Source organism: the organism of the source record quoted next, unplaced genomic scaffold (assembly GCF_019419815.1).
Source record: "Pyrus x bretschneideri cultivar Hongxiangsu unplaced genomic scaffold, Pyrus_bretschneideri_v1 Contig28, whole genome shotgun sequence".
Classification (NCBI taxonomy): domain Eukaryota; kingdom Viridiplantae; phylum Streptophyta; class Magnoliopsida; order Rosales; family Rosaceae; genus Pyrus; species Pyrus x bretschneideri.
Genome location: NW_025999590.1, coordinates 3930341 through 4074519, shown reverse-complemented (window position 1 = coordinate 4074519; position 144179 = coordinate 3930341). Strand labels below are relative to the sequence as shown.

The following is a 144179-nucleotide window of genomic DNA, read 5'->3' as shown; positions in this document are numbered from 1 at the left end:
TAAAAGTTAAACAACAACAAAGAACCCATATGCCAATCCTACCAGAAGAAGCTTATTATAATTCTAAGTGAAACAGAGGTGAGTAATTCTAAGTGAAAGGCCAACAGAGATAAATTATACATTCTGAATTTCTCGATTACATAATGCACTCCTCACAATGAAGTCTTCCACTGGACCAATACTTTCATTGGGCTCAGATAATTGTAATCCAACCTAATTCCATAAACCCAGCAGTGGCAGTCTTGTAAATAAAAAGAAAAAACCAATGGCACATATGTAATTAGCTTAAAATTGAGGGCCCATTCCAAATGCAATATGAATAGTGCAATTTCTTTTCCAGACTTCAGTAATACGCCAAAATATTCTCATCACACACCATTCCAATTATCAGTACCCCACCCTCCCTTTCCTTCTGCATTGATTTTCCACGTGGCAAAATTTGGATACGTTCAATATTGAAATATTTGAATGTGGAGTGTTGCAAAAATTAGATTAACCGAAATCAACCAAATAAAATCTAAATTTTAATGCTCGCAAGTGTACGAATCATCAAATAGTATAGTAGGCAAGTACAAGATCATTCCAACTAAGATTGAAATAATTCTAATTATCTAACTTAATTTGCATTGCACTTGGATTGGAATAGAAAAATTGATGATTATAAGAATTTTGAAATTGTAATTGTAAATAAAATCAAATGAACTTAGCTAAGTGATGACAACGACAAAGTAAACAAATTATAATTCAATTGTGAAAAACACTAGAGCATCTGATTCACCATAACCAATCCAACTCAATTCCCATGGTTAATTATTAATGAATAATCATCCAAATTGACAATCTAGTTCCTCTAATTCATATAGTATCCATGGCATCTAGATTACTATGTATGCTCATTTGTGCTAACAATCTATGGCATCTAGATTACTAAACACACACGAGTTCCTTAACGACTTGGGAACTACTTAAGAGACCACAGGAAACCTAGTGTGTGGCATCTACATCAAGGAATTCATGGTACCATTTGCAAGACGCTAAAGCCGAACTAACAACATGACATCTGTGTTAACTCGCATCAAATACACTCAACTCAAACCAAAGTGGTGGCCAATCACCAAGATTAAAATCAAGCTCATAAGCACAACAAAATGATACTCAACTTGAATGAAAATTCATAAATAATTAAACTGAGAAATTAAGAATTCATAGTCAAGGGCCATAAATGCAATTTGGCAATTTATTTCAATTTTTTTCTTCAATGAATAAGAGCTTGATGATCTTAATTGATACTTCCATTTTTATTTTTAGTATTCTTCTTTATTTCATATGATTGTGACAAAATATTTTGTTTTCCACAAGAAAATGACATCTTCATGACTCAATGTCTCTTGATGGAGTCTTCCATAAATTTACTCATTCCAAGTCAAAAGTCTTTAATTGTCGCCAGTTAGTACAGTGCACCATTTGTTTTATGGAGCCCACCCCACTCCTTCTGGATTTGAATCCCATTCGGATCCAAATTGTGGGAATTCTCGTGATCTTCACATCTTAGCTATTCATCATGCATCGTGCGGTCAGAAATCATTTGACTTTTTTTATTTAAAATTAAACACAAATAGTACCTGACGAAAATTGACGGCACGATGTACGATGAACGGCTAGGATGTGGGGATCTCTAAGATCCCCCACAAAGCGAACCCAGAGAGGATCCTCTTCCACTCATTCTAACGGTTGTCCCAAATGTGTGGAATTGTCAATCTTTCTTCTTCTCAAATATCACTATCTCAAGCCCTCTTCTTCATTTCTCATTTATTTTTATATTCAAATTTATCAAATAATCTAAAGAATCAGTTGTAAGTTGTAATGTCGGTGAACTATATGTTTTATCTCTTTGGGGCAATCATCTAAAGATTATTAAGAATCAGTTGTAAGTTGTAACATATACTGTGTAGTGATGTTTATGTCTTTATTTATAAATAAAAGGTATTATGTTCAACTTCGATGAGCATTAATATTTTTGAAAACTTAATTATGGCCAGTTTGGGGTTGCTTAATTTAAAAATAAAAAAAATTAAAAATAAAAAATAAATTAAAAAAAAAAACAGCTTCTTGAACAAGTTGAGTCCTTAATTGTGTTTCGTAAATAAAAAAATGTTTGTTCTTATAATAAAAACCCTAGTATAGATATATCGTTGTATCAAAATAAGATAATAACGTTATCAAGCAAAGTCACCAATGTGCAGATTTTATCGTGAAGGTGCTGAAATTAAGTTACCTAAATTAGGAGAAGTTCTTCTATTCGAAATTGGATTAAAGCAAAAAAGAGAAAGGGTATGACCAGAGAGTTGGGTAGGTGTGGATCTGGGAATCAAGGGCGCATGGTTGGCGTGAATTTTTGTGTCTTGATGATATAATTTTTCCTAAATTAGAGCCGCTGAGGATCACATTCACAAGCTTCAAGGAATACTCTAAAGTCGTCTACCAAACTATAATCAATTAGAAACCAACACGTGTAAGAGAAGTATATGTTATACCATAGGGACCCACTACCCACGCGTTGCTGTGTGATTGAAAATTAAATGAAAGATTATGTTTGAAAGATATAAAAGTTAAACAACAACGACGAACCCACATGCCAATCCTACCAGAAGAAGCTTATTATAATTCTAAGTGAAACAGAGGTGAGTAATTCTAATTGAAATGCCAACACAGATAAATTATATATTCTAAATTTCTCGATTACATAATGCACTCCTCACAATGAAGTCTTCCACTGGACCAATACTTTCATTGGGCTCACATACTTGTAATCCAGCCTAATTCCATAAACCCAGCAGTGGCATTCTTGCAAATAAAACGAAAAGACCAATGGCACATATGTAATTAGCTCAAAATTGAGGGCCTATTCCAAATGCAATATGAATAGTGCAATTTCTTTTCTAGACTTCAGTAATACGCTAGAATATTCTCATCACACACCATTCCAATTATTAGTACCCCACCCTCCCTTTCCTTCTGCATTGATCTTCCACGTGGCAAAATTTGGATACGTTCAATATTGAAACATTTGAATGTGGAGTGTTGCCAAAATTAGATTAACCGAAATCAACCCAATTAAGTCCAAATTTTAATGCTCGCAAGTGTACGAATCGTTAAGTAGTATAGTAAGCAAGCACAAGATCATTCCAACTAAGATTGAAATAATTCTAATTATCTATCTTAATTTGTATTGCACTTGAATTGGAATAGAAAAATTGATGATTTGAATAAGAATTTTGAAATTGTAATTGTAAATAAAATGAAATGAACTTAGCTAAGTGATGACAAAGACAAAGTAAACAAATTATAATTCAATTGTGAAAAACACTAGAGCATCCGATTCACCATAACCAATCCAACTCAATTCCTGCGATTAATTATTAATGAGTAATCACCCAAATTGGCGGTCTAGTTCCTCTAATTCATATAGTATTCATGGCATCTAGATTAATATGTATGCTCATTTGTGCTAACTGTCACGCCCTGATCTTGACATACGTCCAGGATCAACACGTGACGTCACCAAATACCCATATCTAACATACCCCGCCTCTGGAAAAAGGCAAAACATAACTTAAGATCCAACTGTGCAATAACTATTCGTAGACCTTATGGCTGCATCTAACATCTTTGTTAGGCTGCCTATGTACCCTAAATAGGGATCAAGCCATTCGTAGTTCATTACTTCCCTACACTCGAACATTCACCACATAAGTCGTTATGTCCCAACAAAATATCACAATGCATATCATGCAATATTTCAAAGAACAAATGACAAAGTACAATCATATTCTCTCACCATATTTATCAACAAGTCTAGTCATAACAATAACAATGATATCCAACATAATAATCCCACAAGACGAATAACATTTCCACTTCATCCATCACATAAATCATCACGTTCCCACATAAAATCACAATTCATAGCGTGTAACATATTAAAGAATTAACAAAGCACAATGTTATTCTCTAGAAATATTAATCAACTAAAATAATCATAATAACAACACCCATATCCAATGTCATTCCACAATCCCATTAATTAATCAATTTGTGAATCAAGATGCACAATCTTAGCATTTAATTACATTAATCAAGCAATGCGATAAAAAAACATTTCACGAATTTAACCAAGGAACTCTATATAATTCCCCACTTGGATTATGAGTAATAAACATGGTAATTCTAATTTATATTCACAATATCTATTGTGGTTAATTCCCATCCACTCGAATTTAGGATTCTAAGATCACCTTACGGAAATGAACAAGAGCAAAGATTCCGAACCACTCAACAAAACCAAAATATCAAGCGGTTTCTCGTAATCTACCCAGACCTGTCATATGTAAAGTCAATGCCTACATTATGGGATTGGTACACTGGCAAATCAGGCACTCAGATAAGATGCGAGGCTCGGGTGAGTGACAATAATATAAGCATGTGATACAATAATAAAACCAGCCATCAATCACTATTTATAAACCTTTAATATAAATCATTCATAAGAAATCAATACCAAACTTTTGAAAACTCCGAGGGAGTCACCTAGACATCTAACAGTTCGTCTGAAACAATCACAACATCTCACAACCATATTCTCATATACACAAAGAAAAGTAGGGTTAGAGCGACATAGTTTGGCCGAAGCCTATATCTTTAAAGCTATCTCAATCCAAACTCAATGAAACCCAAGGTGGCTACGATCCTGGACCATCACTCAACGGAATCCAAGTGGATACGATTCCGGACTATCACTTAACGGAATCGCGGAGTAAGAGGGATTCCGGACCATCACTCAACGGAATCTGAGTGGATACGATTCTGGACCATCACTCAACAGAATCGCGGAAGGCCAACAACCATAATGTACAACGGCTCAAAGAAATGAGACCAACACAAGTTACTTAATTTACAAAAGCTCAACCAAGGGAAATAAGGCACAAATGAACGAATCGGAAATGAAACAACATTGAAGCAACAAATCCCCATCACAATGGGTTAACGGCCCACCACGAGCCCTCATTATTTCATCACATCATGCCAATCAAACAAATTAAACCATATTTCTATATATATATATATATACACACGTCAAATCTCATTTCATAAACTTAAATCAAAGGCTAAGCATAAAAAGAACAATTCAATAGGAAACATATTTATAACACCAAATCATATCCACACATGATAACAATTACGAAAACAAGGTAATCACCAATATCACATATATTAAAGTCACTCACCGAGATAAGCCGCAAAGCCTCACAGAGCCTCCATTAATACTAATTTTAACTAAATATTAAGTTTTATAATGCATTGAGGTTTGGTGACGATCCAATTTTATCACCACACCAAACAATTGAATTTTGGGAAACCAAGCTAGACATAGGTTCACAGGGTCACTAGAAGGTATTTGAAATCTAGACAACACTCGTGAACGATCCCACGCACCACCACACGCGGTGGTAATCAAGATGGAGGGTTTGTAAACCCTGAATTTTCAACATTAACTAGATTAGCTCAAATTTACGTGGTAACTAGAGCTCAACAAGGGAAACGCTTTTCACAACTAGGCCGACGATAAATTCTAACTGGAAACTGTCCAAATTCATTGGAGAATACCGGATTTCTAGGGTTCTAAACACCCAACTCTAAAATGAATACAAAAGCACAAACTAAGCATACCAACTCGAAGATTATGAAGAGTAGATGAAGTTTCATACCTCACTCGAAGGAAATGGTTGCCGGAATCACCGGAAAAATGATAAAACCGCCGGAAAAGTCGTGGGCTTTGTGGCTTTGAACTGCAAAGATGGAAAAGAAAATGGGAAATCTAACACTACAGAGATCTAGGGCTCGTCAAGAGCTTTCCATGGACACCAAGATCACCCAAAATGGAGCTCGAATGGAGGAGATACAAGCGGGTCAATTTGGTGGGTTAACGAGTCCAATCTCCCCCCAAAAAGGGTTAGAATCAGACCCCTTCCCTTTTTTTTCTTCAAGAAACCTCCCCCCATTCTAATTGGTCCCTCACTCATTTATCTGAATGGTCCATGTCCCACAAGGTGGGAATTTTAAAATAATTTTAAAATTTATAGTATAGTAAAACAATTTCAAATGTCCGTAACTATATTGTTATAATCCGGACTCGCAAACAGCTTTCGCCTATGCGTTCGTGGTTTCAAGATCTATTAAAAATATAAATTGTGACCTTGAAAGGTCTACAAATTTTAAATAATTAATTTCCAAACTTCAAACTTTGTAACTAGTTTAATTAAAATCTAAATTCAAACAAATTAAAGTAAATTCTCGACTTTGTAACTAGTTTAATTAAAATCTAAATTCAAACAAATTAAAGTAAATTCTCGAGAAATAATATAAAATCTCAATAATACAAATACGTAGATTATAACAGTGAAATCCAAGAACGGGATTTCACACTGACAATCTATGGCATCTAGATTACTAAACACACATGAGTTCATTAACGACTTGGGAACTACTTAAGAGACCTCATGAAACCTAGTGTATGGAATCTACATCAAGGAATTCATGGTACCATTTGCAAGACGCTAAAGCCGAATTAACAACATGGCATCTGTGTTAACTAGCATCAAATACACTCAACTCAAACCAAAGTGGTGGCCAATCACTAAGGTTAAAATCAAGCTCATAAGCATAGCAAAATGATACTCTCAACTTGAATGAAAAATTCTTAAATAATTAAACTGAGAAATTAAGAATTCATAGTTAGACTGCATCGTAGCCCTAGCGAAAAGAAATTAGTTCTGGAACATAATCGGAAATATTATTGAATTCATAAAATTAAAAGAAAAATAAGTTTAGAAAAGCCTGCAAAATGCCCTTGCTCTGCCGCTGCCTTCTTCTCCTATGTGCTCTACCTGCCACAACCTTGGTTTCCTTTTCTTTCTTTGTCATCTGCTTGCTTCTCCCCCTTATTTCCTTTCTTCAATGATCAGCCCCACTATTGATGAATTAATTCCAAGCACTCCAGCCGTTCCTCTTTCTCTTCCTTTGCTGTAACCGACGAAAGCTTAACATCAACTTATTCTCGGTCTTATGCCTCTTCAGTTTACTCACTGCAGTATGTCGGTGGCTTCTTTCCTGGTCTTTGGGAGAGAAAGGCATGATTAATATTTTTATTAGCTGCGCTGGAAAGAATAGGGTTTTCCCTCTCATTTTCTTATAAATAGTCACGTGCCTAATGGGAGGATAAGGGCAAAGCTCGTATGAATGCAATTCCTCTCTCTTTTATCATCCTGCATAAGATTCAAATGATAGAAATGTAATGTACTACATAATTCAGTTGCACATGTAACACCTCTTAATATGTCAACAGACAAATGATTTAATAATTAAAGCAAGAGATCAAGGACAATCAAAACATTCTCCAAATTCACTTGACTAGCAATTATAGAATTTTAATATGATTTTTTCCATTTCATTGTTCGTCCCCTCGAGTATTGTCACATCCTGGCCCGGGGGGACCATTTCCCGGGCCCGCTCCACTACCGTAGCACGATATTGTCCACTTTGGGCTTACCATTCCTTCATGGTTTTGTTTTTGGGAACTCACGAGCAACTTCCCAGTGGGTCACCCATCATGGGATTGCTTTCGTGTGCTACTCGCTTAACTTCGGAGTTCCTAAGGAACCCGAAGCCAGTGAGCTCCCAAAAGGCCTCGTGCCAGGTAGAGATGGGAATATACATATAAGGATCACTCCCCTGGGCGATGTGGGATGTCACAAGTACGATATAGAGAGACTGACTTCGTTGTTCGTCCCTTCGAGTTCGACAAAGAGAGACTGAGAATTGAGTGGGATAAGAGTAAGTTTGAACTCTGGGGGAGAGAGATCGAGAGGGAGGACTGAGGAGATGAGTTTCAGTTCGAGTCTGGGAGAGTCTTAGAGAAAGTGATGTGATGTGTGTGTGTGAGAGAGAGAGAGATTTGAGTGTGTGTATGTGAGACAACACTTTATTGGATACGATTTGGGTTGGGGGCCGTGTCTTCAGAATATTGGACCCACCCTGTTTTGTATATAAAATACTATGGACCCGCCCCGTACCCTCCTCGAACCGCTAGTACCTGCCCCCTTTAAAAAAAGACTTAATATAAATTTGGTGATTTTGAAGAGTTGCTTTGTTTGATGTATTCTTATTAATTAAATCTTTTTAGCAAAATACTAAATTAGGGGGCCATATTATGCCCCTTCTACCTGTAAATAACTCTTTTATCTAAATTATTATCCAAGTAAAAAATAAAGGAACAAACACACATACATTAACACAAGGATTTAGCAGTTACCCATTACTTATCCTCTCTTACCCATGTAATCAACTTCTATCATCCACATTAACATTTTGTACTAAAAAGAAAAAGAAATTAAACTTGTACTGTTATTAGAGGAAAAAATAAGAGCAAAAGAATTGAAGTCAAATTAACATTTTTATTTCATGCTCGTGTGTTTCTTTTGTGTGCCCGTTGTCTTTCTCTACAATTTGTCCATGAAGAGTTATTGTTGTTTTCATTAGTTTGTCACGAACAACTATAGTAAAAAGGGGACAAAAATAAGTGCGACAAGATATGCTAAATGGCAAAGCAATGTAGAAGGACATAGGCAGAGGTGCGAGAGGCCGACGGGTTCCAAGCCAGGGAAGTTCAAACAAATCTAATGATTGTTTTATTCACACCCTACGTATTGTTGACTATACCTACTTATTTAATACACTGTACTTTCTTTTCTTTTTTTTTTTGAGGGAAAATATGTTATTCATTGCATTGAAATAGAACATATACAAACTGAGGATAGTGTACATGATGGGCCTCGATAAAATCTTATTGAGGTTTTCAACTTAATCGAAGAGAAAAGAGCGTTTTGTACAACAGAAAGAATTGTCCTCAAATGACAATACATAACAAAACATAACAATTTACGAGCTTTCTTCGAATAAAATATCCCTAAGCAAATCAGAGGGTCTTCAAACCACAAGAAGTGTTCATTACTTCCAACTCCCACTCGAGCAAGCCTGTGCGCAGCCGAATTACCTCCCCGTTGCACATAGTTCACCAACGACTGAGGAAAAAACGCGGATCATTAAGGATAGGCCCCAAAAGTGAACAATCCTCCTCCTGATCCTTCATGGCAGCCAAAACCAGGCTAGAGTCACCTTCAAAAATCATCCTTTTACCAACAGGGCAAAACGCTTGGGCCAGCAACACAGCCTGACGAGCAGGAAAAAGTTCAGCATGGAACGCGGAACATGTCCAACCAATCTAACTCGCAGCTGCAGCAATGAAAACTCCCCTATGATCTCGCATATCAGCACCAAAGCCTCCCCTCGAACCTTGCTGGATCCGCGCTCCGTCGAAAGTACACTTGACCCAGTCAACTTCAGCTCTCCGCCATATCTGCGGGGGATTAATGGATTTTTCCGTACCAGTTTTATGCCACTTCTGGTACTCCTGCAACCAACCCTCTGGGTGTGGGTGGACCATGCAGCCTTAGCCTGTAGTGTGGTCGCAAAGAACTTATGAAGACGAAGAGAAAGGCTTGGAACTTGGAAGACGGAGAGACCGAAGCGTCGATGGTGAAGATTCGAAGACGCAGGACGGCGGGCACTGTTGCATTTTATTTTTTTTTAATTTTTTAATTTTTAATGTACTCGTATGTCTAAAAATAAAATTGGGTGCCCTCAGCAATTTTGGATCCTGAACTTAGCATTGGGTCAGGGCCGGACCTGATACATGCAAAATAACTTACTTATAAAATAAAAAATATTATTTGATTCAAAATAAATTTATCTATATTTTATATAATAATATAGGTAAATTATTGCACATATATATTAGTTGTAAAATGTGCCCAATATATATAATAATGCATGGAAATAATTCACCTACAAATAAAGGAAATTTGATTAAAAAATAATATATCTACTACTTTTTGTTTATGGATTTCAATTTCTTTTTTAATATTATAAACATAATGTACATACAATATAGTTTACCCATTGTTTAATCTTATAAGAAAATAATGTTTCTACTGTTTTATTTTTATTTTTGTCGAATATCTATTGTTTTATTTTAATGGAGATAATTTGTCTTGGTTTAATTTTTACGAAATAATTTAGGCACTATTTAACTTTACCAAAATAATGGAACTACTATTTTAATTTACCTACAAAATAAATGTTATTTGATTCAAAATTAATTTACTTATATTTGACATATAAATATAGATAAATTATTTTTAACAAGCATATATGATAACAAATAAAAAATGCGTAATGTATGTAATAATCTAGGTAAAATAATTTACTACAACATAAAAGAATATTAATTGGTTCTTTGTTGTTTTTATCAAAAAATGTTATTATTTGATGCAAAATAACTAATTGTACAAAGGATTTTTTTTTTCCATACGAAAAATGTGCCCATAATTATTTATGAACATGGCTAAATTAATATATATATATATATATATATGTTCCTAATATTTATCATACAAGAGAGGGAAAATTTCCATATGGGGTTAATTGCTAATCATGTCACATCCCAGCCCGGGTGGGACGACTTCCCGGACCCGCTCCACCACCGTAGCACGATATTGTCCGCTTTGGGCCCCGACCACGCCCTCACGGTTTTGTTTCTGGGAACTCACACGAGAACTTCCTGATGGGTCACCCATCCTGGGAGTGCTCTCGTGCGCTACTCGCTTAACTTCGGAGTTCCCATGGAACCCGAAGCCAGTGAGCTCCCAAAAGGCCTCGTGCTAGGTAGGAATGAGAATATACATTTAAGGATCACTTCCCTGGGCGATGTGGGATGTCACAATCCACCCCCCCTTAGGGGCCCGACGTCCTCGTCGGCACATTTCCGGCCAGGGATAGGCTCTGATACCAATGTCACATCCCAGCCCGGGTGGGACGACTTCCCGGGCCCGCTCCACCACCGTAGCACGATATTGTCCGCTTTGGGCCCCGACCACGCCCTCACGGTTTTGTTTCTGGGAACTCACACGAGAACTTCCCGATGGGTCACCCATCCTGGGAGTGCTCTCGTGCGCTACTCGCTTAACTTCGGAGTTCCCATGGAACCCGAAGCCAGTGAGCTCCCAAAAGGCCTCGTGCTAGGTAGGAATGAGAATATACATTTAAGGATCACTTCCCTGGGCGATGTGGGATGTCACAAATCATAATTAGGGTGAGTAATAATATTTATTGACATAATTAGGGTTTTGTGGCATAAGTTGTAAATATGTGATAATAATTGGTTACATATTTGTCTACATGGTACTCTATTTGAAATTTGAGTTTTATTTGGATGTTTAATATTTGGTGGGCTTTTTATTGAAAAATAGGAGTTTCAAGGGTCTTTTTCTAAAGAACCCTATAATTTACCCTATATAATATAATATGTTGAAAAAGTTATACTCTAGCAACTTTACCATGCAGCAGTCCCCAGTTGTGTGATGCCCAACATCCTCCTCGAGGGATTTCTTGTAGAGAGAGTGATAAGCCTGCCTTGCCACAAGGATTCATGTGAAGACCTATCGCAGGCTATTTCGGCCAAAACCCAATTCCTTTTGGTCTACTTCTTGGTTGCTTTTGTCTATGACTTTACGTTTGTCCGTATACATAAATAGAAATAGTAATATATGTGTGGCCATTGCATTCTCAGCCAGTCATTGTCCCTGTGCATGAAAACCAATTCTTTGTTTTATTAACTTCTATTTCTTCCTCACAGGCATAAACACAATTTTAATTGAAAAACATTAAGCGTTCTACATAAAGTGACTAGAGCCCCAGCAAACCAGCGCATAAAAATAAATTACAATACATAAACATCTACGAAGAATCTTTCTTCTCATAGGAAGACTCGAAATTTATTTATCGGAAACAAGCACTCTCTGCTTCTCAGGCCGTCAAAGGATCTAAAGCAAGCAATTCACCACAGGTTATCATACGTACTGGTTTCGGCAAATGCAACTTCTGAGTTGAGATGAGTTGAGTAACTCGTCTCATTGTAGGGCGAGAATGCGGATTGGGATTCAAACATGAAAACGCAATCTTCATAAGAGAGAGTACTTCCCCTGCTTCTTGATGCGTTGGAGGCAAAATGCGTTGGTCCAGAACATCCATAACTGACATTTGATGGGATGGTAATGTTGATGCTGATGATGACGTGGACGAAGAAGACACTGATAAGAATGATGAGAAAAAATCACCAGGATGCCTTCCCATGATTGTTTCCATAGCAACCACTCCAAAACTATAAACATCGCATTTTTCGTTCACTTTCATAGTATATGCAAGTTCTGCTCATAATAAGACCATAGCAATATTGGGACTATTAGTTTGTATATATTATAATAACTAAACCGAAGATAAAGAGCGAAAATTTTGAATAAACTAACCCGACTCAATTTGCTCGCAAAATTTTAATTAATGGGGAAAGACTTAACAAGCTCGATTAAAATAGTTGGTCTCGAGTAATCCCAAAAAACCCGTAATCATAAATCACCCGTTAAAGAGGGTTAGTTTTGTAATTTTCGAAATCCTATCTAAGAGATACAGTCTGCAATCTTTCTCTTGCTCCGTCGACTCTGCCCTCTTCTCTCACTCTGCTTTCTCACAATCTTACTCTGCCACTCCGCCCCCTCCCCTCTCACGATCTCTCACTTCGGCATTTGGCCCTCCGTCCTCTAACGATTTCTCACTCTCTCTCTCTCTCTCTCAATTTAGAACAATATGAAGCAGCTCGCGCTCTCTCCGCGTTGAATCAATGACAGTCATCTAGAGGTGATTTTACTTTGTCTTTCTTGTTGGGTTAGTGGACTATTAGCTTAATTTGGGTAATGAAGGTTTCGTTTTGGCTTAATTTCGATTTTCAGCTATAGTTCAATATTGGCTTTTAGGGATTTCTTGTTAGTGTGGTGATTTTTCTTCAAAATTTGAGAATTTTTATTAGTGTGGTGGTTTTAGGGATTTCTTATTAGTGCGGACTATTAGCTTGCTAAAAGTTGCTTATAAAATTTTCATATTGCCTTTCAACTTCATGTAGAAGTAGAAATACTGTGAAGGAGTTGAAGAATGTTGGTGGTACCTTGTCATCATTCAAATCCAATGAATCAGACCTTGGGTCAAACTAAACTTTTGAGGTAAAATTAATGCTTATTGTTGGTGTTTTTGTACTTTTTGTATGCATCTATATTGTATGTTGGTATATGATCGGAGGAATACAAGACATGGGCTCTCTTCGATATGTTTATTCTTGATATTCGATAAACGTTACAAAAAGGGCTCAATTTTAAGTACAAAATATGAATTACGTAAATATCTTGATGAAGAAAGACTTGAGAGAAACCATAAATATCGTAGTTGTGATGTATTAACAATTCTTGTTTTTACTGTCACCTCAGAATCAGTATTTAGTATTAGTGCTAGAGTGATCGATCAATATCGTAGTTGTTTATTGCCTGAAACCGTTCAAGCATTGTTATGTATTAGAGATTGGCTTTTTGGCAAAAGAGGTAAATCTTACATGGTATTTGTTTTCTTACTGCAGTTTCTATGTTTACTACATGTTGTTTTAATTAGATAGTTTTTAGTAATTCATTAACATCTCGATTGGTATTACTTATTAAATTAGATGTTACTATAGTTCGCATGTTTATAATTAGTTTTTTTTTTTTCCATTTTTTTATTATTATTTTTTTTTACTTTTTTTTTTATTTTATGTTTTAGCTTTAAGGAAAGAGGGTGCTGACTTATAAGAGCATACAATAAACCCAAGTATCGCTTATACGTTAGGTGAATGTTCTTTCAAAATCAAAGCATGTAACATGGTATGTTTAATCCGTCCTAACGTTGAAAAGAAATAAATTTCGCCAAAAAATTAATCATAAACAACACTCAATTAATAAGGTTAAAAGGAAGAAAACATATTACCTGGTGCGACATACCCATATGTGCCTGCAACGGCAGTCCAAGTTGTTGAGTCTGGATTCAAAAACTTAGCAGTGCCAAAGTCTGAAACAGAGGCCTCATATTTAGAATCCAACAAAATATTCTTAGTTGATATGTCCCGGTGCACAATTGGTGGCAAGCAATCGTGGTGCATGTATGCCAAGGCATGAGCTACACCGTCAACAATATTAACCCTTTTTCTCCACCCTACTTCTTTAGCTTCTTCATCTTTGCTCAAAATTGTAGCCAAGCTACCTCTTTCAACAAACTCGTACACCAAGAACGAGTGTTGATGGTGTGAACAGAAACCATAAAGCTTCACAATATTCCGGTGTCTTATCTCTGTTAGTGCCCTTATTTCATTCAAGAATGCCATCTCCAAATTCTTTTCACCATCCCACAATTGATGTATTTTTTTCACAGCCACTATGTTGTCACTCGACAAAGTTGCTCTGTAGACACTTCCTTGTGCTCCACTCCCGATGCGATATGTGGAATCAAAATTTTCTGTCGCCCTTATGATTTCCTCATACATTGACTTTCCATCAAAATTTAAAACTGAAAACGATATTTCTTCATGCAAGTTTTTTTCTACTTTTTCTAGACTTTGCTTCTTTCTTTGCACTACGAATTTAATTGTAAAGAAAGCAGAAATAAGTAAAATTGCTGCTACAAGGGAGAATGTGATTCCAAATACCCATTTGCGTTCCTTTCTTGGGCCAATTGTGCAAGATTGCAAACCTTCAACGTTGCCGCACAGTCCTTTGTTCCCTTGTAAAGCTTCTGGCAGAGCTTGTCGAAATGCTCTATTGTTGGGAATGGGACCTTCCAATTCATTGTAAGATACATCCACATATGACAAGCCATGCATGCCTTCAAAACTTGATGGTATGAAACCCGAAAGATTGTTGTGAGAAAGATTGAGCGTCTGTAGACTCTCCATATTGCTGATTTCAGCGGGTATACTACCTTCAAGTGAGTTATGACTTAAATCAAGGTCGTTCAACTGAACTAACTTTTCCAACTTCAATGGAATTCCTTGGGAAAATTGATTGTTGCTCAAATTCAGATGGTACAGTTTGAGAAAGTTGCCGAATGTGCTCGCAATTGACCCATTGAATTCGTTTGATGACAAGTCGAGATATTCAAGATCAACGAGTGATCCAAATTCCGAAGGTATACAGCCTGAAAGTTGATTTCCATTCAGCATCAACTTCTGCAAAGAAGTCATTCTCCCGAACTCCTTCGGAATGGCCCCAACTAAGTGATTTGAAGAGAGGTCGAGTTTATGGATTTTGTCAGCATTGACAATCTCGGCAGGTATGCTACCGGTGAGGTTGTTTCCCACAATTAGTAAGGTTTCTAATTGTGCGCATTGTCCCCATTTTTGCGAAATTTCACCATAAAACTTATTATGACTCATATCTATGAAATCAAGATTTGGATAAACACCGAAGTCTTTTGATATATTGCCTGTGAATTGGTTCCCTTCAAGATGAACTCTAACTAAGCTCTTGCATGTTTTCAAGCTTTTGGGGATTGGACCTGTCAAATGGTTATTAATCACTGAAAGGTTTTGGAGTTGTCCACTACAGCAAATATTTTGGGGCAAATAACCTATTAATTGGTTACTATGCAAGTGCAGTACAACCAACTTTTTCAAATTCCCTATCTCTTTAGGAATAGTGCCAGAAAGATTATTACTATTTAGATAGAGAATGGAAAGGTTTGTGAGCTGACCTAGGGATGTTGGGATTGAACCGATGAGCTGATTCTCAGACATGCCTAGGTGCATAAGAGATTTCAAATTCCCTATCTCTTTAGGAATAGTGCCAGAAAGATTATTACTATGTAGATAGAGAGTGGAAAGGCTTGTGAGCTGACCTAGGGATGTTGGGATTGAACCGTTGAGTTGGTTATGAGACAATTCTAGGTCCACAAGAGATTTCAAATTCCCTATCTCTTTAGGAATAGTGCCAGAAAGATTATTACTAAAGAGATGGAGAAAGGAAAGGTTTGTGAGCTGACCTAGGGATGTTGGGATTGAACCACTAAGCTGATTCTCAGACAATGCTAGGTGCACAAGAGATTTCAAATTCCCTATCTCTTTAGGAATAGTGCCAGAAAGATTATTACTAAAGAGATGGAGAACGGAAAGGTTTGTGAGCTGACCTAGGGATGTTGGGATTGAACCGCTAAGCTGATTCTCAGACAATGCTAGGTGCACAAGAGATTTCAAATTCCCTATCTCTTTAGGAATAGTGCCAGAAAGATTATTACTATGTAGATAGAGAGTGGAAAGGCTTGTGAGCTGACCTAGGGATGTTGGGATTGAACCGTTGAGTTGGTTATGAGACAATTCTAGGTCCACAAGAGATTTCAAATTCCCTATCTCTTTTGGAATTGTGCTAGAAAGATTATTACGGAAGAGATAGAGAAGGGTAATGTTTTTGAGATCACCGAGGGATGTTGGGATTGAACCACTTAGCCAATTGTTAGAAAGATCAAGAGAGATGAGTTTGGAGAGGGAACCGATCTGAGCTGGAATGACATCAAAGAGATTATTGTAGCTGAGATCGAGGTATTGAAGATTGGGGAAAGACAAGAAGGAAAACTCATGTAGCGTACCTTGTATCCCGAAATTGGTAAGGTTTATCACACTGACACTTCCAACAGCATTGCATAAAATACCAGTCCAGAAGCATGGGGCTGCTTTTGTATGAGCGGGTACGTAAGTCCACAAGGTGAGATTTTGCAGGTGGGTATGGTTTTGAAAGGTGGCTTTCCATTTGAGAAGCGCTTCTGCTTCCGTGGTAGAAGTAGCAGAAGCAAAAACAGAGCAACTTGGCGGTGAAAGAAGTTGTACAAATAAGACAAGGCAATAAGCCAAAAGGTAGAGTTTATGAAAATCTAAAGATGTCATGGCCGCTCGTGTTTAATTTCGTGTACATATTAGACTCTACTCCTAAGGCTTATTTATAATGGCATCCATGAGCCATTGTAATTAATTCAATTCAACCCGTACCGAAAAGGGGGGGTGGGAGAGAAGAAAGATACAGAACTTGCAAAATGTTTTGTACGTACAAGATAAGTCAAAGTCTTTGTCCCAAATGCGTGTAATTGTATGGGGCCCACCCTTCTCCTTCTAATAGTTGTTTCCTATAATATACAATGTACAATTGTATGGGTCCCAAATGTGTGCAATTGTCAATCCTCAGCCCTGCCCTCTTGTTCACATCTCATTTATTTCTATTTAAAGTTATTCCGTTTGGTGTCGTAAGTTCAAACTTATCAAATAAAAGAAAATTTGGGAAATGCTAGTGGACTTTATGTTTTATCTCTTTGGGGCAATCATCTAAAGATTATTAAGAATCAGTTGTAACACGTAATGTGTAGTGATATTTGTCTTTTTATTTATAAATAAAAGGTATTGTGTTCAACTTTTACGAGCATTAATAATTTTGAAAACTTAATTATCGCTAATTTGGGGTTGCTTAAATTTTTTAAAAGCAACTTTCTTTAAAAAGTTGGGTCATTAATTGTGTTTGGTAAATAAAAAATAAGTTTTTTTTTCTTTTCCAAATCATAGGTCTAAAACAGCTGAAAACAGAAGCAACTTTACACATGCTTCTCAAAAAAGCGTTTTTTTTTTTTCCTTTTTTTCCAAAGAACGCAGGCAAACAATACCAATTAATGAAACTTTCATATTGGCAATCCTACCCGATCTTCTTTTTTTTCTTTCTGAAAGCACTTTTAGCACTATAACTAGTACCTATGCCAACAACCAAGACCACAAAATCTTAAGTTCACATGACATATTCAACACCTAGCCTACCTAGCTTACAACTCTTCTCCCTTTTCCATATTTTAATGGATACAAGAGAAAGCATACACAATTGCATGCAATCCCACAAGGTCAAGACCTGCTTCCAACTTTGCTCGTGGCAGTCATCATGTCTTCTCTTGAACGAAAACTTCCACGCCACGACCGAAGGCAAACACAAAGTCACAAATGGCTGCTGTCATTTTCTCGTAGCATTCACAAAGTTACACATACAAAATTGTTGCTAACACATAATTAATCCCTAATTTATGAGTCAATCACAACACAACCATGCGAATTTGAGTTTAAATTTCAAAACAACACCAAAGCTTCAATTAAACAAAACGTAAAAACAACATTATCATTCATTATCCAATTGAAAACCAACAAACTTCAAATATAGTCATCGCAAAACTTAGTCTTAATTTTTAGTTGATCTTTATACTCTACATAAAATCTCACTTTACCTCCTACATTCTATAATGTCTCACTTTACAGCCTCTACTCTTCTTAAGACGTGTTTTGGATGTAAACAGAATTTGTCAATGAAGAAACATCCCTGAAAGCGATATCATGCCCACTCACCACTAAGAAAGTTACTAGACACAGACATTAGAGGTGACAAAGTCCCCTCCAAGACAAAATGATCCTCGCCGGATCTTTTTTCCTAGGGATTATAGGGATACGGTGATCGTGACCGTGACCGTTTATGGTACATCGTACGGTAAAAAATCATTTCAAAAATTAAAAATTAAAAATAAATATAAATAGTACCTAACGAAAACTGACCGCATGATGTACGATGAACGGTTACGATCATGAGATCCTTATTATCCCAAGGAAAAGGATCCAGCGAGGATCTTTGATGAGTCCATATTATACCATATATTTTACCCTATTCTTAGTTATAGTTTATTGGTTATTTTGGTAGAATTTTAATATTTTGTTATATAATTTCAATGTAGGACATTCGACTTCCTCTGGAGAAAAAAGTGATCAAACGGACGAATTTTGGAGTGATTCCTTTGTGAATCTTTCAATATGATTGTATCAAAATTTCAAAATTTTCTATCAAGCCGTTTGACCGTGGCGATAAAATAAAGGCCCAACGTGCAGCTTTCCCGAATTGACGTTTTTGGACGTTTTGGGTATTTTGGAGGTCAAGATGGCATATTTTGAGGAAGATTCCTTTTGAGGATTTGTTAGGGACATCTCAAGCTTTAAAAAGAGATCTTTTGGGACCAAATCAAAGTTGATTTGGTCGGTGTTGACCCTAAAAATTACAAAACCTACGTGGCGCGCAGGCCAAGTAACTAATAAGCTAACTACGTCCTTCGGTTGAATGCGAGGCGTGCCAACTCGTCGGCCGAGCTCGGCCGAGGAGTAAAATTTGTTGTCGCGTTGAGCGCGTTGTTGACTTCTCTATCTTGCGATTGCGACCGAGGAAGGAACAAATCTCAGCCTTTGGATTCTCGAGCCTGAAGACAAGGCTGCTAGTTCTACGAAGTTCAATATCAAATTCGGCTCTCAGGGTGTCGAATGTAGTAACCTGGTGACACCTCACTTCACCGAGAAGGCTAATGAGATGACCTCTGCCAATAAGGATTTGAAAATCCTTCTTGACCGAGACTTGGATAGATAACCAGTCGGCCTCGACGCAGTGCTGTTTATCCAAACTGAAGGTGCTTCGAGAACGGCTGATTCTACGACAACAGTGTTGTTTATCCAAACTGAAGATGTTCGCCGATTGCCTTCACAGTGCTGTTTATCCAAACTGAAGATGTGTCGGCAGAAAAAGAAAATAAAAAAATCTCAAGATGTTTGAGAGGTTTTACGCAGGGCAGTTGTGTGTTGAATTGGAGGTCCCTTCCATGTTGCACGACCTCTTGTATTTATAGTGAAGTCTCTGCTACAGCCTGATGGTATTTGTAGAATTCAATTGCAACTCAAACTCTTAGACGTGTTGTAGAATCCAAGCCGTGAACATCCAACCATCTTTGATTAAATCACAACCATCTTTTATCCCAATCTCAATTACCGCGCCATCAGGTGAAATCACAACTGGATAAAATGGCATATGCCATCTTTTATCCCATATTTCCACGTGCATGGGTTCATAAAATAAACAGCACCTTTATTGGCTAATTATCTAGGCAAGTTACCCTGTGCTGGATGAGTAACCCAATTTCCTCCACCTTGTTGATCAACCAACAATGGTTATCAGATCATCTTTATCTAAGCCAGCTAACTTTGATCAAATTCCAATGATAATACAATCTCATCTTTATCTCCATTGTATTGTATAAATGCATGGAAGATAGTCAGCCATACTCCTAACTCCATTCATGATAATCATGCCATCTATCCACGAGATTGCACTAGTATTAATTCACACGCCATCGTATCAGATCACCATGACTTTATCACCCAACTGTGCTCTAGATAATTCAACATATTATTAAGAGATAATTATTATGATAAAAATCACAACATTATTCCTTAACAATAACTAAAATTATCCTGACTCAAACACCTAATGGCTTAGAACTTCATTCACTTAATAGCCTCGATCGTTCAGGCCGATTATGTAATTTTGGGTCCAAACAGTCAGTCAAAAGTCTGATTTTCTGAGAAGTCCGAATTTTAGTTTAAATAGGAAACATTTTGTTTCCTAGTTATCTTATTCTATTATGTTTCTTAGTTTTTAGAAGATCTTTTCTAAGTAGGATTTTATTTTGTAGTAGTATAAATAAGGTTTTTTAGCCATTAGGAAATAATGCATCAATTTGGGGGAACAAAGACATCAATTTGGAGAACTGAGCTAGACTTTGACGATTTGTATTTCAAGGTGTTTTCTATCATTTTTCTATTTTGATAAAATTGCTTTTGTTTTATGGTTGTTCGTAACTAATTTCCGTTTGCTAGGGCGATACCTTGAGCCTTAGCATGAAAATGTGGTCTTTATTTAATTGCTTATGATATTATACATGCATACTTTGAATTATTAATCACTATGTTTAAACTGTCTTTATATCTTAATGCTTAGCTACCATTAGGATGCAATTCAGTCGGAATGCCACCTGAGGATTAAGTATTGCTTCTTGTGATTGATAATTGTAACTTCACCTAGGGCGAATGCCACGTCTTAGGGGTTGCATGGTTTTTCAAAGGGTTTTCACAAAGCGTGATGAGTCATGCATGCTTATATTTGATCTGAATGCCACAAGTAGAATATGCATAAGGAAAACCTAACCTTCAAAGTTGCATGTGTAATTCATAAGTAATTAGTAAAACTACATAAGATTGTTAAATGGACGGCGGAACCTTAGTGCTCAAATTTATTTTCAAAACTATTTTATTTTGTTTTCTTTACTTTGCCAATTTATTTGTTTGTTTTTAATGTAATTCGGTTTTAATATTCTAGGTCATAAAATCAACATTTTCGAAACGTTTAAATAGTTAATTAAGAATTAGTTTAAACATAAATTATTTATTCAATCCTTGTGGAAACGATCTTGCTTGAGCTGTTATACTATGATAACCTTGTACTTTTGCGGGTCTTTTTAAGTGTTTTTATCCTTGCTTTTGCATGTGGTAAAAATCTCTATCAATCCTTTTCCCCCTCCAAAATAAGATTTCATAATTACACTGAGACTAGTCCCCTCCAAGATAAGATTTCATAATTACCCTGGGACTTTAGACTTGAATTTGATTGAATTTGAAAGCAGAGAGAGAGATGGAAGTAGAGAGATTACAAGTGGTAAAAATCTCTATCAATCCTTTTCCCCGTCCAAAATAATATTTCATAATTATATTGAGACTAGTCCCCTCCAAGATAAGATTTCATAATTACACTAAGACTTTAGACTTGAATTTGATTGGATTTGAAAGTAGAGAGAGATGGAAGTAGAGAGATTACAGGTGGTAAAAATCTCTATCAATCCTTTTTCCCCTCCAAAATAAGATTTCATAATTACACTGAGACTAGTCCCCTCCAAGATAAGATTTCATAATTACACTGAGACTTTAGACTTGAATTTGATTGAATTTGAAAGCAGAGAGAGAGATGGAAGTAGAGAGATTAGGAAGAGTAGTGTGTGTAACAGGAGAGAGATTAGGAAGAGTAGTGTAGATTTCACAATTACACTGACTTTATAGATAAACAGTGTCAACCCAAAACTGGGTTTTAGTATATATAATTTACCATTACACTTACTTGCTTTTTTCACAACTATTTATTCTCACAATATATCAGAAGCAAGTTTGGAAAAAATAAAAAATAAAAATACAGCAACCTCCAGCTCCGTGACAGTAGGAGGGCCCTGAAAGGGAATAATAGCTAGGTCATCAATTAGCATCTCTTCAGAGTCAACGCCCTCATTCAAATCAGGCAAATCAGTTCTGCCGTTATTGCTCATACGTTCTTGATCCACCCCCCGAACACCGCCGCTCGACCCATCAACCCATTCATCTCCGTCCCCAAAAACTGAACCACAAAGGAGACCGTATCATCCTCATCCTATACATCCATTGGGGCTTTCATAGACCACCCTTGTGAAGGATCTAAACCAAACCCTGTACCTTGAGGTCTACGGTAATTGGCATCAAGTAAGTCGTTCTGGAACCAACGACCATAGGGTTTCGATAAATCATCATCGTTCTTCCCTTTAAACAGCCCACATTGTTCTTCCGTATGACCAACTATCCCACATAAAATAACAAGTTACTAGGAGCTTCTCAGAACGAAGATCAACACTCACCATGGAACCCTCAATATAATGTAGCAAACTACGTCTAAAGGGTTTCGTAATATCCAAAGCCACATGGATACGCAGCAACCTACCCTCATTCTCTCCCTTCCTGCTTTGATCAGTAAGAATAGGTTCACCTAACTGGTTCCCAATAAATTGTCCCATGTGTCGAGTCATATACGCAAGAGGCAAACCCCTAATTTGAACCCAAAATTCCTGGGCATAGAACGGAATCTTATTGTGATTAGCCAGGGTATCTGTCTCTGCCAATATCAGTAATGCACCATCATACAGCCAAGGGCTGCCCTTAAACACCATCGCTCGCTCGCTCTTATTCTCGAAAACAAACGAGAACAGATGATCATCCAAATCTACAATCATAACTTTGGCCCTTGGTCGCCATAGTTGCATAATGCGTCGCTTGAACCTCTCCTTCACAACTGGCTTATGAGAGAGAACTTTGCCAACTAATAAAACTTTAGTCGTTCTAAGGATTGAACCTTCCTTAGCATCAACCACTACCACCCTCTGCTCCTCGGTGGTAAAGCGCCAGCCTTGCTGCAAAAGTCTCCACCATGTCTTCCATTATCCTCTGCTGCACAAACTGCACGCTATGTTTGAAAAGCCAACAACACTTTTCACCAACAAACTGGAATTTGCAGACCCACATCCACTTATCAGCACTAGGCTAACAGTTCCATCAGAGAGCACGATCCCCCGAGACACAAACCAACTTGACACTGGCCGCCGAAATAACCCCGTCGTCGCTTTCCTAGAGAAACCTAAGAAAAACCTAGGAAACCCTAGAGAGCATCACCTTATTATTATAATTACACTCTACTTTTGTTAATAGCTAATTACCACCCTGCCTTAAGATTTCCAAACTTTCTATTTATTTTTCTGTTAAAAATTTATCACGTGCCATGCACATGAACAAAAAATATATCATCCTCGTCTCTCTCACCGTAGCATTTCATGTTGAGAGTTGTCTCACATCAGTGAGGCACAAGATTTGTTATGTACTTATATGGTCTTGAACTAGTTCCCATTCCCTGAGTTGTTGGCTCCATGTCTTGCTGTAACTTCCCCAAATTGCTCTGCTACGGAGAAAGGAGAAATTCAGGAAAAGTCGGACCCGAGATCGACCTGCTAGTCTCAATTTGCAAGATCAGCCGTAGATTCAAATGGCAAGATCATCACTACACCAACTCTCAAGCTCTCCAATCAATATTACGGTGTACATCTCTCTCTAGATTTCCAAATTTTGACTGTTTCCTAGAAATAGGCTAGACTAGTAATAATGCCCGCGCGTTGCCGCGTATTTAAAAAATGTATAAAATATGTGCATTCAAACCATGTTAGGTGTATTATTTACAATTGTATTTGTACACATAATAATTTGTACCTGAAAGTTATATTGACTGTCGCTTCCCAATTTTTTTGTTTTATTTGTGATGATGTACATGCTTCTCTGTTATGATTTGAGAAAATAGAAGCTGTTAGTACAAATAAATAAGAATGTTAAAGAAGAAGAACGATTTTTATAATTGGTAAAGAAATTGGGTAATTTTTGCAGTTTTTAAATAAATTTAATAATATACTACAAAGAAAACTGCAAGGTACCTATTATTTTAATCAGCAATCTTCTCCAATAGTAACACTGGATGATGGCATAAACTGTCATAGCCTTCAAAAATGACAATTGGCAAAAACCTGTTTATATCGGATTAATGACATTCACAGGATAAAACCTGTTATTATTGCTCTAATATTATTGTATAAAAAATAAAAAAATAAAAAAACATTGATTGCTTTCTTTGTAAATTGAATTTACATACCATATGAGAGGTTAATCTAGCTTTGATCTAGATTTGTAGTACATGCTGAAGTTTTCAATCATTGACGGTGATGGTATACAGTTGATTGACTCGTTTCGGATGAAGACAACTGTAAACATTTCTGAGCCAAAAGCTGTTGTGGAGTTTGTTAGAGAATTAGGCAATATATGTAAAAACTGAGAATTGTTCCAAGTGATGAACTATGGATATAAAGGAGTTTTATTTTATAGTAGAAAACAACAGAAAACAACAAAAGAAAATCTTACAAATTCGTTTGAATTTCCTATACCATATGTTACTGGGTCTTCAATTTTACACACCAATGTGCCTATCATATTTGCAGCATGAAACCAACATTAACAAACAACAAAACGTTGAGTGTTTACCTGCCAATCTAGCAATAGGAACGAACACTATAGCTCCAATTCAAAGGTCAAACCTTTCTGTAAATAAACCAATCTACGTTTCACCAATTTATTCCATCTCACCACGAAAACTGAGCAAACACAAACCCGCATTACAAAATTAACATTTAAAAGAAAATGGAGCTCGTCTTCTCGGAAATTTAAGCACCAATGCATAAAATTGTCCACTAATTCTTAGTTCTTCTATGCATCGCGGGATCATATGCTAACTTGCAATTGACGTTATAATTTGTGAATTTTATGTAAACGACCCTTAAGTTTATATCTTGACAGTTAAGACATAAGAAAAGCTAAAATATATTTACTCTGATTGATCAAATTACTTAGTCTAATTCCCAAAATATGTAATGTACAACATGGTCATCTTTACACATGTATTATGGAACAAACCAAAACCAAATTAAGGAATTTTAATTTAAAAACAAAGGTAAAACATAAGGTACAAATCACACTAAAGTATGGACATTGCATCCAAAAATAGAATGGATCATTTACTGTCAAGTTAATATTGTAATCTCTTATTACATTATTAAGGTCTTCTTCGTACTGTAAAGATAATAAACAAAGTTTAAGTCCACTAATCTTGAGGCCAAATAAGAAATAATATCATAATTATAAAAAACTAAAATAGCTGACAAATAATTTGATCAAAGTGTACTGAAGATGAGCTTACAATGCTATACGCTACGATCAATGATAATTTGATACAATGCCACGTGGAAATTCCTTAGCCCATCTACTGAAGACTAAATGTGTGAAAAAATAGGCTGCAAAAGAAGAGTAAATGAAGCATAAGTTGAAAAAGAATATTTGGTCACAAATGACCTTACTGTTAAAAGTAAATTATAAGAACTTACCATGGGTATTGATAGAAGCAGAAGACTGTTCACAAAGATTTATGTATTACCAAAGAATTAGTGAAACGCATGACTAACAAATTCCTATCTACCCAAGTCTTTATACAACTAAAAAAAGTTGGGAACATTTAATCATAAACTGGAAGAAGAATTCATTTGGTGCTTTGATTCAAACCTGGCTGAAATCTTCAGAGTCTTCTTACGATTTCAAACGTCTCCAAACCACCTGGTGTTTCAAAAAAACATCAAGCCCAATAAATACTACTCACACAACAAAAATTAATAAATATAAAAACCGATTTTGTTCGAATCAACACAAAAAACCAAAAACTCATAGGAGCTTCCTTCTAAGAATCTCAAACTCTAACCATTTCAAAAAAAGTTCTTCGCATTTCCTCAAATACGCGCTAAACTCTCCCCTGCTCAAAATCCAAATGAGTACCTAAGATATACAGAACCACATTTAAGTTAAAGCTATACTGCACTAAATGACATTCAAAACCACAATACACCAAAACAAAGATGAATTCAACACCTTGAATGTATAATATTCATATCTAAATCTAATTTGAAACACACAAAACTCTTCGAGTCCGATCCCAATTCCGCCGTCGAAAAGTAAAATAGAATTGAACTGTAAGTTTTTTTCGGCAAGGATCGCAAGATCGATACAACGACCAGAGGTTTGCACAAACGCTGACAAACCTAGCTTTGAAGAGGTTCCAAAAAAATCAACCACTCCTCTGAAGATGGAGGATGCAAACATCTGAAAAAAAAAAAAGCGAAGAACTGGGTTTGCTTCGGTTGGATTTTGCGAGAAAAAAAGGACAAAAGATTTGAGAGCAAGAGAGACGACGATGGAGAGCAACAAAAGCATACATCTGTGAAGGAAAGGAGCCCAAACAGAAGAAAATATCTAGAACACCCAGGCAAAGGATACGATTGAACAATGACCGACGCGTGGCAAACATGGGCAAAAGCATCATCTCACTGTACCAAGCAGGTAAGACCACGGGAAACAAAGTAGACACCAAGAGGCATTTAAGCCATTACACTGCTCATGAACAGTGTTTTTCACCGGATTTGAGTATATATAGAATTTTCTAGTTGGTTCCCTTTGTTTCTTGTTTTCATCAATGAGCAAGATAGAGATTTGGGGAGGATTCGGGGTCGCCTGCTGTAAAGTTTGGTTTGAGTGACTGGGAAGCCAATCTGGGGAAAATGTTTGGATCGATTGTGAGGAAATTGAGAGATTTGATGGAATTTGTGCTAAATTGAAGTGAAAGGAAGAAGGTGGTGGCAAGATTGGTGTCAATATGACCCCTTTACCCTCATTCGTGGAGCATGTGATTGGAACATGATCAATTTTAACTGAAACAAATAAGAAAAGTTTAAAATCTAAGGGCCTGGTGGCAATTGACTATTAAAAAAAGTTCAAGAGGTTAATTGGTTAAATAAAAGTTCAGGGAATAAATTAACAGCGAATACAATGAAATTTTTATTGCATTAATTCATTGAATAAAAGTTCGAGGGGAAAATTAACACATACCTCTTCTCAATTACCATACTCTATAAGTTTATTGCATAATCAGTTTCTCGGCCCATTCTAAACCATGTCAAGTGTATTGAAATCAAATGGAATTTTTCTCTTCAAATGATTTGATTATTAAGATTCTCAAACGTGTTAAGTTTAGCCATGGAAACTCTATTTGGACGGTACAATGGGATTTTATCACAATAAATTTTGGGATGCATTCGTAATACGTACACACACACACGTATAGGCCCTATGCAAATGGATCTCCATTCTTTTTTAAAAAATTGAGATTAAATGTGGGGCTCATTTCACATCGAGCCTCAACAATTTAAATTGTTTATTTTATAAGTCTCGATTTATAGATCATCCTTGCAATAATCAATTCAATTTAAAACTGTTTGCCTATTTTATTATATAACAAAGTATTCGTTAATTTCTTTAAACCCAATTAGATGTCTTAAACATTTTCGATTTCATTAATTTTGATTAAGAACATATAAATTTTGAGATATTCACTTCATTATCAAATACTCAACATCCCTCAAATATATCGCATTGGAACAATGTTTTGGGACGATAATGTTTTGCATCATTGTTTGCTAAATTGAGTTGTCATGAGAGCGCATATATGCTAGAACTAAAGCAGAGTTATATAGATGTGTAAACTGTATCCCCTTTTTTTTCTCCATCTAGGGATTTGTTTTGTTGCATCAGGTTATTGGACAAATGAGAGTTCTGATGACAGACGATTCAATCAATATGAACATGCCCAATAATTCCTTCGTGCTTGACGTTGATTCCAGGTAATATAATATTAGTCATTAACTTCTTAAAGATTTGATGTATGGAATTCAGCCTCTACTCAAATACAATCTCCAACACTACTAGACCTGAGTTACATACTAAAAATGGCTTGCATAATTGATTTGCAGCATACCTTTTTCGATGGAAGAAATGTGCACATCCTTCATTGATATCAGCCTATCTGATATGGATCCACAGGCCATCATCCACCAAAGATTTGACTTCCACGTCCTGTTGCAACAAACGGATTGAGGCTACTTGAACTAATCAGTGCATGAGTGTTCAGATAAATATGTATTGAATTTTTCCCTTCTATATTCACACCATCAACAGTTGGAATTTGGGAATGACAGTGCTACTTTCGATTTTCCTAGAGTGCCCAAGCTCATTACAACAAAAATGGTTGCAGATAACATATGTTTGTACCATACTTGACCAATTCCGAAACTACTAAGCACCGGTCAATAGCATACCGTCAAGGATCCACAAGACTTTTCCTCCAACCAAGAGGCCAATCACAACACAACACATGTCGGTATTAGAGGCCAATCATAGCGCGACACATGTCAATATCAGAGGCCAATCACAACACGACACGTGTCAATGTCAAAACAAAGCTAGAAACTCTCTTCCATAAAAGGGGATCATTCTCCCACAATAATCCCTAAGGTCATTTGTACTAAACTACTCATTAGAACTCACAAAAAGAGAGCTTGAACCTATGTATTTGTGTAAACCCTTCACAACTAATGAGAACTCCTCTACTCCGTGGACGTAGCCAATCTGGGTGAACCACGTACATCTTGTGTTGTTTGCTTCCCTATCTCTATTCATTTACGTACTTATCTACACTAATGACCAGAGCAACCTAGCGAAGGTCACAAACTTGACACTTTCTGTTGTACCAAAGTCCTCGCCGATTTTGTGCATCAACAACATATATCCTCCATTGTCTAAATTGCACCTGTACCGTTGTTTTTGCCAGTGTCGTCCTCTAATCAGCAACCATTGGAATTTAGTATCAATCTAGGGTTTCTTCCCCTTTTAATTACATTTTTAATTTTCCAGATTTTATGTTTTTTTTTTCAGTTTTATTTTATCTTTAATATTAGTTAAAACCCACATAAACATCCATGTCATTTAATGAATAAATAAAAACCAATGGATGTCATGATATCAAAAGGCTTAAAAAGAGTGTAAAAGTATTTGTAAAAATATTTGTCCCCTGATCACATCCTTACATTTACACACACACACACACTAGCCTCTCCGCACGCGTGCTCGCTTGGTTTCTTTAATTATATATATTTATATACACACTAACCTCTCCGCACGCATTGACGCATGCTCGCTTGGTTTCTTTTATTCATGGACTTTTGAATTTTGACCACAGATATCAACCTTGAAGCATATGCAAACATGTTTGAAAACTGGATCGTGGAAACTAGTTCCGTAAAATGTGTGTCCCCTTCTAAAGCATTGATTCCAAAACACTTAATTTTTTTTCTGTACTTCTATTAAATAAAATGTAAACTTTCATTAAGTAGGATGTGAACAAAGGCTCAGCCATAAAGTTTAGAGCTTTATCATCCATTACAAAAATACTAATTAAGAAGAAAAAATAAATTTACATGATACCAGCTTATGTTGTGATACAAGACAAAGCCGATTTTGCAATCCCTAATTAATGCATTTTATGGGGTTACCAAACATTTAAAGTTTATTCTAACTTACGTACAAAGAAAAAAGTCTGAGGCGCGGGATTTATAGATATACAAAAAGACTTGGCCGTGAACTCATAAATAAAGATTTTAAATCATCTCCAAAGAAAATGTCGAATTATAATTGATGGTTGATATAACAATCTGAAGCTTTTATGTCAAATTTTATACTTCTCTGATCAAATTGTCAAATGTTATTTTATTATTTAAATAGAGCTTTAAATGGTTGTAATTACTAAAAAAAAATGTTGAAACAAAATTTTTATTCGTTGAAATGTTAGTGAAATAAGAGACCCACCATTAAAATAAATTAAAAATAAATTTGACATTAATGTCAAATTTGACTTCAAACCACAAAGCTTTCAAATCTAGCCAGCAAATAATACTTTGATTGGAAAGACTTTTGATGTCAAATAGGCATAATGATATTCCAACTAAGATTTTGACACCTCTTTTGAAGATGCTATCCAATTCCACTGAGCTTTAGAAAAAAGAAATGCCTTTCGTGAATAAAGGTTTTTCCAGAAGAAGAACTTGACAAGACGACAGCACAACTCCTCGAAATGGCATATAACATTGATACGAATATTGGTTTCATATTTGTGATTTCAGGCAAGTGTGATTGATTCAATCACGATGATTAGCGTTCGACTACTATTACAGAAAACCTACATTTGAACAGTGCCTTCTGCCAGCTGTGTTTTGTATGTACATCGAACAAACCACACGGTAACTTGTGTGAACTCAGGAACTTAAAATAATAAAATGGAGAAAGTGAAAGGCTCCATTTTGAGATGCTAGTAAGATAACATGATGTGAAACAAATGGCCGAATGGATTGAAGAGGAAATGGACAGTTGGTAGACAAAAGGAAGCAGTGAGAATTTGAGAATTTGTTGTCTGAACTCTGATTTGCGTTCATGATACTTTTTTGCAAAGAGAACGACTTCATAGTTCAAATTCACCGCTTAAGTTAGCTATGACATACGATGGATTTTAGTCATCCGAAGACATTTCCCCCCAAAATGCAATTTCAATTTCCGTAATAAAAAAGGGAACATTTGAGTTGCTAGCGTTCCTTTGTATGGTACTAAGAAGCTCCCCCTTCTCAAACGGGATCAAGGCTTCCACCCATACCATAGAGTCCTGTTAAGCAACAGATTGCCTTCACTTTATATAGGTACAGACTCCACTCTTGAGTATCCAAAAGTAAACAGTGAAACAAGCACTCGTACCTTCAATTTCTCCTGAACCGCAGAATTCAGTTACACCCTCACCACTCAGAGCAGATATGCAAATCACATCATCTCTCCTTTCTGCTTCCAACTTTATCCTTTCAGGATCGCTAAACTTAATCAACCTGCAAAAAAAAGTAGCCGTGTATCATCAATCTTGTGTATACGCTTCACAAATGAAATCCAGTACATGATCATCGGTATTTAAAAAAGAAGACCCATGCACACTCCATGCAAATAAAAGAACAACCAACAACACACAATTCACCGATATGATGATCAATATTAATCCCTCATTCACAACATTGGATTAAATAACCGAGCCATCAGGGAAATTCGCCCTACCTTGTTCCACACCATCAACTTTGGAATTGCAGACACGTCTATCTGTTGCTCAGCTAGTGGATGACTGAAGTCGATATCAACATATCTAATAAGATTCCAATGTCCACCATCGCGAATGCATCGTTTAAAGGTTTCCAAAATTGTACCTGATACCCACCACATGCAACAATAATGAGGACTCTGATATCTCCTCCAGTGTTTCTCCGAAGGCAGCAAACTGTAAGCTGCAATTAGTGGAAAGAAGTGCAAGACATAATCAGCTTGACTGACACTCGACTGACATTCGTCAAAACATTTTTCTAGCAATACAGTTGAAAATGAACAATAGGAGACGGAGAAATTAATCTGCGCGGTAGCAGCTTCATGAATAAATTGTGCAAGCATTTTACCACTGTAGTTGGTAACTTCTGAATGAAACCAACAGTATCTGTGAGAAGAAACTCTTTCCCATGCTTCGTCCGGAAGAAAACGAAACACGCATGTCTTACAACTAAATGGAAGGAAAGTAGCACAAACTAGCATTACAGACATATTATAACTCCTCCTTGAGAACACCAATCTAGCATTACAGACATATTTACAAACGAATCGATTTCCAGACAAAAATTTTCGTTAAGTTTGTGATCTACAATTGCTATAGAACGGCTCCACATTACGATAAACATCCATCTCTATTATGCAATCAATTACTAGAATATTGTCGACCAATTAAAGGGCCTACTTGAGTGCGTAAGATACGCTTATCCGCGTCAATTTGCTTCTCGCCCGTCCTCTTAACCTGTCTGTCCTCCTGCTTAAAGCTCAAGACGGGTCCACACTTTTGTTTGCCGAGGTAACTGGTATTCCATTTGTGCCGATGCAACATAGAAGATCATGATTGAAATATTGTCAGCATGATATTTCTGAAAAATTTGTATTTTGTTGTTACGTTACTAGTTACTACGACTGTACCAAGTAAGCTGTTGCCGTATATTCAAATATAACGAAGCAAATTATTACTTAGAATTAAAAGCACAATGATAAATTGCCTGTACAGCTGCTTCATGTGTTGCAGCCCGCTGGTTAAACTATCCAGAACGAGGGCAGTGAAATCACAAACTCTAACCTCCCCACCAAAAGCCTTTTTCCAAATTGCGCAAACGCCTAGTAACATTTGAATACGAAGACAAAAACTTTAAACATTGTAGTGCTTGAAAGGTTCTTGGAGAAAATAAAATTTAAACGGGAAAATCTCCGTAGGTTTCAAATCAAAGCTAAAGAGAAGATAGTTCAATTCTAATCCAAATCATCCAACAGGCACAGCGGCACAACAAATTGATAGATGCGGGGGAAAGGGAGTCAGTATCGGCAAAATAAAACTGCGCAACTAATGCAAATCAGTCTACCGTGACCATAAGCATGTACGTAATAACTATAAAGTCCATGTTTCATACCCTGCTGAGAGCTCATCATCAAATATCACATTCTCAACTCCCAATGCGTTAATTTTGCTCTTGATTTCTGCAACCTTGCCGGATCCAATGTATGTCCTCGAGTTTGGAGAAACGAGTCTGCATTACATATAGGCATTAGCAATTTGAAGATAGGTGATCAGCATCAAATAATTGAGCACACATTGACACAAACTAGCAACTAGGTTGGACAGCACTACACTAGTAAAGAACATGAAAGCATCGAAGACTAGTCACTTTTTATGCGTGGAACCAACAACCATAAGTCCAGCAGTATCAGCTAGCTGAGTCGATTCCTGGAGTGATTCCTCCACGCCAAACAAATCCGCTGTATTGCGCTTATGCTCAACACCCACAATGTAAGCTTTAATTTTCTTCGAAAACCTGGCGAAAAATGGCAATGAAGAAACACAAAAGAGATTGCTCAGCCTTAAAAGAGATTGTTCGCATTGAAGCAGCAAACAGCTGACAAAAATGCCGATTCCAATCACCAAAACTTCGTTCATTCCAACTGCCATCTTTGATCGATCCACAAACAAACTATGTATGTATGTATGTATGAATGTATGTATGTATGTATGTATGTATGTATGTATGTATGTGTAACCTTAACCTTTCACTATCATCTCCAAATACAAATCCATTTATATTACAACATTGAGCCTATTACGCATTCAATTCGTACGTTTTGATTTGCTTCTCCAAATGCCATATGATATTTCCATAACTAATTATCACATTTATTGAATAATTATTATTGAAAACATTCCTTATTCTTCTATGCTTGTGTATTTCAACTCATAATCGGGTCAATTTCTGAAATCACATTAATTTCTAATAATTTTGTACCATTTGAGAAATATCATTGAATGGATGATTATTGAAATTTTGTAATGATTTTATACCATTTTCTGAACAAACGATATTTTACACTAAAGAGGTGGGGAAGTGGGCTAAACCTCATAATGAGCTAGCTATAATAATATGGTTCAAATTCACTTTTGGCGAGAGCCGAGCCTAACACCTCTTACTTACAAGTGAAGATGAGTACCACTAGACCGTAGTACTAAGTTGACGTCAAACACTTGACCATTGCCAATGCGGGAATTGGTTTTCCATGAGACACCGTGTGGTGCCCCTCGTGAGTGGGTGTTTTGGAGAATATAGTCTCACACATCGGCAATTGTGTTTCCTTGTAGTTCATTTAGTTTTTCATTTTTTACTCTAAATTTTTTAGTTTTAAGACATGAATGTTTGCTTAGATGTGTTGGATGATATTGGTTTATATGAAGCATGTTACATGATATATGTTGTGTGTATTTTGTGCTGTAGTGATTAGTGAGTGAGTGTGTTGACTATTTAAACGACCTTGTGATGCTAAAATTTAAGAAATTTTTGTTTTGGCTTCGTTTCGAGATTTGCTCATAGTAGTGTATTATTATAAATTAGCTGTTTTTGCAGCAAAAGTTAAGCTTCATGTGAAGCACAAAGCAGTGTCATTGGAACATACACATAAAGTGACACCTTTATTTCATTAACTCGTCTCACGATGGTGTCTCGTGTGATTGTGGAGATCTACATTTGTGGTTATTGAGTCTGCAGGCATTGGATTGGTTTGTAGGCCTTGTTAGCTCGATGTAAACGGTTATGTCTATAACTGTGCATTTTTTAAAACAGTTATTCATAATCATAACTATCAATTTTAAATGGACGGGTCCGTACCCGCAAATATTTTGCACATCTCTACCTGCGGCCAAAAACATAACGAGCGGGCCTCATTGTAAATTTCATACCTACGTGGTTTGGTTGAGGCAAAGAAACTTATTTGCACCTAGGGTCGGGACAACCTGAATCCCTTATACTCAACTAGATTTTTAAACTTGATGGGAGAGTCAGAATTAACTAATCGAACCCAACCCCACCTTAATTTCATTTTTGTTGGGCTGGAGTTGGGTTGATGTCTTAGCTAGTCTTTACTTACCTATGGCATTCAAATCCAACTCGATCTACAGCCTGAGTAAATACTACGAGAAGATCTTATGTGCATGAAATTTCTTCTCATGGTTAGGGCTTGCAAATGGATGATGAGGTGTCCATTGTTGCCTATACCCAAGGAAGAGGATCCTTTTCGGATTCACTTTGTGAGGATTCTACGGATTCTCATATCTTAATTGTTCATCATGCATTGTGTAATCAGTTTTTGTCAAATATTATTTGTATTTAATTTTAAATAACAAAAAAAATCAAATGATTTTTTAACACACTATACACGATAAATGCTTAAGGTATAAAGATCTTTAAGATCTTCACAAAGTAGATTACGATGGAATCCAATTCCTAGAAAAACCAATATCGTGTAGATTATAAAACCATTAATATATGTGATGATGTAAGATGACATTTCTAGAAAAGAAAACATTACATATTACATAGAACAGTGTCGATGACTTCAATGATGTAAGCATTAACCTAATAAAAATTTTGGTTGAATTAACATTGTCCCTAAAGATAAAATATAAATATTATAAAATAATAATTATAATATTAAACATAAAATGTTTGTGCTCTGATTTTTAATATTTTATCCAATTAGTTGGGCATGTCATTTTTAGTCTCACACCACACAGTGTTTTTGTGTTGCCCTTCATGCTTGCAACGTTGCAATCCATTTGAAAAAGACTTATTTATTGATTTGTCATACGAACTTGTATAGAGCTGGTAATTTTTTTCCTAGCATTAGATTTTGAAATTTTTTATCCAATTTCCATCCATCTTGATCACGTGAACAATACATAGTAAATGTATGAGGGCAAAAGGATAAGTTTGTTTTGATAAATTGAGCACAAAGCCAAGACTTTGCAACTTCTAATTGTACTCTCATGGCTAATTCAAACATAAAGTTTACAAAATCAGCTAGGGGAAAAGAAGAATAAGAAATGAAAAAATAATTGTTGTCCACATTGTGGATAAAGTAAAATAATTCCGCATTGTGGATAAAGTTACTTTATTGCCCTCAAATATTTGTTATATGATCAAAATAGATTGAAAATTCCAAAATCTAAGGGAGCAATTTTCACTAATTATTAAAGCTCATGAGGCTATCGGTTAAAATTAAAATTTAAAGAGAAAATTAACAACTCCTTATAAATTCGAAAAATAAAAAAAAAATCAACAAATACGGTAAATACCTCTTGAAAAAAAAGCAGACAAATTGGAAAAACCCAATAAAACCAAATCTTACGTCGGATGAGGTGGCCACCACGTCATTTTCATGAAATTAGTTTAATGGGCTAAAAGAATCGAATGCGAGTTCCTAAGTGGTGGGGTGGAAATGTATGGTTGGGTTTTATATCACGTAATGTAAAACCTAACTTGTATAAATTCAAATTAAAATATACACACTAGTAAATTAGTAATTGACTTGAATATTGGTTACATTACATTAGATAAATCTTAGAGCATTAATTCTAAGGTGGAATGGTCGTGCACATGCCTTTTCTTTTACATTTATTATCATCTTATTGCGTGAACAGCGCGTTTTCATTTATAAAATATGATAAGTTTGGTCATTTATTTTTACAATTTAACTTCTCTCAATTCAAGGAACTAAAGATTGATTTTTTTCAAGTGTTAATAACAACTTCTTATATACGTCATATCCTACTAAATGTTTTTTAGTCTTAGAGGAAATGTGGGATGCTTTAGAGCCTGTTTAGCATTTTATTTGAATTTTACTTTTTGGACTCCAAAACAATTTTTTAGTTTTACATTTTGAATATTTGTTTGGTTGGACTTTTTTAAAAAAACTAAACACAAAACTAACTTAAAAATAGCCTACTTCTAACAAACACAAAAAGTGAGTTTTTTTTTTTTTTTAAACTCCAAATACTACTTTGTCTCTCCTTTCTTCTCACTACCGATCTTTTTTTGCTAACTCTCTATCTCAAGCATATCTTTCTCTCCTCTTTTTATCTGCTCTATCCTTTCTTTCTCTCTCCTCCCTTCAGAATATCCCTCTCCTCTTTCTCTCTCATCTCCCTCTTCTCCGATCCTCTTTTTGGATTTCTTTGTCTATCCAATTGAATTTAGTAATAATTTTCAAATTTACGGGGAGTTGGTGTAGGGTATTTTTTATTATTTTCTTTTTAACTATCAAAATTTAAATTTTGAATCTCATACCAAACAAGTTTTTTAATCTTAAAAAAAAATTAAAGAAGTTCTTAAGAAATATTTTGAAAATTCTAATTTTTTTTATTACAATACCAAACAAGCCCTAATATTCGAATTTGCATGCATGTCATAACAACCGCTGGTTTATACTCTGCTTAGCTTGTTTCTTTTTGTAATTTACCATTTTTATAAAATGGAAACAACGATTAAAAATCCTTTCTTGCAAGTAGATTTTGTTGCATTTGTAATCATGAAATTATATTCTTGATTGATAATGCTTCTCGTTCCATTTGATTAATCAAATATTTATTACCTTCAATCAGCCATTAATTTATACAAATTACTGGCTTCCCACTACACCAAAAGTCGTCTAATATGATGGGGAAAATGACAGTCTCCATTTTCTGAACTCACTCGTGGCTTTTAATTGCTTTCATCATCTTCCTAATCCATTGTTTAAACTTTAATTAATTTCTTAATCCATTGTTTAAACTTTAATTAATTACAATGTTCTACAACATTCTATTTGAAAAATAACACTTAGAAATTGGAAAGGCGTGACAAATGATTTCATCATCCTTTTTTGTTTTTTTTTTTTCCCCTCTTTAGATATTCCACCATTGTTAAATTTATTGTCTACCTAATCAAGCCACTCCCTTCACTTCTTTTTATTACCCTATTTAATTTCATTGTTATTTACTTTTGGCATAATTTGAATTTATATTGTAAAAAAGAATTAGGTTAAGGCATATAATAGTAATTAAAATAATTTAGTATCGAACTCGTAATCTACCGGATTCAAATTACAAGTGAAAAACAATATTATTATATCGTAGTACTAAGAGACGGCAGACTTGTTAATATATTAGATTTTGAACCATATCCAATTTGAATACGATGCAATTAATATGATATGGATCCCGACTTCCAATCCAATTATCCGAATAAAATCCGAATCCAATAATCCGATTATAAATAGATCAAAATTGATCCGATCCAATAATAATATGATCCGTTTATAAGTCTAGACGCCATCATAATATTTGAGATTACAATACAATATAAATAACATATATAGAGCTGTAGAATTAAACTTTAATTACTACTGGTTTTATCTTTGTTTAAATTGAAAGGATGAAAGCTCCTTCCCTCTTGTTGTAGTTTTCTTGTTTTCTTTTTCTATAAATAATTAATGAAAGGAACAAAGAAAAGAAGTAGCATCCCACACACTATATCAAAATATTTTGATATATGTAGCAATTTCCTGTATAATTAAGTGTTTAATAAATTAAAATAAAACAAAGGGGACATTCCATGTCAACCCATGTTAATCGAGCAAACAAGTACGACACATCATGTACTTGATTGTCCTCTCCATATGTAGGCTGTGTGACAAAAAAGAAAATAAAATCTGGGATTTCCTACTTGCTTCTGAGGAATCTGGCGTATGCCAGAGTTTTTTTTTGGGACTAATGGTGGCTTCGCCACTTCAATTCATCTTTTGAATTGAAAAGATTCACATAGGTATTTTAATATTTTTCTGATCAGTGATTTATTAACATTAAAAATCAAACTCAGAGCATAATGTGTAGAATACATACATGAAATTCGTTGTTGACTAATGTGTCATCTCATGATTGTTGCATGTGCTCAAGTTTGAAGTTCTTACTTTACCTACCACCAATTCCAATTTTGTCCTGCTGGTTTATATTATGGTCCGATCAAAGTTTGTTGAGGTTATAGGTGCATCATGAAGTATTACGAGTGAAAAGGTCACAAAATTACGTGATGTTATTAATTTAAAAATAATATTATGTATTGATGAACGTTAAAGTTAAAATGTCATACAAATAGAATATGATATTGATAAATATATCTAATATTCTTGGAAATTGTCAATGTCATACATCAATTATATGTTTTTTTTAAAAAGCATTTCAATTGCGTTTTTACTAAAAATTGTTTTCAAATATATTTTTCCTAAAAACGTTTACAGTTATTCTAAAAGCACTTTCAAACGAATCATAAATCAAAAATAAATTGAACCAAGGCAAAATCATTGGCCAAATAATCAAATTGGAGCTATTAGCCAGCACCAATTGGCACAACAATCCAAACATGGGAAAAGAGGTCGAGGAGAAAGGGATAATTTTCTCATATTTTTCTCTACTAAAATAACTTTTTTTTTTGTCTCCTATGGTAATTATTTATCATATTATTAACATATATATCACCAAGAACAAAGCAATTAAATATGTATGAAATTGTAGAATACTGAATTATTTTTAACTTCATTTTGTTTATTGGGAGTGTGCCCCCATATTGTTTTGTGATTAGATTCACATAAACCCTCTGTCAATCTGGAAATCCATCGATCTAATTCTTTAAAATATTCAAAATACCTAATAAACTATTTAAAACAAGCCAAAAGAAGAATCGAGATCTCTCCGGATCTCGAAGTTTACTAGCGCGCCAAAAGATCCGAACCGTTTAAGAAAGAGATTTGGACCCTTAATTTGTGAAGTGAAGCCCATAAAATAAACTAATGAAAGTCGTATAATTTAAAATGAATGGTCTAAATCTCTAGGTCCGTTGGCTGCAGACACAGAGATCCACAGAAGATTTCAATTTCCAAAAGAAAAACTTTATTTGAATGTGCATAGAATCTCCACCACCGGTATTTGAACGTTCGAGTAATTTAATGTTTTATAAAATGATGAATTATACAGCACCAATGGGGGACCAAAAACAGATCAATAGATAGAAAATTCATTTAATATGAAGCAAAGCATCTCTGTCTTCTTTTCTTGAGGAAGATAACATGGCGTAGGCGCAGGAGAACCTCAAGTTCTGGATCTTTATTTTCTCTTTTGGAATCTTTTATTTGCATAATTTCATCAATACAACATTGGCTTTACATATTTTTAGACATTGTTAAATGTGATGAAGCTTTATATGTATATACTATTTGAAAGACACTTTATGGTGCTCATTTCATAATTTTTTCAACGATCCAAACTGTTTGTGCTTTAATATATCATTCATAGATCATCCTTATAAAAAATTAGACAAAATCATTATGACATCCAATTGTAGCAAAGAAAATAGATGAATATGATTTTTCTAAGAAACAGTAATATGACTTTCATTTAATCCAACGGTCAAATAGTTTTGAATGTGGGTGATTCCTAGTAAAGATGATCTTTGACGGAAGGCCTAAGCGATAAACAGCTAAATCGTTGAAATACGATGTAGAATCATTGAAATACGATGTAGAGTAAGTCATGCAAAAGATCTCTCAGATAAACTTAATTGAGGAATCCTTCAACCAAGAGGACTATATGCATGCACACAGAGAAGTGCTCGAATGCAATCCAATTGGTGACTTAACCACTCCATATCATGATATTAACCACATTTTTAACTATGTCGTCACTGAAATCTGGTCCTAGCAAAACTTGCTCAAATCATAAAAGCGTTTAGTTTTCTAACCGTGACCTAAATAAATAATCAAACACAATATTATTGATAAATTGTGAATGTACACGCCCTTAATCAATAAATCAAGACTAAACAATATGATTTTGTAGTGCCAATAATAATACACCATAATGCTAAAGCATTGAAAATTCAAGTAATAGACTATAGGAGAAACTAAATAACGTGTAGAAGTGTTCTAATTACTTGTTTCAACTTGCGAACTCTATGAAAGCAACCAAAACTTTCGGGACTCGTTTGATAGGTCGGATGTGATTGAACATATTTTATAAACATTTTGTGTGTTGATACTTGTTTAAGTCAAAATAAAAATAATACACAAACAAGTGGCAAGACATTTAAAGTCAATAGAGAAATTTACATCGATAATTTAGCATTCACACCGTAATACTCATTACAAATTCCAGAACCCACTTCTCTGGTCCCTCTCAATTTTGCCCATTTCCATCAGTCATCATATATTGGATTCTCCTAATATTAATATCTGATTACATAAACAAAACCAAGTTGTTCTTTCCTCCGCCAATCATTTGAGACTATGATGCAATTCCAAACACCACCAACACCAAAGACTAGGCAACAAAACGAACTGACCAATCACCCCCTCTTACCTTACACTCAGAACGTCACTGTAACGGTGTTTATAACCAATAACATATTACCAAATGAGATAAGAGATAATTAAAATACATAATAGTAAGTTAAGGTTTTGAAATACCGAAGCAGTGACATTGTGGTTAAAGGTAAAATTTTCTATTGTCATCGTTGCCATTGGTTAGTTAATAGTATTGGTCGAGCATGTCGGCAGTGGCCATGATTGGTTGGTTAACATAAAGCATGTTCCAAGGGTTTATGAAGTTGTTGTGATCGGCAACCGGGGCGGTTTCAAAGTCTCCGCCGTAACCGCCGCCGGCGTCGATGTAACCGAGGATCTCGTTGAGTGACTCCAGTCTCTGGCTGAGCTCCGCCATCTGCGCTTTCAAGACCGAGTTTTCCGACTCGACATTCATGTAGTGCTGGGTGGTGATGTTTATGCTGGTCAGGATTTGGTTATTCTCCTTCCGCAGCTGGGCGACCTGCGCCGTCAGATCGTCCAGGTGCTGCTGCTTCCGCATCCGCGACCGCCGCGCCGATTCGCGGTTCGACTGCATCCGTTTTCTCTTTCTTTGATCCACCAGATGATGCAGATCCCCTTCGGAGCCAGAGTTCTGAAGCTGAGTGGAACCAGAGGAATTTCCGCTTGAAGAAGCCATAGAAACTTAGATTAAACCCTAAACACGAAGAACCAAATACTAATTATTCAGATAATTAAGCGCGATTATATATATAATATAGGTATTAGGCTGTGCGGGGAGCTGATTTATGAGAAAACGTAAAACCAGTAGAGGAAGACGACGGAGAAAGATTGGACGAGGTGGGTTCTGCGCCGGAGGGAGGAATCTACCATAAACCCGGAAAGGAGGATTTCACTGAGAACCGGCGACATGAATCTGAAACATTAAGATCCAGATTTTCAGCATTTAATTTTCCAGAGTTTTATTTTCTGAAACAGCGAAATAAATCTCAGCAGAAACACAAAATTAAATTCAGATTTCAACTTCAAAGACTAATTGGATCAGAAAATATATGGGTTTTGGGTACAGGATCCAAAGACCCAAGATTCAACAGCAAAAACCCAGAAATGAAAACCCAAAATTAAGTAAAAAAAAACACCCAGAAATTCTTGGAAGAAAACCCAACAGAGCCTCGGCCCACAAGAGAAAGAAAGAACTCAGGAGGAGAATTTAAGCTCTCAGAATGATCTGAAAACAAAAGAGGAGGAAGAGAAGAGAAGAGGAAGAGGTTTGTAAAGGAATTGAGGGGTCAATTTATAGAAGGAAAATGCAATAAAATATTCCAAAAGGAAAAGCAAAGAAATTGGAAAATTGATTAAAAAATTAAAAATGAAGAAAAATAGAAAAAAAAAGTTGGAAAAGTAAAGGGCTTTGGAATCTCCTCCCAACTCTTCTACAAATGGGTGCATTTTTATCTTTCCTATTTATTACTGTTAAATAAATTTAAACTTTAAAATATGTCTATTTATAACATATATCTTAAAATTTAAACGCATCTAACAATGATAAAAATGGCGATAAGTATTATCATCTAATAAGGATGGTGAGTAAAAATATTCTCTCTATAAATAGATAAATTATTCAATGCCTTGGAAACACGATTTATATAATAAATATAATAATACAATTAATTAAAATCGTAAAAGTAAAAAAATAAACTTTAACGAAAAACTCCTTATACTGTTCACTTTAATGAAAAATTACATTTTTATACTAAAAATTTAATTATAGTACTATTTATTTTACCCTTTATTTTGTCATTATTTTAAAACTAAAAATTTTTAAACTATTTCCATTAATTTTTTTAAAATAAAATTTCTCATAATTATGTTATTACACTTTATTCATGGACCGTGTCCCGGCAAACTGAATCTCCCTCCCGCAAATGGGGAAGGGTTTGTTGGGGGAGCTGGTAAGGCATGTGAAGCCTGTACGAAATTTACAGAACCGTCCAATTCCAGCTGGTGAGCAGTAACACTCATATTTTTTTTTTTCTATAAAAATTTAATGACCCATTTTATGTTTTTCATTTTTCTATTTTTTGGTTGAGAAAACTACCCGGTATGTGACAGTATATTTTACTGTATAAATGTCATAATCTTAACAATTAATTTTTTATCAGCATTTAATTACTTTAAAATTATTAATTTAGATATATTTTAACATTTTTTTGGTCAGAAGAGATATTTTAACATTTATTTTTGTTGAACAAATAATGGATAATTACTTAAAAAATCTTTTAATATGGAGATGTTTTAACATTTATTTGTGTTGAACAGGTAATGGATTATAATAACAATTAGTAACTTCATGATAAATCATCAATTTTATTGGATTCATTATCAGCTAAAAGATTTTCATTTTTGTCAAAGAATAAATATTAGATGAAAGAGTCGACAGAGTTTAAACCCGCGTCATGATGCATAAAAAAAACATTCTTCATCACCACTGTAATAGAAGATCATTTGCATTGACTAAAAGATTTTCGGATCAAATAAATTTATTGATAATTAAAAAAACGATGATTTTGTTTATTTAGTTTGTACATATTATATTTTTTTTACCTCTCTTTCACCGTCAGACTACCGGATTTAACCGTTTCGGTAGAAAGTGACAGGTTGTGCCCTTTTTATTGATAAAGAATGTAACAAGGGACACCTGACCGTAGCAGAAGGAATCTCAGGGACGGAGGTGGTATAAAAGTAGTAGGACAAGGACAATACCGTCTCTTAAAAATATTTTGCGTTGAAGAATTGTCAACCCGTCACCTTCGTTTCCAACCATATAAAAGCCCTACCAATTATGTTTTACCAAAAAAAAAAAAAAAGCCCTACAAATTATGTGTGTTTAAATTTACAAATTTAATCATTTTTGTGTAAATCTTATTAGGATTCTATGATATATTTTAGATAGTTTCTGTTTGTATGTTCATACCTAAAGGATACGAAATTTACTTTCTATAATACTATAAATAAAGCACAATGAGAAGAGAAATCATATCTCAGAATTCACCAAATTGTCTCTCCTCTTTCTTGCGATATTTCTCTGCATCTCTCTATAATTCTTTAGTTAAATAGACCTACAACATATATGATGATTTAAATAAATGGAATTAATGAAGCTTTATTTGAATGAAAATTAAAATTAAAAAAAAAAGGAAAAAGTAGGAAGCGACAGAAAGGGTGGAGGAGGAAAACTATGATTAGATGTGGGCGAGGGAAGACAAAAAACAGCAAAAAATTACTTTTATGATTTTTTTTCATGATATTTCTTTCAGTTTATGCATGGAATGGTAGAGTAATATTTTATTTGATTTTTGGTTGATAAAGAAGACTTTATTAATAAATAGTATAAGAAATAAGCACATTTAACAACATTTAAGTAATAATTCTATAATCAATAATTTTTAACATTTTGTCTAAACAGTTAGTTTCCTGTTTTACCGTACTTTTATTTGCACCAAGAGACTCTTGACATGTGTCTAAAGTTTTACTCGTTTTTATAATTAACCAATGATAGAAGGTTTCCTTGAGAAAAACACTTTGCCAACATTTTCCCCCTCTCTTTCTCTCTCTCTCTCTCTAAAATGTTCTTGGCGTTTCTGAAACTCCTTTTCTTTTTGCTGCTGATCATTTTTCTTTTCCTCATGAATGCTCTGGAGTTCACGAGAAAGAATTTCATAGCACGAGTGCGTTATTATTGAGTACTAATGATCGAATCAGTGAATAGTATTTCTCTTAATTTGTAAGTGAGATGTCTTAAATTCGATTCTTACAAAAGATGAATTTTGACCACATTATTGCTAGTTCATTATGAGGTTAAGCCTACCCCGTTCAACTTAGTAAAGATAATATTGATTGTTAAAAAAAAAAAAAAAAAAAAAAAAAAGGAAGTTTCGTCCAAGGCCGCCTCGGAGCTAAGTGGTTGATCACTGCCATGATTAATCTCTAGGCTATTAAAAAAAAAAAACAGAAAATGAGCCTAGACCTACCTAGATACCCATCTAGTCCGTCTAGACTCGCCTAGGAGCCCACCTAGACTGTTTAGGTCGCAATTCTTACATAAACAAAAAATAGATAATTACCTTCCATTTTGCATTTTATTTTTTCAATAAATTGTAAGAGACTTGTTGAATACTTGAATAAACATTAATTATAATTTATATATCATTCTATTTTGTAATTTATGTGTCCTAATACAATAATGTATTTTTTAAGTAATAGTAGAGATTTATTTATATGTATATCATAAATTTAATTAAAATTAAATAAGAAAAAAACTTAAGCCCCTGCTTAAAAGCCTAGGCGCTAAGCCTTTGCCGCTACCTAATTAGCACCTAATGCATTTTAGAACCTTGCGTATCTCGTATTATTAGTAGTAGTAGAAGTTCAATTCAACAGTTTGATAGTTCAAATTTTTTTTTTCTTTTCAAAAAAGACGGAAGAAGAATATAAACGAAATGTTAGTGCAATTCAAATTGTGTGTCTCTATCTGGCCAATATATTTCAACTTTTACAAGTGTTTTAATAGTAGGAACAATACTTTCTTCTTTGTTCATGTTCATGCCTTATAGCTAGAGCCTAGAGGGACCACGATATCATTTCGGAATGTCGCATTGAAAACTACTAACACTCACAACATTTTAAGCTCCAACAACAATGATTGAGGTGAATTCTTGCTGTTTATGGTAAATTTATTCTCACCTGCGAGATATTAATCTGTATATCGCATTATCTTAATCTGGATTATGTGGCTCGTGGCATCACTTTCATATCAATTTGTCATTGTCAATGACAATTTGCCAGCTCCACAGTAATGTAATAAAATAGCAAAAGATACACAAGTTGAAGGGTTAAAATTAGAAAGATAACCTTATCATTTACGTACACTGCAAAGAGGGATCATTGTAAGATCAGAAGAAAATTTTCCATCGGATTGGTTTCCTCCTCACTTTTCCTTTTTGTAATGAAGCGCTGTCTATTTTAGCTAGCTCTCTAGTGCGTGTATGGTCTCAAGTCACTTATGAGCGGGAATCTCGTTCCACTATAGTAAAATGAAATTATTCTTGTACGCAGGGAATGTGTATTTCCGCTTGTATCTGGAGCAAAAAAAAGGACAGTGAAATATTGAAGAAGTTCTATACAGTGCATAGATGGTCTATGTACGATAGTCCTATTCCTGTCTCGTTTTTACTACAGTAAGAAGCTTCTCTCCATATAGTTCTATTCCTAAACCATAGTTCTATATACACACTTAGCGAGTGTAATATTTGTTGACAATGAATCTTTCACTTATGAGAGAAGGGATTTCGTATGAGTTTATAAGGAAGTTGGGTTACTCCCTATTTTGCGAACTGATTTATAGTAGAATCTCAAAAAATTTCATTTTATCGTTGTAAATTACTATCACACGTAAGATCTTTTATCGTTGTACATTACTGTCACACTTATCTTACGTTGCAAGTGAAGGAAAAATATCGGCTTTTAATAATAAGTTATAAAGTTTGGTCTTCAATAGGTGGGTAGTAGTTTACACCTTAACAAAGCAAAAAAGTGATTTGGCATGTAACTAAGCAGAGCGTTAAAGTAATTGGTTGTATAAAGAGTGAGTTAAAGTGAATGAATGATTCATTATCCTCATACAAGGTCAAATTAAACACGCCTTAATTCCTCCGGTTTGTAGGAAAACCCTAACCCAATTGATGGGTAGCAATTCACACCTTGACAAAGCAAAAAATTAAGGTCTTCATTTTGAATCAGAATAAAGCATGAGAGACGCCAACATAAGCCAATAAGATTATTTGGTGTTCTCCTTACTCCCAAAGGCCACAACGAGCAGGTTAACTTTTTCCTGAAACCCTCTCTCTGGTGAGAGTGGAACCCAGCTCTCTCCCCACCATGCACCCTACTTTGTTCCTTTTTTTCCTTTTCCGTGCCTCAAACTCATAGACTGTACTCTCTCTCGTCCCCTGCACCATTATTTTTACTGTCATTTGGTGCCCACCAGAAGCACTAGTACGCCATATTATTGTCTGCAACTGCAAGCTCTGGAATATCAACCTCACCATTTGTAATTACTTTACTGTATTTCTTGTTTTTGCATCTTCCCTATAGAGATAAGGGGTCTTTGTGACTAACAATTTACTCATAACTGTGTGGATTGATTTAACACTATACATATCCTAAACATAAACTCATAATACTTCTTTTTAGTTTCTGGTATTCTGCCATACAATTGAAAGTACAGCTTTTCAGTGACGATAAAATTAGAGAGAAACATATTATTATTTCCGATTACATCCAAGAATTTGCCCTTTGGTCAATACCTAGAGGCACTGCAGACTGCACTAGATCGATCTTGTAAATATTATTGTATTACATTCAAGATTTTGGGGACCAGTCTAGGAATTAACCAAAGTCAAAGGGACGAGATTATTGTCGAATATTGTACAGGAAGCATTGAAATTACTGTGTCTGTTTGTAACTTAATGATTAATTAGTAGTTTAATACACATAATTAAGTATACTTTACAAAAAGCACTAATATTTATTAACATTTCAATCGACTTTTATTTTCTAATGAAATAGCCGGCCAATGGTAGACACGATGCAGTAGCAGTGTAAAAATCAAATGGATTTTTAGTTAAAATAATTTTTGAGATTGACATAACTTTTCACTTTTACTTTAACATTGAAAATCAATAAAAGTGATCCCTAAATTTGTTCAGCGTAAATTATTTTAATCATTTCGTGAAAAATTTGTCATTACCCTTTTTAAATTATCACCTGAAAGACCATGTGGTCACCTTTTTAATGTATTTTTGTCAAACCAACATCTCTACTTAGCGAGGATATTGACAAATTTTTCACAAAAGAATGAAGATGATTTAGCAAACTCAAAAACTACTTCTATCAAACTAAAGAGTTGTGCCAATCTCAAATACTGCTTTAGCTAAAAAAACCAAATCAAACTGCATGCCTTCTATACTGGCCTGACCTTTAAATTAATGAATTTTTTTAGAAACATTTGGAATACATTGAAAATGGATTAGTGAGAGTCTTATGCCTAATAGAGGGCTAATTGTTGTGGATTGGATGGGCAAAAAGTGGGACGTGGTCTTTGAGCTGAAAGCTTCTTACTCGTGTGATGCAAAATGCATGCCCACAATTGTTGGAAATTCTTTTGGAGCCAATTAAATAATTCAAATGCTCTTTACAAGTAAAGAGTCTTTAGTTTTTGTTGTAGTATAAATTTAGGGGTTATTATACAAAAATGGTTCTGAGATTTGCATGATCAATAGAAATGATCCTAAGATTGAAAATTAATAGAAATGGTTCCTGAGATTGTCCACCATTCATGATTTTGGTCCTTCCGTTAAAAATGATTTTGGACAATTTTCAAAGCTTTGTAACTCAATCGTTTCTTAACCAAATTCAAGCCATAATATATCAAAATGAAGATAGGAAAGTGTAGAATAAGATTATACCTATTTGAAAGCCCAATGGTTGCCGGAGATGGCCGGACAATAGTCTGAAAGGTGACTGGTCCGCGGGAAAACTAGAAAACTCGCCGGAAACTGGGTAAACTTTAAACGTCATAACTTCTTCAATGCTCAACCAAATTGAGTGATTCAAAAACGAAAATAATACTTATTAACGTGACGAAGAGAATGGTACCTTTTTCTAAGGCTAACTCATCGTGGTTTGGTCGGACAACGGCTCGAAAGTGGCTAACTATTTTCGAGTTAGCCACTTTCGAGCCGTTTTTCGGCCAAACCATGGCGAGTTAGCAGTAAAGAAAGATACCATTCTCTTCCCTTCGTCAAGAAGTATGATTTTCATTTTTAAATCACTCGATTTCATTGAGTATTGAAGAAGTTATGAACGTTTAAACTTTACCTAGTTTCCGACAAGTTTCCAGTTTTCCCGCGGACTAGTCATATTTCAGGCTATTTTCCGGCCATCTCCGGCAATCATTGGGCTTCCAAATAAGTATAATCTTGTTCTACACTTTCTTATCTTCATTTTGATATATTATGGATCGAATTTGGTTAAGAATCGATTGAGTTACGAAGCTTTAAAAATTGCCCAAAGAGTTTTTAACGGAATGACCAAAATCATGGATGGTGGACAATCTCAGGGACCATTTCTATTGATTTTCAATCTCATGGACAATTTCTATTGATCATGAAAATCTCAGGGACCATTTTGTATAATAACCCTAAATCTAGAGAGGGAAGAGAGAAGGAGATCGGCATAGAGATCAGGAAAGAAGGGCTTAAGAAATTTTTGTTGATATTCTTCATGTTTTGTATCTTTATTTATAGTATACATGACATGTTTTACTTACCCCAATACATAATTTAGTATGAAATAGGATTCATAAACATAATCTATTATGATTTACACAATCACGTTCCTAATTAAATATTAACTGCAACATTTCTATAATTTTTTTGCTACATTTTTTACTTAGTTTACTCCTATTGGCCTTCATCGCTGGGCTACTAAGTAAAGAATCAAACAGTGTTCTTGTGAATGGACCGAACTCATGACCTATTTTTTCATACTCTCTTACATGTGAGTTGTCCTTAATTTTTTGATAATTTGTTTTATTGTTGACACATCATATAGTTTACAAATTTAATCTAAAAAATTGAACTACGTAACATTACTAGTATATTTTCCTATTACTTTTGACTTTTTACCTCTCAAATTGAGCCACATAGATAGAAGTTTGTTGAACTAAAATGATATGAGTAACATCTTTGGATAATTACAAAAAATAAAAATCGAGTTCATGAAAGAAAGTATGATAATCACGAGAACAATGTCATAGACCATTGTCGTAATGAACCATACAAACTTTCTGTGTACATAAAAAAAAGTTGGGATGGATTCACAAGTGTAGTCTGTGTACAAATAGTTTGGTGGCAATGTATCCTTTTACTCATTCTAGAAAAAGGAGTTAATTGTGATGGGTTTGTAATTCCGTTGATTAGCAGTATTCATCTTCGAACTCGAGGTTTCGTATTCGATTTTCTTTTAGACACTTTTTTTTTTGTCCGACAGATAGCGCTATCGTTTGTATAAAAAGAAAATTAATCAATATGAAGCAAATACGCAATTAAACTCCTTGTTTACTTTTGTTTGCCTTCTGTTTTCCATCATTCTCTTCTGTCATATACTACCATCAAGTGGACCTAAATTTGAGTTTTCATTGCCAGAATTCTGTGTCTTTTACCCAAAAACAATTACGTGATGGAGCACATTGAGGAAAAGGTTTGGGAGAGATGCCAATACGTAATTAAAAAGGTCAATCAGCATCGTTTGAGACGTGATTCTCCAAAAAAACATTACTCCAAGCACCATATTTGCTTCTGTTTTTTTGTTTTTGTTATCAGGCATCGATCAAGATATCTCGAGAGAGATCGAGATCGAGAGAGATGAGGGAGAAAGTGGTAGTTGGTTCGTAGGGTCTAGTAATTCAGCCTTTTGCAAAGGGGTCCCCGAAACAAATTTTATTTGGTCTTCTTTTGCAGCCATGATTTTCACCTTTTTTTCTTTTCTTCTGCTTAAACTCTTTCTTAAAAAATAAAAATAAAGTAATTAAAACATGGAAACAGTCTTGATTCGTGCATCTTTTCTATTTGTGGGGTTTTTTCTTACTTTCCTTAGCATTTGAGGTTGTTGGTCCTTGTGCTTCTTTCATTAGTGAGTATAAGTCTCTAGAAAAAAGTTGGGACTTATCAATCATCTAGTCTTAACCATGACTGCTTTAAAGAAAATATGGACATGCGGATGCTGTCGATATGTCCTTCATACGTCGCTGTAATTATTGATATATATTATCGATATGGGAAAGTTATATTTGTTAGAATGTATTCATATGATTCTTGGTTTATTGTCTTTTGTGTCCGTAAGTGCAGTTAACTGCAACTTAGAATGACTGATAATCTCACGCAAGAACATTAGTAGTGATTACAATTATATTTGGACAACATACCAAATTAATAGTTGTTGGTGAAGAAATCCTCTTCAAGGCTCTCTCCTTTAATTTTGCATATCATTAGAAGCTACTAGCTAGGGTTTCCTACAAGTGAATATCATGAGCCCATGATCAAGCATGGAAGATAGTTGTGTACGTTAAAGTAGTGAGTTTCAGAGTATAAAGTAGGCTTAATGTACATGTAGTGCTGTCGTCTCACCTTTCTCTTCACTCCTCTTACCAACCTTAAAACTAGGGTCACTTACTTGTCCATCAAATATTCTTGCATCTGCCTTCGTTGTGAAGGCAATTATTTTTGCTTGCAAGCAATCACGTCTCCAGATTTCGAGTTTATTATTTGCGGAATAAGGATTTTTTGTTCATCATTGGTAGAATCCTAACGAAAGACGTGGTGCACAATTAAGTGTAATGACATTATGGATTCATAAAGCTGACACTACTTCATGAAAGAAGGCTTGATTGTTGTAGTTGTTGTTGTTAATTGGCTCATAGTTCTTAATGAGAAATGATAACTGTACTCTCTTCTACTTACCTTTCTTAGGTTCGGGTTCTTTTGCCGGCAATCCTTTTTGGTGAGTATTGGTAAAAACTTAAAAAAGGGGTTAAGATCACCCCTCTGTAAATCTCTAAATAGACCTGTGAGATACCATAACGATGAGATGGGAAGCCTCCCCTCTCTCTAAACATTTATAAAAAAAAATTGTTATGATTTATCTTTCTTAATCAGTGATTAGTTTAATATTCTGGTGCTGCAACTAGCTAGAGTTCGACACAAGATCCCTAGTTGATATATATGCTGGGAAGTGGAAGGAGCTAGTGATGAACTGTGAGATGAAGGTTTCGTAAATTCCCCTTTGCAGTCATTCAATCAAAACGGTGGACGTGATATTAGAATATACAAAAGTTGAACAAGATGACAAAATCGTCCAATATACTTTAGGTCTAATTATCCTAAGTATCTATATAATTATAATATATGTATGCATGCATGAAACACTTAGTGATCTAGTCGTGCATATGCGCAAGAACCTTCCCGTGTGCAGTCTTCCAATGTCTGCCAATAACTAGTGGGTTCTTCTATTTTGATCGGCTGGAATTATAAATATATCTGTATAATAAAAGAATGAAATTCAACGCCCAAAAACCTAATTAAATCATGAATAAAAGGTGATTTTATTTTGAAATAAGAGTCTATGTACCTCTGTTCATTCTCTACAAATGAGCACTTTACACTAACTAACACGTCTAGCACATGTCTATAGCAAAATCTTGAATGTAATTGTTTCACTAATTTTTTTATCTATACCTTCTATTACACGACCGATCAAGTTATGCGAATGCTAAAATGTGTTAAAGTGTAAATTCTATGTCAGTAAATTAAAGGACCAACCTTGCATGTCTTTACAAAAAGTTAAGAAAACTTCTATATTGTCAACTAATTTTATAGTGAAATCTCAACTTCTTTCGTCGTGCTATTATAATAGTTGAATATTTTTTGGAATCTCTACACATATGAGTATCATGCTTAGTTAGCTAGGTAGGTTAGTTTGGAGCATGTCTATAACAAGATCTCAAATGTAATTGCTTCACTATTTTTATTTATTTATATCTTTCATTACACAACTGGTCATGTTATGAGAGTGGTAAAATGTGTTAAAAGTGTAAATTACGTGTCAGCAAATTAAAAAACCGACCTTGCATGTCTTTACAAAAAGTTAGAAAAACTTCTATATCGCCACCCGATTTTACAGTGAAATCTCAAATTTTTTCAAATTATTAGAATAGGTGGAAACTATTTTATGGAATCTCAACACATGTGAGCATCATGGTTAGTTAGCTAGGTAGGTTTGGTGGTTGGAAAGTTGAAAGGTGCCCAATAAGTTGATTGGTTGGTTGGACGTACGTCAAGAACCAAAAAGAACTGGCCCAAATTCTTTGGTGGAGACGAAGACGGATTAAAGTGGCATAAAATGTCGGTGGTGCCTAATTTTTGCATGGATGTTTTGAGACCAATAACTCAAAGAAATTTGTGTGTCAAAGAAGCACGACACTCACTCTCATCCAATTAAAACTCTCTCAATTTTCTGAAAAGGGCAAAAGGAGAAAAGAGTTCCACCAAAAATACAAAAGAAAAAAAAAAGAAAAATCTTGCTTTAATCGTCCCTTTCTCATATATGGCATTGTTTTTTAATTCATGGGAACATCACCACGTGAAACACGACGCCAACTTGGCATGTATTTTAATTAGCGGGATGAAAAACTGATACGGGTATCGAAAACAAAAGTCACAAGATGAAATATTATACATATTATGCAGGTGGTCATTTATCATGGTGGTGGAAAGAAGTTGAGTCATTTCATAACGGCGTATATTCAAACCTTGTCGGTCGTTAATCTAATAACTAATCTAACAAAATCTATTGTTTGACAAAAAAAAAAAGTATTATACATGTAATAAAAGTGATCGACATAGTCAAATACTAAGGACATATGCATATTGGGATCAAGGTTAGGAACACTCAGAGTCCGGGAGATATACATGTGAAGGTCTTACGAGAACCCTCCAAATGTTTACAGATCCCTTTTGCACCCACCAAGCGTTCGCTGTAATGCCTGCAAGTGTGTGTCGACAGGTTGCGTCGATAACACTCAACATCAATCACCAGATTGTTTCCACATACGTCGATGTCTGTTGACATGTGCACAATATAATTTGATTGATGACAATAACCTCACAAAGTGTTCGATGAAATGCTTGATTAAATAACTGAAATTGTTTTTTGCTCGTAAAAAATTACTAGTGAGGAGAATGCTTGTAGACCTTCAGTTTTAAAACGGACAGGCCCTTTTCTTGGAAATTGGCCCAAGCCTTCTTGAAGAAGAAGGAGACACACCAACCCAAACCCAATTCGGGCCTCGAAAAGGGCAAAATAAAACCCAACGTCATTTATCTTGTAATCCCACATCGACTGTGTTTGCCATAGACGTCCACGGATGTTAATTGCCGAGCTCAATAACGCGAGGCTCCTGACCCAAACGTAGGGACATTAAAGATGGTGCGGAAGGTAAGTGCCTGAACTCGATCTCATTCCCCACAAAGGAAAAAGGATCCCAACAGTGACTAGTACTGGAGGTATACGTGCCACCCGCCAAGGCGCGTATACCATAACTAGTCTTCCTGTATACACAGGAATGTTGGCTTTAACAAAGCAGCCATATGGGCCTCAATACTAGGACAGCAGTGCTGGCACACGGACCACCTCTTATGGACCTCCATTTCTTTTATGATTCATTCAATCCAATAAACAGGAATACGCATTGACGCGTGGAAATCACTACTTAATTTTGAACTGTGAAACTAATCGAACAGTGAAAGGAGAAGTATCGCTGCATCGGTGTCTCAATAGCATGCCTCCATGGTAAAATTTCAGTCTATCATACAAAATTTCGAGGACGTAAAATGGCATCTTCGTTAATTACAAAAGGAAACCAGTTCCGGACTCCATAGACGTACAAAAGCACACATATATACAAACATTAAACGCCGCCAATCATATGCAGGGCTCAGGTTCATAGCTGCTCGTAACTTATTATTAACAAAGCTACTGAAGGCGTGAGCGACCCGCTGAAGCATGCTGCTTCAAGATTATTGGAATGGAAGACGCATTTCAAAGTTCTACATAGCGAAGCTAGAAAGAAGATGATCAGGAAAACACTGCGGCATTGTCTGTAGCAGCTTCGGGATGGTAAAGAAGCATTTCCCTCCACATCATCTCCCTTATCGTCTCTTCTCCTAAATCCTCGTCTATGTCGAGATCAATAGGTACCTCGGCTGGAGGATTGGTACTAGGATCATACAATGGGGCCATGTATGGGTGTTGGAGTGCTTCAGTGACGCTAATCCTCTTTGATGGGTCAAAAACAAGCATCTTTTGCAGTAGATCAATTGCTAGAGGATGAGCATCAGGGTAAAGGCGGGTAAAGGGGGTCCCCGGAGAAAAGGGCAGCGATTTTATGTATTTCGTCGCCTTAGGATTGTCTATAAATTGGAGATCCTCCTCCCTCTGGCTGCCAAGGATGTTAATTATGAGTTTGAGCTGGTTGAGGCATTCTGTACCAGGGAAGATAGGTTTCCGGCCAAGAAGCTCAGCAAAGATGCACCCAACAGACCACACATCAATCGACGTTCCATAGTTGTCACAGCAGAGCAGGAGCTCAGGGGCACGGTACCAACGAGTGACAACATACTCGGTCATGAACTGGTCCTTTCCTGTGCTGGTGCGCGCTAGCCCAAAATCACATATTTTTAAGTCACAGTTTGCATTGATAAGAAGGTTTCCAGGCTTCAAATCACGATGGAGAATGTTTGCAGAATGGAGATACTGTAGGCCTCGAAGCAGCTGCAAGGAAATTCTATTTTCTTCAGTACAAGTGAAAAAAAAAGATTAACACAAAAGACAACTGTGAATATATCCTCTCCAAAAGTTTTAAATTCGAAACAATGGAGGACAAATTCCGTAGAAAGAAATAAATTAACAACAAGAAGTACAAAAAAGGGTTTTTCTGAAAAAAGAAAAAGAACGAAAGGCATAAAGGAAGCATGGCAAAAGCAAATCTAGCAGCTCAATCCATCCATCATACTCATCCCTTAAAAGCCCTAGTCTAAACCAAATCAATAATTCAAATTCAAATTGATGAAAGAAACAGTAGCACCACTCAACAATCTATGTTCAACAACGCTAGTGCAGCGGTCCTGTCTCCGAATTTTCATGAAATCGAGCGAGAACTATCAAAAGTGTTCTGCAGTATCAGCTTCTATGAAGCATTCCAAAATGTAAACATGTTTCATCTTCCAAGTAGCCAACAATGGACAAGATAGCAAAGTAAATTCGACAATATATGTACGAGAGTACGAGTTCATACCGATTAAATCACCAATTTGGTAACAATTTCACTAACAAAACAAAGCGAAAGATAATCCGAATCCAAAAACAATCAATTTACATTACCTGAAAGAGGAAATACTGACAGTGATCATTCGAAAGCGGCTGCGAAGACTTGATAATCTGGTGGAGATCGGTATCCATGAGCTCGTACACCAAGTACACGTCTTTAAAGCTCTTCCTCTGAATCGGCATCATCACATCCTTCAAGGCAATCACATTCTCGTGCCGGAGGTGCTGCAACAGCTTCAGCTCCCGCAGTGTCCGCAGCGCGTCGATTCGGTTCTCGAACGCATTGTTGATCTTCTTAATCGCCACCTTCTCGTTCGTCTCCCTGTTCACCGACGAGCAAACGATGCCGTACGCTCCCCGCCCGATCGGCTTGATCGGCACGTACTTGGTGTCGATCTCGAACAGCGTCTGCCACATCGAGTAGTAATGCTTCCCTTTCGCCCCGATCCCGTTCGGAGGCTCCACTTGCGTCGCCATTTTTCCTTCACATTAACAAATTCGATTAATTTCTTCTTTTTTCCCGCAGAAAGCTATCAGATTCTCATCAAACAAACAGAAAGATTTTACCTTTTTCAGTCCAGTCCCATCCACTCCGCTATCCCTGGTCCGAATCAGTCCCAATTCTCATCCAATCCACCGCAAACTTGCCCCAATTCCACCGACACAAACCCTAGTTCCAATTTCGCGCCCGAATTCACCGAATCAAGTCATCTGGAATTGGGAACTCGGATTCCGATCTGGGTGCGTAGAAATATCGGCGGTTGACGAGCGGAGAGCTGTGGATTCGTGATCTCGTCGCGGTTAGAGCAGAGAGGGGAAGAGCTCGTGACAATTATGATGCGGATTTTAATTATTTTTTAATATTTTCTGGATTATTATTTTTAATTTAATTATTTATTTCTTGTTTTTGTCCGATGGATGACGAATCGCAGCATCTCCCACCGGATTTCGCTCTTTTAACGCTAGCGAGAAGACCAACGGATATTTTTAATCGGCGGGACCCATCTTTTTTTTTAGCAGGGCGGGGATTGAACGGCATCGCTACGTCGTCGTCTCGTTGGAGTCACGTGATTGGCTCGTGACTTTAAAACGTGGCGCCAAATCCACAGGAAGAAGAAGCTTCGAGTTTTCGCGGAGAGAGGGGCGACGGCATCGTCTTCCGCGGCTGTAAGTCTCGCTCTCACTCGCTCGCATTTGATTCGGTTCTTCAAATTTTTCGAATTTATGTGGTTTCAGGCTTCAAATTTTGAAAATTTGATGCAGATCGCGGAGGAGTTCCGAAGGGAAACGCGGAGGTTTTCTTCCGGAAAGCGAAGGTCTGGAAGGACGACGGCGACGGCGACGGCGACGCACCGCCTGTCTTTGTAGGTATTTTCAGTGTTCTTATTTATTTATTTAGAATCATTTAGATTAATGCATTTGCGAAAAATTAATCAATTTTCGATTTTGCATGAGTAACATAGAGTGAATTCGTCTCCCTCTCTTGTTTTGGAATTTTGAGAAGAATTTCTGGAGTTGTTAAAGACTACCTCGGGTCCTTGGCGAAGAATCGTTGCGAAAAAATTTCGTGCTTGTGTACGAGTTGCTGGACCAAATCATTGTGAGTGTCTTCAAAGTCCTGCATTTTGTGACTTATGTGTGTGTAATCTTGCTAACCTTTTGTATATTATGGGAGTCGTATGTGTTCAATGAGCCGGTTGTGGTTGATCCTGTGCAGTTACTGCCTCTGGGTTCTGTTGGAATTTTTACGGTATTATTTATATGATCATTTGCATTCTGGTGGCAGTATTTTTGGTTGGTTCTGATTGAATTGTATGGTTTGATTGACTTGCTAAACTTGCATGTTGGTATCAGGCCAAAAGAATGCCAGTGACGACAATCGCAAAATCTGTTGTTGCAAATGAGCGTGGAGGTAGAAAGAGAGAGGAAAATTTTGTGGACGTAATTGAAAAAATGAGTGTTACTTTCAGTTCCAGTGTAAGTACCTCGTGTTTGGCTCACCATTTTTATTTCTTGTTAGCGTCACAACCCCCAGGTGGTAATCAATTTTGAGCTGTTTTGATTACTATGATGTTGTTCTTGCAGGGATATATACTTCTGAGATTGATGGTACCATCCAATTGAAGAGTTATCTCACAGGCAATCCAGAAATTTGACTTGCTCGGTAGTCTTCTTTTACTATCTTTCTTTAATGGTTTGCTGGGATTGAGTGTGATCTGTGAGATTTGGATGTCAGTACTGTTAGTAGCATTGCCCTCTTAATCTGAAATTGCTGCCTCTTCCAACAGATTATATTTTAGGAACAGGGGTTGTTATACTGGACGATTGTAATTTCCACGAATCTGTACATCTTGATAGTTTCAATGTTGACATAACACTTACATTGGTGAGTCTGATTGAGACACTGTAATTTTTAATCGTCTGCAGTACTTCTTGAGGATGGAGATATAACTACTGTTCTGTTAGTGCTAAAGTTAATAGATCACGCCACTGTTTAATAGGTACCAACCGATGGTGAATTTCCTGTCATGAATTACCGCATTACTCAGGAGTTCAAGCCATCCTTTCGTATTAATGCGTTTATTGAAGAAACAGGACTGTCTAAGGTGAAGAAAAAGTTCAAAAAACTCTTGTATCTTAAAATAGTAACATCTGATTCCATCTAAATCATGCTTTGTTAGGCTGATTTCCCCTCAAGCATTATTGCAGATAAAATCCTTGTGCAGATTCCGCTGCCAGCATATACAGCAAATGCCTACCTTAGAGTTAGAGCAAAATTAATGTTAGATTTCTGGTCTGCTGTCTTATATTTTGCTTCTTTTGACTGAAGAGCATAGAGCATAGACTTTAATTGTTAACTTTTATTTGTAGATATTTGACCTATATTGTACCAAACTAGCCATTGATCATTAATGTATGATAATATTATACTTTTATAAGCAACTCCACATATATGATTTACTGAACTTCTCGGTAATGTTATCGTTGGTTATGATTAACCATATAGAAAAGCATATAAAGGAACTCTTATGTAAACGTTGATACTTTCAAGTAGGGTTCAGGATTGACAGGATCAACAACAGTGGAGCAATTCCAGTTAGGCAGACAATTCATTTCCTAAATTATTCCTTTTCTTTCTCCTCTTTAATATGTTTCATGGAATTGTCTCTTGTATATTACACACTATTTATTATGTTTCAGTTCAAACTTGGGACAGCTTTTAGAAAATTTGGATGAACTTTTACTCAGCGATAAATCTTTAGGTAACCACATGCAAGAATGGGGAAAAATTTAATCTTTCAAACTGGTTCCATATTTGCATCACTGATTATCTCGTCCGCTCTGGGCTACGTCAGGGTTAGTTTTGAGTTGGAACCTGGAGCGGTTTGAAACACAACTGATGGGTTTGCTTCAGTGTTCGAAATTAGTAACAGGTGCCTTACATTGTAGATTGTTGGTGGATCTGAACTTACATTACAGGCAAAGCTGACATTTTCACAGGAATCACTTTGTATACACTATTTTATTTTGGAGCCTGTAATGCTATATTATATTCAATGTCATTTATGTGTCAGAAGAATGAAAAAGAAACTGGTGTGTAAATTCTACTTTGTTTCTGCATTTGTACTGATGTAGGAAATATTACCAAAGAAGCTGGACCTCTTAGCATGACCTTCACAATACCTATGGTCAATGCTTAAAGGCTTCTGGTAAGATTTTCTCTTGACCTTCTAAGGACCTAACCAGATGCATCCAATTTCTGTTGACCTATGGTACAAACTCAGAGCTTAAATTTTCTTAATGCTATTAGAATTGTGTAGAAACAAGGGCTGGGAGTCTACGTAGGCAGTGCTACCAAATTAAAACTGACTCTTGTCCTACAGGTGAATGTTATGTGTAAATCAAAATTAGGTTCTAAAGTAGCCATCTAGGTGAGTTAGTTGACCTTAATTTAAAATCAAACTCACAACGAGAACCAGATCTGTATTTTAGATTTTTCATAGTCTATAATCATGTGTTCTCAGTTATTCTAATATGTTGTGTTTCTTCATCTGTCTCGATACAGGTAAAGTACTTGCATATAACAAATAAGTGGAAGAGCCACAATCCATATCGATGGGTGAGATATGCCACACACTCAAATTCCTACGTTGCTGGGTTGTAATATCTCATCTCCCTAGTATGTTCGTTTTTTATTTCTCTATCGCTTATTTCGTTTACACCAAATCAAAAAATAGAGCTAGTTGCTTGTACCAAATCAGATTGAATCTTTGTTCTGTGTACTATCATGATTGACTCACTAAAACATAACTTTCTGCAATGTGGTAGAACTTGAGGGATGTGTTCTACTTATTGACGTTAATTATAATGACATGAAGCGACTGGGCGTTGGACTCTGATGTATCAGCAGGAAGCATGCCCTCTACTGCAGAAAGGGAAACACATTGGAAGCCCATCGACACAATACACGGGTCACAATCAGGCTAGTAAACTGACCAGTTGAGTTCTGTGTGCTTTAGCGAATGGTTCGATTGACTTGCATCTAGACAAAAAAATGTCAAGTTCAATTCTTTTTAATACTTGTGTGCTGGAGATTATCAGGGTATATATACTGCACAGTTTCGATGTCTTTTTGGAAGAACTTGATTCATTTCACCATCTCTGAGATTCTGAACAGAAGTGGTGTGAAGGAAACTTGGATAATGGGACTTATCTTTCTCTAGATTATCCGTGGAATAGCCGATAGCGAAATGCCGTCCAGATCGTGTGCTCATTCCAAATGGCTAATACTAAAGAAAGCACCCGGATGCCACTTACTCTATTCAGCTAATCTACGTCTAAAGTTACCGATGAAAGGTATCTGCTGCTCTTAAATTTCAAATTCTTGGTAATCTTTGACATCATCAATTATGCACAGATACATTTGCTTTAGGAATATGATGCTTGGTTTCGTTGCTTTTTCTGTTTGGTGATGAATATATTGGTTTGATTTAGTTTGACTAATGGTTATTAACGACGGGAATCGTGTCTAATCGCCCATCTAATCGCCCGTCTAATCAGCGAAGGAACTTTGGATTAATTAAAGATACAGACATAATCTGGAATGAATTCTCATTCAATGCAGTAGAAGAAAGAGGACACCATATTGTCAGAGCATAAAAGTGTTCGAGTCTTAAATTGGATGGATTAGTATATGTTTTATTTGCCCATCCCTTGAAGTAATAAACATTCATCGAATATCTTAAAATTTCTTAATTATACTTGAGGATATAATGAGTCTGTACTCTTAGTTGATTGAGAACGTTCACCTCATATAAGATCTTGTAGTCCCGAGTTTACGATACTCTATATTGATTTTAAAAAAATTTAATTCCCCAAACAGAATAGGGGAATTCTTAAATTAAGGATGATATTAAGTTTCATGGTAATGAAACCTAGGTTTTCACTTGTTCACAAGAAATCAGGAATTTTCTAGGGAATAACCGGTGAACACTTACCCTCAGAATTTTATTATGCTCTAGTACATTTTTATGCATTGAAATTTTTTTCTATTGCATTTTAATTATTTGAATTCAAACAAAAAATATAACGGCTAAAAACTAAAGTGCATTGAATACATCGAAACATGCCAAAAGAATCTCTAATTAGAAATTCTCTTCAAAAAATGTAACTCTCCATTAACATGGAAATAGAGGAGGTCTACTCGGTCATATACTTACAAGATGAGTTTGATATTAATTTAATTGTTCATTGGCTGGTTTATACGGTGGCGTGTTTCTATTGCGGGTGAATTATCTCGTTGTAAAATATTGTATTCTTCGTAAGATAATGAAAGAAAAGATAAACTTAAATTAAAAGGACAAGTGTTACTTGTTCATTGCCAAATGTTTGGAGAACAATCCATACTTGAGGTACATCAATACAACGGTGATATACAACAAGTCTAGTTGGGAGGAGAATTCTTTACCCTCTTATTCCTATCATCTTCCATCCCCTCCTCTCATACATTGTTTTTTGTCTTATTGTCTCTATAAAAAATCAATATAAGATGTTAACGTGACTTAACCGTGACCGTTCAAATAGGAGGGCATGGAAGGGTAGAGAGATTAGAAGGGTAGAGAATCCTCCTCCGTCCAGCTGAGGGGAATCTTTTCTTTTGTTTCTTGTGTTGCCCGAAGGATTTTTACCAGATCCTCTTTGTGAGGAACTTGGGAATCCTTCAATCACATCCGTTCATCGTACATTGTGCGGTAAGAAAGCATTTTTTTATTATTTAAAATTGAATATAAACAGTACCTGACAAAAACTGGTCGTACGATATATGATGAACGGATGTGATTGGACAATCCTCTCTCCTTGTGTTGGCCTATTTTTCGAAAAATGATTCTCGCCGGATCCTTTTTCTGGGGATCCGGGGGATCCCATGATCATATCGTACATCATGCGATCAGTTTTCATTAAGTACTATATATATTTAACTTTAAATTTGGGAATTGTTATTAGCACTCTAAAAATCTCATTTTACACTCCTCACAAGTGTATTTTTCTTTCTAATTATGGAAAGTTTGGAGTGCCAAATGAGATTTTTGGAGTGCTAATAACAATTCCCTTAAATTTAAAATGATTTATGATCGCACGATGTACGATGAATGATCATGATCATAGAATTCTCCGGAAGCCAAGAAAAGGATCCGGCGAGAGGATCCTTTTCCCTCTTTTTCCCATTTCCCGAAGCACGTGGCATCCAAGTCATGACTGACACCCTGGTGGCTGATGATGCAGCCCCACAACCACCAGCAGGAAGAACAATATGAGATTGTCTATTTCCCAAATCCAAATCCAGCTCGCCCCACTCTTCTTCTAGGTAAAATAATATTCTCCTAGAGTATTCTTTGCCATTCAAACGATTACAACGTTGTTTTGACATCTTTCACAAAATATGAGATTTTTTTGCTTTTAATTTCACTTAAATTAACTATCATTTCAATCAATGTGAAAGTGACCCTAATTATGTAGCTTTACCGAGGTTTCTCTTTAAATTCATAGCTCTGATAAATGGTCCAAGCACTTGAGTACTGAGACAGCTATGAGTTTATTTGGATGTGCTTTTGAAATGATTAAAAACATTTTTGGTGAAAATGTTTTTTAAACCAATTCTTAGTAAAAATGCAAGTAAATTTTGGTAAAGTGTTTTCTGGGAGAAGCAAGGAAGCACTTTAAGTGCTTTTGAAACCAAACAATATTTTTTCTAAAAGCACTTTTAGTAATTTTAAAAGTACATTCAAACAAGCCCTATATTGTGACCTATTTATTCACAAGAGAACAATAAGCATCATATTTGTAATAAACTAAACTCTAGTCTCTAAATAAAAGCCTAATTCTAATAGACTGAGACTCAATTCCTAAACTTATTATTTTCCAACACGTTTTACTTTTACCTCATCAGGAAATATATAAAATGGAAGTGAAAGGTTAGAAGGCAAATTTTGATACTTTCCATCTTGGCAACTTCAAGGGTTGGCGTCTTTGTTTTCCTTTAAAAGGTCTGCCTTTGGTTTGGGACAAATATTGAATGATGGCCAATCCATTGTCATTTCTTTTTCCTTGATCCCTTTTCCTTTTGCTCAGTGCCATCAATCTAATGCTAAATAATTTGTTTAATCAATCTCGAAACATCCAATATTAATCTAAGCTTGGCTTAATTACTACAAAGAGTCAAAAAGAGGAGAAAATTTTCAATGTGCCCAGACCACTCCATTTGTATAATAATCCTAGGTGGTACACCACAAGTCATTATATAAGTAGAGAAAGCTTTTGTTTTGCAACTGTCCCTCTATTTGTACGACGAAGCTTTTGTTTTGCAACTGTCCCTCCATTTGTACGACGAAACGTGGTGTACCATCTGTATTCCGAGCATGCTGAAAATTCTCTCGAAAAATAAGAATATTATGTTGTAATAATTTCCGTGGACACTTGCAACGTTTGTTGTCACCATTTCAAAGGAATATATTGATTTTAAGTAAAATAAAATTCCTAGTTGGGAACATAAGAGTGAAAGTCGTCTTGTTTTAATTTGAGTGAATTCATACATCAACACAAATTAAGTCAGTGTCTGTTTGCTATTGCGGTCAAAAGCAATAATCATGGTCAAAATTAAATTTTATATTAAACAAAGCATAGGTAAAAATTGAGAAAGAGTTATAGCTTACCAAACTGACATATAATGACTAATAACTAGACTAAAAGAGCTTTGCAAGTAGTACTGGTCTAAAGTATGACTTTAATCCCATAATTAGTGCTAACAAATATCTAAAGACATGGGACCTCAAATTACTTAAGAAATGCTTGGTACTTAAATAGAAAGTTATTAGGACTCGAAAATAGTTATTACGCACTTATCGAGAGGACATTACGTAGGCTAAAAGAGCAAAACTTACAACGTCACCAACAAAAACTTTCATGCATTATTGTGAGATTATGTCATGTAACATGATATATCTTCACCAGATATCTATCTCATCACATAACCTAATTACGTGATGAGACTGAAAAAGCGATATAATCACGGTTACACGCAAGGTTTTGCACATGAATAGGCAGTAATTTGCAATTAACAACTTTGCCAATGACTTTTTAATAATAATGGAGAAGTGGGGGCATATTGTAACCCCTAATACACACGCCCTCTTGCTAGCCTTACCCCACAAAGGAATCTCATCGTACCATCCCTCATATCCAACCGTAGATATTGTTTCTCCACTCTACTACTTAGCTACCTAGCTCCCCTCTCACTTGCCTTGTCTCTCGATTATCTCTCTCTCTCTCTCTCTCTCTCTCTCTCTCTCCAGCCATCAGCAACTACTGCAAATAAGCAAGATGTTAAAATCTCAAGAACAACTTCCAGATTGTTACTACCCAAATCAACCAATATTAATCGGCCCAAACTCCCCCACCCCAAAGCATTGCATCCACCTCTCAAATCTCGACGACCAAAAGTTTCTCAGATTCTCCATCAAATATCTCTACCTTTTCAAGAAATCTGTCAACTTAGAAACCCTAAAACATGCCCTCTCTGACGTCCTTGTTGGCTACTATCCATTGGCTGGGAGGTTGAGAAGCAACGCTGACCATGACCAGAAGCTCGAGGTTGACTGCAATGGAGAAGGTGCTCTATTTGCCGAGGCTTTCATGGACATCACTGCTCAGGATTTTCTTAAACTTTCCAGCAGGCCAAACAGGTCTTGGAGGAAACTCTTGTACAGGGTGGAAACTCTCAGTTTCTTGGATATTCCTCCTCTTGTTATTCAGGTCAGTCCGATTCCGTATATTTTTTTTCTCCTTTCTTTTTTCTTAATCGAACTTGTAAATTTCCCATGGAAAAAAAAAAAAAAAAAACAAAATCTTCTAATAAAACAAATTAACTTTGTAAGTATTCTGTCTTGGTGTTCGTTTGGAAGTTGCTTTGAAAATCACTTAAAACGTTTTTAGAAAAAATGTTTTTGAGTCCAAATTAAAACACTTGAAGTGCTTTTATAAGATTAACTTGTATTTTTACCAAGATTTGGCTCCAAAAATGTTTTCACCACATGCGCTTTCAACCATTTTAAAAGTAATTCTAAACGAGTTTTAAATCTTTCTCTAAAGTTCACATTTTTTTTATTTTCTTAGATTAATATATAAAATAGTAATACCGCTTGAAATTAAAATTTTAAAAATACTTTTGACGTTAAATATGGGAAGCTTGGCATTTTCTCAACTGCCCTTGGTGCTCCAATATCTTGTGGAATTACCACTTATAGGAGAAAAAAATTATTGTGACCAAAACACGGGGGCACACCACGTGTTTTTATATAAATTATGAGAAATTTTATTTTTTAAGTTATTAACTTTTTAACACACACATCCTACTATTTGTATAATGACACGTAATGTACCACCTCATGTATTGGTCACACTGAAAAAAAATTTCACTTACATAGGTAAACTATTACATACCAATATGTGCATACACACACACACACTTCCAAGGTTTATTCTGCCATATGGACTTTCCTTTTCAATCACTTATCTGAGGAAATAGAGGAAACAAAGTTCCACTGCATGGTCCTACGCTCAAGACAGACAAGTCGCTTTTTCACCCAACAGAACCAAAAATATCGGAAAATGAAATGTGGCCAATATCTACCCTTGGTCCACCAGAAACAGGGTTACTTTTGTCTTTCCGTTAAGGTGACGCCAACCTTTTCAAAAATTTCAATCTAAATCTTTGGTAAAAATTCTAGTCCTAATTAAGTGAAGAAAAAAAAATTTAGAATCTCGTGATTGTAATAAACTTAGTGTTCGATTCTCTTCAAAGTAGCAAAAGAGAACCGTCACCTCTCCTTTATAAAAGATCTTAATCAATAAAATAGAAGCGAAGGAAAGTTAGCTCATGTCCAACATATAGGAAATAGGATAAGGTATTTAGTAGTAGTCATCCTTTTTCTTTTGAACTAAACGTTAAAGAAGAGGTCGAGTGCCCCATGTCATTCATCCATGTTGCTCCGAAGATAATGGTGACCCAAGACTCCCAAGTTGTGTGAGTGACCCCTTCTCATCTCATCATACTACCTAGCCTGAGACGATAGATTTCACCTTTAGGGTTTGGTGAATTTCATTTCGTGCTTTTTTTTTTCTTTTTTTTTAGTGCTTTCATTTACATCCAATGTTTTCTTTATGCTTTTTTTGTTCACCAAAACGTTTTTGCACAAATTTCTCACTTTGCACCCTTGGTCCTTTTTCAATTTAACATTTGTTTATTACTTTTTTTATAAGACTCTAAAAGAACTTGCACTAAATTATGAAAAAGAGGATTCGAACTTGTGGAAAGAGAGACATACACACTACCATGACTAAGCTACCTAATTTACATCTACGAAACTTGTTTATTACGTAAAAGAAAGATAATTGCGAGGGGTGTGACAAGCAAAATTGGATGGAATCCAACAACTTGAGGTAAATTTGTGATTTTTGAAAATTTAGGTCCTTAACTTACCAAACAAATAATTCACGAAGTTAATTTCAAATACTATGATAGTTCAAAAGGTGAACATTTTACCATTTTTATTTTCATGTATACAAAACTTTCCGTATTTTTTATATAAATGAAATTCCAATTTTGTAGGTTACAAATCTCCGTTGTGGTGGAATGATCATGTGTACAGCAATCAATCACTGTTTATGCGACGGCATTGGCACATCCCAGTTCTTACACGCGTGGGCCCACATAACAGCCAAGCCAGATCTAGATCCACCAATCCAACCGATCCACTCTCGCCACGTGTTAAAATCCCGGAGTCCTCCAGTGGCAACCTTCCGTCATCCTCAATTTACCCTAACAAGCAACAACGGCCACGTGGACATAATGAGGCTGCTCCAATCGCAGCCGCTTGTCCCCACATCCTTAACCTTCACCCACTCCGACATCCTTCACCTCAAGAGACGATGCGCACCGTCGCTAAAGTGCACCACTTTCGAAACCCTGGCATCTCATACGTGGCGCTCCTGGATTAGATCATTGAATCTGCCACCGTCTCTTAACATCAAGCTCCTCTTCTCCATGAACATACGAAAAATGTTAAACCCTCCGATCCCACAGGGCTACTACGGCAACGGGTTCGTGCTAGCATGCGCCGAAACCACCGTGAAGGATCTTGTCGGTGCTAACTTGCGGCACGGTGTTAAGTTGGTTCAACAGGCCAAACAAGATCTTAATGATGAGTATGTAAGGTCGATGGTTGACTTATTGGAGGAGAAAACATTGAAGACGGATCTGTGCGCGAGTTTGGTTATATCGCAGTGGGCGAAGTTAGGGTTAGAGGATTTGGATTTCGGAGAAGGGAAGCCATTGCATATGGGACCTCTAACGAGTGATGTCTACTGCTTGTTTTTACCTGTTGTTGGAGATTTGGATGCTGTGAGAGTTCTTGTGTCCGTGCCCGAAAGCTTGGTTGAGAAATTTGAATATTACATGACAGAATTTTCGTCTGCTGAAGAAAGAAATGGAGATCATCGTGCTAATGGATTCCACGCCGAAGATCCAATGGAATATTAGATATTTGATTGAGGATTAATGAGAATTTTTGTTTGTTCGTTTAATTTTTTCTATCCTCGAGTCTCAGCCAATGTATCATGTATGAGTATAATAATGGGAGCAGCTCACTACTGTAAAATGAGTATTGATAATTAATTGTAAACTGACTGACAAGTTTTTAATTTGTTTGAGTGTGTTTTAGTTTGTGCGACCGTATCAAATGCTATTCGAACTCTATATATATATATATATATATATTTATATATATAAATAAACTCCATAGCCCAACCCTAATTGGTTTAGATATTTATATTGGGTTATTATACAAAATGGTCCTAAGATTTGCATGATCAATAGAAATGGTCCCTGAGATTCAAAATCAATAAAAATGATGTCTGAGATTGTCCATCATCAATGATTTTGGTCATTCAGTTAAAAACTCTTTGGGCAATTTTCAAAGCTTCGTAACTCAATCTATTCTTAACCAAATTCGACCTATAATATATTAAAATGAAGATAAGAAAGTGTAGAACAAGATTATACCTATTTGGAAGCCCAATGATTGCCAGATATGGCCAAAAAATAGCCTGAAAGGTGATTGGTCCGCAGGAAAACTGGAAAACTCTCCGAAAACTAGGTAAACTTTAAACATTCATAATTTATTCAATACTCAACGAAATCAAGCGATTCAAAAACGAAAATCATACCTTTCGATGAGATGAAGAGAATGGTATATTTCTTTACTACTAACTCGCCATGTTTTGGCCGGAAAAATGCTCGAAAATGGTTAGCTACTTTCGAGCCGTTATTTGACCAAACCACGGCGATTTAGCATTCGAAAAAGGTACCATTCTCTTCGTCTCGTCAACAAGTATTATTTTCGTTTTTGAATCACTCGATTTGGTTAAGTATTGAAGAAGTTGTGAATGTTTAAAATTTACCTAGTTTCCGGCGAGTTTTCCCTCGGACCAGTCACCTTTCAGCCTATTTTCCGGCCATCTCTGGCAATCATTGGGCTTCCAAATGGTATAATCTTATTCTACACTTTCCTATCTTCATTTTGATATATTATGGGTTGAATTTGGTTAAGAAACAATTGAGTTACAAAGCTTTGAAAATTGTCCAAAATCGTTTTTAACGGAATGACCAAAATCAGGGACCATTTCTATTGATTTTCAATCTCAGGAACCATTTCTATTGATCATGCAAATCTCAGAGAACATTTTGTATAATAACCCTATTTATATTTGAGAAGAGTTGGAGTTTTATTTGGTAAGTTATTTCATGTGCGTCAATTAATAGGATGACTGGTTTTAATTACTAAGGCAATAAGTGATTTTTGTAAGGAAGTAATTCTATGAGCTAAAGTATTCTAGTTATAAGTTCGTTAGGGTTTCTTAAATCCGTTAGTGGGTAGGATTCTAGAAGCATTGAGCATTACAATCACAACCCTATATAGAACTTCACATTAGTACGTGAATAAGGAGCAGTAGTGCATAGATAAGCATGAAACATATTAAAGCTTACAGTATGATACCATGCAACACGTGCATGATGAAGATGATCGAACTTGCACATAACGAAGTGTATATCATTTTTTTTGTCTATATCTTTTTTCTCGTATGATAAGATTTGATAGGTTGTGTACTTTTTTTCTCCACATGGCGACACATCTCAAACACAATTAAGTTTATATAAGGTTTACTTAAGTATCTTAAATCCAACATTAAGTTCAACAATATTAATTGGAAGTGAGAATAGTGATGGCCATTACAAAATTCCATGTGTTACGACGTGTAAAGACAAATCAAAGTTTCATCATTTGATTGTCAATCTCATTTTACTTTAATTTCCACTGCAAATTAGCACTAAATCTTTTTCTTGTCAATTCACACGCTATGCTATACTAAAGGCATCATACACTATAGGAACATCATAATTAGGTCCACTTAAATTTTCATTACGATCATATAAAAAATTTCAGAGGCAAAGATGTTAGGAAATTAATCATACGCATATATATACCATCTCTTCCAATAAAGTTTTTTTTATCTTAAAAATAAAACGGGACTCGTGACACTCCTCCAATAGCTCGATCATTCAATTTCTCATCAATCCTTAAGAGAATAAGGTATCTCCTTTGTTTTTTGGTCTATGGAGGCCTCTATTATTTAGCATGCGTGTTCTAAAGATAATTTAATATAAAGTAGCATATAGTTACATTAAGGTGAAGTGATATGTATATATATACATATATATATATATATATATATATGTTTATGGGAAATATATAATGAGAATCCAAGCCGTCCAAATCATGATTTGCTCCCAAATTGCATCACCTTTATTCCAAACTAAAGCGATTAAAATGTTTGCTTTAAGCATGCACCCCAGAACTGAGAAATGAAAATATAAGTGAACGATAAGCATCTTACGTTCTTATGAATAGTTAATTAACTACTTCTCAAAGGCAGGCTAAGAACTGTGAAGATATGAAAAAAATGTCCTACATCGAAAGTTTACCTTAACGGTGTGTGTGGCTCCATAAATAAGATTAGGTTAAGAGTTGAAAACCCAGGTAAGAGTTAACACTTAACACTTCCCTAGCTAATACTATAAATAGCAACAAATTATCAATTCACAAATAAAGCCTTACCTTTCACTTTAATTTATTCATAAAGTAATTGTTGGTGGTGTGATCGTAATCTTTGTTCGAGTGTGCTGACAAAGATCGATCTCAACTCATCTTATCTACCCCATCGGTTAGATCGGTGCATGTTATCTTTTTGGAGGAATCTGAACTGAAGTGTACGCACTTCACCTATTTTGCACAAGATATGATTTAAAACAATTGATCAAATATATGTCAATTTCCACGCTTACAATCGCACTCTTGGAAGATATAATATAAGTCCACCACTATCCAAAAACTCATATATATTTGGTTAGCTAGGATTCACGGACACACATTATCAATACATATTTTGACACATATTTTTTAGGTTTGCTTTGTAATGTATTTTAACAAACAAACCGTCTATCTTTATGCCTTACTTCAAAGATCATGTCTACTAAAAATTACCCAAATTTAAAACCATATGTATGTTGGATTAAGTTAAGTGTTTCTTTGTAAAACCAAATTCGTCCATTTTCTTCACAACAAATAAATGTCTTAATAATTTTGGATCTATTAAATTTTTTGCATGATCTATGAATACTATAGTAAAATATAGACAGTATCAACCCTTGATATATGTACATTACGGAATGGACCTTCAAAAAATGTGCTTAAAAAGCGTATGTCCCTGACCGAAACCATATATATGTAGAAATGTTACATTACGTATATAATATATTGAAGACAATGCTTTTTTTGCCAATATTTTTAAGACGATGCTCCACAAGTAGCAAAATGTAGTGGGTAATTTGATGTATTTTATCAAATATGAAGACGGCACATAATAAACATATAAGTTAGTAATGATTACTCGAGGCCACTAGGGCACTACTAGGTTGCAAAGTAATCTTTATAGACCCACATGAAAACAAATCTAGGATCCAAACGTGACACTTTAAAAGCATGCACACACATTGTATATATTGTCCATTTAAGTCCAAGTTTTATAGTTGTTATTTGCTTTCTTTTGTTATTTTAATGGTACAAGTACATATTAGAAAAATGTTGAACACAAACTTTATTTCCTTTTACATATCGTTGTTTAATTTTGTCAATTGTTTATGATTTGTCGTTAAAACTAAGGAGGATGTATGAGAGGTTAAAAAATGAGTGCGAAGAACAGCTCCTTAATATGATTATAGGCTTAATGAGTGTTGTTGCACTCCAAAAATGTATTACACACTATTTTTGAAGTGCTAATGTACCACCCTTATAAAATATAGGTAGGGACCAAATTGATGTGTTTGGTCAATTTAAGGACGAAATTGATCAATTTCAAATTGAGAGATCAAAATGATGAGTTAATTAAGTTAGTTTTCGAAACTATTTGAGAGATAAAAACCCTATAATATATGCACATTTTTTCTGACCATCTTCACTTCAATTCTTCTAGCCTTGCACTCCCAAGGATGATAAGTTTGAAGTCATTTTCCCTTTATTATTAGGTTCACTTTTTAAAAAAACGATAGTTGTTTACTTTTAGGTGCACTTCGATTGTTATATAATTAAAGAATTATCACCCAATTATATATAAAGCTTGAATCGTATCCATCCATTAAAAACAGTTACATTTGATAACTTTCAACCTTTTTGGTACAAACCAAAACTTCAAATCCTAATTCAAAATTTTGCATGTATTAGTGGAGGTGGGTGGTAGTAATGAGTGTGCAATGGTTGTGAGGTGACATTGTCACATTGATAATAATTGAGTCGGTGGTGATTACTAAATTGATTTTCGTTACTTTATTTAGGATTACTAATTTACTTTTATTATAACACATGTATCAACTTATTAAAATTATAGCAAAAATTTATACAAGCAATATATTATAAGTTTCCCAGTATTGTGTTATCCACCATTATTATAACATGAATTGTTTAACATCACATTACATCGTAATTGTCACACTAAAAAGTTTCTCATTGTTGTGTTTTCAGTTCACATATTCACATATGAGAAATGCTATCAACCTTTGCATTAACTTTTGTATTTGGACATTTTTACTTCTTCACATAATACATGTCATTCTTTTATACAAAAAAAAAAAAAAAAGAACATTTAATGCCTCTCAAGTTTTTTTTTCTTTAATTTTTTAACATTAATTCCTAACCGAAAGCATTAAAGGCCTTTTAAAAGAAATGATATGTGTGATTTGTAAAAGTGAAAAAATCCAAGGCAAATGCTAAGAAGGTTCTCTCTCAAAAATAGAAATCTTCATGCACTTTTTGACACCTGAGTTTTATGTCAATTCTTGTGCCAACATTACGAAATATTGTGTAAAAAACATGAAATCGTAGAGGGTCCGTGAAGAGCCCCACTTTTGAGACAGTTTTTTAGGATTTCCAAATTCCAAATACTAAGGTTCACACTCCTCTTCTCATAAGTTTTAGTCTAGAGGCCCAAGACCCAGAAAAGTTGGAGGCCCAATAGTAAGTGGTTAGTTGAGGCCTGAGCCCAGTTTTTTGTCAGGCGACATCTCGTATCAAAAAGCTGTTGGATACCAAACGAGGGAGAAATATTTCAGTGTAACCGGCACACAAGGTAGTACATCATGTGTCATTATACAAATAATAAGATATATGTGCTAAAAAATTAATAACTTAAAAAATAAAAATTTTCATCATTTACATAAAAACACGTGATGTACTATTTAATCCCGTCACAATTAAAAATTTCTTCATAGACACAACCGAACACCTTGACTTCGCAAGACCCAAGTCCGCAGATGGTTCAAACCACGCGCCAGTTAAGCGCGTGGAGGACGCGCGATGCGTGCTTTCGAAGGAAGCAAGTCAACGCAGACCGAATGAGTTAACGGTAGCGGACTAAGCAATTCTAGCCTTCTAGGGTTTCCGATTTCCTCCTTTGGTAAGGCACACCGACGCCGCAGTGAGCTGTCCGCCGTCGTCTCAATCTTCCCTCTTTTCGCCGTCACTGTTTCCTCGTTTTCATCAAACCCCCGGGAAACCTAGGAACCTCCTACTGCGAGAGGTACGAGAAGTTTCGAATCCTCGTCTTCGGTTAGTGTTTGATCTTTCAAAATTTCTATTTTTTTTTTTCAATTTGCATTGTTTCTGGATACTGTTTTTCCTGTAAAGATATAATATTTACTGTGATTTAATCACTATTTTGGCTTGAAAATCTTCAATTTTATATCTTTTGTTTTTGGGTGAAACTGTAAATTGAAATTATAACTGGGTTTTGGTTTGAATTTTTGTGCTTAATTGAAAAAATAATTGTAATTAATTTTTAAAATTTTGTAGTTAATTGTAGTTAGGTGGAGATTGCTTAAGTGAATGTTCACCTGGTTTATTTTATAGGTTGATTAATCCGTGTTGTGATTGAGATGCTAAAAACCAATGTTGGTTCATCCGTGTCGTGTTGCGAGTTTAATTTTGGTGTGCTGTGGCGTTATGAATTTATGATTAAAAGGTGACAATGGCTAGAGGGGTGCCCGGGAATCCTGCTGAACCAGGGGTTGCGGAAACTTCAACTGGCGTCTGCATCCCGGAACCAGAGGAACCCCAGTGCTCTATGCGTAAGTGGTATTTTACGAGAGAGGAGATAGAAGATCATTCTCCATCTCGGAGGGATGGCATCAGCCTGAAGAAAGAGTCACAGTTGCGGAGTTCGTATTGCTCGTTTCTTCAAGCGATTGGGATGAAGCTTAAAGTGTAAGTTCAGTTGATTTGTGTATTGATAGTATCTTATGGTTGTCTTACTATACGGCATGTTTTAACTTGTTGAATCCTATAGAATAGTCTTCTGTTCTCTGCATCTCTTTTCGGTTTTTGTACTGGCTATATCTTAGATAACTCTACAAACTGTGCTGTATTCTCTCTTAGCTTGAACATTGTTTTTGCTTACATGCCTATCAGCCTCAAATAACAAGAAAATAAGCTTCCGTAATGTTGAAGGCATGTTCTTTCTATGTCACGGTAATTAATCTGGCTATATATTGAGCTAACTATGAAGTTCTCTATTTGCTTATTGTCTTGAGATAAGTCGGCCCCCTTAAGACTGTTAAGTTCTTCTTTTGTGTCCCATTATCTTCAGCATTCTCCAAACTTTTTAATGTTGCCATAATTGATTGGTTCAAACCTTCAACCTTTTTAGCCATCGTTAAGAAGATATAGATATTTTCTTCTACTCAATACTTCTGTATTTCGTGAGGTTCCACCAAGACCCTTTAAATGCGATTAATAAATTACTTTGGGGGGGAAGATTTTTGCTTTCTATCATCTCCCTTTTCTGTTCATATCCTGCATCTTATTAATCATTTATTGCAATTCCACAGAAGATAATAATCAATAGTAAAAGTGATTACTACTACGTATCGTTCAGGTCTCAGACGACAATAGCATGTGCAATGGTGTTGTGCCACCGGTTTTACATGCGTCAATCTCATGCTAAGAATGATTGGCAGGTAAAAATTATGTCTGTGAATGATGTTTAATGAAATTTAGTAAGATATTGATGCAGGAGCATCTACAAGTGTCTTCAAGATTAATTGGCCCTCTAGCCAGGCTAGGGGTCTAATTAGTTTTGGATTTAGTTACTATTCTTGTCTATTTATTTGCCTTGCTAAAGATTTTCTGTTTTATGTTATCTGGACCTTCTGTTTAACAATATGGTTGTATACATTTCACAGACAATTGCAACTTCAAGCTTCTTTCTGGCTTGCAAAGTACGAGAAACGCCACGCTTTTTGAAGGATGTTGTTGTTGTGGCGTTCGAGATGGTGCACAGTTTAGATTCTTCTGCCTTACAAAGTATCAAACAAAGAGTATGTAGACACACCCCTTTTACGGCATTATACATATCCTTGTAATGATGGTTGCTTATCTTCAACCTTCTGCATTTAGGAAGTTTTCAATAAGCAAAGGGAATTGATTGTGGTTGGGGAGAGACTTGTTCTGGCAACAATTGGTTTTGATCTTGACATTCAGCTTGCATACACGTCACTCGTTGCAGCTTTAAAGAGTTTAAATATTCTCCCCGACCTTGCTCAGGTGGCATTGAATTTTGTTAATGACTGGTGAGCATTGTTTAATTCCTTATAGGAGCTTTGTGTGTGTGTTTTAGTGCTGAAGCATAATTGGATATTACGTTTGTTGTTTCCATAATTGGTCTTTTATATGAATGTATCATGTATGTGCAGCCTTCGCACATCACTGTGCTTGCAGTACAAGCCCCATTATATTGCAGCCGGTTCAGTGGCTCTTGCTGCCAAAGTTCAAAAAGTGAAACTACCTACACAACAGGGAAAAGTTTGGTGGCTGGAGTTCGATGTTTCACCAAAGCAATTAAATGGTGCGTTACAAGTCCTTACTTGGTTTTTATCCTTCTATTATATGGATTCATGAATCATGATCTTTGACGTGTGTATTAAATTCATTTGCTGATATCCTCACGTAGTATGCTTTACGTATGGTTCGTATTTTGATTAATGCGTTTTATTGTATTTCATCAACAAGTACACATGGTTGTTGGATATAGTGTTAGATTTCCCTCTCTCTTGGTACTTCCATTCTATTCATACATCAGTACTTGGAATCGTATATGTTTTCCTTTGTTTGAAAATGTCTATAACTTATATGCACTTTCTCAGAGGTCATTCAGCGGATGATGGGGCCAGGCGGAAAAAAAGCTCTACCGCCCGAGAATGGAAGAGTTGTTGCATCTGAAACACTGCCTAGAAAGCCAAGTGGTATTGACGAGGGTGGTGGGGACGAGATTAAATCAACAAAAGAAGAATTGGATGATCAGAACTCAAAATGCAAGATTGCTTCTGCATCTGAAACTCTGCCTAGAAAGCCAAGTGGTATTGACGAGGGTAGTGGGGCCGAGATTAAACCAATAAAAGTGGAATTGGATGATCAGAACTCAAAATGCAGGACTGTTTCTGCTCAGACCAACGGTAGTAAGATTGATGTTGATCGGATTAGAGATGCTATAAAGAGGAGAAGGCGCGATAAAGTTGTAAATAAGAAGTCAGTTCATGCCATAGATGATGAGATAGATCCTGAAGCCTGGATAGTAAGTGAGCTTGAAAATGGAGTAGAGCTACAAAATGCATCCGCAACGAAGAAACAAAGGTTGTGAGTTTTTTTATGCCGTTACAGGCATCTTCCTTTGTGTATCAGAGTGTACTTCTTCGGCTAGAAACTCGATTCTTCTAATTCTGTAAGTAAACTTCTTTTTTTTCGTCGAAAAATTGTGTATGTATTTAAGTAGAGGGTTATTCTAGTAATTAAAATCTTGCAGTATACATCTAAATACAGCAAATTTTCTGCCTCATCTGATGTATGAAATTCAGGTACATTATCTGTCTGATGCTTTAATAATACAGTGGATCTTCTCTCTTGTAAATAACAAAAATAAATAAATGTGAGGGATTAACCAGAAGTTGGGCTTCAAAGGTTTGCTAATTATTGGGCCTTCTGCAAGAGAAAATAACAGGCTGATCGGTCCTTTAAAGTTTGGCCCATTTTAGTTTTGAAACAAAGGTAAAGTGTCGATTTAGTCTCTTAACTATCATGTCAGTGAAAATTAGGTTGTTGAATTATTTTTTTGATAAAATAAGTCCCTACATTCATTAGAAATGCTAATTTCATCCTTAGCATTATATTTAAAGCTATTTTATCCAATTTTTTGTCAACTTAAGTCACTTGACATATTTTAGAATGTAATATCGTCATTTTCTCACATATAAACCCTTAACATTTCATATAGGTTGCAAATCTAATGTCTAATCTATCCTCCAAAGTTAACTCTATACACTATTTCTTTGTAGAAATTTATCTATATACCATCTAATGTGTATCGCATGCAAGTAACGTAACTTAAATTGGCGAAAAATTGAATATGGTAGCTTCAAATCTAATATTAGGGATGTAATTGGTAGATTTTTATAATCCATTGATAATTCAGGGACTAAATTGACAGTTCATCCTCATTAACACCAAGTCATTTCTCATCAATTTATACTTTTTTTTTTTTTACTTTTTTGAATTAGAGTTACTTCTTTTTTAGGATGCTTAAACAAAATGGTTACTCTTATCACATTTTTCCTACAAAATTTGTACCATTTTCAAATAGAGATAGGACCCACATGTGTTGGTGGGCCCTACCTCTATTAGAGATGTTGTACAAATGTGGTATATAAAATGGAAGAGGATCATCTCCGGATCCACTTTGTGGGGATCCTAGGAATCCCCACATCCTAGTCGTTCATTGTACATTGTGCAATTAGTTTTTTTCAGGTACTATTTGTGTGTAATTTTAAATAAAAGAAAAAGTCAAATGATTTCTGACCACACGATGCACGATTAATGGCTAAAACGTGAGGATCCCTAGGATCCCCACAATTTGGATCCGGATGGGATCCAAATCCATATAAAATGTAGTAGGCGTATCATTACTCATATTTTTTTTTTTTTTTTTTACAAACAATATTATCTACATTAAGAGGAGGGGGTGGCCTCACAATGGGTCAGCAATAATAAGGTTCAAATTCGCATTTGACGAGAATCGAATCTAAGACCTCTCACTTAGAAGAGGATGCGATTGGACCGTGGTACTAAGTGTCGTATCATTACTCATACTTAAAAAATGCAAAAGGCCAACATAGCTAACTACGTGACAATCAAATGAGAGATATTTACTAGTGTGCCTGAAAAACGGGTACATACGCCATGTCATTATATAAGTAGATGGACACTTAAAAAAAAACTTCTCTCCACTTGTGTAATAAAATATGGCGTACCATCTTCGCATTTCGGACACATTGAAAAATCTTTTAGACCATCTCCAACTATTGGGCTAAAAGTCAAATTTTTTAGCTCGGGAATTTTAGCTTTTAGCCCAGAAACAGTTTTTTTGCTCCAACTCTTAGACCATCTCCAACCCTTTGGCTAAAAGCCAAATTTTTTAGCCCGGAAAATTTAGCTTTTAGCACAGAAACACATTTTCTGCTCCAACCCTTCTGGCCTAAAATTTTAGCCTGGGATTATTAAAGAATGAACTTAGGCCAATTTTTTTTTCTTAAATTAACATTTTTTTAAAAGAAAATTATGTAGACTATCGTAAATTAATTTTATGAACATTTTAATCTAAAAATATTTAAATTTGGATAAATATTGAAAAATCACTAAATCTTTCCACAAAGCAAGCCATGTTGAACTGTCACATCCCGGCCTGGGGCGGATCACTTCCCAGGCCCGCTCCACCACCGTAGCACGATATTGTCCGCTTTGGGCTTACCATTCCCTCACGGTTTTGTTTTTGAGAACTCACGAGCAACTTCCCAGTGGGTCACCCATCATGGGATTGCTCTAGCCCCTTTCTCGCTTAACTTCGGAGTTCCTACGGAACCCAAAGCGAGTGAGCTTCCAAAAAGCCTCGTGCTAGGTAGGGATGGGAATATACATATAAGGATCACTCCCCTGGGCGGTGTGGGATGTCACAATCCACCCTCCTTAGGGGTCCGACGTCCTCGTCGGCACACACGCGACCAAGGTTAGGCTCTGATACCAAATTGTCACATCCCGGCTCGAGAAAGATCACTTCCCGGGCCCGCTCCACCACCGTAGCACGATATTGTCCGCTTTGGGCTTACCATTCCCTCACGGTTTTGTTTTTGGGAACTCACGAGCAACTTCCCAGTGGGTCACCCACCATGGGATTGCTCTAGCCCCTTTCTCGCTTAACTTCGGAGTTCCTACGGAACCCAAAGCGAGTGAGCTTCCAAAAGGCCTCGTGCTAGGTAGGGATGAGAATATACATATAAGGATCACTCCCCTGGGCGGTGTGGGATGTCACATGAACAATTTGGAAATGGAAAGAAATGGTAGAAAGATAAATTGGAAGAATTGTAAGAGAAAATTGAGTTTTGTATGGATGTTTGAACAAATACATAGGTATTTATAGAGTCTTTTGGTGAATTTTGAGTTAAATAATTTCTTTTTTATAATTAGGGTAAAGTACAAAAAAGTACCTCAACTATTAGTGTCACGACACTTTCATACCTTATCTTTTAAAATTGACAATGTCATACCTCATCTTTAGAATTTGTGTCAATGTTATACCTTCCGTTAGCTTGGCCGTTTATTTCTCAACTAAATGCTGACGTGGCTTGATCCGGGACCCATTTTTTATTAAAAAATTATTAAAAACAAAAAAAATCATTTAATATTATTAAAATATTAAAATAATTAAAAAAAAAGTACATAAAAAATAAAAAGTAAACCTCCCTTTCGTCCCTCCCTCCTCTCTCTCTCTTCCCCCATCTTCCTGCAACGCCAGCAAGGAGGAAGAAGAAGAAGAGAAAAAAAAAAAAAAAAACCTGAAACCAAACCTAGTTCGTCCGCCCACCACAAACCCAACCTCTTGCAACCCAGAAAGAAAGAGGAGGAAGAAGAAGAAGAAGGCAAAAAAAAAAAAAAAAAAAAAAAAAAAAAAAAAAAAACAACCCTAACCCAACCCGAAGGAGGAGGAAGAAGAAGAAGAAAGAAAAAAAAAAAAAATCGGGAAACTCGTCCTCCCTCCCCCACCCCCCCCCCCCCCCAAGGCCCCCCAAAACACATACCCACCTACCCTGCAAAAGAAAAACAAGAAGAAGAAGAAGAGAGAAGGAAAAAAAAAAAAAAAAAAAAAAAACCCAATTCGTCCGTCCCCCCTAAGAGGAAGAAGAAGAAGAAGAAGAAGAAGAAGAAAGAAGAAGAGGAAGAAGGAGGAACAAAAAAAAAAAAAAAGGGAAAACTCAATTTGTCCCCCCTCCCCCACATACCCACCCTACAAAAGAAAAACAAGAAGAAGAAGAGAGAAGAAAAAAAGAAAAAAAAAAAAAAAAAAAAAAAGAAAAAAAAACCCAGTTCGTCTGTCCCCCCGCACCTACCCTCTTTCCTCCACACCCATTCTCCCCCCCCCCCCCATTTTCCAGATTCCACCTCAACGGATCTGGGTTTTTTTTTTTGGATTGCAGGTAATGGGTGCGAGGTTGGGTGCAGAGGGTGGGTGTGGGAGTGGGTGCGGGGAGAAGAGGGGGTGGGGAGCAGGAAAACAAATTGGTTTTTTTTTTTTCTCTTCTTTTTTTCTAAGTTGCAGTTGCAGAAAAGGGAAGAAGATGAATATGGGGAGAAGAGAGAGAAGGGGGGAAAGGAACTGATGTTGTGATGTTGGTTTTTTTTATTTTTTTTATGTACTTTTTTTAATTATTTTAATATTTAAATAATATTAAATGATTTTTTTGTTTTTAATAATATTTTATTAATTTTTTAATTAAAAAAATGGGTCCCGGATCAAGCCACGTCAGCATTTAATTGAGAAATAAACGGCCAAGCTAACGGAAGGTATAACATTGACACAAATTCTAAAGATGAGGTATGACATTGTCAATTTTAAAAGATAAGGTATGAAAGTGTCGTAACACCAATAGTTGAGGTAGTTTTTTGTACTTTACCCTTATAATTATTTTAGCTATTGGATTTATATTTGGGGCGTTAGATCATTTTTTTTTTACCGTTAGATTTGATTATATTCGATCTCGGTCGCTGGATTCAATGTATTTTAAAATAACATTTAAAAAAAAATTTGAATCTGGACCGTTGGATCAACCAACGATCCAATAGTGCTAACCATCCGATGAACAAAAGAGCCGTTGGGCTCATAATTGCTTCCGACAGCGACCCTAACAGTGGGTCCCACCCTGTCGGGCGCTGAAGGCTAACGCCTGTGTGGGGCGAGTGACTGGGGTGAGTGTGGGCTGGGCTTGGGCGAGTCCACGCGTTTCTGGGCTAATTCTTAGGGGGAATTTGGCCTTGCTTTGGCATTTGGCTTTTAGCCTAATGATTTGGCTTGGATTGGGTTGGGTTTTTTTTTTTTGGGGGGGGGGGGCGGGAATAAATGGGCTAATTTGGCTTTTAGCCCAGGATTGGAGAGAGAGTCTTATAACCTAAAATTTTAGCCGGATATTATTAAATAATGAACTTAGGCTTTTTTTTTCTTAAATTAAATTTAAAAATAAATAAATATGTAGACTATCGTAAATTAATTTTATGAACATTTTAATTTAAAAATATTTAAATTCCGATAAATATTGAAAAATTCCTAAATTTTCCACAAAGCAAGCATTCAACTTTCACCAATCTTTCAACCATGGGCTAACTTTCAATTCACCAACCATTCAACACCAAATTTTCAATTCACCAACCATTCAACACCAAACTTTTAACTTTCACCAATCGTTCAACACCAAACTTTCAAGGTTCACCAACCGTTCAACTTTCATCAATCATCCTCTATATAAACCTATGTCCAATATTAGTTGATCACACAACCTTTCAACCTTCAATCATCCTCTATATTCACCAATCTTTCAAATTTCAAAAAGTTTTTGTTTCCTAAAAATCCTCATTATCTCATCAATGGGTGATAGAAGAAGGTGTAGCATGGCAATGCAGATGGCACAAAACCAAGCAAAGATTGAAATTGAGGATGCATAATTGTTCAACGCCAAAGATGAACTTGTAAACTTGTTTATGCAATCTGAGCACCATGACGAATCTAGCCATCGTGGTTCTGTCACGAGGCGTTCATTTGTGCAACGTGATAGAGAAGATTGAGTTTTGTGTGGATGTTTGAACAAATACATAGGTATTTATAGAGTTTTTGGGTGAATTTTGAGTTAAATATATATTTTTTAATTATTTTAGCCGTTGAATTTAAATTTGGACTGTTAAATCTTTTTTATTTTTTATCGTTAGATTTGATTATATTTGATCTTAGCCGTTTGATTCAATGTATTTTAAAATAACATATTAAAAAAAAATGAATTTTGAACTTGGACTGTTGGATCAACCAACGGTCCTTAAAGCCCAGCCCTTGGATGTGAATTACAGCCGTTGGGAATAATTGGGTGGCCGACACATAGCCTAACAGCGGGGCCCACCCTGTCGGGAAACCCTTGCAAGCCCACCGCATGGGGCACGTTGGTTTGTGGGCGGGCCGAGACTGGCCCAAGTGCTAGCAAGTCCACTTGCATTGGGGGGGGGGAATAAATGGGAAAATTTGGCTTTTAGCCATTGTTGGAGATAGTCTTATTAACTGGACAAAGTGAGCTCATTCTATCATCACGAATAATTGAATGATAGATCTTTTATTTGATGAATAAATGATTATTGTATTTTTTTTTCTTACGCACACGTTTATTTATATCTCTTGATTCTTCATTAATAATTATGGGTGTAATCACTTAATGTTTACTTTCTCTTTTGCAGATGTCAAGGTTCATTCGTACACATGTGCGACATATTTTTCTTGATTTATTTGAAGCCTTTGAAAAAAGCATGGGCACTGATCACTTGGCATGTTCTTATATGGCAATTGAATATAGCCATTGAAAGAACATGTTAGTGAGTACCAAATTAATTAAGTTAAAACCATTTGGAATGTCATTAGGTATAGTGGATGCAAAAGGGGCCAAAGTCATAAGAGATTCGTTCGTGATAGATTGGTTATATCGAGCTTAAGTCAAGCAAGTGAGGGATTCATCATCAATTTTTTTAATTTCAAATTAAACATACTTGAAGTTTTCAAATTAACAGAGAATACCTCACCTCTAACGATAAAGGTGGTAAATCAACTAATTTGGTACTTCTATTAAGACCTATTTAGTTTGATTTTATCATACACCATCATCACAATTACCAATCTCACCTCTAAATTACGGTGATATCAAATTAAACAAATTTTAATGGATACCCATTAACAATCGAATAGACTAATTTACCACCTCTACTTGACGGTAGGTAGCAAAAATCACCTTAAATTACAGAGATTTGTGGCTGAAAACCAAAATATAGCTAGCTAGGAAGATGAGGACTCGCATAGATTAATAACGAAATATTATTTAGGGTTCAGTGGGCATAGAAAGCAAATGACAAAAAATTAAAATAAAAGTGATGGCCCCTTAGTGTTGGATTTCATGGCCTTAAGTTTTGACAAGCATATATTCTTCTGTTCCAGTTATTTGTCATCTTCTCAAGACACACCTTTAAATCCTGCAACTTTAGACCCTCCTTTTTAGGGTTTTTGCCGTATATTTTCCTGAAAAGTTCATTCTATAATCGAGTGGAAAAGCATCACCAAATAATGATCATGATAAACAATTGGTAGGAAATTAAAGAGAGCGAAAAAAATATCTAATTATTACAACTTCTTAATTAATCTCTAGCTTGCTATAAGGTGTCTAAACATGCAAGTGTTGTATATTATATGTGTCAAAATACTTGTCAATTGCTCCACAGTTTCCTCGTAGTGAGATACAGTGCGTTTAATGGGGATGTAGCTTCAATTCGTGGTGGCGCAGTTAATGTTTAGTGTTAGTTTAAAGTTTTAATATTGTGAATTGTATGCACTTGGTTTTGAATTATAATGTGTTTGTTAGTACCCTTCATATCTTATAAACGTCTTTGATGTATGGTTAAATTTTATCTAATGAATATTTCCTATATATAAAAGTGAAAATAAAGTATTATCATCATGTATCTTATTCTTTTATGAAGGGAAAAGGAAAGAAAAAACAACATTTTCATGAACTTTATTTATATGTGTGCGTGTGTGTGCATGTGTGTGTATTTGATGTTTACCTTCACGTCAAGAGAGACTTTATTTCCCAATCCAATGTGTTCTTGTTTGGAGCTACTAAAGTTCTTTTAGCATCTTTCAACTTCTGTATATGATTTAATTTTACTACAGTTACATACGACCTTAGAATCTCTTCACAGCTAGTAAACCAGACTAAGAAAATTCTTGAAAAGATTGCTTATCGAACCCTTTTGGGTTTCGCAGTAATTTCAATAATTATATATAGGTCTAGTTTCTTTGACAAAAAAAAAATACACACACACACACACACACACACACATATATATATAGGTCTAGTTTAATGTAGAGAATCAATCAAATCTCACCCAAAACCCTCTATGCCTTCTCTGTAATTTATCTCATTTGTTGACACCAGACTATTCATTTAAATTTTACTTAACAATGTTAACTCTTTAACTTATCACTTCAATAAAAAAAAAAAAATTAAAGACAAATTAAGTCAAAATAACACGTGTTACTCAATATGACATAGAGAGGCCATAAAAGATTTTGAGTACAAAAGATTTGTACTGTTTAATGAAACGCGAGGCTGACGTACGGCTACGATGACTAGTGATTGGGATTGAATTAAGAAGGTTCTAATATTCGTTCCACTAAGCATTGAACAATACAGTGAAACTAATTAAACACACAGTGTTATGTGTACGTGCCAATTATACTAAAGTAATTAGACAAAAAATATTGATATATTTGGAAAAGTTTACGATAAAGTAGCCAGGGTTATATTATAAGGCAACAGGGTACGTGCCACAGACCTAGTGAGTGCGTGACCCTGGCGTTGACTAGCAAGGACTCCAAAGAGACCTGTTATCTCTACTTAGTTTAATTAATGATGGTGATGGACACTAACCCTAAAGTTATTAATCATAACAACTTTGCTTTTTTTGTAGGTTATGGGACATTTTGTTTGGAGATAATTTGGATTAAATAATGCTTCGACGAGGGGTCTAAGCAGATAGAGCATTCAGTTTTTTTGGTATGCTTACTAGGAAATTATATTTGCGGATACAAAATCGTATTGGGGGAAGTTGGAGTTCGATATTTCAGATGCAAGGACGAATGCTCTTAATTACTTGGTCTACAAACCTCTTGTGATGTGAATTATATCTATGGATGAGATACAATGGATTTGAATGACTGTATAAGAAGGAGCGACTTGTTATCATTTCAAATTGAAGTCCACATCCTTACCCACTGAGGAAGTTTGTTTCCCTCAGTTCTTTTTCAGATGAGATTATAATTAACTTTACTCTGCACATGCATTAAAGAAAGTAGAGAAGAGACCTTTCAACCGAAGCTAAGTTCAATAGTTTGGTTAATTTGTTTTACTATAGCTCGTGGCCGTGGCTTTTCTTTTCCCATATGTGCATTATCTTCCTCAAGCTGGAGAATGATTCCTAGGGTTGATGAGAAAATGATTACCAAAATTATTAAATTTCTGAATATTTATAAAACAATATGTATGTGTATATATTTTAGAGAAAAACTTTCATGAGAGGACACCACTATAGTAGTAGGGGTGTGCTATCCACACACCTCTTTTTACTTCTCACACACCTTTTGTTAATTTCTGTTCGTTGATCTTCTTCAATTCATTCAATCCGATGACCGAAAATTAGAAGGGTGTGTGAGAAGTAAAAAAAGGTATGTGGATATCACACCCCAAGTAGTATATTTCAAATTCAAACTAATCACATATTGTTATGTGTTTTAATTTTCACACATAAAACGTGATTAGTTTGAGATACTACTATATTACCACAGCGACATTATGTTTTCATACCAAATTGTATGACATTTATATATCCTATGGCACAAAAAAATATGAAATGTTGATTAGTTGGATTCTCATTTGAATGCATGATTGAAAGATTAACAAGTACTACCTAATAAGGGCAGAGCAAGTTTGAATCATTTTTTTTTGGAATTGTGTTTATTATAGTTATTTGGATGAAAATACTAATTGATGCATATAATGTATGCAACCATTAGTTGCACATTCATAAGGCCCGAATATATATTTTTTTTTTTCAAAGGAAACGAATTATTAAGATGTACGAATCTTTGAAGAACCATGAAAGTGAAAACAATAATTGAAATTTCTATTGTAAACCAGATGCAGAAGCAGCTTTAGCGAAATGAATCTTGGAAGATAGTGAGAGTAGGAAATTAGTTGAAAAAAAAAGGTGACAAGCAAGTGAAAGAAAGAGGGGAAAGAAAAAGCTCTTGATAAAGAAGAAAAGCTTTAAAGAAGAAATAAATAGTTGGAACTTTGAAGAAATAAATAAATTGAATTAGTGTAGTTTGTGAGATTGGTGGGCATGCATGCTTGCTGGAAGGCTAGCTAAAAGGCGTAAGAGCAGGCTAAAAGAAAAGTTAAGCTCGCCCATGCTCTCTGATCTCACATTCCCCTTTTTCGTCTGATGTGAACTTTGTGGGGCTGAGAATTATAATATAGCCCCTTCTTTTGATGGAGAATGACAACTTAATCATACTTTAATTGTTCTTTAATTGTTCAGCTAAATGTCTTTGTCAGCAGCTCAAACAAATATTTGATGGAGAATATAATCCATGTTCACAAGTATATATAGTTAATATTTCGATCCCACCCTTTTTAGGGTTAATTAGTGAGGCTAAACTAGTTCAACCCTAGCTCCCATTGCAGTACTAGCTCGACCAGATATAACAAGTAGCTGTTAGCTTTATTTCTTCCCATTGAACATAAATGCACTTGCAGATAATAGTAACACACGGAGTAGGATTCTCTCCCCTCCATATCACCTCCCCTCCCCTCCTCTTCACTCTGCTTTGTCTTTTTCTTTCTATAAAGAAACCAATATAAGATGTTGACGTGATTTAATCATAAGTGTTCAAATAAGAGGGGACGGGAGAGAAAATGGGAGAAGAGAATCCGGATCCGTAACACACACACATATCTTAAATATCGCATCTGTTCAGACTTACATGTACAGAGGCAGCCTCAAATTTATCGTTATTTTTTAAAGTTAGCAGACAGTTAGTTATGTACATCAAATATTTATATTTTGTCTGGCAAGAGTTTTTTTGGGTTAGAGAAATTGTTTGCCACTAGCAGCTAGGAGGTATATGATTGAAAAATTAATTAGGTTACACTTGTTTTATCCTGATCCATTTCAACCATCATAAACAAGTATTTTGAACATATATATTTTGATAGTATTCTACTCTTGAATAAGGAGTGAATTGCCTGCCCCTGTCTCCCTCATATTTGCTTCGTCTACCTCAAGATCTGGGCCGGAGAATGGCGAAAATACTAGATATATAATTGACAATATCTGCTGTACTCGTACAATTAATATTTATTCAATTTGGCGTCTACCATTTAATTTGTGCCATGTGTACAATATCGCTCTTCACATTTACAAGCTTCTGTTGTTTTATATATATATATATATATATATGAATTTTTATACATATAGATAATCACGAAAGAGATCCACAGATTTGAAAGTGAAAATGCAGATTGTTCAGTTCGTGAAGAAGCCGATCATGCAGAATAAAAGTTTGAATTAGAAAGGTCTTAGATGTCCTAATTAAATATCAATCTTCTCTATAGATATCTCCACACGAATCTTTGATTTGTAACTGATGTGATCAATCGTCAATGTTCGTCTAATCTACTCAGCTTCCAATCCATATGCATCACAAAGTTGCTTTAAAAACCAAAGAACAAAGGCTATAAAGTGGAGACCAATCGTATGACCAAAACATAGAAGCAACTGTACTGTCGTTGAACCTACACACATGAATGGAAATCTCTTTTTGGGACAAGCCATTCCTAAGTACGTACACATCTCACTAACCCTAAACTATACCCGGTATGCTATTGATCTACTCAGTCGGACCTTCTTGTTTTACCTTCTTTACCATTCTTCTCATTTTCAATGTTACACAATGATTGGAGCTATTACTTTCTATTTTACCCTTTATTAAACATCAACTTTGCAAAAAATTCATTAGAAATTGTTTGACCGTTTTGTCGAAATTTAAAAGTTTAATTGAATAACATGATTTGTGTGTTATTGGATAACCGTTAGATGACTAAACAATTTCACATTTAATTTAGCATAGTTGGTCTTTACAGAGTGACCTTGAAACTATATGGCTCGTATCATTGTGCAATATTGTAGAATTATAAAAAGAGACGAGAATGTTCAATTAAAAAAGTTGCTGCAATCACATAGTTATTCTAAGGGGAAAGGGATCCCTTCCACCAAGTCCACAAAGTCCAGTCATCCGGGCCATTGAAATTTGATCCAATAGCTACAAACAGGGGACCCCTTTAAAAGTTATAATAACTTTAACCGTTGGATCAAATTTCAATGACCTGGATGAATGGACTTGGTGGACTTGATGGAAGGGATCCAGAGAATATCCCTTTCCATTCTAAAGGATCCTCGGGGGCAGAACTCCCTCTTTACTTGATCTAACCCTAATTCCAAGGGGATGAACTAAAGATTATATATGTAATTAATTTGATTCGTACAAACACAAAAGGGCCACATGCAACATGCAGTTCTCTTAGTGTTTTATACAAATGCTGTCAAGATAAAAAGATATCTTAGCTATTTCATTCAAAAGTTTATAAAGCCATGACTAGCTATGTCTGGCTTTGCTAGGACTACTTGTGATAGAAGTCTGCGTTCAACGTAGCTATATGCTAGCTAGTTGATCACACAAGGCTTCAAATCAAAATACTAGATTTGTGTCTACGTGTGCGTCTCAAACACTAAAAAGAAGGTTAATTGCAATCATCGACCTTTCTTGTCCCTCTTGAAGATTGCCATCCTCCAAGACGTGCACTTTAATCAACGGAAGTGATGTTCACCACCAAAAACCCCATAGGATACAATTTTACGAAAAGGCAAAATTATTGTTGAGCAATATTGATTGCCTCGACAATCATGTGCTACTTTAGTTATTCCTATAACATACAAACTCGTAATCCATCATTGTTACCTTCTTACAATCTGGTTCATGAAATTCCCAAGTAATTATACTAGCTTGATTATCTCATCTTCACAACATGAACACAAAAAATCTTAGGACGACTTAATCCACAATCCGCCATCACCATATGCGTAAACTTTCTAGAGAATTTTCATTATGATCACTTTCCAATTTTACATCTAGTGATGATTTTTACAATTTAGATTACTGATTTTCATATGTTTACGCAATCGATATCACAAGATACAGAAAAATAAGCTAACCTTCATTTACATCGCTTAGATATATACTCATAATTGAAGATGTATGCACTATATGTTGCCAAACTGTGATAAGAATATTGTTTTGTTGTCAGAATTAATATCTTTTATAGAATTGACACATATGGTCTTTAAACTTACTTTGTTTACTAATGATGCGAAATTTGAGCCTAATTATCATTCATTGGACAGAATTGGAGAGTGATTCACTGCAGAGAACTCCTATTTGCTGATTATGCCGAGCATGCCAAATGGGGTGTGTGTGTGTGTGTGTCCATGGACATGTGGGCCGGTTGAGTGAGAGAAATAGAGCGTGGTTACTATCATTTCTCTTCTCAGACCTGGTTGACAGCCTTGGGATCGAAGGCAGAGATTTTCATCATGGCATAGAGGAAGTATACAAATACACAATCATCCGCCTGTAATCGCAGAGAGTGCAAAATAACATATAGCCTAGCTAGAGAGAGAGAGAGAGAGAGAGAGAGAGAGAGAGAGTAAAAGGAAAATCTAAATTAAAAAAAAAAAAAAAAGTGAGAGAGAGAGAGAGGTATGGAGATGATATAAGTACTCACGCTCTCTTTCTTTCTTTTCAAGGCTACTTTAATCAACACATGCTGTAAACTTGAAAGAGTAAAGAAGAAAACTCAGAAAAGTGTCTTAGCTTGGCTAAAAGCAAACCGAGCAAGGTATGTGGGCGTCACACATGAATAACTGGGTTTCCTTTCTTTCAATTGAGTGATAGATTCTTGGAGCTAAGCTATACCCTAATTAGGTCTAGTTTATTACTGCTTATCTTGGGATTTTCAAGCTTTTTCAAAAACAAAAAAAATAACAATTATATCATTAATTATGGAGTCTGCAAATCTCCATCGCCAACAGCATCATCAGCTCCAAGAGAATCTTGTTGGGTCTTCTTCTTTAGCAGCTACTACCCCATCTTGCTATGCAGTTGGAACCAAGCATGCTTGGACCCCTACTACTACTTTGTAAGTCTCTCTCTCTCTCTCCCCCCCCCCCTCTCTCTCTCTCTCTCTTTCTCTCAGAAATGAAATTTAAATAATTAATTAGTGAACATTTGGTTGTTCATATATACTTCATAGGGAGTGCAGTGAGGAAATGCATGGTTCCAGTTCATATATACTTCAGAAATTTTAGAGAATCGGGAATTTATCTTTCTTTTTAATATTTTCTTTTTTGGTATTTGATGCTCATATCAGTGAGGAAGTGCATGGTTAGAACTAGAACTTTCTTGCTTGTTAGGTTCTTGCTGTTTGGAATATATAGGTTCTTTAAGCTTTTTTTCTATATATCATTCGGAATTCGTTTTAATTAATTTTCTCATGATAACTTTAATTAAATGTTTCGCAGGAGCAGTAGTGGTAACTCTTTATCAAATTCAAGCTTGGATCCCCTCAACAGTTCCATGGTTCCAGACTTGGGTTTTCACTGGCTCACTAATATTACTAGTGATCATCAATCTGCCCATGACCTTGCTAATATTAAAGAAGAGCTCTCATCATCATCCTCATTAGATCATCACAGTTCCTTCCCAAAATTAACAGAAATGCTGACCGCTGCCGTGTCTAGCAGTAGCATCGAACATGACCAATATTTCCAATTTATGAAAAATGAGCAAAAAGATCAAATGGTCATGAATGATCTCAGTGAGAAGCTCTTGCTCAAGACATTATCTTCTGGATGCCAAATGAATAGTACTTTTAATGCTCCTCATCATCATCAAATTTCACCATCAGCTAGAGATCACCATCAATTTTACTCAAATGATCATCATCATCTACTCCACAACTCTAATCTAATGGGAGGTGTGCCGCCAGCGATGCCAAGCAGATCTGCCGGGCACTTCAGCCAAATTTATCCGAGCATAAACGTTTCCAACTTGAACCGATCGTTGTCTTCGTCTACACTCTCGAGCTCTAGCTTGGACATGAACTTGCAGGCCATGGATCTCTTAGGTGCTTCTGCAAGATTTAGTACTGGCGATGGTAGTAGTTTTAGTACTCAGCCTAATGATTCACATGATACTTGTGGCTTATACAAGGAGAGGCAGAACTCGTTTGGTACTCTTGAACAGATGCATCAAGGAAAGGTATTCTTCTTCTTTTTCTTTTTAGCAGGACTAGCTATATTACCCTACTTAAACCTTAATAATTAGATAAAATTAGCTTTTCTTCTTGAGTTAATCTACAAATGTATTTGTAATGTATTAACGTCCACGCATAACATTATACCATGTCTTTCCATATACCATTAAAATAGTTGCTATTATGGTTAGTGAGACATTAACTGTTACACTAAGTTAAACCTTAAAACTGATATGTTAGGCTTATGGAATTTGATGTACATGTAGATGTAGCGGAAGTAATTAACATGGTAACAATTTGCTAAACAAATAAAGTAGAATCCAAAAGTTAATATACTTTTTTTCTAAACATCTTTATTTGCTTATATCACCAAAAGAACACTTAAGCACCTCTCCTTTTTGCAACATTGGGGTATACCTTCAACTTTATACAGTGTTTGCATCTTCTTTTTCAGAATGCTTTTTTTTTTCTTTCTTTCCAAGACTGGTTTTGGTGATCAATTTACATTTGATTACAACAATCTTAATTTACTCTTAATTATTATAAAATTTTAAAAAATTCAAATTAGGTATCGTCTTTCGACAATGAAATAACAGAAGTGAAGAGACCCGGCAGTTTGATTGAGCCAAAGGCAACTCAAGCAGCTGCGCCAAAGAAATTGCGATTTGAGTCGCGCACTTCATGCCCACCCTTTAAGGTAATATTCATCGTTATAGTAGCCAATTTCTGAAGCTGAAATTATTTTTTTGCAAAAAATTAATAAAAACAAACAAAACCTGAAGATTATTTGCTTTATAATACAGGTTAGGAAGGAAAAATTAGGAGATAGAGTCGCAGCTCTTCAACAATTGGTGGCACCTTTCGGCAAGGTATAGTTTTTATTCTGTTCTTTTTAGTCTACATGTAATTTATTTTCTCTCTGTTTATTTAAGTACAACACGTAATTAGCAAATCTATACCATTTTATTGCAGACAGACACAGCATCCGTACTAATGGAGGCTATCGGATACATCAAATTCCTTCAAAACCAGGTCGAGGTATGTACTTAAGTGTTTTCATTAATCTTAATTACGGTTTGATTAATATTCTTTAATCCCACAAACTGTACTACGTATAAGTTATGTTCTTCCTACGTTTGACACATGCATACACAACCCTAGCTGCTAGGGTTTCTTAATTTTTGCCATTCTTTTGAAGGTTTAACCTTACCTCTGTGATCTCTTTCTCCAAGTGATTTTTGCCAAGATGTAACACACACATATAGTGGCTCTTCTTCCTGTCAGGTTTTCTACATACATATGGATACCTGCGATTCATTGTTTTGCAAATTAATCATGCAGTACTATATAAGTAATCTTGTCTCTAGTCTGGTCTTTTCATGCCCACGTGGCTCCATTGGATTGAACTAAACACGACATCAAGAAGAAAATAAAATGGGTTTCATCAATCTTTCTCAAAGAACAAAAAAGGAACCCACTATAGACGTACACTCGAAATATATTCATTTTTTCGTGTCTGGCTTAATCTTATCTTAATTTGGACTTGGGATCTAACTAAAGATGTCTTGTCATTCACTAATCACGACATTCGCAATATTACACTGCATGCATGCTTGGTATGAGTCACAGATCGAATCATAATATTTCCTTCTTTTGATTTTACACGTTTTGTGCAGACACTAAGTGTCCCGTACATGAAGTCATCTCGCAATAAGACCTCAAAAACAATATTACAAGGGGTAAGTAGTTAGGGTTTTCTTTATGATTTGGAGTTCATGTGAGTCTAATATCATGATTAATCCCATACGCCAATCCTGATTAAAATGCCTAAAAATTGTTAGAAACTAGTTTTTGTTGTTTTATAAGATATTTTTGTTTTTCTTTAGACTTTAGTCTTTTGCCCTACATGCATTTTTCTTGTGAAAGTTGTTCATAATTTAGTTTAGATGACATCCTACTAATTAATAATGATGATTAGGGCATGGCGGAGATCAATGGAAATGGAGAGACGCGAGATCTCAGAAGTAGAGGGCTCTGCCTCGTGCCATTGTCGTGCATGTCTTATGTGACTGGTGACGTCCGCGGTGGTGGCGGTGGCTGTGGAAACGTTTGGCCAACGACTAACTTTGGTGGAGGGACGTAATAGTAATGAGTATCAATACATATGGTCAGTATCATAAAATCAAGATAAAAAGTCTGGGTCAGCTGAATAATTGGCTTATTCTTTTATAGAGTGATTTACGCACATTTTTTTTCTTCTTGCACACCCTTGTTTATTTGTGAGTTGGATTGCATAAACCAAAATGAAGTCGAAATAAACAAAGGTGTGCAGAAGAAAAAAAAAGGTGTACGGAAATCATTTTCGTTCTTGAAGCCAATAATAGTGAATCATAAATCCCCTCTTAGTTTTAATGGAGCAAATTTGGTCGTCCTCTAAGTATTCATGGATGGACCAAGTTTGATCCATTAACAATTTATGTGTACCAGTCGTAGATCTAGCCTCTCGGCCTTAGGGGACCTTGTTTCACATACTTTATGAATGCAATTTATTAAGGATTTTTTTTCACTGTTGGTTTTGAAATTGGACCAATCAATCAAAATGGTTGTTGGAATAGAAAATTTATTAATTTAGTTCCTGAAAATGAGTCTTGCGGATCAATTTTATCATTCCGTTAACTTTTTGTCAAATTTTCTCTTCGTAAATATCACTTATTCAATTATATGGTGCCACATAAATTTATCATAGAACCATTTTTTTAAATTAAAAATTAAAACTAACAAAACTAAAAATAAAAAATAAATCCTCGTTGAATCGCAGCTGCATCCTTGGTGATGTCCGAAGGCTATAAAAGACGGATAAAAAGGGCCCCAAAAGTGGGCCGATGAAATCGAAAGTGGTAGACCACCACGAAAACGACGACGCATGGGCAAAAGCCTCGGACGCCCTACCGCGATTTTATGATTAGTCCATGTGGCACCTACGATTGGATAATCCATTCATAAAATTACCAAATAGATTTGGAAGACCTATTTTCAAAGGTTAAATTGATAGATTCAATTTCAAAGATCATTTTAATTTATTGGTCTAATTTTGGGGATCAAAAGTTATAAAAACCCATTTATTAATGCTCAAAATAACGTATTATTATTTCAGTGTACATGACGGTGTATTCAATTAAAAATTTGAGAGATTTTAATGGATTTATAAATCGATAAAGTTTAATTGATTTGTAGAGTTTTCATGTAAAATTTTGATTCAATTCCCTCGAAATCTCAAGAGGATAAGTCAGATTTGTGAATGCTTAAATACACAACGAAATCTCTCAAAGTCCCTCGAATTCTTTAACTTTTCAAAATTCTTTAAATCAGTTCCTAATGGAATACACTAGAATGTCATAAAACTCTTTGAAATCCTAATTAAATACACCCGGATTTCTAAAAATTTTAATAAACTATCTTAATGTCCTAATTGAATACACTTTAAATTTTAGATAATCACTTAAAAGCCTAATTGAATACCCCTAAACTTATTAAAGAATTAAAATTCCTCAAAATCCTAATTGAATACACCCTATAAAAGTCACATTTGTTATAAACATTGTATTTAAGTGTGATTGTGTAAATATTATATTAGATTTGATATTAGTTATTCTTCTCTATTATGACTTGTATTACTATAAATAAAGGCAATGCGTAAGGAATAACACATCCTCTATGCAACCCTACAAACACATCTCCCTTCCTACTCTCTTTGTCGTACCTCCTCTCTCCCTTATCAGATTAAAATAAACCACAACAACATTCTATTCAATCCTTTGGTAGTATCAATTATGCCCCCAAGCTTCGTTTAGGTTTTGGGCTCCAGATTTATCCTCCCAGCCTATTTTATGCGTTTCCACTTTCCACCTCTAGGCCCAATTTTAACATTCTTGATATCTGGTTTTTCTTCTCAAAAGGAACATTAAATAATTAACACAATCCCATTCTTTTTTTGACAAACAATATAATAATATACATAAAATCATGTAAATTACGGAAAGGAAATTCAAACATATGATCTCGGATCAAGACGAATACTCTTAACCAACTAAAAACTGCCATTGCAAAAATTTTACACAACATAATTGGTCTTTGCAAAAGTTCAATAATAAATTACAAAATAGATAAGAAAAGAAAAGAAAACATGTATGTAAATTGGTCTTTGCAAAAGTTTAAGTCCGGATAACTACCCAACCTTTAGGAGTGATTTCAAATCGATCATAACCCTTTAAAATATTTCAAATAACTATCTAAAGTTCTGAAAAAGGGACATTTGTTAAGTTCACTAATGTAAAGTGATGACATGGACAAATATTAAGTGTGTTTGAACTCTCAAGTCATCTATGATATTTGAATATTCAAATTGACACCATTTAGCTAAGCAAATTTATGGTTTAACTTGACTAAAATGAGTCAATTTGGGGGATTAGAACTCCAAAGACGTCAATTAGTGAAAATCAACTTTAGTATTTGTACACCTCACTATTTAATGTCAGTAACGTCATCACTTAATATTGATAAAGTCCTCAATAACCTATCAAATGTTTGATTTTCAAAATGTTAGTAGTTATTTGGAATGTTCTTAAATGTTGAGATTAATTTGAAATCACTCCAAAAAAAATTGAACAATTTTTTTATACCTAACCCTAAAATTTAATAATTAATTTTTTTTATTATAACGATTTAGTTACATTAATAAGTGAAAACTCAATGAACCAACTATAGTACAACTACAATACTTGAAATCCAACTTATTATCCACACGAGTTAAAGAAAGACCAATAAGATAGTGGTAGGAGTATATGATTAGACATATTGGCTGCCATGTTTGAATTTAACAACTTAACAAATCTGCTTTCAAAAGAGAGGCCGATAGTTTGTCAGTTTGTGAAGGGCCTCTTCAATCAATCCCAGCTGTAATTCTACGATTTCCGAATTTCCAAGGGACGTTGGACTGTGTACATTTCATTCGAATATTTCTCTGTTAATTTTGAGATATTAACGGACCACTCGGGAAGATTAACAATATTGATTTCTGGACCACCTATTTTCTTTTGTGTTTTGGTGTTTCGGGCTCTTATTCGGATGAAAATTAAGTTTGGTAAATGAGTCGCGTTTGTTGTGTTTGTATTGTTTTTTGTATCATATTTGCTATCTTAACAGATTATGAGATATCAAATCCGTTATCTCAATGAGTTATTAATAAATGACTCGATTCATTAACAAATCGTGTCGTTTCGTGTCAAACTAAGATATCCTGTAACAAGTTGTTATATCTAATGTCTAGATCTAAAAAAGATGTTTTATTGGGTTTTTAACGAGTAACCTGATAACGATCCAACTTGTTGACGGATTATTAATGGACGACCCGATAACGACCCAAATTGTTAACAGGTTAATTTGAAGCTTATTATTTTCGTGTCATTTTATGTCGGGTTGACAAGTCGTGCAAAAATTGTCATGCCTAAATGAAATAGAGAGAAGGCAAAAATTAATAAAATCAATTTAGTTATAAATTATTTAAAAAATACCATATTGCAACTGGTAAGAAAACCCCACCTAAGGTTATAGTTTGAACTGTCCGCTCTCACTAGCCAAAAAGGGTTCCCCAAATGAGTGAGTTATTTAGTACTAAACGTGTGTTTTCTAGAAACAAAAAAAGCCATTGAGTTTTGGTTATTTTTTGAACAAACTCCTTCATCTTATCGATGTCTTTTTCTTGCTGATATAATTGTAGTCGCTTGTCCTCGTGACATTTTGCCGTAATTTTCTGTCACATCCCAGCCCGGGGCAGACCACTTTCCGGGCCCACTCCACCACCGTAGCATGATATTGTCCGTTTTGGGCCCCGACCACGCCCTCACGGTTTTGTTTTTGGGAACTCACACGAGAACTTCCCGATGGGTCACCCATCCTTGGATTGCTCTCGCGCGCTACTCGTTTAACTTCGGAGTTCCTATGGAATCCGAAGCCAGTGAGCTCCCAAAAGGCCTCGTGCTAGGTAGGGATGGGAAATACATTTAAGGATCACACCCCTGGGCGATGTGGGATGTCACAATCCACCCCCCTTAGGGGCCCAACGTCCTCGTCGGCACACACGTGGCCAGGGTTAGGCTCTGATACCAAATTGTCACATCCCGGCCCGGGGCGGATCACTTCCCCGGCCCACTCCACCACCGTAGCACGATATTGTCCGCTTTGAGCTTACCATTCCCTCACGGTTTTGTTTTTGGGAACTCACAAGCAACTTCCCAGTGGGTCACCCATCATGGGATTGCTCTAGCCCCCTTCTCGCTTAACTTCGGAGTTCCTACGGAACCCGAAGCCAATGAGCTCCCAAAAGGCCTCGTGCTAGGTAGGGATGGGAAATACATTTAAGGATCACACCCCTGGGCGATGTGGGATGTCACATTTTCTATCTTAGACTTTTTGCTAACAAAAAAAAAAGTACTATCACACGTCATTTTTTACTTCTCACATACTTTTATTAATTTTTATTCAATGCTCTTATTCAATTCCTTCAATTTAACGATAAAAAATTAAGAGAAGCGTGTAAGAAGTAAAAATTGAATGAAAACATCTTTCATACGTTTTGGATGACTTGATTTGGTGGCATATACCCCACATAAGAGGTTGCCTAAAAAAAGGGTCATGTTACTTTCATTCATTTATTTAACAAATCAATTATTTAATGGTGTAAGTTGCCTCTTAATTAATCCTTATTACCTTATTAAAGTAATATTAGTTTACAATAATATGATGATTTCTTCCTTATTTTTCCGGTAAGTTGTCTCTTTTGTTCCCGATTAATTTAATAAAATTTACACATTTTATCTGGAATATTATACCCATTAAAAATAAGCGACTTTGAAATTCTACCAATATTCAAAAAGATTTTTATCAAACGGCTACAAATAGGGAGTCTCTTTAAAATTATAATAATTATAATCGTTGAATTTTTATCCAACAGTCCAAGATAATAGATTAGAAGAATCCTCTCCATTAGCTCAGGAGAGGATCCAAATCCTTGTTTTGAAACTAATAGGCCACTTATTCCATTGACATGGACCAGATTTTAATATGATAAAAACCATGACTTGTTGTTTGTCTGAAATTCTGAATCAGCACACCAGCAGAACACTTTAATTAAATGGCCCATTTGGTAGGCTAGATTAGATTGGATGTTAGAGATAGATTTGAATTGATAGAGACTTGTAAGACATGATTTATAATTAACGTGTAAGGATAAGTTAGATAGCTTTATTTTATTGTGTATTCATAACGCATCATGTCCAATCTTATTCGTCTCATATTTTGACGCAACAAATAACATACTAGACTCAAGTCCATTTTAATTGGTCAAACTTATTCAAACTAGCCCACCAAACAGGCCTAAAGGTTTTTGCCATAATAGAGTCCATTTTTTAGAGTTGAGATCCTTTTTCCGAAGTTCAAATATTAGAAATCTAAGTCGTTGAAGAGAGAAAAAAAGATATTCAAATTTTTGGTTTGTATAAAGTAGGCTGAGAAAATAGACTAAATAGAACCGTATAAGTTAAAATAAATAACCTCATTTTTTCAATCTGTTGGCTTACGAATACTGAGATCCAGAGAGCGTCTTCTCACCAGAGGTTTTTTAAAATTTTATTTTTATTTTTAAAGGAGTTAAGAGGATTAGAGTTGAGGAAAAGGGACAATATTTTGGGACAAAACACAATTTTGATATTTTTTTAGGGCGAAAGAGAATAAGAAGAACAACCTTACCCACATCACCCTAAATAATGGACACACGTGGCAGTCGTGTACGATTCTTGATCTCGTCGACCGCCGGCACCGTTGCACCTCAGTCCATGCAGCAATGATGTCATTCTACGCGCGCAGCCGCTACTTTCAGTCAGACCAGTACTATCCACTCCGCTCAAAAGTCGTAAATACCCTTTCCTCAGATCAAAATGTTGCCAACATTCAGTTGAAGTTAACCCAACAGCATCCTCTCCTCATTTTTTTTATGAAAATTTTGAAGATTCGTAAATTGTATTTGTTTATGGTATATTATACTATTAATTTTTATTAAGTACTATTTGTATTTGATTTTAAATAAAAATATTTAAAATAATTTATATTCGTACGATATACAATGAAAAGATATAGAATCCTTACAAAGATGATTCGGCAAGGATCCGAATTTGAAGTTAACCAGAGATTTTGCCACTTCATACTACGTTTTGTAGTATTCCTCTCACTTATAAGTGAGAAATTTTAAATTCGATTATCGTCAAAGGCGAAAATAAATCACATTATTGCTAGGCTATTGAAACACTAAGCCCACTCTCTCCTTTAATATGGATAATATTGTTTGTTATAACGTGCTGAAAACACAATTCAGTATAACCATTGTTATTATACAATCGGTTCTTAAAAAAATTAACCAATTGTATTATGATGCATGGTTCACTCAGATTAAAATTTTCTCTGAGTTGGCAAATCAGCTCACATTTCAACAAGGAGAGAGCCGTAATTTAAGAAAACAGACTTGATTCAAGTTGTCCCACTACGAGTCCTTTTTTCTCTCTTGATAAATACAACTTATACGGCGGAAGAATCTCTTATCTTCTCGCCTCTCCTCTTTCTGTGATCCTCCTTCTCCCTAATTTCTCCAATCTTCTACAACCCAAAGTAATCTCCATTTTCCTCATCCAGAAGCTTCCTCTCACTGGACTGATCATTTCTCTGTCTTTCGATCGCTTGGATTCAGACCCTTTTGAATTTCACGTTGAAGTTAGTTTCTGGGAATTGGATTCCGGAATCCTTAGAATCTGTGGAGAATCGGTAAAATCGAGCTCCGGGAAACGGACGGCTAAGAAAGCTTTGATCGGTGATTAAAAAGGTCTGATTTTTTTATTATTACGAAAAAAAGGTTTGATTTTTGGTTCTGGTCAGTTTTAATATTTGTGATTGGCTGAGTGTTTGATACTCTCCAAAACTTGGAGCTCACTACTGGGTGTTGGAAATTTGAAAGAGAGTGAGGGAGAGATTGGATTTTTAATTTAATTTTTTAGCATTTTAATTTACTAATTCGTGATTAAATTTCGAAATCGTGATCTAATTATGAAATCATGCATTAATCAAGCATAAAAATTCCAGCCTATGTACGAATTTATCCAAATATATATGCTGAAAAAAATATCAGTTTTTCGATTTTATTTATTTTCTCAGCAACCAAACAGCACATGTTTGCTTAATTTGTTTATTTTGTTGTAGATTTTGGAGAAGTATAAGATGGCGTGTTTGCAAGGGCCGGTAATTTGCCCCACCGTTCGAGCAAAGCGATCGGGGTTTGACACTCTGCCTGTGGTAGGCCCTTTGGTGAAGGCTAGGCTTGGATTCCGAGGGATCAGCGGCAGTATCACGAAGGCGGGTTTTGCTTCCCGCCCTCGAAATGCTCGAAAATGCACAAGAGTGCATTGTACTTTCAGTTCTTCGTCGGATGGGAACGGAAGCATGGCGGAGAATTTCAATGAAAATGACGAAGATTATGTCAACTCTAGCGTACTTGAAGCCGGTACGCTATTGATCAGCTTGCTCATTCTTGTAAACCTTTAACGCCGTCTTGAAATTGAATTATGAATCTTTATAATTGAAATGCCAATGATCTGAAGCACCTGACTGAATGATTGCGGTTTTGTAAACTTTCTTGTGTAATTGTATATCCTATGAACCGTTGAGTAATAAGTGTCTGCGTACGGTTTTTGGTATAGTTGAGGTGAAGAGTGGAATTGATGGATTCATGATCAAGATGCGGGATGGTAGGCACATGAGGTGTGTCCATAACAACCCTCAAGGGGGGCATCTCCCCGATTATGCTCCGCATCCTGCAATTGTATTGAAGATGGAGGATGGGACCGGTCTTCTTCTCCCAATAATTGTTTGTATGTTATCCTGAACTAATAATTTCTGACATTACAAATTGTCTACCTTTGAAATTTACCTTAGAAAGTCAATTTGAATTCGGGATTGCCCTTGATTGCAGTGGAGATGCCTAGTGTGTTGCTCATGGCAGCAATCCGCAATGTTCCTATTGTATGGTTTCTCTCTACATTGTCCTTCCATTTGAATTAAGATTTCGTCTATCCACGTTTGTTGAGTGGGCAAAATTAGGCCTTGCCAACATATTGGTTAATGTAGGAATTCTTTAAATTTTTTGGGTTATGTTTGCAGGCTAGGCCAACTATGTATCAAGTGGTGAAGGAGATGATTGACAAGATGGGTTATGAGGTATGCCTGTGTCCTCCTTCTAGTACAGTATGACAATGCTTGTCCATTAATGTACATTCTTCGTGATCTTTAATTGTTTTTGTTTGTTTTCGATCTCTGCAGGTCCGACTTGTCAGAGTCACCAAGAGAGTGCATGAGGCGTATTTTGCTCAGCTATACCTCAGAAAGGCATATACCTTCACACTTCATTCGGCTTAATTTTTGTTATTATATCTAATTATTATTACTATTCTTTTATGGTCATTTGAGGTGGGGGGAAAGCGGGGAGGGACTGAATTACTTCTGGAAATTTAAATTCTTAAGTTGGTTAGTTAAGTGTATAGTGACACTGTTAGAAGTGATCACAGGCAGGTAGTGAGACAGAGTGTGTCAGCTTTGACCTTCGGCCTTCAGACGCCATCAACATTGCTGTACGGTGCAAGGTACATACTATACTCTTTAGATCTACATTTTGAATCGTAGAAGTAGATTGCTTAAAATCCCTGCTAAAACTCTTTGAACTTTCAGAAATGTAGCAATATAGTAATCTACAAGGGTAGGAGGCTCTAAATGCTTAATAGCTGTTTTGTGATCAACTGTATTCTTTCCACGTTCTGTGCAGGTTCCCATACAGGTCAACAAGTACCTGGCATACAGCGATGGAATGAAAGTCATCGAATCTGGAAAGTTCTCAACTCAAGGCCCTGCTTCAGATGGATTATTATTTACTCAACTGGATCGGTGAGTATTGAATGTCTTAGACATGGGTCTTATGTTCAATCTCGAAGGGATTATTCCTGAATTGAATTTAATCTAACTGATCAGATGATGTAACGGTTGGTCTTGGATGAGGTGAGTTGTTAAGGGAATGAAATCTGACTGTGATCAGATGATATAACTGGTTGTCTACATTGAACTTAAATGCATGTTCAGTCTTTTGGAAATTCATGTAGATAGGTGTTTCAATCTGATCAGGGTAGAACCTACGTATTTGGCATTCCGTAAAATAGAGGAGTTAATTGAAACTTTATATGGTTTCAGGCCAAATGGTCAACCATGTGTTGAAACGAAGGAGTTTAATCTTGTGCGCAACATGCTTATAGCTGCAGTTGAGGAACGATATAGAGATGCTGGTAAATATGTTCTGTCCATTAGTATTTTTTTCACCTATCAAAGTCCTGTGATGTTACTTTATTCAGTTGCCTGCTATTCAATGGGACTAGACTTTGGTGCTTCGGGCCCGTTATTGTTGGTGCTCTTTCATTTATTGTTGGTTGTGTTTGTATCAATGCTGTTGGAGCTTTTGAATCTCACATATATATTTTCATGCTCCCTTACAGCTCAATGGAGGGACAAGCTTCTCCAACTTCGTGCCAGAAAGAACTTGGCATGAATGGTAAGAAGCCCGCCATTGTCCCCAAACTAGTCGAAATTATGAGTGTAACTGTAACTGCAAGCCGAATTCACGTGTGTTTTTTTTTTCAGAATCGCCCGTAGGGATTTAAATTTGTACATAGACAGCATTCTTGGAAGTTTGATCAGCTCATCGGCTACACCCGCAATCCGCCGTGCATCTCCGCTCTTCTTATATATATATATGAATATATGATGTAAAAAGCCTGTGAATATAGTAAATAATTACGTGTATGTATAGACTATAGTTAAAACTTACTAGCAATGTAATGGCACTTGTTGGTTTCTGCTAAGCCACTTAATTGAGAGTTCGTATTGTGATTGGCATGCGTGATTCCATGCCAACTTATACCATTTTTCTGAATGGCATGCGTTACTTAGAAAAGTTCAAGCTCCGCCGACATACTGCCTTGTGAACGGTTTAACTGTCACGATAGCGTTTTGAGCCACTAAAACTGTTCGCATTGCTCTAGATCAGTGGCTCAGGACACCACTGTTGTGAACCACCACGGGATGGTCCAGTTTGGGACAATTTGAGGTCTTTATTTTACACGGCATGTCTTGGGTTAGATCTTTGGCGTTGGTGGAATACACGATCTGTGATTCTTTCTGGCTCCGGAAGGGTGAACTGATGGTCCCCTTTTGAAATAAAAAGATGGACACCATGTGGGGGTAAACTTTAGTTGTTACTATCTTGTTTTAGAGTAAATAGTTCAGTTATGTGGCTTTCGAGTCAAATAATGTTAATCAGTGTGGGAAGAAACATACTGTTGTGTTATTCAATCGAATTGCTATAATAGTGATAGATTTATTTCGTGTAAGTTGATTAAATTAATCTAACTACGTCATTTGAAAGACAAGACAACTCTTTCAAAATTAATATAGGAAACGTAAAAGGCAAGAAAACGAGATGATTTCAACCAAAAAATAAACTGCATTCTATTATTCAGCTAAAATGCGTCATGATTTGTGCATTTTTCTCTACCAAAATTATTGCTGTTTCTCAACAGGATCCTCTCTGGATCTTTTTGGTGAGGTCTCTGAAGATTAGTAAATCGTGTTCGTTCATTCTATATCGTGCGGTCAGTTTTTGTTAGGTATTATTTATGTTTAATTTTAACTAAAAATATTTAAAATAATTTTTAACCTCACTGATATACGATGAACGAATATAATTTACGAATTCTCAAGATTCTTACAAAGAGGATACGGATTGTGCTGTTTCCCAAAGAACGAAGTTAGTTTCATAATTTCGAACGGAACCTGATTTACCTTTTTAACCCTGATTTCAGCAGTAATTTACGTTTCCCCAGGTCCAAGCCAAGTTAAACACCGAAACCGCGGAAGAGTAAAAGAGAGAGAGAGAGAGAGAGAGAGAGAGAGAGAGCAACAGTCGTAACGCCGGTGTTAAATTCCCGCCAAGTCCCACGCGCTTTATGCCGACGTGGCAACCTCCCCCAGTTGGATTTAACTGGCGCGTGCAGATAACTTCCCAAACGGCGTTACACCGTACCAGTTAGTTCATCCGTCACCGACGTTTTCCCGTGAGGCGTTCGGCAATCGCCGTCATTTATCAAACAAATTAAAACCTGATTAAAATTAAATTAAATTCTACTTTAATCATGCTTACATAAATTCTATCTTAAATCCGTCTCCTCCAATGGCTCCAGACTCCTCTGTCTCACTCCGATCTTCGTCTAGCTCGGAGACGCTGAGGCCTTTTCCGCCATCGAAAAGCCCTGGTTCTGGTCTCATTTTTCACTCCAAGAATCGGAAATTCGGAAGAGGAAGTCTCGCTTCTGCGTCCGCCGCCGGTTTCAGCAGCTCTCGGAACGCCGCCATGTCCGGACCTCTGGATCGTTTCGCAAGGCCTTGTGAGTACTCGCCTTCGTTGACCGGTTCCTATCTCTTCTGTTCGCTAATTTCTTCCTATTTTCTTTATATTTTTTATTTTTTATTTTTTATTTTGAAAATTTGATTCTGTTGCCTGTGCTGGTTCTAGGGTTTTGGATTGGGGTGATTGAATTTTTGATCTTGGACTAGGATTTTATCTTTGATTGATAGCAATAGGGATTGATGATGGTAATTTTTGTAATTTTGTTGACGTTGATTAGGTTTTGAGGGGTTCTCTAGCCACGACGAAAGAAGGGAAAGGAAATCGGATTTTGAGAACTCGGAGGAGGAGAGGAGGACTGGAATTGGTGGGAATTTGAGGAAGAAAGCAATCAATGCGTCTACTAAATTCAGACGTTCTCTCAAGAAGAAGAGGAGGAAGAGTGGTGGTGGTGGTAGTAGGCTGTCCACTTCGGTTTCGATTGAGGATGTAAGGGACGTCGAGGAGCTACGGGCTGTTGACGCATTTCGGCTGGTGCTTATTTCGGAAGACTTGCTGCCTCCAAGACATGATGACTACCATATGTTGTTGAGGTTGTTCATTGTCCCAGGAAACAGAGTTTCTTTGTTTTTTATTTTCCTTCATACAAGATTTGATATGGAAAGTTTGGTTTTTTCTGTTTACTTTGTATGTTTTGTTGCTGAGAAGTTATTTTGTTGCAGATTTTTGACAGCAAGGAAGTTCGATATCGAGAAAGCAAAGCATATGTGGGCCAATATGATTCAATGGAGGAAAGATTTTGGTACTGATACAATTTTGGAGGTAAATTCACCATACAATTCTGCAATGCATATTTAAGAAAATGTTTAAAGATGTGGATATGCCACCCATAAGCGGAAGTAAAAATCACATTCTTTTTTCTTTCAGGATTTTGAGTTCAGCGAGTTGAATGAAGTTCGAAAGCACTACCCTCAGTTTTATCATGGCGTTGACAAGGAGGGAAGACCTGTTTACATTGAAAGGCTGGGGAAAGTTGATCCCACCAAGCTTATGCAAGTGACTTCCTTGGAACGGTATGTGAGATACCATGTGCAGGAGTATGAAAGGTGTTTTGCCATTAAGTTTCCAGCCTGCTCTATTGCTGCAAAGAGACATATAGATTCAAGCACAACAATTATAGATGTTCACGGCGTGGTATGCTTTCAGTTAACTTCTCAAGTGTTCGTTAATTTTTTTAGTTTTGCATAAAATATACAAATGCTAATTTAACATTCCATTTTGCTTCTTTCAGGGTCTTAAAAACTTTACCAAGTCTGCACGAGATCTCACGGAGCAGCTGCAGAAGATTGATAGTGACAACTATCCTGAGGTATGAGGACTCTATGTAATCCTTCCAAGAATTGATGCCTTTTCAGGATATGTGGTGATTTTAATTAAATCCGTATGAAGTGTATCTTCTAATTTTTAAATTTCTTTGTGACAGACGCTTTGCCGAATGTTTATAATCAATGCTAGTTATGCTTTTAGGAAGGTGCTCTGGCCTACAGTTAAAGCGTTCCTCGATGCCAGAACAACCAGCAAAATTCATGTATGGTTGATGATACAGCCAAGATTTGATGTCACTGTTGACTGAAGTTATCAATGGCGTCAACTGATATTGTTATATTTTTTCAGGTTTTGAGTAACAAGTACCAAAGCAAATTACTTGAAATAATCGATGCAAGGTGATTGATGCTCACTATTTTTTCAGTGGGTTTGTTATCATTCTGTTTTCATAACTATTAACTGTGGAAATATTTTGGCTCTATACAGTGAGTTGCCATGAGTTTTTAGGTGGTAGCTGTACCTGTTCCGATCAGGGAGGATGTATGTCGTCTGATAAAGGGCCATGGAAGGACCCAAACATACTGAAGGTTGTGTTAGATGGATTGTTATTTTTGTTTCACCTTCTCTTCCTCTTTCTGCTTGTGACCGTACTATTGTATGGCTTAAAAATAATGCTTTTTGCTTGCAGATGGTAATTAGTGGTGAAGCACAATGTTTCAGACAAATAGTTACAGTTTCAAACAGTGAAGGGAGGATAATTGTTTGTGATAAGCCACGCAATCCATTGGTATGGACTATTGGACCATCCTACTATGTCTACATTAGAAGCCGTTTTATCGAAGTGTTTCTCTGAGGCTATGTTTATATTTTTCGCTCAGATAAGAAGTAGTGATACATCTACCGCAGAGTCTGGATCTGAAGTGGAAGAAATGGGATCACCTAAACCAACGAGGAACTACTTACAACCTAAGTTGACTCCTGTTTGTGAAGAAGTAAGTGTTGTGTTTGATAAGCATCTGTTATTTGAGAATGATTAGCAACATATGCAACTGAATCATAAGCAGCAAAAACATGTGGAACCAATCTTTTTTACTTTTGTGTAGCATTGGCTTTACTGAACACAGATGTATTCTGCTATAAATTGTCATCTCGTTTCGTTGACATTTTGAACTTGTATTTGTTATGCTTAAATGCTGTTTTAGGCTAGGGTAGTCGGTAAAGCGAGCATTGCTACCAGGCTTGCGGGAGTACGATGAACTTGTTCCCATGGTTGACAAGGCTGTGGATATGGGATGGAAGAAACCAGAATTACAACCACCACTTGCTTCTAGAGGTTGGAAAATCTAGTTACAGTTCTCCTGTACTGTGTAATTACAATGTGGTTTATAGTTAGCAGAGGTTATGTTTACAAACACCATGCTACTACAAGAGTTAAAAGTTAATATTATTCGTTACAAATTCATAGTTGATCTAATTAATCGATTAAAATACATTGCAGGGGCATCTTCTCCAAGATCTGTGGGGAAAACAACAGATGCCATGCGTGCTAATATCTGGACTATGCTTGTGGCATTCTTTGTAACCCTCATTTCAGTATTCCGATCTTTTTCACTGCGAGCGACTAAGAAACTTAAAAACTCTGTTTCTGATTCTGCCCACAAGATTCCTGACCTAACCGATGAGTCAACTGCCGTGGAGGAATTCAGGCCCCCATCACCCGTACCGGGGTTATCCAGGGAAAACCTTCTCTCATCTGCTTTGAAGAAGCTTGGTGAACTTGAGGAGAAGGTAGATATGCTGCAAGCAAAGCCTCTTGAGATGCCTTATGAGAAAGTGGAGCTACTGAATGCTGCTGTTTATCGCGTAGATGCGTTAGAATCAGAGTTAATTGCAACAAAAAAGGTAATTTTTCTCTCATTTGATAGTCGCTTTGTTGTGCCAATTTGGCAACAGTATTGATATGCTGCTTGTCTTTACCTTTGAAATGTAGAAATACATTTTTTCTCGTGTTTCGGAATCCCTGATGCAATTTTGGAGTAATTGTCTTTTTCTTCTTCCTCTGTCCAAGTTACATATATATATATATATATATGCCCATCTTTCCATATTTGCGTACTTAGTCAGCTTTGTGGCCGTTTCTCAATAAGCATAATTCATCTTTGTTTGTCCTTGCATTTTCGATCATTTGATGATTTAATTGGGACTGTACGTTGCTTCTTGATTAGGCTCTGCATGAGGCTTTAATGAGGCAGGAAGAACTTCTTGCCTATATAGACAGGCAAGAACAGGCCAAGCTTCAGGTTAGTGAAACATTTTGCTTGTAATTGAATCATCCGAAATTAAAACATTTAATCAATGCCGGCTTTTCCTTGTTTATTTTCTTTTGCGCACTGAAACTGAAAATTATGCTCGTTTTCTGAAACAGAAAAAAAGATCTTGCTGGTGAAGACAATCTCTGCTTCAAGAGGACCTGCGTGTGACATTTTCGTCATGCTTTCCTTGTATATTTGAGATGCATCCGCACATACCAAGTTCGTCTCTCCAGAGGTGCTGCTGTTTTTGTTTGTAAGCTTCCTTCTACGTTACGCATTATAATATTGTGAATAATGTAAAGTATTATATAACATTCTCGAGTTCTTCTGTATCGAACTTTCTGTTTGTGCATACAATGGCTCTTCGATTATAATTTATTTATAGAATGGAGAAGTTTACCACAGAAAGTGTTTAAAAATTGATGTCTATTACATCTGCGATCGCAATAGCGATAGGCTGTAGTAAGTATTTGCTCCCATCAGGTTCTATCAGTCTTTCCTCGGAGGAATTCGATAAGACCTTGAAGGGAAACATGAGCATCATCGCTCTTCATCAGCTCTCCGGCAACTTCAGCAGGCGTTGCTTGTGCCCCGTCAAGCAACATCTCAATTTCTCCGAAAAGTGTGTGCTCGTGAATCAGCAGGTAGTTATATGCCAATGTCTTGAAACCACCGAAGGTGCAGTAGGACATGTGTATGTGCAGGTCCATCCGGCCAGGTCGCAGCAACGCTGGATCAAGCCGGTCCTTGTGGTTCGACGTAAACACGACAATTCTTTCCTCTCCACAGGTCGACCACAGTCCGTCGATGAAGTTCAATACAGCAGAGAGGCTGATCTGTGAATTAAGAAAAACATTAAAAACCGATTGCTTTCAAATAACCAAAAGCGCTTCTAAGATTGTTATTACCTTGTCATCTTCCACGGCTTTGGGCTTGTCCTCCGAATCTCTGTTCTGCAACTCAACTGAACAATCAATGTCCTCGATCACCAATATCGACCGGCTCTTCGTTCCGATCAGTAACCTTCTCAGATCAGAATTGCACTGAACCTCCCTCAAATCCAAGTCAAAAATATCAAACTTGAGATAATTAGCCATGGCCGCAACCAAGCTCGACTTTCCCGTGCCGGGCGGTCCGTACAGCAAGTACCCTCTTTTCCAAGCCTTTCCTACCCTCCTATAATACTCCTTCCTCTTTCTAAACCTCTCAAGGTCCTCCACCAACGCCGCCTTCATCTCCGGCTCCATAGCCATTGTTTCGAAACTCGCCGGATGATCAAGGTTGATTGAGCTCCAGTAATCCGTGCCATTGTAATCAACCGTGTGAAGCTTCACCACTTTTCTCTCCTCTTTAATTTCTTTGGATTTCTGTAGAATGTATGGCAAGTAAGATCTCAGCACCATGTCCCTGTGCTTCTTATGGAAGCTGAGCTCTAACTGTCGGACCTCCGACTGCGAATTTTCGCCGCCACGTTTACTGTTCGGTTTTTCGGTGCTTATCAAAACCCACTTGAAATCTACACCGTTGAAAGAATCAACGATGCCTTGATTCTTATCAATGGTGATCAGAAACTGCTCCTCCTTTTCGGGCTTGTTGACTTTGATCCTCCGCGTAGCGGCGGAGACCTTGGCGCCGAGGTAGAGGTTGGCCGCCTCGAACATCTGGTTCGGGGTCAGGCCGTCGAGCTCCTCCACAACGACGGTGAGTTGGGAGGAGAGCTTCTGGAGTCGGGAGTAGAAGGACTTTTGGAAAGCCTCCGGGATGAGGTCGCTTGCAATCGTTTTGAACAGGATTGCGGAGGCGGCGAGTGAGGCCGCCGCCGATAGTATGGTTTTTGGTGACGGTAGGTTTTCCTGCGACAAGCACAACATGGTTTAGTTCTTTTCTGGGTTGGTTGGAGGGGGATGGTTATTGGTAGTGGTGGTGGTGGTGGTGACTGAATGGAATATTGAGATGCGGCTGATGATGGTTGTGTTAGGGGTTTTGTAGGGTTTTATCTTTCGGGGTTGCGTGAAGAGAAAGACTGAGGGAGTTGAGTTTTGAGCGAAGCTAGTTAGGTCGGTGGTTTCTCTACGATAAGCTCCCTCCCAATCTCTCTCTGTTCTAGAATTCTATTTGTTGTACGTTTTCTGTTCTGACTCGTAGTACATAAACTTCGTTTGGCATGCCGTATTATATACCAAACACACGATAATATAATTTTACAAATTATTCTATTTTATTATGACTTATGGTATATGGACCTCGTTCGGCATGCCGTTTTATATGCCAAGCACACAATAATATAATTTGGATGCACATATTAGTCTGTTTAAATGAAGTAATCATTATAGTCTGACGTACCAAATGCATAAGGAGAAAAGGGAAGGGGAAAAACTATCCCTTTGGTTTTGGTTGTTGGATTTTTTGGGTCAGAATGTAATGCATGGCTCATTTCAAACTATAATTGTGAGATTGAGATTTATTAACACGAAAAGTTTGTTTTTATAACTATCACACTAGAATATGGTGTCACGTGACTATACTCATGTTATATGTGAGTCAATAACAATGTATAGCTCGTGGTCTTCTATTCATTTTGCCGCTAGTCTTTGTTATATGTGAGTCAAATCATTAGCTTGAGTTTCCTTTCAAAAATAAAATTACACATGTTAAAATGCTAAGGGCCTGTTTGGTATTCTATTTGAAATTTTTATTATTTCTCAAAATATTTTTTAAGAACATTTCTTGAAAACAAATTTTTTTTAAGACTCAAAAACTTGATTGGTTTGCAATTTAAAATTTTTAAATCTTACGACTTAAAGTAGAACAAAGAGATCTAAAAAGAGGGGGGGTTGCAAGAGAGGTAGAAAGAGAAGAGAGGAGGAAAGAAAGTAAGATGATTGAAGGAAAAGGAAAGAAGAGGGAGGATCGAACGAGATAGAGAACCTAAAGAATGAAGAGAGCAAACTGAAGGAGAGACGAAAAAGGTAAAAAAAAAAAAAGAGGAGAGAAAGAAAAGAGAGAGATAGATTTGGAGTGAGAAGGAATGAGGGAGAGAAAAGAAAGGAGTGAGTTTAAGCTTAAAAACTCTAAAAACTCACTTTTTATGTTTTAAGATAATAGACTATATTTTTGAGTTAGTCTTGAGTTCAGTTTTTGAAATAATCATACCAAACAAGTTTTTAAGACCTAAAACTTGAAAATTGTTTTTGAATTTACAAAGTTAGATTCAAGTACACTACCAAACAAGCCCTAATATTCCATGCCATATGGTCTATAAATTTTGGTGCTAATTAATCAGTAATAAAATATTATCTCCACGCTTAAATCCAATTTTGCCACTTCAAAAAAAAAATCACAATCCGTATAAATTAATCCAATTAATCAGTACTAAAAAAAATCATCACTAACTAATTAGAACTCACAATCCGTCTTACCTTAAAAAACTCACAATCTATTTCGCTTTGAAAGATATTTTGATCATTTAATAATGTCAACTCGGAAAATATCATTAGAATCGGATCTCATCGGAAGAAAACTATCGTAAAAAGAGGTTGCTTTTACTATTTGAACCTGTGACTTTTCGATTATAAAAGAGCAACACTTACCAAGACTCCACCTCTTTAAGCATCAATAGGCAATAGAGAACTATTAGAATATCAATATCATCGATCTTCCAATGAATTGTTTAATTGTTTTACAAACCATCAAAAAAGGGAAGTTATTTTTTTGGTTGAAAAAAGGGCAGTTCCTTAAAAATAACAATTAATAAACTGCTGGTTGAAAACCAGCAAGCAAAGAAAAGAAATTAAACATAAAGAAATCATGAAAAATCACAGAGGTTTGAAGTGCTGCTATGCCCGCCCATCCGTCATAGTTTCTATTTAATATTTGAAGTAGCCCGACAAATCAAGAACCCAAATACAACCAGGAGTAAACAAATTACTGCACAAACAATCCAAGGGCCGACCTCATTCTGCTCGTTCTTTGCTTTGATTTTTGGATATTTCTGCTCGTTCTTTGCTTTGATCTTTTGATATTTCTGTAATATGTGGTTCAAGTAAGAATTCAAAAACATATTGACGTCGCCAACGAAGCCGTCACGGAAGCTTAGTTCAAAGTGACGTTGTTCTCGTACTTGGCCATCACCGGAGCGGGGCAGTTTGGAGGAAACCAGAACCCACATGACGCCGACACCTTGGAAAGAGTCGACCAGTTCTTGACTACTACCGTCAACGGTGATTACTTGCAACAGTTTATCGGCCGCCGGATCAAGTTTCTGATGACTTTCGAATTCGTTGTTTTCGATGAGGTTGGTGTTGTTGCTGACCTTAATTCTGAGTCTAGGGCAAGACAGCCTCTTGTCCACGTAAACGTTGACTGCTTTAAACATTTCGTTGGGGACTCCTCCCTTGGTGAACTCTTCGACGGCGTACGCAGGGACTGGGGACCATGGTTCCATGACGGACGCTTGGGCGTTGGGAGCTCCTCCAATGCCATAATATTGAAAGTCGTCAAGGATGTTGATTATAAGGCTTCTGAAGGTTTTTATAGGGTTTTCGAAAACTAGATTTGAACCCTTGGTTCTTAGATAAGATCAAAATCAAACTAATCGCTTATCTAAGTATTTGACTCTATCTATATTTGATTTTTTTTTAAACTTTAATATTTTGATGTTCCTATATTATCTATTGTTGAAAATGAATCCACATTAGAAGAAGGAACTTGGATGAGTTTATATGGAATTAGACTACCCCATATTACAAATTTATCTTATTCCCGCCAAAGGTAAATTTGAACCACATTATTGTTAGCCAATTTGAAGTTAAGCCAACCTCTTAAATAATATCGTTTGTTAAATTAAAAAAAAAAAAAAAAAGCCTTTCTTCGCCCTTCATGTCACATCCCGACCCGGGTGGGACCACTTCCCAGGCCCGCTCCACCACCGTAGCACGATATTGTCCGCTTTGGGCCCCGACCACGCCCTCACGATTTTGTTTCTGGGAACTCACACGAGAACTTCCCGATGGGTCACCCATCCTGGGAATGCTCTCGTGCGCTACTACGCTTAACTTCGGAGTTCCCATGGAACCCAAAGCCAGTGAGCTCCCAAAAGGCCTCGTGCTAGGTAGGGATGGGAATATACATTTAAGTATCACTCCCCTGGGCGATGTGGGATGTTACACTTCAGCTAAATATGAATTATTTTCAAACTGGTCTAATGAAAATTTTAGCGGACATATTGGTGGCCAATTTGTTGTAAAATTTTGCCGATAGTCTGTTGGCTACTCACTTAGGTCATGGTGGTTAGGGTCCTAATTTCTCTTCAACTCATTCAACTCATTGCGTTCATTTGTTTAGTATAAAAGTATAATATATTACTTGTATTAAAAAAAAAAAATTCCTCTCTTTCGTTTGAACTTTTAACCAATCCCCATGAAATAAAATATTTGAATACCAATCTTATCGATTCCTATAACTATCTTATGAAAGTCAATCCTTTTTAAGAAATACGAGAAATTAATTAGAAAAGATAAAATGTGATGATAAGTTTATATTTGTATCACAACTAGAAACGAGGATAATTAAAACAAAGAGAAACTTGATACAAGTCTAATTTTTTAAACAAAATAGAAATAGTCCAGTTTAAAATAAATCAAATCCCTTAAATTTAATTATTAAATCTATATTATTAAGAGAACACACCTTATCAACCTTTTTGCCCACTTTTTTCAATTTTGCCCCTCACTTTTAAATACACAATGTTGAGATGAGGATGGCAAAATAATAATTTTGTACCTTTTGACAAAATGATAATCATATCCCCTTTTTCCTATTTCGCCCTCACTTTTGATACACAATATTTACATAATGAGGGCAAAATAGTATTTTTGTATCAAAATATTTACATAAGATAAAAATATGCACTTATTAAGAGAAATGATCCCACCATCATTTTTCATACAGGTAAGTGAAATCATGATGTTTTTTGGATAGTTTGAATGAACTGAAGCGATTGCGCTGGAAGAGAACGTGGGAGGAGGTGGGCAGTTGTTCACACACACAAAATGTGTGCTCTCTGCTAGTATTAATAATGATAAGATTTATTGTAAAAATTAAGTTATTCCTAATTATCTCTTCAATCATTTATTATTATTATTATTACTACTAGCATATGGGCACACACAAAGTATGTGAGAATTTTTTTTTTTGAAATAGAAGGAGAGAGGAAGAGAGTGATAGAGAATGTGGGAGTGGGAAGTTTTTTTAATTTTTAATTTTTTTTAATTAGAGATATGTTAGAATTACATGTAGGTGAGACTTTGAAAGAAAAACAATAAAATTTGGTTGTGTGAAATTACATTTCTATCCTATAATTCTTATTCATGTTATGTTTTAATTAGAGGGTGAAACTAATAATTTCATAGGGTTTTGGTTGATAATGAGTGTTTTATTAATTAGTAGAGATTATTATTATTATTATTTTGTTATTTCTTTCTCTTCCTTCTACTTTAAACAACATTTATAGATTTTATTGTAAATTTTTATAATCAACCTAGATCACAAGTTAATTTTATTTCTCTATGACATATTGTTTTTTTATAATAAAGAGTTTGTAACTCATCATGTAAGGGATTTTGGTTTATTATTAGGAATTTTTTGTTTTTATTGGATAAAAGGTAGTTTCAAATTATCAACATATATCACAAATTAATGTGTCTTGCGTGTAGGTATATTATGTTTTTCTACCTTTTAGTTAGGTTTCATATCTCGCATATATATATATATATATATATATAATATACATGCATATTTTTATTACTTGAGTATAGTCATATGTTCTGCACATGTGTCACATCCCGGTCTGGGGGGGACCACTTCCCGGGCCCGCTCCACCACTGTAGCATGATATTGTCCGCTTTGGGCCCTGATCACGCCCTCACGGTTTTGTTTCTAGGAACTCACATGAGAACTTCCCAATGAGTCACTCATCCTGGGAGTGCTCTCGCGCGCTACTCGCTTAACTTCGGAGTTCCGATAGAACCCGAAGCCAGTGAGCTCCCAAAAGGCCTCGTGCTAGGTAGGGATGAGAATATACATATAAGGATCACTCCCCTGGGCGATGTGGGATGTTACAATCCACCCCCCTTAGGGGCCCGACATCCTCGTCGGCACACACGCTACCAGGATGAGGCTCTGATACCAAATTGTCACATCCCGGCTCGGGGGGGGACCACTTCCCGGGCCCGCTCCACCATCATAGCACGATATTGTCCGCTTTGGATCCCGACCACGCCCTCACGGTTTTGTTTCTAGGAACTCACATGAGAACTTCCCAATGGATCACCCATCCTGGGAGTGCTCTCGCGCGCTACTCGCTTAACTTCGGAGTTCCGATAGAACCCGAAGCCAGTGAGCTCCCAAAAGGTCTTGTGCTAGGTAGGGATGAGAATATACATATAAGGATCACTCCCCTGGACGATGTGGGATGTCACAACATGGATGTATGTTAGTATATTAGTTTATTTGTTAGAAAATATTAAGTAGAATTTAATTTATCTCTAATATAAAAAACAAAACAAAATGAGTATAAGAGAAAAAAAAAAAAAAGTAAAGAAAAGATAATACTGGGCTTAAGCTAATAACTATGTTGATTTTTTGACCCTCATCTAAATGGGAGTCTTTTGAGTTAGACCCTTTACTAGTTGATAACCACAAAGCAAAAAATTAAATTCAAAACACCTTGAAAAAGAAAAACTACGTGAACGGTAATTGCTTTGATCATGAATTTATGAAGAGTTCGTCTTTAGAAATATACCCTTACATTTTAAACATCCAAAAGAAACCGAAATTCAAGGGAAGGGAACAATAATATTACTACTTGACAACTACCAAAACAAAGAAAAAAATTAAAGAAATACTTTGGATGCGGTCCTTAGTCATCAATATTTTTTAACTAAAATCTTATCGATTTTTATATTTTGATCAAAGTCCTTTGACTGTGTACACGTCAGCATATTAGCATTGATATATTTTATGTCAGTTATTTTCTCTTTTAACTTAAAATTGTATTTAACAAATCTCACCATTTTTGAAATTTAAAATCCTATATTATCAGATTATAAATGGTAAAAATCTCAAGGATTATGAGACTAAAAACAATGTACATAACAAACAATTGTGTACAAAGTTTTGCAAATTTTACTGAGTAGTGTCAAGCGAAATAATGTACCCCTAGTAAATTAATATTGCATGTACCCATGAACTTGACAACAACAAAAATGTACTCCCGCATGAACACAACAATGTACGTACCCAAATAACATTGTACCCAAATAAAAAGGGATAATAGGAAAAACTCATACGTACATTTAAAACACAAGGAAAAGAATGTACCCACTAATTTTGAACTATTAAAAAAATATAAAGAATGTACCCAAGGAAAAGAATATACACGCGTAAATATTACCCTAATCAATGCTAAAACCTCTGTGTGTATGTGTGTTTGAACCTTGAAAGAGAATGTACTCAAAGAAAAGATTGTATAAAAATCGTACAATTCACCAAGAAACACTCAACATCATTTGTACACTACCACCCAACTTAACACAATGTGCACCACAAGTGCACCGTTGAGACGTAGTCATTAGGGAACACTATGTTTTGGGCTTGGAGGATCTCTATGGGGAAATTGCAGGCGTAGACAAAGATTTGAGGGATGAGGCCATATACTAAAAGCGGTTGTGCCTACAATGGAGGTTGATTAACACACCGCTAACCGTCATGGTAATATAACTCGTAAAAGTTTTCAAATTTCAAATTCTAAAAATTTAGGCCAACCAGGTCAACTTTCCCGAAACAATCCAACAAAAGGATATGTGAACATGAATAATACAATTTTGAAATGAAAAATCAATTAAAAAATGACATGTGGACAAAGTCAAAGGATTTTGATAAAAAAACTTGAAACCAATAAGGTTTCAATCAAATACTATATAACAATTAGAGATGAGAGTCTAATTTCTCCAAAATTAAAATATCTTGATATCATGCAAGGCATCAAGCTTTACGGCCAATAGAGTATCATATTCGAAAGATGAGTAAAAAAATTCCAGCCACAAGAAAGCCATCGCTGATAGCAGCAATGAGGTTCTTTGTTGTAAGTTCACCAGATTTCTTTAATATAAAGGTCAAGTAAGAACTCAGAAACATATCGTCACGACGCGAGTTGTCAAGGAAGCTCAGCACAAAGTGATAAGCATAATTCAGTTTGTGACCGTTTCTCGATAAGCATAATTCATCTTTGTTTGTCCTTGCATTTTCGACCATTTGATGATTTAATTGGGACTGTACGTTGCTTCCTGATTAGGCTCTGCATGAGGCTTTAATGAGGCAGGAAGAACTTCTTGCCTATATAGACAGGCAAGAACAGGCCAAGCTTCGGGTTAGTGAAACATTTTGCTCGTAATTGAATCATCCGAAATTAAAACATTTAATCAATGCCGGCTTTTCCTTGTTTATTTTCTTTTGAGCACGAAGCTGAAAATTATGCTCGTTTTCTGAAACAGAAAAAAAGATCTTGCCGGTGAAGACAATCTCTGCTTCAAGAGGACCTGCGTGTGATATTTTCGTCATGCTTTCCTAGAATATCTGAGATGCATCCGCACATGCCAAGTTCGTCTCTCCAGAGGTGCTGCTGTTTTTGTTTATAAGCTTCCTTCTACGTTACGCATTATAATATCGTGAATAATGTAAAGTATTATACAACATTTCTCGAGTTCTTCTGTATCGAACTTTCTGTTTGTGCATACAATGGCTCTTCGATGATAATTTATTTATAGAATGGAGAAGTTTACCACAGAATGTGTTTAAAAATTGATGTCTATGACATCTGCGATCGCAGTAGTGATAGGCGGTAGTAAGTATTTGCTTCCATCAGGTTCTATCAGTCTTTCCTCGGAGGAATTCGATAAGACCTTGAAGGGAAACATGAGCATCATCGCTCCTCATCAGCTCTCCGGCAACTTCGGCAGGCGTTGCTTGTGCCCTGTCGAGCAACATTTCAATTTCTCCGAAAAGTGTGTGCTCGTGAATCAGCAGGTAATTATATGCCAATTTCTTGAAACCACTGAAGGTGCATTCAGTGGCGGATCCAGGATTTTAAACTCGGGGGGTCCCAATAATAAAGTACACATTTAACCAAAAACACAAAACATATACCAATCAACCAATAAACAAAAATTCCATCTAAATTTCAATTATAAAATGAGTATACAAACATAAAACACATCAACAATCATATCAATAATAGACTAAAAATCTCCACCAATATCTAATATAATTTAATTGAGATTAGATTAGAATACCAAAAAACTTACTTGAATTTGGAACCAAATAGTGGTGGCTTGGAGAATTGAAACAAGTGGAGGTATAATATTGGAGTAATGTAATTATAATATGGGATTGGGTGGGATTAGAAATTTAGGGTTTTGGGTGAATATAAGAAAGATGGGGGGATTAGGGGGAATAGCAGTGGAAGGCACGGGTAAAGAAGAAGTGAAAGGGACGACAGGATGTGGGGCTAGACTTTCAAAAATAATATGTAATCATGTTGCAAAGGTGGACCAATTGCAACCCTTGATTTCATTGGTTTAATTAAAAAAAAAAAAAAAAAAAAGGGCCAAAACACTGCGTTTTGGACCCTTTTTTTTAATGCCCTGTTTTCTTTCTTCTCCCCTGTTTTCTTCTTCTCCGTTGCAAACTGCAACCTGTTGCTGCAGCAACACAGACAGTCTGCACAGCAGCACAGGCCTCATGTTCGAGTACGAGGGGTCCTCCGGAAAATTTCTAGCAACATTTTAGGATGGCCGAGGGGTCCTGGGACCTCCAGGACCCTCTGTAGATCCGTCCCTGGGTGCATTAGGCCATGTGTATGTGCAAGTCCATCCGGCCAGGTCGCAGCAACGCTGGATTAAGCCAGTCCTTGTGGTTCGTCGTAAACACGACAATTCTTTCCTCTCCACAGGTCGACCACAGTCCGTCAATAACGCTCAATACAGCAGAGAGGCTGATCTGTGAATTAAGAAAAACATTAAAAACCGATTGCTTTCAAATAACCAAAAGTGCTTCTAAGATTGTTATTACCTTGTCATCTTCCACGGCTCTGGGCTCGTCTCCAAATCTCCGTTCTGCAAATCAACTGAACAATCAATGTCCTCGATCACCAATATCGACCGGCTCTTTGTTCCAATTGTTGGAGAACAATTTAGAAACAATAAAAATAACAGAAATACAGAACCGAAATACTTATACTTTATTATTCAAAAATACTTGCAATACAGAATACAATTACACAATAAATACAAAAGATTATAACAATACTAACTTGAATGAATCGATTGTAGAGGCTAGTGCAAAAGTTATGTCATTTGAACAGTATTTCCGTCTCACTCGTGTGCTTGTGGTTCTACAATGTCTGCTCAACTAGGATACAACTACCTAATTCTATAACCCGCACTGGATTATAAAATTCTAGCGAATTGCTTTGTGAGTTTACTCTCTAAGAATTTTGTACGGAAGAAAAAGAGGAAGAAAAGATGATTATTGATGAAAGACTCCGGTTATATAGGCTCTTTCATACCTCTTCAAACACATTTTGGATGTATTTGAAGCTATACAACTCTTTCCAAAGAGTTATGTCTATTAATCAAAATGTTTTTAATTAATTCGAAATTAAAACTAATTGATCAGATTAATTTTAATTCCTTGGCCCCAATCCACACAACCATAAGGCCAAGCTTTCAATCTATTTCCAAATGGTCCAAGTTCTAATTACTAAGAAGAAGGAATAAACCTATATAAAGGACTAATGAAAAACCACTGTTACCCGATGTGGGACAAGAGGGGTCTCAAACCTCCTACACCGATCATCAACCTTCTCAGGTCAGAATTGCACCGAACCTCACTCAAATCCAAGTCAAAAATATCAAACTTGAGATAATTAGCCATGGCCGCAACCAAGCTCGACTTTCCCGTGCTGGGCGGTCCGTGCAACAAGTACCCTCTTTTCCAAGCCTTTCCTACCCTCCTATAATACTCCTTCCTCTTTCTAAACCTCCGAGGTCCTCCACCAACGCCGGCTCCATCGCCATTGTTTCGAAACTCGCCGGATGATCAAGGTTGATGGAGCTGTTAGAATATGAGCATGAGTATGAATCAGTAAACTTGGTTGTAGGATTAGAGATTGAGTAGGAAGTCTTGTTGGGAATGGATTTGTAAATCCATGTTGTAACTGGACTGCTATTTGGAATGAATTGGTATTCTATATGGATTTTAATAGGGGAATCCTTATAGAATTTGGCTAAGATTGTATAGTATATATATGGTGGCCTCTGCTCTTGCAGTGAGTACTCGATATAAGACTAAGACCTATTATTAGTTGAGAGTCTCGTTCGCATGGCAGCAGATTTGAACTCTTCTGCGGGTATGTTTTCTCTCTGTGCATTGCTTTATGGTTTATGGTTTTGTGTTTTGATCACGGTAACTTGCTTTGCATGATCCTGGTGTTGTGTTTATGCTAATAGGAGCTCCAGTAATCTGTGCCATTGTAATCAACCGTGTGAAGCTTCACCACCTTTCTCTCATCTTTAATTTCTTTGGATTTCTGTAGAATGTAGGGCAAGTAAGATCTCAGCACCATGTCCCTATGCTTCTTATGGAAGCTGAGCTCTAACCGTCAGACCTCCAAATGCAAATTTTCGCCGCCACGTTTACTGTTCGGTTTTTCGGTGCTTATCAAAACCCACTTCAAATCTACATCGTTGAAAGAATCAACGATGCCTTGATTCTTATCAATGGTGATCAGAAACTGCTCCTCTTTTTCGGGCTTGTTGACTTTGGTCCTCCGCATGGAGGCGGAGACCTTGGCGCCAAGGTAAAGGTTGGCCGCCTCGAACATCTGTTTCGGGGTCAGGCCGTCGAGCTCCTCCACAACGACGGTGAGTTGGGAGGAGAGCTTCTGAAGTCGGGAGTAGGACTTTTGGAAAGCCTCCGGGATGAGGTCGCTTGCAATCGTTTTGAACAGGATTGCGGAGGCGGCGAGTGAGGCCGCCGCCAATAGTATGGTTTTTGGCGACGGTAGGTTTTCCTGCGACAAGCACCACATGGTTTAGTTCTTTTTTGGTAGTGGTGGTGGTGGTGACTGATGAAATATTGAGATGCGGCTGACGATGGTTGTGTTAGGGGTTTTGTAGGGCTTTATCTTTCGGGTTTGCGTGAAGAGAAAGACCGAGGGAGTTGAGTTTTGAGCGAAGCTAGTTAGGTCAGTGGTTTCTCTACGATCAGCTCCCTTGCAATCTCTCTATGTTCTAGAATTCTATTTGTTGTACGCTTTCCTTGTTGTGAAGCCTCGTTTGGCATGTTGTATTATATACCAAACACACAATAATATAATGTCACATATTATTCTACCCTATTATGACTCGTAGTATATTGGTTTTGTTCGGCATGCCGTCTTATGTACCAAGCACATGATAACATAATGTCGATGCACATATTAGTCTGTCCAAATAAAATAATCATTACAGTCCGACGTACCAAATGCATAGCAAGAAAGAGAAGGGGAAAAGTTATCCCTTTGGTTTTGGTTGTTGGATATCGGGCTTTGAGACTTTGGTCTTTTAGCTAACTTTTTGGGTCAGAATGTAATGCATGGCCCATTTCAAACTATAATTGTGATATCGAGATTTATTAGCACGACAAGTTTTTTTTCTGTAACTGTCACACTAGAACATGGTGTCACATGACTATACTCACGTTATATGTGAGTCAATAACAATGTATAGCTCATGGTCTTCTATTCGTTTTGCCTCTAGTCTTTGTTGCTCAGAGGTCACTATCTACGTTGTTTTTAGAGTTACCAGAACTTGCAAAAGCGTCATTAGTTCGAGTTTCCTTTCAAAAATAAAATTACACATGTTAAAATGCTAATATTCCATGCCATACGGTCTATAAATTTTGGTGCTAATTAATCAGTATTAAAATATTATCTCCAAACTTAAATCCAATTTTGCCACTTGAAAAAAAAAAAGCATCACTAACTAATTAGAACTCACAATCTGTCTTACCTTAAAAAACTCATAATCTGTTTCGCTTTGAAAGATATTTTGATCATTTAATCAATTCAACTCGGAAAATGCCATTAGAATTGGATCTCATCTGAGGGAGACTCGTAAAAAAAAGGTTGCTTCTACAACTCGAATTTGTGACTTTTCGATCATAAAAAAGCAACATTTGCCAAGATTCCACCTCTTTAAGCTTCAAAAGGCAATGGAGAATTATTAGAATATCAATATTACCGATCTTCCAATGAATTGTTTAATTGTTTTACAAACCAACAAAAAGGGGAATTATTTTTTTGGTCGAAAAAAGGGCAGTTACTTAAAAATAACAATTAATAAATTGCTGGTTGAAAACCAGCAAGCAAAGAAAAGAAATTAAACATAAAAGAAATCATGAAACAATCACAGAGGTTTGAAGTGCTGCTATGCCCGCCCATCCTTCATAGTTTCTATTTAATATTTGAAGTAGCCCGACAAATCAAGAACCCAAATACAACCAGGAGTAAAAAAATTACTGCCCAAAAAATACAAGGGCCGACGTCATTCTGCTTGTTCTTTGCTTTGATCTTTTGATATTTCTGTAATATGTGGTTCAAGTAAGAATTCAAAAACATATTGACGTCGCCAACGAAGCCGTCACGGAAGCTTAGTTCAAAGTGACGTTGTTCTCGTACTTGGCCATCACCGGAAAGCGGCAGTTTGGAGGAAACCAAAGCCCACATGACGACGACACCGTGGAAAGAGTCGACCAGTTCTTGACTACTACCGTCAACGGTGATTACTTGCAACAGTTTATCGGCCGCCGGATCAAGTTTCTGATGACTTTCGAATTCGTTGTTTTTGATGAGGTTGGTGTTGTTGCTGACCTTAATTCTGAGTCTAGGGCAAGACATCCTCTTGTCCACGTAAACGTTGACTGCTTTATACATTTCGTTGGGGACTCCTCCCTTGGTGAACTCTTCGACGGCGTACGCAGGGACTGGGGACCATGACGGACGCTTGGGCGTTGGGAGCTCCTCCAATGCCATAATATTGAACGTCGTCAAGGATGTTGATTATAAGGCTTCTGAAGGTTTTTATAGGGTTTTCGAAAACTAGATTTGAACTCTTGGTTCTTAGATAAGATCAAAATCAAACTAATCGCTTATCTAAGTATTTGACTCTATCTATATTTGATTTTTTTTTAAACTTTAATATTTTGATGTTCCTATATTATCTATTGTTGAGAATGAATCCACGTTAGAAGAAGGAACTTGGATGAGTTTATATGGAATTAGACTACCTCATATTACAAATTTGTCTTATTCTCGCCAAAGGTAAATTTTAACCATATTATTGTTAGCCAATTTGAAGTTAAGCCAACCTCTTAGATAATATCGTTTGTTAAATAAAAAAATTAAAAAAAAAAAAAGCCTTTCTTCGCCCTTCAGCTAAATATGAATTATTTTCAAACTGGTCTAATGAAAATTTTAGCGTACATATTTGTGACCAATTTGTTGTAAAATTTTGCCCATAGTCTGTTGGCTACTCACTTAGGTCATGATGGTTAGGGTCCTCATTTCTCTGCAACTCCTTCAACTCATTGCGTTCATTTGTTTAGTATAAAAGTATAATATATTACTTGTATTAAAAAAAAAAAATTCCTCTCTTTCTTTTGAACTTTTAACCAATCCCCATGAAATAAAATATTTGAATACCAATCTTATCGATTCCTATAACGATCTTATGAAAGTCAATCCGTTTTAAGAAATACGAGAAATTAATAAGAAAAGATAAAATGTGATGATAAGTTTATATTTGTATCACAACTAGAAACGAGGATAATTAAAACAAAGAGAAACTTGATACAAGTCTAATTTTTTTAAACAAAATAGAAATAGTCCAGTTTAAAATAAGTCAAATCCCTTAAATTTAATTATTAAATCTATATTATTAAGAGAACACACCTTATCAACCTTTTTGCCCACTTTTTTCAATTTTGCCCCTTACTTTTGAATACACAATGTTGAGATGAGGAGGGCAAAATAGTAATTTTGTACTTTTGACAGAATGATAATCATATCCCCTTTTTTCCTATTTCGCCCTCACTTTTGATACACAATATTTACATAATGAGGGCAAAATAGTATTTTTGTATCAAAATATTTACATAAGATAAAAATATGCACTTATTAAGAGAAATGATCCCACCATCATTTTTCATACAGGTAAGTGAAATCATGATGTCTTTTGGATAGTTTGAATAAACTAAAGTGGTTCCGCTGGAGGAGAATGTGGGAGGAGGTGGGCGGTTGTTCACACACACAAAATGTGTGTTCTCTGCTAGTATTAATAATGATAAGATTTATTGTAAAAATTAAGTTATTCCTAATTATCTCTTCAATCATTTATTATTATTATTATTATTACTACTACTAGCATATGGGCATACACAAAGTGTGTGAGAATTTTTTTTTTTTTTTTTTTTTTTTTTTTTTTTTTGTTTTTGAAATAGAAGGAGAGAGGAAGAGAGTGATAGAGAATGTGGGAGTGGAAAGTTTTTTTAATTTTTAATTTTTTTAATTAGAGATATGTTAAGATTACATGTAGGTGAGACTTTGAAAAAAAAACAATAAAATTTGGTTGTGTGAAATTACATTTCTATCCCATAATTCTTATTCATGTTATGTTTTAATTAGAGGGTTAAACTGATAATTTCATAGGGTTTTGGTTGATAATGAGTGTTTTATTAATTAGTAGAGATTATTATTATTATTATTATTTTGTTATTTCTTTCTCTTCCTTCTACTTTAAACAACATTTATAGATTTTATTGTAAATTTTTATAATCAACCTAGATCACAAGTTAATTTTATTTCTCTATGACATATTGTTTTTTTTATCATAAAGTGTTTGAAACTCATCATGTAAGGGATTTTGGTTTATTATTAGGAATTTTTTGTTTTTATTGGATAAAAGGTAGTTTCAAATTATCAACATATATCACAAATTAATGTGTCTTGCGTGTAGGTATATTATGTTTTTCTACCTTTTAGTTAGGTTTCATATCTCTCTCTCACACACACACATATATATATATATATAATATACATGCATATATTTATTACTTGAGTATAGTCATATGTTCTGTGTGGCATCCCACATCACCTAGGGGTGTGATCCTTAAATGCATATTCCCATCTCTACCTATCACAAGGCATTTTGGGAGCTCACTGGCTTCGGGTTCCGTAGGAACTTCGAAGTTAAGCGAGAATGGGGCTAGAGCAATCCCATGATGGGTGACCCACTGGGAAGTTACTCGTGAGTTCCCAAAAACAAAACCGTGAGGGAATGGTAAGTCCAAAGTGGACAATATCGAACTACGGTGATGGAGCGGGCCTGAGAAGTGATCTGCCCCGGGCTGGGATGTGACATTTTGTATCAGAGCCTAACCCTGGCCGTGATTTGCCTACGAAGACGTCGGGCCCCTAAGGGGGGTGGATTGTGACATCCCACATCACCCAGGGGTGTGATCCTTAAATGTATATTCTCATCTCTACCTAGCACGAGGCTTTTTGGGAGCTCACTGGCTTCGGGTTCTGTAGGAACTCCGAAGTTAAGCGAGAAAGGGGCTAGAGCAATCCTATGATGGGTGACTCACTGGGAAGTTGCTCGTGAGTTCTCAAAAACAAAACCGTGAGGGAATGGTAAGCCTAAAGCGGACAATATCGTGCTACGGTGGTGGAGCGGGCGCGAGAAGTGATCCGTCCCGGACCGGGATGTGACATTCTGCACATGGATGTATGTTAGTATATTAGTTTATTTGTTAGAAAATATTAAGTAGAATTTAATTTATCTCTAATATAAAAAACAAAACAAAATGAGTATAAGAGAAAAAAAAAAAGTAAAGAAAAGATATACTGGGCTTAAGCTAATAACTATGTTGATTTTTTGATCTAAATGGGACTCTTTTGAGTTAGACCCTTTACTAGTTGATAACCACAAAGCAAAAATTAAATTCAAAACACCTTGAAAAAGAAAAACTACGTGAACGGTAATTGCTTTGATCATGAATTTATGAAGAGTTTGTCTTTAGAAATAGACCCTTACATTTTAAACATCCAAAAGAAACCGAAATTCAAGGGAAGGGAACAATAATATTACTACTTGACAACTACCAAAACAAAGAAAAAAATTAAAGAAATACTTTGGATGTGGTCCCTAGTCATCAATATTTTTTAACTAAAACCTTATCGATTTTTATATTTTGATCAAAGTTCTTTGACTTTATACACGTCAACATATTAGCATTGATATATTTTATGTCAGTTACTTTCTCTTTTAACTTAAAATTTTATTTAACAAATCTCTCCATTTTTGAAATTTAAAATCCTATAATTATCAGATTATAAATGGTAAAAATCTCAAGGATTATGAGACTAAAAACAATGTACATAACAAACAATTGTGTACAAAGTTTTGCAAATTTTACTGAGTAGTGTCAAGCGAAATAATGTACCCCTAGTAAATTAATATTGCATGTACCCATGAACTTGACAACAACAAAAATGTACTCCCGCATGAACACAACAATGTACGTACCCAAATAACATTGTACCCAAATAAAAAGGGATAATAGGAAAAACTCATAGTGCATTTAAAACACAAGGAAAAGAATGTACCCACTAATTTTGAACTATTAAAAAAAATATAAAGAATGTACCCAAGGAAAAGAATATACACGCGTAAATATTGCCCTAATCAATGCTAAAACCTCTGTTGTATGTGTGTTTGCACCTTGAAAGAGAATGTACTAAGACAAGAATGTATAAAAATCGTACAATTCACCAAGAAACACTCAACATCATTTGTACATTACCACCCAACTTAACACAATGTGCACCACAAGTGCACCGTTGAGACGTAGTCATTAGGGAACACTATGTTCTGGGCTTGGAGGATCTCTATGGGGAAATTGCAAGCGTAGGCAAAGATTTGAGGGATGAGGACATATACTAAAAGCGGTTGCGCCTACAATGGAGGTTCATTAACACACTGCTAACCGTGAAGGTAATATAACTCGTAAAAGTTTTCAAATGTCAAATCCCAAAAATTTAGGCCAACCAGGTCAACTTTCCGAAACAATCCAACAAAAGGATATGTGAACATGAATAATACAATTTTGAAATGAAAAATCAATTAAAAAATGACATGTGCACAAAGTCAAAGGATTTTGATAAAAAAACTTGAAACCAATAAGGTTTCAATCAAATACTATATAACAATTAGGGATGAGAGTCTCCAAAATTAAAATATCTTGATATCATGCAAGGCATCAAGCTTTACGGCCAATAGAGTATCCTATTCGAAAGATGAGTAACAAAATTCCAGCCACAAGAAAGCCATCGCTGATAGCAACAATGAGGTTCTTTGTTGTAAGTTCATCAGATTTCTTTAATATAAAGGTCAAGTAAGAACTCAGAAACATATCGTCACGACGCGAGTTGTCAAGGAAGCTCAGCTCAAAGTGATAAGCATAATTCAGTTTTGTGACCGTTTCTCGATAAGCATAATTCATCTTTGTTTGTCCTTGCATTTTCTACCATTTGATGATTTAATTGGGACTGTACGTTGCTTCCTGATTAGGCTCTGCATGAGGCTTTAATGAGGCAGGAAGAACTTCTTGCCTAAGCTTCGGGTTAGTGAAACATTTTGCTTGTAATTGAATCATCCGAAATTAAAACATTTAATCAATGCCGGTTTTTCCTTGTTTATTTTCTTTTGCGCACGAAACTGAAAATTATGCTCCTTTTCTGAAACAGAAAAAAAGATCTTGCTGGTGAAGACAATCTCTGCTTCAAGAGGACCTGCGTGTGATATTTTCGTCATGCTTTCCTAGTATATTTGAGATGCATCCGCACATACCAAGTTCGTCTCTCCAAAGGTGCTGCTGTTTTTGTTTATAAGCTTCCTTCTACGTTATGCATTATAATATCGTGAATAATGTAAAGTATTATACAACATTTCTCGAGTTCTTCTGTATCGAACTTTCTGTTTGTGCATACAATGACTCTTCGACGATAATTTATTTATAGAATGGAGAAGTTTATCACAGAATGTGTTTAAAAATTGATGTCTATTACATCTGCGATCGCAGTAGCGATAGGCAGTAGTAAGTATTTGCTTCCATCAGGTTCTTTCAGTCTTTCCTCGGAGGAATTCGATAAGACCTTGAAGGGAAACATGAGAATCATCGCTCCTCATCAGCTCTCCGGCAACTTCGGCAGGCGTTGCTTGTGCCCTGTCGAGCAACATTTCAATTTCTCCGAAAAGTGTGTGCTCGTGAATCAGCAGGTAATTATATGCCAATATCTTGAAACCACTGAAGGTGCATTAGGCCATGTGTATGTGCAAGTCCGTCCGGCAAGGTCGCAGCAACGCTGGATCAAGCCGGTCCTTGTGGTTCGTCGTAAACACGACAATTCTTTCCTCTCCACAGGTCGACCACAGTCCGTCAATGAAGCTCAATACAGCAGAGAGGCTGATCTCTGAATTAAGAAAAACATTAAAAACCGATTGCTTTCAAATAACCAAAAGTGCTTCTAAGATTGTTATTACCTTGTCATCTTCCACGGCTCTGGGCTCGTCTCCAAATCTCTGTTCTGCAAATCAACTGAACAATCAATGTCCTCGATCACCAATATCGACCGGCTCTTTGTTTCGATTGTTGGAGAACAATTTAGAAACAATAAAAATAACAGAAATACAGAATTGAAATACTTATACTTTATTATTTAAAAATACTTGCAATACAGAATACAATTACACAATAAATACAAATGATTATAACAATACTAACTTGAATGAATTGATGGTAGGGGCTAGCGCAAAAGCTATGTCCTTTGAACAGTATTTCCGTCCCAATCGTGTGCTTGTGGTTCTACAATGTCTGCTCGACCAGGATACAACTACCTAATTCTACAACCCGCACTGGATTATAAAATTCTAGCGAATTGCTTTGTGAGTTTACTCTCTAAGAATTTTGTACGGAAGAAAAAGAGGAAGAAAAGATGATTATTGATGAAAGACTTCGGTTATATAGGCTCTTTCATACCTCTTCAAACACATTTTGGATGTATTTGAAGCTATACAACTCTTTCCAAAGAGTTATGTCTATTAATCAAAACGTTTTTAATTAATTTAATTAAAAAATTAATTCGAAATTAAAACTAATTGATCAGATTAATTTTAATTCCTTGGCACAATCCACACAACCATAGAGGTTGGCCGCCTCGAACATCTGGTTTAGGGTCAGGCCGTCGAGCTCCTCCACAACGACGATGAGTTGGGAGGAGAGCTTCTGGAGTCGAGAGTAGGACTTTTGGAAAGCCTCCGGGATGAGGTTGCTTGCAATCGTTTTGAACAGGATTGCGAAGGCGGCGAGTGAGGCTGCCGCCGATAGTATGGTTTTTGGCGACGGTAGGTTTTCCTGCGACAAGCACCACATGGTTTAGTTCTTTTTTGGTAGTGGTGGTGGTGGTGACTGATGAAATATTGAGATGGGGCTGACGATGGTTGTGTTAGGGGTTTTGTAGGGCTTTATCTTTCGGGTTTGCGTGAAGAGAAAGACTGAGGGAGTTGAGTTTTGAGCGAAGCTAGTTAGGTCTGTGGTTTCGCTACGATCAGCTCCCTCGCAATCTCTCTATGTTCTAGAATTCTATTTGTTGTACGCTTTCCTTGTTGTGAAGCCTCGTTTGGCATGTTGTATTATATACCAAACACACGATAATATAATGTCACATATTATTCTATCCTATTATGACTCGTAGTATATTGGCTTTGTTCGGCATGCCGTCTTATGTACCAAGCACACGATAACATAATGTCGATGCACATATTAGTCTGTCCAAATAAAATAATCATTACAATCCGAAGTACCAAACGCATAGCAAGAAAGAGAAGGGGAAAAGTTATCCCTTTGGTTTTGGTTGTTGGATATTGGGCTTTGAGACTTTGGTCTTTTAGCTAACTTTTTGGGTCAGAATGTAATGCATGGCCCATTTCAAACTATAATTGTGATATCGAGATTTATTAACACAAGAAGTTTTTTTTCTGTAACTGTCACACTAGAACATGGTGTCATATGACTATACTCACGTTATATGTGAGTCAATAACAATGTATAGCTCATGGTCTTCTATTCGTTTTGCCTCTAGTCTTTGTTGCTCAAAGGTCACCATCTACGTTGTTTTTAGAGTTATCTGAACTTGCAAAAGCGTCATTAGTTCGAGTTTCCTTTCAAAAATAAAATTACACATGTTAAAATGCTAATATTCCATGCCATACGGTCTATAAATTTTGGTGCTAATTAATCAGTATTAAAATATTATCTCCAAACTTAAATCCAATTTTGCCACTTGAAAAAAAAAAAAGCATCACTAACTAATTAGAACTCACAATCCGTCTTACTTTAAAAAAGTCATAATCTGTTTAGCTTTGAAAGATATTTTGATCATTTAATCAATTCAACTCGGAAAATGCCATTAGAATTAGATCTCATCCGAGGGAGACTCGTAAAAAAAAAGTTGCTTCTACAACTTGAATTTGTGACTTTTCGATCATAAAAGAGCAATATTTGCCAAGATTCCACCTCTTTAAGCTTCAATAGGCAGTGGAGAATTATTAGAATATCAAATATTACCGATCTTCCAATGAATTGTTTAATTGTTTTAAAAACCAACAAAAAGGGGAATTATTTTTTTGGTCGAAAAAAGGGCAGTTACTTAAAAATAACAATTAATAAATTGCTGGTTTTCAACCAGCAAGCAAAGAAAAGAAATTAAACATAAAGGAAATCATGAAACAATCACAGAGGCTTGAAGTGCTGCTATGCCCGCCCATCCTTCATAGTTTCTATTTAATATTTGAAGTAGCCCGACAAATCAAGAACCCAAATACAACCAGGAGTAAACAAATTACTGCACAAAAAATACAAGGGCCGACGTCATTCTGCTCGTTCTTTGCTTTGATCTTTTGATATTTCTGTAATATGTGGTTCAAGTAATAATTCAAAAACATATTGACGTCGCCAACGAATTCGTCGCGGAAGCTTAGTTCAAAGTGACGTTGTTCTCGTACTTGGCCATCACCGGAAAGCGGCAGTTTGGAGGAAACCAAAGCCCACATGACGACGACACCGTGGAAAGAGTCGACCAGTTCTTGGCTATTGCCGTCAACGGTGATCACTTGCAACAGTTTATCGGCCGCCGGATCAAGTTTCTGATGACTTTCGAATTCGTTGTTTTTGATGAGATTGGTGTTGTTGCTGACCTTAATTCTGAGTGTAGGGCAAGACAGCCTCTTGTCCACGTAAACTTTGACTGCTTTAAACATTTGGTTGGGGACTCCTCCATTGGTGAACTCTTCGACGGCGTACGCAGGGACTGGGGACCATGACGGACGCTTGGACGTTGGGAGCTCCTCCAATGCCATAATATTGAATGTCATCGAGGATGTTGATTATAAGGCTTCTGAAGGTTTTTATAACGTTCTCGAAAACTAGATTTGAACCGTTGGTTCTTAGATAAGATCAAAATCAAACTAATCGCTTATCTAAGTATTTGACTCTATCTAGATTTGATTTTTTTTTTTTTTAAAACTTTAATATTTTGGTGTTCCTATATTATCTATTGTCGAGAATGAATCCACATCAGAAGAAGGAACTTGGATGAGTTTATATGGAATTAGACTACCCCATATTATAAATTTGTTTTATTCTCGTCAAATGTGAATTTGAATTATATTAGTGTTAGCGAAGCTAAGCCAACTTCTTAGATAATATCGTTTGTTAAATTAAAAAAATAAAGATAAATAGCCTTTCTTCACCCTTCAGTTAAATATGGATTATTTTCCAACCGGTCTAATGAAAAATTTAGCGTACGTATTTGTGGCCAATTTGTTGTAAAATTTTGCCCATGAAATTAATGGTTAGTCTGTTTGCTACTCACTTAGGTCATGGTGGTTAGTGTCCTAATTTCTCTTTAACTCATTCAACTCAATGCGTTCATTTGTTTAGTATAAAAGTATAATATATTACTTGTATTAAAAAAAAAAAAATCTTCACCTTCTTTGAACTTTTAACCAAGCCCCATGGAATAAAATATTTGAATATCAATCTTATCGATTCCTATAACTATCATATGAAATTCAATCTTTTTTAAGAAATACGAGAAATTAATAAGAAAAGATAAAATGTGATGATAAGTTTATATTTGTATCACAACTAGAAACGAGGATAATTAAAACAAAGAGAAACTTGATACAAGTCTAATTTTTTTTAAACAAAATAGAAATAGTCCAATTTATTAAAATAAGTACAATTCCTTAAATTTAATCATTTAATTATTAATAATGATAAGCTTTATCATAAAAATTAAATTATTCCTAATTATCTCTTCAATTACTTCTTCTTCTTCTTCTTCTTCTTCTTCTTCTTATTATTATTATTATTATTATTATTATTATTATTATTATTATTATTTTGTTATTTCTCTTCCTTATGCTTTAAACAACATTTATAGATTTTATTTAAAAATTTTTATTTTTATAATCAACCTATATCAAAAGTTAATTGTATTTATCTACAACATATTCTTTTTTTTTTCTTTTTTTTTTTTTTTTATCAAAAAGTGTTTGTAACTAATCATGTCGGGGATTTTGGTTTATTATTATGAATTTTTGTTTTTATTGGATAAAAAGTAGTTTCGAATTATCAACATGTATCACAAATTAATGTGTTTTGCTTGTAGGTATATTATGTTTTTTTCTACCTTTTAGGTAGGTTTTATATCTCACTTATATGTATAATATACATTCATATATTTATTAGGAATTTTTTGTTTTTATTGGATAAAAGGTAGTTTAGAATTATCAACATGTATCACATATTAATGTGTCTTGCTTGTAGGTATATTACGTTTTTCTACATTTTAGTTAGGTTTCATATCTCGCTTGTATGTATAATATACATGCATATATATATATATATATATATATATTACTTGAGTATGGTCATATGTTCCGCACATGGATGTGTGTTATTATATTAGTTTTTTTTGTTAAAAGATATTTAGTAGATTTTAATTATCTCTAATATAAAAAAAATAACAAAATAAAATGAGTATAAGAGAAGAAAAAAAAAAAAGAAAAAAAAAAAAAAGATAATACTGGACTTAACCTAATAACTATGTTGAATTTTTTACCCTCATATAAATGAGAGTCTTTTGAGGTAGACCCTTTACTAGTTGATAACCACAAAGCAAAAAATTATATTAAAAACATCTTGAAAATGAAAAACTACGTGAATGGTAATTTCTTTGATCATGAATTTATAAAGAGTTCATCTTTAGAGATAGACCCTTACATAAACTCACCAACATTAATTTAAACATCCAAAAGAAACCCAAATTCAAAGGAAGGGAACAATAATATTACTACTCGACAACCACAAAACAAAGAAAAAAAATTAAAATATCTTGATATCATGCAAGGGATCAAGCTATACGGCCAATAGAGTATGGGTTCTTTAGATATAGACCCTTGCAACTCTTATTTTCTAGACAAAAACCCACCTAGTTATAAACATGTAAACAAAACCCAAATTTAAAAATGACTACCAAGTATAGAAGTAATTGACCTATTATTACAAAATATTTACAATTTGTACCACAATATTCAAAATAAAATCAATAAATGTTATTACTCACTTTAATTACAATAAAAAATATAATTATTGCACATATTATTACCCCTAACACACACATATATACTTCAAATGTATATATTACTACCATAAGCTTAATATATATATATATGTACACATATATATATAGTTTACCTATATGAACGTATAGTATTAGTATTATATACACACACGCACACACACATATACATGCATAGTACTACATATATGATCAAACATATTAAACTAATTAATCTACCTATATTTAAATTTATGATGAGCAAATAACATATATTTTGTAGGTAATTTATTTTTCATGTATTATTACATATATTTGGCACATTTTATTGTTATAAGATATATGTACAAATAATAGGTAAATTAATCTTGAATAAAATACAATTGCTTTATTTTGCAAGTAAATTAATTTTGAATCAAATAACATTTCTTCATTATGTAGGTATTTTATTTTGTATGTATCATCATATATATTGAGCACATTTTATTATTATATGTACAAATAATAGGTAAACAAGTATTGAATAAAATAATAACATTTTTTTTATGTAGGTATATTATTCTGCATATATTTGGGTTTGCTTTTATTATGTAGGTAAATTATTTTGCATGAATTTTTATGTATATCATGCACGTTTTTTGTTGTTGTTATATATATGTGTGTGTGAAATAATTTACCTACATTTATATGTAAAATATAATTTTTATTGACTTAACTAAGCATGTATTACTACATTTATTAGGCATGTTTTATTGTTATTATATATTATGCAATGAATTTATTATTTTTTTAGTTTTGTAAAATCATTAATTCTCCCTTACAATTTGTATGGAATTAATTGTGTAAATCAAACATTCAAATAGGGGTGTTTTGGGCATTGAAAATTTTTAAATATGTAAAGTCAAATATAATTAATGAATTTGTTGATGTGAAATCTAGTCAATGGGTTTTATTCGAGTAAAAAACTTATGTCGGGTTTTATGTGGAGAAAAATAAGTTTCATGGACTCAAGTCATATTTTCAGATACTCCTATTCGAAAGATGAGTAACAAAATTCCAGCCACAAGAAAGCCATCGCCGATATAAGCAGCAATGAGGTTCTTTCTTGTAAGTTCATCAGATTTCTTTAATATATAGGTTAAGTAAGAACTCAGAAACATATCGTCACGACGCGAGTTGTCAAGGAAGCTCAGCTCAAAGTGACGTGCTTCATTCATATATTCGTCGGAGCAGGGCTGGTTGAAGGAAACCAAAACCCACTTGACTGCGACGCCCTTGAAAATGTCGACCAGTTCTTGGGTGGTGTCCACCGTGATTCGGAACGGCTTACCCGAATAGTCGTTTTGATCTTTGGAAGTAAAATTCAGTTCAGGGTTAGGGTTTTTAGTGTCCTCGTTGCTGAGGAGGATGCTGTTATTGTTGACCATTATTCTGTGTGTAGGGGAAGACAGCGACAGCCTCCTGTGTAGATAAACGTTGAGTGCTTCAAACATCTGGTTGGGGATTCGTCCATCGATGAACTCTTCGACAACATAGGCAGGGGATACGGACGACAACGGGCCCGCCAGCTTTGGGTGCTGCGATGACAACATTGCCATAACCTTATGGTCTTCGGGTTTATTGGTACTGAGAGTAAAGGAGAGAGAGGAGAGAGTGTGGAAATTTTGTGGTGTAATTTCTCAGGTCACCGTGCCTTTATTTACAACAAGGATACTATCTAAAAGCATATTTTTAGGGCGGACTAAATATTCAGTACTGCATGCGCATGTTTTTGTAGGGTTTCAATATATTTTACTTGGGGAGGAGGAAAAATAATGTATATAATAAAGGTGGTTACTTCAATTCTTAATTAGTAAACATGCCCAAAAAGATTTAATTAGGAAACTATAGAATGCTATGAATGATCCATATTAGATTACATATCTTAGAATATTTGTTTTTCTTTTTTAATAAATGATATTATATACGGAGGGGTAGGCTAAGTGGCATATCTTAGAATATATGTTAGTTTTCTTATATTCCACAACAAGTAAATAAATATTATGCTTTACTAGAATATTGCCACGTGGGTATAATTAGAATAAGTGTTATAATATTTTTTTAATATACTTATTGATTTGATAAGATACTTTAACAGTGGAATATATCAATCTCGTCTTTTACTCATATTTGAACAGATTTATTATGTAAATACATTTCAGTATACACAATAATTGTTTCGTTTAGTCCATGTTGCTTGAGATCACTAGAGCTTATGCTACCCATGCTCGTCACCAATCCAACGAGGTTGCTCATCGCCTTGCCCGCTACATTCTCTCGACCACTTGTGAATGCTCTTGGTTCGAAGAACCCCAAACTTTGAATGTGATGTTTTTCTTTCTGACAAATGTAATTGTTAATGTTGGTTGGCTCTGTTAAAACTCGCCCCAACCTTTTGTACTTGGTTGAATCTGTTTTGGATTCTCTCTTTAAATGAATCAAATACTGCAGCTTAAAATAAAAAATAAAAAAAAAATCACGTGGACTACTGTTTCAACGGTACACGATAATTTTTTTTAATTCCACTGTAGTTTTGATATGGCATTTGTTTTGTATATCAGAGAGTTTATTACACCACATGATTGTATTTCCGTACTACAAGGAAAGACACATTAATACCACGCTTCGCAACCTTCGGGTATTATTTTGAATTATTGGGCTTTAAAGATCCAAATCATTCAAAATATCAATAGTTGTTTAAGCCCTAGTTTTTTATAGCCCCTTGAGTTCAAATGATAGAGGATGCATGTGTAATTAGGTCAAAATCCAAGCGATAGATCTGCAATATTTATTTTTATGAAAAATGATATTTTATTTCATTCAATGAAAAAGATTTCAAATTGTATTTGGACAGAACCTTGCAAAGTCTTTCTTATCCAAGACCTTGGTATTAAGGAGCTTTCATTTCATATGTTTGATCGATAGGGGCATTGATTTTGTGGACAAGACGGATGCTTACCTTTGATTTGATTATTTTATACTTTCATTTCATTTCTGTACATCAAATCAAATGTCCATATAATGGAGTAGAATTTTTTTCCCTCTTTTTTCCCCTTTCACTCCCTCCTCTCCTATTTGAATGGTCACAGTTAAGCCACGTCAATATCTTATATTAGTTTTTTATAGAAAGAGAAAAACAAAATAAAGAATATGAAAGGAAGAGATAGAAGAGGATGGAAAAAAAAGAGAAGAGAATCCTACTCCCCATATAATACCAACCATCAATTTTTATTGTCGGAAAATCCACACACAATTATGTGTTTTGCTCAATTAGAGCTATCATCCATTTTCTTATTATATATGTGCTCTAGCAGCCAAAGGTTCTTCTTTTTAATATGACTTGTTCAAAAGTGTTTTTAAAATGATTAAAAATGGTTTTAAATTTTAAAAGCATTTGAAGTATTTTTGCAAGAAGTCCAGCTATGTGTTTTTCCTAAGAAACATTTTAAGTGTTTATCAAAATTTGCTTGCATTTTTATTAAATATTAATTCCAAAATCATTTTTACCAGAAACACTTTTAGCCATTTCAAATCTCTTCCAAATGAGCTTATTTGGTATGTTGGTTTTAGCTAATCGAAATTTTATTGTCTCTGCGTTAAATGAGGTATTCTATTGTGTAACTAGAGATATACGTACATCCTCAGTTGTTTCTAAGAATATCGAGCATTGGGTCACTTATTGTGTTAAGGGTGAAGCTATTCACACATCTTTTTTATTTTTCACGTAACTTCTGTCAATTCTTATTATTTGATCATCTTTAATTCATTTGATCTAACAACTGAAATTTTAAAAAGATGTGTATAAATAGCATAAACCAACTATAGTTTTATTAAATGCAGCAAAATACTGCTTTAATAAATTTCTTAATTTACCACGCATTGGCTTTCGCATGGCCGGTTTAATTCTAACCGACATCCACACTTCCTGCATACCCCCAGTGAAGCCAACAATCAAGGCCCTCTGCCAATGGAATAATTATAACGAGGTGGTTTTTGTTAAACAGAAAGTATAAATTCTACATCGGAAAAGCACATTTAATTACAACAAGACATTTTGTTATAAAATATTCAAATTCGGCACATGCCGTGCCGTGCAGATAGTAAAATACAAGTTAAAAGACAATGTCAATGTGGAGAAATTTTTAATTATGATGGAAATACGAGTGGTACATCACGTGTTTTTATATAAGTGGTGAAAATTTTTATTTTTTTTAAGTTATTAATTTTTTAACACACATATCTCACTATTTATATAACGACACGTGGTGTATTACCCCGTGTGACGGTCACACTGAAAAATCTCTTGTCAGTGTGATAATATGCCAATAGCCCAACTCTAATCTGAAATTTTCACCCGTTAAACTGGAATGCAAAAGCCTAAGTCACTGCCCTAATTTTAAAGTAGCTCAAGATCTTGCTAGACAGCCATAATCAAGATTTGTCATGTAACCAGCTTCTTCTTTTTTTTTTTTTTTTTTTTTTCTCTACACTAATAGCGCGTTTAGGTAACCGTAATGAAAAGAGGAGGAATTGAATTGAGGAGAAGTCAGAATCGGATTCCTGTTGAAACTGTTTACTTAAATGTTTTGGAATCGGAATAAAATTCCATAAAGCTGTTTACTAATTCAGCAGAATCGGAATATAAACCAATATGATTACTAAAATGCCCTTATCCCAAATCAAATATGTATTAATGCTAGCCAAGATAGTGTAAGCCACCATGATTTGCGTATCTACTGATGCTGCACCAGTGAATATATATTTATTTAAATAAAAAATAACTCAACCCTAAACCAATCTTATCTTTCTCTTCCAGAAGAACCCACTCCTCACCGCCACCTCTCGCTATCTCAATCCATTCCATTATAATTCAAATTTATTTATTTCAAGTCTTGAGCATTTGATGGCAAATAAACTCCACTATAAGTCCATCATTCCCTCTTTCTCTTCTTCTTATTCTCTCTCTCTCTCTCTCTCTCTCTCTCTAATCCAGTGCATTTTGATTTCAAAATTTTCCTGGGGAAACATAGAGATATGGCAGAAAGTGGGAGTAGTGGGTTTTGGTTGCGTCCCTGGGCATGGGTGGTTGCGGTGTTGGAGGAGGGAGTAGCACTGGACATTATCGTTGGACAACGACAGGTGGATCTTCTGTGTTAATGCAAAGGGTAGTGCTAGAATTTTAAAAATAAAGTGAGGATATAAGTGGTAAAAAATTTGTATTCTGGATTCCCCACAGCAGGCGGAATTGAAATACCTCATAGATCTTAGGAGTCCAATTCCTCCAAAAGAAGGAATTGAATTCCAAAATTTTTATGGGTCCCGCCACTTTTTCAATTCCTCCAGATTTTGTAAACACTGGAGTAGTCCGTAATCGGAATTCAATTCCACATTTTGATTCCGATTACGGGTACATAAACGCGCCATAAGAGAGTAAGATAGTAGGCTAAACCTCACAATGGGTTAGCAATAATGTGGTTCAAATTCTTCTATGGCAAAAATCGAATCTAAGAGCTCTCAGTTTCAAGTGAAGAAGAATACTACTAAAATGTAGTACTAAGGTCATCTCCAACCAACTTGGCCAAAAGGTCATATGGCTAAAAATAGCTCAGAATAACACGAAAACCGTCTCTAACCGAGGGCTAGGCCAAAAGGCTTGTGTGCCCCATCAGGCCCAAACCCCCAGATTAGGCCAGCGAACTGGCCATTTCCAGTTAGCCCTCCAGCCCAGCCCTCCTCCAGCCCAGCCCAGCTCTACAATGCCAGAATGTCAAGCTTGACATTTTGCCAGCCCTCTAGCTCAGCCCATTTGAACGCCAGTGCCTACCTAGGGTCAGCTAGCTAACGTTAGGTTATTGTTGGAATTTGAATTTTTTTTTTTGGACGAATTAAAAAAAAAAAATAATTTTTTTCCCTATAAATACCTACACCATTCCTATAACGTTAAAAACTGAAGATAAAAAGTGCTACGTAAATAAGAATCCTATCTAAATTTTGCACAACCAATTACATCTCGACACGTGGCACTCAAAATCATATCCGAAAAATTATTAAGATTACATAAAGATAAGAAATCTGGAGAGTTACTCACTTTAGCAACACGTATCAATCGAAATCATATCCAAAAAATTATTAAGACTACATAAAGATAAAAAATCTGGAGGGTTACTCACGTTAGTGACACGTGTCACTCGAAATCCTATCAAAAAATTATTGAGATTGTATAAAGATAAGAAATCCGGAAGCTTATTCATTCGGCGACAAGTGGAACTCAAAATATGTCCAAAAACCTTATTTTAATATAGTAGTTTAATTTAATTAACCATGTTAATTTAATTAAAATAAAAAATTATGTTTGGTCTATGGCCCTTTGGCCCCCTCGGTTGAAGATGATTTTTTGTCAAAGGGCTATGTTTGGCCTATGACCCTTTAACCCCCTCGGTTGGAGATGGTATAAAACATGGCATGGTACAAGTCATTAAAATATAACTTCTTGCAGTGCTATAGAGCTAAAGGGAGTCATTTGGCCTTCCTTCGGTTGGAGATGGCCTAAGTGGCGTAAATAGCTTAATTAAACAACAATCTTTCGTATAAATTGAGACATTTTTCAGGTGCCGAAAGCATGACTAGTGCACCAAGTGTTTAATACAAATGGTTGGAAAAAAAATTTCAACCACTTGTCTTATGATATTTGGTGTATTGAGCGGTGTTCCCGACACATTAAAAAATTTATCTAATCCAAATCTTTCCAAAGACTTGAAAAAATGACTGCAAAGTTAACATTTGATAGCCAATGGACAATTAGTGAGTTTAACATGAAATTAATACAAATTATTATGAGCAATATTTAATGGTACAATAGCAATTACATTATGGAACAGTAGCTGTAGCCATCTTCGGCAATCACATACCAAACATCGCATCTTTGACATGCCTTTGGAGTGTATGGAACAACGTCTTTCTTCTCATCCTTCTTCTCAGTCTGCGGTGGACCGATACTCACAACCGTAGCATTTTTTCTGAATTTCCTCACTTTCCCGATAATCTTTACTGGATCGGCATCCCCAGTTACCGTCACTGTATTTTTCGACGGGTCGAGGACAATGGAAGTTATTCCTTCTACTGTTGCAATTAACTTCATCACCTTTTTCCTGCACTTTGAACACAGCAGTTCCACTGACACCACAGTTTTCTGCAGCAAGAGCAAAAAAGGCGACGGTCAGATTTGTTCCGTACTTCTGCGCTCAGAAATATAAATTCCATCTGAAGTATTTGCAGTGTGTCAGTGAAGTATTCGAGAGAAAAATGGTACGTCAATAACTAACTGCACAGCAGGGAGAAAAACCAAACAAACCATGCAGACAAAATAATTGACTAGAGCTATACAGAGAATGAGAGAGCGAAAACCTTAGACATGATCTTGATCAAGAATCTGCGAGCGAGAATGATCGAGATCAAAGTAGAACAAGCTAATAACGAAAGAATGCATGAACAAAAAGATACTATATATAAAATGTTCACTCTCTTTCTCTCTCTCTCTCTCTCCCTCTCTCTCTCCCTCTCTATATTAAGTTATGCTTTCAGCACTTGGGGCATTCTTGGCACGAAGCCAGGTCGAGTACAAAATGACAGCGGCAGTAGTTGGCTAGAAGTAAATGCCGGTCAGAAAGGTTGTTAATTGGGTCACCTCTGCCCTCCAATATGCAATCAATGCAGAATTTACATGTGCCCACATCCCCTACTAGGCAAAAACACATCTATCTAAATTGCCCATCTCCTACCAGTCTATCCTGCAAGGAATCAAACATTTTGTAGCAAAGATTAAATGATGCAAATGTACTACAATTTCGGATGAAGTCTAACAAGCTTTGCCTATGTGTGTGCTCGTACACATAGGTTTGTCAGTTTATTGTATGTTTTATTTAAAGTAAATATGCTGATTGCCGGAATACCTACTAATGAGGTTTTAGCTTAGGATGTCTCCAGAAAATTGATGAAGACCTGACATTAGACAATGTCTTGGGAAATAGTAATGGCAATCAGTTTCTCAATTCACCCTCAGTGGGGTCAGTTGAATGGGCAAACTTTGACAAACTTTACCCACTTCTCGAACGCTATTAATTCCTTATTGGTTGCACTCGAATCATCAACTCTAAAGGGTTTAGATCCACACAAACAAGCAGACAGGCACACCCACAAACAGACAGACACACAACACCTAGGGGAGGGGGGAGAGAGAGAGGGAAACCTACAGAATGTTGAAGAGTTCACTGTTCAGCACATGATTTATTGAACCCACGGCCTTTGTATTCGACATATAGCTGATCACAATACCAAAGCCGATCAACCATAGTGTAGAGTCTTCCAATCTGGTAAACCATCTGGTCTAGAAACATGTCCCTGCCCTTCCAGCATCAGGAACAAATCTAAAGTTCTTGTTCTGGCAATGCAGTTAGAAATCTGAACTCCGAATCAAACTTTATACCTCAGACAGTAGTAGTTAAATGTCGTAGGTTACTGCTCAAAGTTAAATTTTTGGTTCCATTGTTCACAACTGTAAGATCCTTATGTTTACCTGACAATTTACCAATGTATTAAAAGCGTGAGGCGTGGGCGAGACGTCCAAGGGTTAGCCCAGCCTAGGCAAAGCCTCACGGGACCTAAATTTTTTAATATATACATTGAGCATACACATATATTACATTAAAAAAAGAAGAAGATTATTAATCAATAATCACTCTGAGCACACACATGTATTATAAATGCATATATACACAGACACACATATATATATATATACATATGTTATATTATATATATAAAAAAAAGGATGAAAAGCACAATGAACACATATATAACAATGCACGCAGATAACATACACATCCATTATATAAAAATCAGAAAGAAAAAAAAAAATTCCCCTAAGGCGCAGCTCCGACGGCGCCTTCCGTCCACTCCCTCAAAATAGAGGCGGCAACCCTCAAGCCTAGCCTCACAGGATGCCTAGGCGCGCCCTGAGGCGAGCCTTTTAAAACATTGCAATTTGCTAAAGCATATCAATCAATGTATATATGCACAAATATGATTAAGTAAAACACAGGAACACTAGACTGCTTATGCAAAAATGTCCCACAATTGAACTTAGATCATTCATTTGAAAATTCTTAGAGAACTCTATCGTTTCCTGTTTCAGTACAACAGTATGAAAATGTAGCTGTGTTAATTAATAGGCCATGTGGGCTTTGATGAAACACTGAAGTTAGTTGATACATCACTTTCCCTGTAGAGCCCAG

At 35.8% G+C, this 144179-nt stretch overlaps 10 protein-coding genes, 1 long non-coding RNA gene and 3 pseudogenes across 15 annotated transcripts; 6 read left to right on the top strand and 8 right to left on the bottom strand.

Annotated features, from left to right (window-relative positions):
- Positions 1 to 13372: 13372 nt before the first annotated feature.
- LOC103929878 (probable leucine-rich repeat receptor-like protein kinase At1g35710) lies at positions 13373 to 16954 on the bottom strand. The gene has a single exon (XM_048588157.1). The coding sequence runs from the start codon at positions 16952 to 16954 to the stop codon at positions 13991 to 13993; it is 2964 nt and encodes a 987-aa protein (XP_048444114.1). The 3' UTR covers positions 13373 to 13990.
- A 13828-nt stretch (positions 16955 to 30782) lies between these two features.
- LOC103928341 lies at positions 30783 to 33335 on the bottom strand (annotated as a pseudogene).
- Positions 33336 to 40797: 7462 nt separating this feature from the next.
- Positions 40798 to 42329, bottom strand: LOC103928540 (bZIP transcription factor 44). The gene is made up of 2 exons (XM_048588510.1): positions 41865 to 42329; positions 40798 to 41756 (listed from the first exon to the last, which is right to left on the bottom strand). The coding sequence occupies exon 2, from the start codon at positions 41736 to 41738 to the stop codon at positions 41265 to 41267; it is 474 nt and encodes a 157-aa protein (XP_048444467.1). The 5' UTR covers positions 41739 to 41756; positions 41865 to 42329; the 3' UTR covers positions 40798 to 41264.
- Positions 42330 to 54559: 12230 nt separating this feature from the next.
- Positions 54560 to 56797, bottom strand: LOC125479259 (mitogen-activated protein kinase homolog NTF3). The gene is made up of 3 exons (XM_048588415.1): positions 56630 to 56797; positions 56117 to 56544; positions 54560 to 55507 (listed from the first exon to the last, which is right to left on the bottom strand). The coding sequence occupies exons 2-3, from the start codon at positions 56537 to 56539 to the stop codon at positions 54812 to 54814; spliced, it is 1119 nt and encodes a 372-aa protein (XP_048444372.1). The 5' UTR covers positions 56540 to 56544; positions 56630 to 56797; the 3' UTR covers positions 54560 to 54811.
- Positions 56607 to 61403, top strand: LOC125479260. The gene is made up of 11 exons (XR_007259896.1): positions 56607 to 57229; positions 57326 to 57430; positions 57526 to 57662; positions 57780 to 57812; positions 57917 to 58039; positions 58148 to 58226; positions 58351 to 58448; positions 58564 to 59772; positions 60129 to 60242; positions 60392 to 60919; positions 61124 to 61403. It is a non-coding gene; the product is annotated as an uncharacterized LOC125479260 (long non-coding RNA).
- A 3441-nt stretch (positions 61404 to 64844) lies between these two features.
- On the top strand, positions 64845 to 68200 carry LOC125479196 (alcohol acyltransferase 9-like). The gene is made up of 2 exons (XM_048588276.1): positions 64845 to 65371; positions 67227 to 68200. The coding sequence occupies exons 1-2, from the start codon at positions 64940 to 64942 to the stop codon at positions 68154 to 68156; spliced, it is 1362 nt and encodes a 453-aa protein (XP_048444233.1). The 5' UTR covers positions 64845 to 64939; the 3' UTR covers positions 68157 to 68200.
- Positions 68201 to 73611: 5411 nt separating this feature from the next.
- On the top strand, positions 73612 to 77113 carry LOC125479144 (cyclin-T1-3-like). Of its 5 annotated transcripts, none has more exons than XM_048588182.1 (7): positions 73612 to 73804; positions 74246 to 74487; positions 75158 to 75239; positions 75465 to 75599; positions 75679 to 75851; positions 75975 to 76126; positions 76425 to 77113. In XM_048588182.1, exons 2-7 carry the CDS (start codon positions 74252 to 74254, stop codon positions 76916 to 76918), a joined length of 1272 nt encoding a protein of 423 aa, XP_048444139.1. In that variant the 5' UTR covers positions 73612 to 73804; positions 74246 to 74251; the 3' UTR covers positions 76919 to 77113. The 5 variants fall into 5 exon arrangements, with proteins under 5 accessions (XP_048444139.1, XP_048444137.1, XP_048444138.1 ...); XM_048588180.1 differs by having other exon boundaries at positions 74134 to 74487; XM_048588181.1 differs by having other exon boundaries at positions 73612 to 73833.
- Positions 77114 to 89728: 12615 nt separating this feature from the next.
- On the top strand, positions 89729 to 94398 carry LOC125479187 (transcription factor bHLH110-like). The gene is made up of 7 exons (XM_048588262.1): positions 89729 to 90716; positions 91099 to 91837; positions 92401 to 92529; positions 92636 to 92701; positions 92805 to 92870; positions 93509 to 93571; positions 93811 to 94398. Exons 1-7 carry the CDS (start codon positions 90580 to 90582, stop codon positions 93973 to 93975), a joined length of 1365 nt encoding a protein of 454 aa, XP_048444219.1. The 5' UTR covers positions 89729 to 90579; the 3' UTR covers positions 93976 to 94398.
- Positions 94399 to 100449: 6051 nt separating this feature from the next.
- Positions 100450 to 103887, top strand: LOC125479334 (bifunctional nuclease 1-like). Its single transcript, XM_048588539.1, has 11 exons — positions 100450 to 100758; positions 101133 to 101433; positions 101630 to 101800; positions 101902 to 101951; positions 102090 to 102146; positions 102249 to 102314; positions 102494 to 102568; positions 102748 to 102866; positions 103167 to 103258; positions 103466 to 103521; positions 103611 to 103887. The coding sequence occupies exons 2-10, from the start codon at positions 101151 to 101153 to the stop codon at positions 103516 to 103518; spliced, it is 966 nt and encodes a 321-aa protein (XP_048444496.1). The 5' UTR covers positions 100450 to 100758; positions 101133 to 101150; the 3' UTR covers positions 103519 to 103521; positions 103611 to 103887.
- Positions 103888 to 105131: 1244 nt separating this feature from the next.
- LOC103955367 (phosphatidylinositol/phosphatidylcholine transfer protein SFH8) lies at positions 105132 to 109414 on the top strand. Its single transcript, XM_048588317.1, is given in 15 exon segments — positions 105132 to 105412; positions 105653 to 105965; positions 106095 to 106194; positions 106300 to 106566; positions 106664 to 106741; positions 106856 to 106960; positions 107047 to 107096; positions 107189 to 107285; positions 107387 to 107485; positions 107577 to 107690; positions 107901 to 107933; positions 107935 to 108031; positions 108197 to 108600; positions 108924 to 108998; positions 109124 to 109414. Coding segments are annotated over 15 exon segments (2067 nt in total). The 5' UTR covers positions 105132 to 105198; the 3' UTR covers positions 109145 to 109414.
- On the bottom strand, positions 109313 to 111143 carry LOC103955366 (AAA-ATPase At3g50940-like). Its single transcript, XM_048588316.1, has 2 exons — positions 109919 to 111143; positions 109313 to 109846 (listed from the first exon to the last, which is right to left on the bottom strand). Exons 1-2 carry the CDS (start codon positions 110879 to 110881, stop codon positions 109490 to 109492), a joined length of 1320 nt encoding a protein of 439 aa, XP_048444273.1. The 5' UTR covers positions 110882 to 111143; the 3' UTR covers positions 109313 to 109489.
- Positions 111144 to 118572: 7429 nt separating this feature from the next.
- LOC103955480 lies at positions 118573 to 122231 on the bottom strand (annotated as a pseudogene).
- A 7049-nt stretch (positions 122232 to 129280) lies between these two features.
- LOC125479117 lies at positions 129281 to 132583 on the bottom strand (annotated as a pseudogene).
- A 9062-nt stretch (positions 132584 to 141645) lies between these two features.
- On the bottom strand, positions 141646 to 143085 carry LOC108867810 (heavy metal-associated isoprenylated plant protein 43-like). The gene is made up of 2 exons (XM_048588493.1): positions 142294 to 143085; positions 141646 to 142078 (listed from the first exon to the last, which is right to left on the bottom strand). The coding sequence occupies exons 1-2, from the start codon at positions 142300 to 142302 to the stop codon at positions 141752 to 141754; spliced, it is 336 nt and encodes a 111-aa protein (XP_048444450.1). The 5' UTR covers positions 142303 to 143085; the 3' UTR covers positions 141646 to 141751.
- Between the last annotated feature and the right edge of the window lie 1094 nt (positions 143086 to 144179).

What these genes read in the sequence shown, in the direction of transcription:
- LOC103929878 (XM_048588157.1), bottom strand. Translation starts at nt 16,954, where the DNA reads ATGACATCTTTAGATTTTCATAAACTCTACCTTTTGGCTTATTGCCTT.
- LOC103928540 (XM_048588510.1), bottom strand. Translation starts at nt 41,738, where the DNA reads ATGGCTTCTTCAAGCGGAAATTCCTCTGGTTCCACTCAGCTTCAGAAC.
- LOC125479259 (XM_048588415.1), bottom strand. Translation starts at nt 56,539, where the DNA reads ATGGCGACGCAAGTGGAGCCTCCGAACGGGATCGGGGCGAAAGGGAAG. An exon ending in GTCAGTATTTCCTCTTTCAG is followed by an intron (nt 55,508 to 56,116) that starts GTAATGTAAATT and finishes ATTTCCTTGCAG; the next exon opens with CTGCTTCGAGGCCTACAGTA.
- LOC125479196 (XM_048588276.1), top strand. Translation starts at nt 64,940, where the DNA reads ATGTTAAAATCTCAAGAACAACTTCCAGATTGTTACTACCCAAATCAA. An exon ending in TTCCTCCTCTTGTTATTCAG is followed by an intron (nt 65,372 to 67,226) that starts GTCAGTCCGATT and finishes CCAATTTTGTAG; the next exon opens with GTTACAAATCTCCGTTGTGG.
- LOC125479144 (XM_048588182.1), top strand. Translation starts at nt 74,252, where the DNA reads ATGGCTAGAGGGGTGCCCGGGAATCCTGCTGAACCAGGGGTTGCGGAA. An exon ending in ATTGGGATGAAGCTTAAAGT is followed by an intron (nt 74,488 to 75,157) that starts GTAAGTTCAGTT and finishes CGTATCGTTCAG; the next exon opens with GTCTCAGACGACAATAGCAT. An exon ending in TTGAATTTTGTTAATGACTG is followed by an intron (nt 75,852 to 75,974) that starts GTGAGCATTGTT and finishes ATGTATGTGCAG; the next exon opens with CCTTCGCACATCACTGTGCT.
- LOC125479187 (XM_048588262.1), top strand. Translation starts at nt 90,580, where the DNA reads ATGGAGTCTGCAAATCTCCATCGCCAACAGCATCATCAGCTCCAAGAG. An exon ending in TGGTGGCACCTTTCGGCAAG is followed by an intron (nt 92,702 to 92,804) that starts GTATAGTTTTTA and finishes ATTTTATTGCAG; the next exon opens with ACAGACACAGCATCCGTACT. An exon ending in TCCTTCAAAACCAGGTCGAG is followed by an intron (nt 92,871 to 93,508) that starts GTATGTACTTAA and finishes CGTTTTGTGCAG; the next exon opens with ACACTAAGTGTCCCGTACAT.
- LOC125479334 (XM_048588539.1), top strand. Translation starts at nt 101,151, where the DNA reads ATGGCGTGTTTGCAAGGGCCGGTAATTTGCCCCACCGTTCGAGCAAAG. An exon ending in ACATTGCTGTACGGTGCAAG is followed by an intron (nt 102,569 to 102,747) that starts GTACATACTATA and finishes CGTTCTGTGCAG; the next exon opens with GTTCCCATACAGGTCAACAA. An exon ending in TTATTTACTCAACTGGATCG is followed by an intron (nt 102,867 to 103,166) that starts GTGAGTATTGAA and finishes ATATGGTTTCAG; the next exon opens with GCCAAATGGTCAACCATGTG.
- LOC103955366 (XM_048588316.1), bottom strand. Translation starts at nt 110,881, where the DNA reads ATGTTGTGCTTGTCGCAGGAAAACCTACCGTCACCAAAAACCATACTA. An exon ending in AAGCCGTGGAAGATGACAAG is followed by an intron (nt 109,847 to 109,918) that starts GTAATAACAATC and finishes CTTAATTCACAG; the next exon opens with ATCAGCCTCTCTGCTGTATT.